General features: G+C 43.1%; 1 protein-coding gene across 1 annotated transcript; it reads left to right on the forward strand.

Moving 5' to 3' along the window:
* Nucleotides 1–15,897: 15,897 nt before the first annotated feature.
* Nucleotides 15,898–104,836, forward strand: LOC139371010 (zinc finger protein ZFPM1-like). The gene is made up of 9 exons (XM_071111024.1): nucleotides 15,898–16,318; nucleotides 59,772–59,909; nucleotides 64,923–65,045; nucleotides 81,443–81,576; nucleotides 93,024–93,126; nucleotides 93,390–93,614; nucleotides 95,002–95,232; nucleotides 97,657–97,899; nucleotides 98,906–104,836. Exons 1-9 carry the CDS (start codon nucleotides 16,279–16,281, stop codon nucleotides 101,293–101,295), a joined length of 3,627 nt encoding a protein of 1,208 aa, XP_070967125.1. The 5' UTR covers nucleotides 15,898–16,278; the 3' UTR covers nucleotides 101,296–104,836.
* The last annotated feature ends 39,343 nt before the right edge of the window (nucleotides 104,837–144,179 follow it).

A 144,179-nucleotide genomic window follows, 5' to 3' on the forward strand; every position in this document is an offset into this window, starting at 1 on the left:
CAGCATGGAATTGGACTATGGAGCAAATTCAAGATTTTGAGGTATGCATCATGATCAGTGTTAGTAGTAGCAGGGGTTAATTTGGCAGCATTGTTGGGATATCATCTTCTGAGGGAATTGATGTTGAAACGGATGTACAGTGCTGAGTTACCTCAAGATGAGGTAAAGTTGATTAAGGCCAACGCACGGGTATACCGGTTGGCTACGGAGGAAGATGGGGAGCGAAGTGAAAATGACATAGCTTGGGAACACCTTTTGGAGCCTGTGTTCTGAAAGAGGAAGACTGGGGGAAAGCATGAGTTTTTTTTAGGTCATTTATTTTTGTGGAACCCAGCAGAAAGGGTGTTAGGTGGGTGTTAGGTGTTAAAGGGTGTTATTTAATGGAAACCTCTCCAACATAATCCAGGTAGAATCAGGAATTCCCCAGGGCAGCCCTTACTTTTTTCAATCTTTACTAACGACATGCCACTGGCTTTAAGTAAAACCAGTGTGTCTTTGTATGCGTATGACTCAACACTGTACACATCAGCTACTACAGCGAGTGAAATGACTGCAACACTTAACAAAGAGCTGAAGTTAGATTCAGAATGGGTGGCAAGGAATAAGTTAGTCCTAAATATTTCAAAAACTAAAAGCAATGTATTTGGGACAAATCATTCACGAAACCCTAAACCTCAAATACATCTTGTAATGAATAATGTGGAAATTGAGCAGGTTCAGGTGAATAAACTGCTTGGAGTAACACTGGATTGTAAACTGTCATGGTCAAAATGCATCAATACAACAGTAGCAAAGATGGGGTGAAGTCTGTCCATAATAAAGTGCTGCTCTTCCTTCTTAACAGCGCTATCAACAAGGCAGGTCCTACAGGCCTTAGTTTTGTCCCACCTTGACTACTGTTCAGTCATGTGGTCAGGTGCCACAAAGAGAGACTTAGGGATGGCTGGCCCTTGGATGTACACAGAGAGCTAACATTAATAATATGCATGTCAATCTCTCCTGGCTCAAAGTGGAGGAGAGATTGACTTCATCACTGCTTGCATTGGAGAGAGGTATTGACATGTTGAATGCACTATGGGAGGCTCACAGTACTACATAGAGACATGACTACATGGAACTCTATTCCACATTAAGTAACTCATGCAAGCATTGAAATTAGATTTAAAAAATGCACCTCATGGAACAGCGGGGAATGTGAAGAGACACAAACACAGGCACAGACACATGCATACACACTATACACACACGTACACATGGATTTTGTGTTGTAGATACGTGGTAGTAGATTAGTGACCTGAGGGCACACACATAATGTGTTGTGAAATCTGTTGTGAATGTATTATAATGTTTTTAAAATTGTATAACTGCCTTAATGTTTCTGGAACCCAGGAAGAGCACATGCTGCCTTGGCAGCAGCTAATGGGGATCCATAAGCAATACATATACAAATCCCAGAACCTATTCCAGTCAGTGCTAGCAAAATAGCTCTGTTGCTTGGCGTATAGGTACTTTCTGTTTTAGTTTTGCTTGTAAACAGGAATTAGGAGAATAGAGTTATGGTTAGAGAGTTTAGGGCGAGGGGGAGCTTTGTATGCATTTCTGTGGGTGGAGTAAAGGTGATCTAGTTTTTTCACCTCTAGTTGCACAGATGACATGCTGGTAGAAATGAGGTAAGATGGATTTCAGTTTTCCTGCATTAAAATCACTGGCCACCAGGAGTGCTGCCTCTGGATGTGCATTTTCTTGTTTTCTTATGGCCCTAAACAGCTTGTTGAGTGCGATCTTAGTGCCAGCATCGGCTTGTGGTGGTAAATAAACAGCTACGAAAAACTAGATGAAAACTCTCTTGGTAAATAGTATGGTCTGCAAGTTATCATGATGTATTCTAACTCAGGCGAGTAGAACCTTGAAACTTCCTTAATATTAGAGATTATGCACCAGATGTTAACAAAGAAACACACACCTCCCCCCTTGACGTGACTACACAGCTAGCTGTGACCAAACATTATGGATATACTGACAAGTTACATGTCTCTCCACCCAAACAATTGGAGTTGATGACCACAAAGCGGCACGGCCGGCTGTCTAGCTCCCGCCTATCCTTTCTTTGTAATACTTCTAAAAATATTTGATGAAGTTTGTTGACATCAACCGCCTGTATTCCATGGAGAGCGATGCTATGCTACTAACTTGATGGCATGAATATGCATAGCCATCTTGAGACAACTCTGATATAAAGTATTTTTTCTCAATTTTGCCTGGATATCACGTCCTAATTATATCAGTACTCTCTTAACAACTTATATTCAATCAAATGTTGCAAATAAGCCATACTTTTTTAGTTGACCAAATTCAACACTCTCTCACTGAGTAGTTTACATGCACAGGAATAATTCTATATTAAACTGATTATGGCAGTAGGCAGATTATACAATAGTCATGTAAACACCTTACTCTGCTTATCTTAATCAGTGTAAGGTCAAAATCTAAGTAAGTATATGCCAATTAAAACAACTGGGTTTCCTAGCAATCTTTCGAATGATTAGGACATGTAAACAGCTTAATAGGCATTCCAGCTGTGTATTTGATCTGTGCATCTGCCAGCACTGGTAACGCAAGCCTCCCTCTTTTGTTCATATGAAGTGAGTTCGGAACAATGGAATGTATGCGTCTTATAGTTTTCACGTACAAACTTTATATGTCCGAACTCAAATCAAATATACTTCCCAAAAATAACATGGTTGCTGAAATAGAACATTTATTGACGATTTTCTGTATTTATCAACGTGCCATCAGGTAGCCTGATTTCAGATGTGTCCATGTAAACAGAATTATTAGCGAAACTGTTCTTCTTGCAAAGCATGTACGCATTTAAATAAATAAAATGTATTTCACCTTTATTTAAGCAGGTAGGCCAGTTGAGAACAAGTTCTCATTTATAACTGCAACCTGGCCAAGATAAAGCAAAGCAGTGCGATAAAAACAATGACACAGAGTTACACATGGGATAAACAAATGTACAGTCAATAACGCAATGGAAAAATCTGTATACAGTGTGTGCAAAAGAAGTAAGGAGGTAAGGCAATAAATCGGCCAATTGTGGCGAAGAAATTACAATTTAGCAATTTACACTGGAGTGATATATGTACAGATGAGGATGCCCAAGTACAAATACTGGTGTGCAAAAGAGCAGAAAAACAAAAACAAATATAGGGATGAGGTAGGTAGTTGGTTGGATGGGCTATTTACAGATGGGCTGTGTACAGCTGCAGCGATCAGTAACCTGCTCTGACAGCTGCGCTTAAAGTTAGTGAGGGACATATAAGTCTCCAACTTCAGTGATTTTTGCCATTTGTTCCAGTCATTGGCAGCAGAGAACTGTAAGGAAAGGCAGCTAAAGGAGGTGTTGGCTTTGGGGATGACCAGTGAAATATACCTGCTAGAGCACGTGCTACGAATGGGTTTTGCTATGGTGACCAGTGAGCTGAGATAAGGCGGAGCTATACCTAGCAAATATTTATAGATGACCTGGAGCCAGTGGGTTTGGCGACGAATATGTAGCGAGGACCAGCCAACGAGAGCATACAGGTCGCAGTGGTGGGTAGTATATGGGGCTTTGGTGACAAAACAGATGGCACTGTGATAGACAGCATCCAATTTGCTGAGTAGAGTGTTGGGGGCTATTTTGTGAATGACATCGCCGAAGTCAAGGATCGGTAGGATAGTCAGTTTTACGAGGGTAAGTTTGGCAGCATGAGTGAAGGTTGCTTTGTTGTGAAATAGGAAGCCGATTCGAGATTTAACTTTGGATTGGAGATGCTTAATGTGAGTCTGGAAGGAGAGTTTACAGTCTAGCCAGACACCTAGGTATTTGAAGTTGTCCACATATTCTAATTCAGAACCTTTCAGAGTAGTGATGCTAGTCGGGCGGGCGGGTGCGGGCAGCGATCGGTTGAAGAGCATGCATTTAGTTTTACTAGCATTTAAGAGCAGCTGGAGGCCATGGAAGTGTTGTATGGTGTTGAAGCTCGTTTGGAGGTTTGTTAACAGAATGGTGTCGTCTGCATAGAGGTGCATAAAAGAATCACCCGCAGCAAGAGTGACATCATTGATATATACAGAGAAAAGAGTCAGCCCAAGAATTTAACCCTGTGGCACCCCCATTAGAGACTGCCAGAGGTCCGAACAACAGGCCCTCCGATTTGACACACTTAACTCTATCTGAGAAGTAGTTAGTGAACCAGGCGAGGCAGTCATTAGAGAAACCAAGGCTGTTGAGTCTGCAGATAAGAACACGGTGATTGACAGAGTCAAAAGCCTTGGCCAGGTCGATGAAGACGGCTGGTCGAGGAAGACCGATAGCAGTTATGATATCATTTAGGATCTTGAGCATGACTGAGGTGCACCCGCGACCAGCTCGGAAACCAGATTGCATAGCGGATGGTCTGTGATCTGTTTGTTCACTTGGCTTCCGAAGACTTTAGAAAGGCAGGGCAGGATAGAAATAGGTCTGTAACAGTGCTGGTCAAGGGCAGTCAAGTCTGGAGTGAACCAATCTGTTCTTAGTTCAACATTTTTGAAAGGGGCATACTTATTTAAGTTGGCGAGGAAGGCATTTCAAATAAATAACCAGGCATCCTCTACTGACGGGATGAGGTCAATACCCTTCCAGGATATTAGGTCGATTAGAAAGGCCTGCTCGCAGAAGTGTTTTAGGGAGCATTTGACAGTAATGAGGGGTGGTCGTTTGACCGCGGACTGATAACGGATGCAGGCAATAAGGCAGTGATCGCTGAGATCCTGGTTGAAAACAGCAGAGGTGTATTTAGAGGGCAAGTTGGTCAGGATGATATCTATGAAGGTGCCATGTTTACAGATTTGGGGTTGTACCTGTTAGGTTCTTTGATCATTTGTGTGAGATCGAGGGCATCTAGCTTAGATTGTAGGACAGCCAGGGTGTTAAGCATATCACAATTTAGGTCACCTAGCAGTACGAACATTGACGATAGATGGGGGGCGATCAATTCACATATGATATCCAGGGCACAGCTGGGAGCTGAGGGGGTCTATAACAAGTGGCAACAGTGAGGGACTTATTTCTGGAGAAATGGATCTTTAAGAGTAGAAGCTCGAATTGTTTGGGCATAGACCTGGATAGTATGACCCCGTTACCCCATTAGCAGTCCAGTCTTGACGGAAAATGTTGTAATTGGGGATGGAAATTTCAGAATTTTTGGTGGTCTTCCTAAGCCAGGATTCAGACACGGCTAGGACATCAAGGTTGGCGGAGTATGCTAAAGCAGTGAATAAAGCAAATTTAGGGATGAGGCTTCTGATGTTAACAATCCTGAACCCAAGGCTTTAACTGTTGCAGAAGTCAACAAATGAGAGTGCCTGGGGACACACAGGGCCTGGGATAACTTCTACATCACCAGAGGACCAGAGGAGGAGTAGGATAAGGGTTCGGCTAAAGGCTATAAGAACTGGTTTGGGAACAGAGAATTAAAGGTGCAGATTCCTAGGCGTGGTAGGATAGTCTCAGGGCATAGTGCACTTTAAATTTCTGTGTTCGTCAAGGTTCCGTTTTAGGACCACTATTGTTTTCACTATATATTTTACCTCTTGGGGATGTCATTCGAAAACATAATGTTAACTTTCACTGCTATGCGGAAGACACAGAGCTGTACATTTCAATGAAACGTGGGGAAGCCCCAAAATTGCCCTTGTTGGAAGCCTGTGTTTCAGACATAAGGAAGTGGATGGCTGCAAATGTTCTACTTTTAAACTCAGACAAAACAGAGATGCTTGTCCTAGGTCCCAAGAAACAAAGAGATCTTCTGTTGAATCTGACAATTAATCTTGATGGTTGTACAGTCGTCTCAAATAAAACTGTGAAGGGCCTCGGCGTTACTCTAGACCCTGATCTCTCTTTTGACGAACATATCAAGATTGTTTCAAGGACAGCTTTTTTCCATCTGCGTAACATTGCAAAGATCAGACAATTTCTGTCCAAAATTGATGCAGAAAAATGTATCCATGCTTTTGTTACTTCTAGGTTAGACTACTGCAATGCTCTACTTTCCGGCTACCCGGATAAAGCACTAAATAAACTTCAGTTAGTGCTAAATACGACTGCTAGAATCCTGACTAGAACCAAAAAAATGGATCATATTACTCCAGTGCTATCCTCCCTATACTGGCTTCCTGTTAAGGCAAGGGCTGATTTCAAGGTTTTACCGCTAACCTACTAGGCATTAAATGGGTTTGCACCTATCTTTCTGATTTGGTCCTGCCAAATACCTTCACATACGCTACGGTCACAAGACGCAGGCCTCCTAATTGTCCCTAGAATTGCTGAGCAAACAGCTGGAGGCAGGGCTTTCTCCTATAGAGCTCCATTTTTATGGAATGGTCTGTCTACCAATGTGAGAGATGCAGACTCGGTCTCAACCTTTAAGTCTTTATTGAAGACTCATCTCTTCAGTGGGTCATATGATTGAGTGTAGTCTGGCCCAGGAGTGTGAAGGTGAACGGAAAGGCACTGGAGCAACGAACCGCCCTTGCTGTCTCTGCCCAGCCGGTTCCCCTCTCTCCGCTGGGATTCTCTGCCTCTAACCCTATTACAGGGGCTGAGTCACTGGCTTACTGGTGCTCTTCCATGCCGTCCCTAGGAGGGGTGCGTCACTTGAGTGGGTTGAGTCACTGACGTGCTCTTCCTGTCTGGGTTGGCACCCCCCTTGGGTTGTGCTGTGGCGGAGATGTTTGTGGGCTATACTCGGCCTTGTCTCAGGATAGTAAGTTGGTGGTTGAAGATATCCCTCTAGTGGTGTGGGGGCTGTGCTTTGGCAAAGTGGGTGGTGTTATATCCTGCCTGTTTGGCCCTGTCTGGAAGTATCATCGGATGAGGCCACAGTGTCTCCTGGCCCCTCCTGTCTCAGGCTTCAGTATTTATGCTGCAGTAGTTTATGTGTCGGAGGGCTAGGGTCAGTCTGTTGTATCTGGAGTATTTCTCCAGTGTCTTATGTGAATTTAAGTATGCTCTCTCTAATTCTCTCTTTCTTTATTTCTCTCTCTCGGGGGACCTGAGCCCTAGGACCATGCCTCAGCAACTACCTGGCATGATGACTCCTTGCTGTCCCCATTCCACCTGGCCGTGCTGCTGCTCCAGTTTCAACTGTTCTGCCTGCGGCTATGGAACCCTGACCTGTTCACCGGATGTGCTACCTGTCCCAGACCTGCTGTTTTCAACTCTCTAGAGACAGCAGGAGCGGTAGAGAGACTCTCAATGATCGGCTATGAAAAGCCAACTGACATTTACTCCTGAGGTGCTGACCTGTTGCACCCTCGACAACTACTGTGATTATTATTATTTGACCATGCTAGTCATTTATGAACATTTGAACATCTTGGCCATGTTCTGTTTATAATCTTCACCCGGCACAGCCAGAAGAGGACTGGCCACCCCTCATAGCATGGTTCCTCTCTAGGTTTCTTCCTAGGTTTTGGCCTTACTAAGGAGTTTTTCCTAGCCACCGTGCTTCCACACCTGTCTTGCTTGCTGTTTGGGGTTTTAGGCTTGGTTTCTGTACAGCACTTTGAGATATCAGCTGATGTAAGAAGGGCTGTATAAATACATTGATTTGATTTGTACAGACATGGGTATGGTAGGGTGCGAGTACAGTGGGGGTACACCTAGGCATTGAGTGACAATGAGAGAGTTTGCATCTCTGGAGGTGCTAGTTAAGCTAGGTGCGGTCTCCGCATGTGTGGGGGTGGGACAAGGGGGGCTATCTGAGGCAGGATTAGGGGCTCTGCAGTAAAATAAAACAATGAGAGCTGCCCTCAACAACAGTATACAAGCTATATTGACATTAGAGAGGCATAAAGCAATCACAGGTGTTGATTGGAAGAGCTAAGACAACAACGAATGAGACAACAACGGGTAAACAACTAAGACAACAACAACGAGTAAATGGCGATAAATGGGCAGAGGGGGTCCGTTAGCTACACACAGGGCCTGAGTTCGAGGCTGGGGTCGACAGATAAACAAAATGAACCGTGTTAATGAACAGTCCAGCAGGCATCAGCTGTGTGGCCGAGTGATCAACAATAGATGAAACAGGGAGCCGTTCGGTAATCAATTACTATGCTAGGCGAGAGGGAGATAGTGTTCAGGAAGCTAGTGGGCTGGGGCTAGCAGATGGATCTTCAGCACATCCACGATGCAGAGGCCGGTTGAGAGCACATCAGCCGAATTATGTCAGCAGATCAGCAGTGTCGACAAAGGGTACAAGCCAAATTGGCAAGAGAGGTATTGTAGTTGGTGTACTTTGTTTGCTAGCCGGGGGATGGGCCTAGCTCAAGGCTAGCTTGAGGCTAACTGGTGCATGCTTCTGGACAAGGGCATTAACCACAATAGCCACTCGGTAGCAGCTAGCTAGCTGTGAAGAATCGGTGTAATGGTCCAGATTTTGCGGCAGTGGGAAAAAAAGCAGTCCAACATGCCCAGGGCTGATATCGCGCTGTGCAGACTGGCAGGTATTATCCGGCCTATCTGGGCTAAAGCGACTGGTGTCCGTGCTCAAGGAAAAGATCGCTAGTAGTGGCTAACAATGACTAAATAGCTAGTAGCTAGTTTGCTGGCTAGCTTCTGATGGAGGTTCCAGTTTTAAGGTCTAAAAAATAGCAGATCCATACCACATTGGGTGAGGCAGGTTGCAGAAAGGTGTATTTAATTCGAAAATGGAAAAAAGAGATTGAAATTTAATGAAATGTATACAAAAAACAACAAAAAAGACTGAATATTTACATGGGACAAAAACAATTACGTCTTACTGCTGCGCCATCTTGGAAATCAAACTATTATATTAATATGACTATTCACAATAATCACATTAATGTGTGCATGTAACTGTACTCATTGACCTCCATACAAAAACTCCTTTCCTTCTTCCTCTCTGATGTGACTCACTGGTCTGGTATCTCTGGCCATGGGCCAGTCCAGCTTTTCTCAAATGAACATAAAAAGTGGATTATTTTTCTTCATTTTAGCTAACCCTAATGCAGTTCAAAACAACTGGGAACTCGGGAAAAATAGAGGTCAAATCATGACGTCAGTGATCTTTAGGTTGATCTGAAGGTCGGATCTTTAGGTCGGCCTGAATTCCCGAGTTGGAATTGCGAGTTGGATGACCGTTCAAATCGATTTTTCTCAGTCAGAGTTCCCACTTGATTTGAACGCATTGAAGTCAGAAGTTAGAGATTTCCGAGTTCCCAGTTGTATTGAACGCAGCAGGTTAGGAGAATTAACGTAACAGGATAGGAAAATTAGGTTAAGGTTAGGAAAAGGGTTAGGATTAGCTAAAACGCAAAAATATATATGACTTTTGACTTTAATTTGACAAAAATTTGATCCCTTCTAGCCATGACCACATATCAGGCTTATAAACGTGGAAGTTGTGGGCCTCCTGAGTGGCGCAGCGGTCTAAGGCACTGCATCGCATGACTAGAGGCATCACTACAGACCTGGGTTCAATCCCAGTCTGTGTTGCAACCAGTATACCAATGAGCTAGCACATAAAAAATTGTAAAAGCATTTCACAGTAAGGTCACAGTAAAGTAACATGATGTATTTAGCGCATGTGACAAATAACATAACATTTGATTTGTTTCTATAATTGGCCCAGTGTTGTCCGGGTTAGGGGAGGGTTTGGCCTGCTGGGATGTCCTTGTCCCATCGCGCTCTAGCGAATCTTTGTAGCGGGCCGGGCTATTGTGAAGAGACCTGGCATTTGGGGGCTATGCATGGTTGTCCGAGCTGTGTGCTAGCAGTTTAAATAGACACCTCGGTTCATTCAGCATGTCAACACTTACAAAAACAAGTCAATCTCTCCTCCACTTTGAGCCATGAGAGATTTACATACATATTATGCATATTATTCATGTTAGCTCTCCATGTACATTTAAGGGCCAGCCGTGCTTCCATGTTCTGAGCCAATTGTCATTTTTCAAGGTCCCTCTTTGTGGCACCTGACCACACAACTGAATCTAGGTGCGACTAAACTAGAGCCTGTAGGAACTGCCTTGTTGATAGTGTTGTTAAAAAGTCAGAGCAATGCTTTATTATGGACAGACTTCTCCCCATCTTAGCTACTGTTGTATCAACATGTTTTGACCACGACAGTTTACAATCCAGGGTTACTCCAAGCAATTTAGTCACCTCAACTTGCTCAATTTTCACATGATTCATTACAAGATTTAGATGAGGTTTAGGGTTTAGTGAATGATTTGTCCCAAATACAATGTGTTTCGTTTTTGAAACGTATTCCTTGCCACCCATTCTGAAACTAACTGCAGCTCTTTCATAAGTGTTGCAGTGATTTAACTTGCTGTAGTAGCTTATGTGTAGTGTTGAGTCATCCGGATACATAGACACACTGGCTTTACTCAATGCCAGTGGCATGTCATTAGTAAAGATTGAAAAAAGTAAGGGGCCTAGACAGCTGCCCTGGGGAATTCAGAATTCTACCTGGATTATGTTGGAGATGCTTCCATTAAATAACACACTATGTGTTCTGTTAGACAGGTAACTCTATATCCAGAATATAGCAGGGGGTGTAAAGCCATAACACATAAGTTTTTCCATCAGCAGACTATGATCGATAATGTCAAAAGCCGTGCTGAAGTCTAACAAAACAGCTCCCACAATCTTTTTATCATCAATTTCTCTCAGTTAATCATCAGTTATTTGTGTAAGTGCTGTGCTTGTTGAATGTCCTTCCCTATAAGCGTGCTGAAAGTCTGTTGTCAATTTGTTTACAGTAAAATAGCATTGTATCTGGTCAAACACAATTTTTTCCAAAAGTTTACGTAGAGTTGGTAACCGGCTGATTGGTCGGCTATTTGTCGTCGTCCAGGTTAGGGAGGGTTTGGACGGTAGGGATATCCTTGTCTCAGCACGGTGTTTCCTCCGACACATTGGTGCGGCTGGCTTCCGGGTTGGAAGCGCGCTGTGTTAAGAAGCAGTGCGGTTTGGTTGGGTTGTGTTTTGGAGGACACATGGCTTTCGACCTTCATCTCTCCCGAGCCCGTACGTTGTAGCGATGAGACAAGATAGTACTAACAATTGGATACCACGAAAAGGGGGTAAAATTAAATAAAATAAAAAAATAATGATAAAAAATGCCTATGTACCTTGTTCCATCTGACTGCCAATCCACTGTCTCATCAGCCCAGCCAGGCAATTTATACATTTGATTTCCACTATAAAAACATTTAGACATTATCTCACATTTCTTTTAGACTAACATTTAGTTTTCAACAGCGGAGATTTGAATAAACCTTGCTGTCTGTCTCTCCGACATTTCCAACATTGTTTCAATATTCAAATTCGATCTCCAGCTATAACATATTGAGAGTCGGGATGAGACAGACAGGCAAGCAGCTTTTCTCAGCAAGTCAAAATCATGAATCCACATAATGGTTATGGATATACAAAGAAATATCAATAGAAAACAGGTCAAATGAAACAAAGTGCAGCTAGTTTCAGTATTTCCATGTTCAGTTTGAAGTAATTGTGTTAACTGTGTTGTTGGCTATAAGATGGGAAAGTATTCTTATAACCTGTGTTTGCATGAAATACCCTGCTCATTGAAATTTGTGTATTGATTATATATAGCATACAGTACATGATGAATGCTGATCACTGCAATCAACAGCTGCAGTGTTGCTGATTGGATTACCACATACCATAGAATAGGCTATGTGAAAGGTTACGAAGACAGAAGCCAGACACATGGAATTATTTGATTTGGCTGGATCATGGATGGTTGGCATGACAGAAAAGTAGGCAGATATTTTCTTATCTAAAATGTGGGTGAATCTTTGCTTCAGTATAGGCTACATTTCTCGAGCTCGTTATTGTGTTGTTTCACGCACGGGACTCGAGCCTGGATGGACTCACGCTTGGTAAAAACTTTAAAGCATATTGCACACTATATTCCAAAATTCAGTTTTTCTGATCAGATTGACAATTATTTTCTAATATATTTGTGTGGCAATACCATGCTATCTTTAGAGCACAGCATATTCCGCTATGTTTCCAGAGCGAAAGAGAAATTAGGCTACTAGGCTACTATCGGTAACAACCAAAATAAGATGGTCATACCATGTAACCCAATTGGTTTCGACGCTACAGACAAAAGTTTGCACATCAGGGTTTCCAATTTCACATAAGTCCACCATCAAATGGAGAAGACCATTGTGTTCGTGAGAGTCCCCCCTTTCCATAGAGTAGTCATATCGTTTTTAGGCCACACCGTGTTTTCGTGAGAACTGTTTTCTTTCGAGATGCCTCCTGGTGCAGATGTGGAAGGCCGATGTAGGCGAATGCGGTGGATTAAGACTCAGCCCATGCAAAAAAAGATATCTCTAGTTTAAACTGCCGGATATTGACAGGGATTTTTTGATTATGTTACTTACGCATGGGTGCGTCAATAGACTCTTTAAAGTGTTTAATCCTTATAAGTACTAAACACATACTATCATTAGCAAAGCTGATGCCACACCCACCTGTGTATTTCTATCATACTCACACACACACACACACACACACACACACACACACACACAAACAAACACACACAAACACACAAAATAGGAGTAACGTTATTACACAGTAATTAACATATGATATGACAAGATAACATTGTTTCAATAACAGCATTACTACACAAGTAGAAGAGCAATGTAATGTGAAGTCTTACCGACCGGTCTTTCCAGTATCATAAGGAATCAACAGATTCTCATGACTGTGGTAAATCCAAAAGGTAATGTTTGATCTTGTGTGTTCTGTATCTGTGAAAAACAATGACAAGATCTTTAAAGATTAGCATGATTAGTGAGTATCAGATTATCTGATGTAACACTTGTCTCAATTTCTGTACATCATCAAGACAAACTCACATGTTGATACAACATAACAGCTATCCTGCTGTTAGACACCAGCCTTTTTCTACTTGACAAGATTTTCACATTGTCACTAGATGGCAGCAGTGAATACGGCTTAAAAACCTGTCTTGTAAGCTATTGTTTTGGTTGTTGATTTGTACCCTCAATTTATGCCTTCTGGAGAAGTATTTTGTTACATATTCCTGAATGGTTTGTCAAATGTAAAACTATAGAAAAACAGATAAACAGATAAAATCCATACAAACTGCCCTTTTCAGTATTGAGAGTACATATTGCACACTTGAGACTTTATGTTGCTAACAATCTATCACTTGGTTTTTACTTTGGTAGCATAAAAAGCGATGGGACTATTAAAGCCACACTCCTTAACATGTGCAAACCCTCAAAGAGTATGCAACAAAAATGTAAACAATAGAGAATATGCATCCCATGACATTTTCACATACAAATAGTACTTGATATATATGATACGTCTGCAGTTCTCAATGAATGATTTTTCAGGATCGTGCCACATACATTATTTGTAGCTAATAATTCATTATTTGAAATTCTACAGTGGCTTTATTCAGATATTTCCATGTAAAGCACTTTAAAAAAAAAATCCTCTAAGAATTACATGAAAACTACAGCATGCTTGGCACCCATCAGTTACCTAAAAACAAATAAATAAATTTGTCTTGAATTGCTTAAGTTTGTAGTAAAAATGCGGTGTTCCACATCACCTATGACATTGCATTTACATTGCACTAAAGAGGGTCACAAAAATGCAAATCAAATACAATTTTATTGGTCACATACACATGGTTAGCAGATGTTAATGAGAGTCTAGCAAAATGCTTGTGCTTCTAGTTCTGACAGTGCAGTGATATCTAACAAGTAATCTAACAATTTCACAACAACTACCTAATACACACAAATCTTGAGGGGTGAAAAATAATGTACACATAAATATATGGATGAGTGATGACTGAGCGGCATAGGCAAGATGCAATAGATGGTATAAAATACAGTATATACATATGAGATGAGTAATGTAAGATATGTAAACATTATTAGTATGATAAGTGCCATTATTTAAAGTGACGAGTGATCCATTCATTAAAGTAGCCAATGATTCGATTCTGTACGTAGGCAGCAGCCTCTCTGTGTTAGTGATCGCTGTTTAACAGTCTGATGACCTTGATTGATGTTTTCAGTCTCTCTGTACCAGCTTTGATGCACCTGTACTGACTTCGCCTTCTGGATGTTAACAGGGTGAGCAGGCAGTGGCTCGGGTGGTTGTTGTCCTTGATGATATTTTTGGCCTTCCTGTGAAATCGGGTGCTGTAGGAGTCCTGGAGGGCAGGTAGTTTTCCGCCAGTTATGCGTTGTGCAGACCGCACCACCCTCTGGTGAGCCTTGCGGTTGAGGGTGGTGCAGTTGCCGTACCAGGCGGTGATACAGCCTGACAGGATGCTCTCAATTGTGCATCTGTAAAAGTTGCATCTGTGAGGGTTTCAGGTGAAAAGCCAAAATTCTTCTGCCTCCTGAGGTTGAAGAGGTGTGTACATTTGTGATGTGTACGCAGAGGAAATTAAAACGTTCCACCTTCTCCACTACTGTCCCGTCGATGTGGATAGGGGGGTGCTCCCTCTGCTGTTTCTTGAAGTTTACGATCATCTCCTTGTTTTTTTTTACATTGAGTGAGAGGTTGTTTTCCTGACACCACACACCGAGTACCCTGTCTTGTCGTTGTTGGTAATCAAGCCAACTACTGTTGTGTCACCTGCAAACTTGATGATTGAGTTGGAGACGTGCATGGCCACGCAGTCATGGGTGAACAGGGAGTACAGGAAGGGGCTGAGCATGCACCCTTGTGGGGCCCCAGTGTTGAGCATCAGCGAAGTGGAGATGTTGTTTCCTATCTTCACCACCTGGAGGCGGCCCGATCAGAAAGTCCAGGACCCAAATGCACAGGGCGGGGTTGAGACCCAGGGCCTCAAGCTTAATGATGAGCTTGAAGGGTACTATGGTGTTGAATGCTGAGCTGTAGTCAATGAACAGCATTCTTACATAGGTATTCCTCTTGTCCAGATGGGATAGGGCAGTGTGCAGTGTGATGGCGATTGCATCGTCTGTGTACATGTTGGGGTGGTATGCAAACTGAAGTGGGTCTAAGGTGGCAGGTAGTGGAGGTGGAGGTGATACGATCCTTGACTAGTCTCTCAAAGAACTTTATGATGACAGAAGTGAGCTTTACGGGGTGATAGTCATTTAGTTCAGGTATCTTTGCCTTCTTGGGTACAGGAACAATGGTGGCCATCTTGAAGCACATGGGGACAGCAGACTGGGATCGGTAGAGATTGAATATGCTCGTAAACACACCAACCAGCGGGTCTGCGCATGTTCTGAGTACGAAACTAGGGACGCCGTCTGGGCCAGCAGCCTTGCGAGGGTCAACATGTTTAAATGTCTTACTCTGGTAGGCCACGGAGAAGGAGAGGGGGGACCCGCAGTCCTTGGCACTGTATTATCCTAAAATACTTTCCTTATGCAAGGTTTCCCATGTCTTAATTTCTCATCAACTTCAATATTATCATAACTGTCTTTTATCTTGTAGGCAAATTACAAGGGATGGACTATTAGCCTTATAGTTTGTACATTATAAAGATAGGCTACAGATTTGCCGTGAATCATAGGCTACTATTGCCAGATTATGCAATTATAAATGCCAGAATAATTTCAGTTTTCGATAAACCTTCCAGATAAACCTAGATAAGTTAAGATAAACAGTCAAAATAAACGTAATAAATGGATAAAATCTAAGTAGGTATACAATCAAGGATTTTGGGGCCAACTGTTGACGCCCATCATCGAGACGCTATATCTACGTCAGACGCAGGTGGCGTTAGAGGGGCGTGTCATGTCTCCAAATCAGCTGTACTGTTTAGTGTCATGCTCGCGCTCCATTGATACTGGCTGCCTGTACTAGAACGTGGAGCGGACTAGGGAAAAACGAAAACAATCAAGCGGCAACATTTAATACAATAATGATAGCGACACAACTGCAGGCACTGGCATCCCTTCGGTGACAGTCAAGACATCACAAGGAAGAGGAGGAAGAGCTAGGAGAAGACCGCACATCTGGGAAGACATTTAAAAGTAACTAAAGCTTACTTGACCACAGGTAGTTATCGCGCGTCAAATAATATCAAAGTGCAGGTCATGCGGATATCTCCGGGTGGAGATCGAGCTGTGTTTCATTGCTAGTAGAGGTCTTCTTGGGAAGAAGATCACTTATTTTCAGCTGAACAAGAACAGGATAAAGCCATGTCCCGAAGAAAGCAGAGCAAACCCCGGCAGATCAAACGTAAGAACAAATAAGTTCACATTTATCTTTAAAGCGGCAATCAGCTGTTGAAACAATAACAAAGCGAGTTCCCCGCTACTGTTTCGCTAAACAACAGGGATGGGGCTGGATAAATGTAACCACTCTCAAGGAGCTATGGATGCAAGGAGGGGTCACCATGTTGTAACCATGTTTTGAGGCTATACAGCATTTGTTTACAAGTACTTTGTTTACAAACATTGGAATATCTCAAAACCATCTTATATTTTGGGTTCTGATCAAATCAAATTTGATTTGTCACATACACATGGTTAGCAGCTGTTAATGCCAGTGTGGCGAAATGCTTGTGTTTCTAGTTCCGACAATGATGTAATAACCAACGAGTAATCTAACATAACAATTTCACAACAACTACCTTATACACACAAGTGTAAAGGGATGAAGAATATGTACATAACGATATATGAATGAATGATGGTACAGAACGGCATAGGCAAGATGCAGTAGATGGTATCTAGTACAGTACATACATATGAGATGAGTAATGTAGGGTATGTAAACATATAAAAGTGGCATTGTTTAAAGTGGCTAGTGATACATGTATTACATAAAGATGGCAAGATGCAGTAGATGGTATAGAGTACAGTATATACATATGAGATGAGTAATGTAGGGTATGTACAGTGATGGTATGTACAGTGATGGGGTACAAGAGTTGAACTAATCTCATGAGGCATGTATAAGTTATATTCTTCAAGAATCAATGGGTAAATATTGATTTTTAAGTCAACAAAATGTATGTAGCTACTGCAGATTTCCCCTTTAAGTGTCATTGTGCAGTTGTGAGTGTGATATATATATATATATATACACTTTGACAGGTGTTGACAGGTTTGTGAAATTCAGCAGTGACCAAAATAATATTTCTAGCATTTACCTGCAAACCTAATTTAAAAATGTTATTATGTAACAATATATTTTTTAAGGATTTTGTGAAAATGTGCATAGTTTTTTCATTTTGTGTAGGGTAGCCAACAGTTTTACTGATAGCCTAGGCTACTGACACAAACCAATTTTAAAATATAGTCAGCTAGCATAACATTGAGCTCGTAGGCTAGCCTACTATTATAAATTCTAAATAGGCCATACTATAGCATATATATTCAAAATTATTTCAAAATAATGTCATGTTTTATTTTAAATGTGATGTAAAGCACATCTCACTCAGTGGCAAGCAACATCTGCAGGCTCTCCAGCTCAACTCTCCACAGTGAGAGTGTGCAATAAATTATTAAACAATGTGAAACATCATAGAGTGAAAGCTATTATTCATTTAGATCTAGGCTAGGTTACATTTGAAAAATGGTTAATGCAGTCTATCGCAGGAGGTTTAAACGTTGTGTTACCTAATTAGTTAGGGCCATTTAGCCTAACTTGCAGTCTCTCTTTACTTTATTTACAGTTGCTGTAGGTTTAATAAAAAGTTGAATTTGCTCTTTTAAAAACGTTTTGTCCATTGGCAACTAAACTGAAACAGTGGTTTCCTGTTTAATTCTGTTGTGGAAACGTCACTGTTCTCTGAAAAAGGCGATGTGAACACAGATATACAGCGATCCGATCTCAGACGAGATAAAGATTAAAATTTGATCTTTTTTTATTTGTTTTCTGTCTGAGGCTGCACTGAGGCTGACGTTGCATTTTCCCCAGGCTTTACTGTTCTTTTTCCAGAGATGGGACACCAGATAGCGCGCCTAGCTGATCTTGCCTGCTGATAGTGGGTTACAATAGGATATTTTTTCATCTATCCTTTTAACTCCATAATGCATAGGCTTCCATTTAAAATTGTTTTTATTTTGGTCTGGTGCTTGGTCTCCTTGCTTGACAAGTTCTTCCTGTTTACAAATTGTGTGAAGGTTTGCATGATTATGCAGTTAATGAAAATATTAATAATATTTACTCTCTCTCTCACACACACACCCTCACTTACTGACTACTGCTGAGAAGTTGTTTTGCTCTGTTGCCATGCGCTGTTTCAGTTCTTCATCCAGAAGAGATGCCTTGGTCTGATAAACACAGTAGCAATATCTTGGAGGTTGAGTTTGGAAGGGCTGCTCAAAAATAAAGCAGAAAGCAACTCTTGAAAAGGAAAGAGAAATCACATAAGGTAACATTAGTATATGTTAGGCATTGTGTTTAAAGTGCTCATAAAAAGCTTCTAGTAAATTGGGCGTTCATGCCAATGGCCCAAATCTACTCCAAATAGGATCTGCAACATGCCATCATCAAAGCAGCCACTGGAAAAGGCTCTTTGACCATAAGTCAAATCCTCTTCATGTTATGTTGTTGATGTTCTGTAGGCTAGCTAGTTGTAATTTAAATAATTAAAAAAAAACTATATTTGTTATTTCCTTTTCATAGTGGTCTATCAATAGTGTTCTATCAACTGATCACACATCAGTCTCACGTGGAATGTGGATATAGTCCAGACCCTGGAAAGGATGTATGCGTCTCAGGGTTGTCATAGCCTTTGTCTTTATCAGTTCTTACACCATCATGCTTCCCCGGCCTCTTGACGGTGCACAGAGAAACAAGTCCCATGATTCTCTTGTGCCTTGGCAGACATTTTAATGGAGGAGGAGTGTTGATAAAGACTTGGGGTTGGATTACTTCCACAATATTGTTCCATAAGCATCACAAGCTTGCTTCTTCGTACCAGCCTTTATTTTATGTTATGGTTATAGCACATTTGCTGGAATGATGGTAACAGCATTTGGAATGATGGTCCAACAACAAATGTTGTGTCCAGCATTACAGAAGCTGAAAGCCTAAATTCAGGTTAGATATTTGTCTGCTTCTTTTGTGCGTCATTTTCCCAACGGTGAAGATCTCTCAAACTGATTATCCATCCCTCCTTGATGGAAAGATATGCATGCAACCCATTGCATCCGGATCCCAGGGCTTTTATTTTGGCGGTTGAGATGGGAGACAGGATAAGCAGGGCGGCGATCGCTCTCCGATATTATGAGCATGAGACAGATGAAGGCGATTGGGATGGAGCTTGCATTATAATTACATTCGGCTGCTGCATTCTCATCTTTGTTGTGTTTGTGTTGTTGTTTGGGACTAGCTGGGGGTATCTCTAGATACTTTAAAAAGTGGGAGAAGAGGATAAGACCAGAAACAGGGATGGTAGGTCTGATAAGGCAACAACAAAAAGAGCCTGGAATAAAGACATGGTAGATGGATGTATTGTAGGTTTAAAAGCAGGCAGCTTCCCCTCTGAGATGTGCAGGGCTGATAAGGCCGCCTGCTGATCACTGGTAGATAAGCTCAGGCAGATCCACAGATACAGCTGCAACTCTCTCTGCAGCTCTGCCCTCATGACATCACGGGTAAAGCTCAGAGGTCACCATGAATAATGCATGGCCTCCTATAGAAACCATGATGCCATGTCTATAGGTTCAGCCACCTCTGAATTACCCATTGACCTTATCTCTTCAGACCATGGAAGTTTATTTATGCATCAACTTTTTAATTTAGATTTTATATTTGTAACATTTGTATGGATGATTGTAACCCTTTTCTATATTATCTGACATACTTTTAACTTTCTGGTTCACATGACAGTTTCATAGTTATACAATTGAAACGTTGATCCAATCTTCCCAAGCCAGTACCAAAGAAAACCACTGTGTCAGACAAACACACACACTCATAAACCCATATGCCCATATATACACACAGCGCCTTGGTGGCTTTCTCTTGTGTGTTTTTCCTTATTTGTTCTGCTTTTAGCTCGATGTGAACTTTTGATAAGCCCTGGGGGCCGATCTCCGGTGCAGATAGAGATTGCCAAGTATGATTAGAGTTGTTATCAGCACAGAGCAGGCAGGAGCTAAGACTCCACTGCAATAGCAAAGCGACACGTAGGAGCAGCAAGGCCTGGACCCTGGCAATCAGTTCCACCGTTAATGTGATTAATGTTGTTGTATAATTAGATGATAGGTGTGAATGCATTTCTCTCCCTCCCTCTTTCAACCTCATCTTTTTCCCCGCCCCATTTTTTTTCCTAACAAGCATTGTAGTTGATTAATTTAATTAAAACTAATACCACATATTACTCAGTGTAGATTCCATGTAAGATACCATTGAGATACAGGGAATTTGTGTTCATCGATGATTATCTTGAATGTGTTTTTTTGGGGGGCGAAAAATCAAGAGCATAACTTCATACTGCTAAAGGGGGGGGGGGGGGGGAATTAGAGAAAAGTACAGCATCGGCATAATGCTTAAAGTTTTCTACATATTAGATGACAGATTAAGTTGGAATTGAGATGGTTTTAAATAGTCTGTTCAGTTTGAGAACATTATTTTTAGGGATTTGCTCATTTTGTTGGAGTGTTGTGTGTATCAGTTTATTTTGCACTTACGTTATGGTCTATAGAGCTGATGACTGTGAACAGTGTTATTGGAATGGGTGAGTGGTCTGTTAGTGGAGGGAAGTTGGCAGGGTTACAGAGGAAATGTTGCCTGTTTGGTGTGTGGATGAGTTATTACACCTTCCTGCTATTTACTCTGGGGACCGTGTAGCGTGAATTGTGATGCTCTGCTCTTTGGCCCCGCTGGAGCCATTGCAAACGGTTTCACCTCTGACCTCTGAGGCAAGAACCGCCTATAAAGAGAGAATACTTACTTAAAGGCCCAGTGCAGTCAAAAACTAGACTTTTTTGTGTTTTTATACAATATATATAAAATATAATATATATATTACATACAGTACCAGTCAAAAGTTTGGACACACCTACTCATTCAAGGGTTTTTCTTTATTTTTACTATTTTCTACATTGTAAAATAATAGTAAAGACATCAAAACTATGAAATAACACATGGAATCATGTAGTAACCAAAAAAGTGTTAAATGAATCTAAATATATTTTAGATTCTTTAAGGTACCTACCATTTGCCTTGATGATAGCTTTGCACACTCTTGGCATTCTTTCAACCAGCTTCATGAGGTAGTCATCTGGAATGCATTTTAATTAACAGCTTTCTTGAAAAGTTAATTTGTGGAATTTCTTTCCTCCTTAATGCGATTGAGCCAATCAATTGTGTTGTGACAAAGTAGGGGTGGTATACAGAAGATAGCCTCATCTGGTAAAAGACCAAGTCCATATTATGGCTAGAACAGCTCAAAAAAGCAAAGAGAAACGACAGTCCTTCATTACTTTAAGACATGAAGATCAGTCAATCAGGAAAACTCATCCCAAACCATCTCAATTGGGTTGAGCTCGTCCAGGTCATCTGATGCAGCACTCCATCACTCTCCTTCTTGGTCAAATAGCCCTTACACAGCCTGGAGGTGTGTTGTGTCATTGTCCTGTTGAAAAACAAAAGATAGTCCCGCTAAGCGCAAACCAAATGGGATGGCGTATCGCTGAAGAATGCTGTGGTTGTGATTAGGGATGCACGATATATCGGTGAACATATGGGAATCGGATGATTATTAGCTAAAAATGCCAACATCGGTATCGGCCCGATGTCTAGTTTAATGCCGATGTGCAAAACTGATGTCAAAGCTGACGTGCATACCTATATAATGTAGATGACGTAATGACGCCACATAAAATGTTGCGCTACACGTGCAACATAGCATTACTAACCTAGCCCACAATATCTTCTGTGTGGATCGAGCAGTCAACAAGTCGAGCAGTCATTTGAAAGAGTAAGAACATTTCAGTGAGACAATTCAAAGGCAAAATCCATTAAAGCCAAGATAATAGAATTAATTTCCCTTGACAATCAACTGTTTTCTGTCGTGGGTGATGTTGGCTTTCGCCGACTGGTCAAGCACCGGTACAGACTATCAAGTGCGCTGTTTTTCAGATGTTGCCCTACCGGAGTTACTGCTATTAGCTTCACGACATGCATACTATAGAACGCCGTTTGGGTCTTTGCGTTTCAAAAAATATACAGTAGCACTGTCAAAGCTGTACAAAATGTCTGCAAACACCGGCCATGAACGATGTGTTTACAATACCGCATTGGTAATAAAGCATCATTTGTTCGACCGCAACTTCTGGGGTAGCTAGCTTTAGCTTCGTACCTAGCTAGCACCAATACAACCAGCCTGAAAACAGTAGAAACTGCAGTAATTTTCATTAATCTTAGCAATGATTTAGGAATCCTTGTGAGTAAGTATTAGCTAGGTTGTCACTTGTTGTTCACCAATTGAAATTAAACGTCAGTTCATGAAAATAAATAGCTATCCAGCTACTTAACCCTGTTTCCCAAAGCTAACGTTATAAACAGCCAGCTAGCTTCATCTGGCTAGTGAGGCTCGACCGGACCATGTTATGTGTTGTGAAGCTAGCAACAATAAGGAATAGGCACAATAGTGGAATTTCAGTTTGCCTTCAAAATAAAAGTATGTAATGGACAGTGATGCAAATGAAAACAAATAGTATAATTATGCCATACTTTTATTTTGAAGGCTAACCGCAAAGCCCACTATTATGGCCAATCCTTATTATGGCTAGCTTCACATAGATGGGTCCGACCACCATTAATCAAATAAGAACTGTCTTAATTTATAAGGTTATTTTAGACGATGACACCTAGCTATATAGTTGGCTAGCTAACTAGAGCTACTGAAACAGATGTCGTTTTGCTATGTTTTTGGGGAAGAACATTGTTTGCATCCATGAGCTCGCTAACTAGCTTTTTTTATGACCAGCGAGACAACTTTACCAGCATCATAGTATACATATCGATGGATCGTTGTGACACATGAAATAGGAGTGATTGTGTAATAACTACGTAAAAAAATGTGTGAATGCGTTAAATTATTATGTGACGTGCAGTCATATTCTGATCCTGATTGGTCAACAAGCTTATTTGACACGTCAAATAGTATTACTTGACGCATATATTTTTTGACACGCAAAGACCCAAGCGGTGTTCCATATAAATCCTGGTTGAGAATGAAACGACTGAAGAAATTAACAATGAAACAGCATAGCAAGTAAGTGAAATAAATAGTTTTTGATTATGTTTTACTGGTAATGGGGACATAAGTAAATGCCAACCTAATTTTTGGGGGGTCAGTGTGTGTGTGTGTGAACTTTATTTAACTAGGCAAGTCAGTTGAGAACAAATTCTTATTTACAATGACGGCCTACCCCGGCCAAACCCAGACGACGCTGAGCCAATTGTGCGCCAATCACTGCCAGATGTGAGACAGCCTGGATTTGAACCAGGGACTGTAGTGACACCTCTTGCACTGAGATGCGGTGCCTTAGACCGCTGCGTCCATGTGTGTTAACTATTTAACTGTACTAGAATGCTTCAAAGGCCACTAATATTTTAAACATTGGTTATCGGTATCGGTGTCTTTTTTTTGGCAAGGAAAATATCAAGTATCGGCCAAAAATTTCATATCTGTGCATCACTCGAGATGTCTGTTACATGAACTCTGTGAAGCATTTATGTGGGCTGCAATTTCTGAGGCTGGTAACTCTAATGAACTTATCTTCTGCAGCAGAGGTAACTCTTTGTCTTCCTTTCCTGTGGCGGTCCTCATGAGAGCCAGTTTCATCATAGCGCTTGATGGTTTTTGCAACTGTACTTGAAGAAACTTTGAAAGTTCTTGAAATGTTCCTGATTGACTGACCTTAGTCATGATGGACTGTTGTTTCGCTTTGCTTATTTGAGCTGTTCTTTCCATAATATGGACTTGGTCTTTTACCATTTATTTTTTGTTTATGACCACTACCTTGTCAGAACACAATCGATTGGCTAAAATGCATTAAGGAAGAAAGAAACTCCACAAATTAACTTTTTTTTATCTCATGAAGCTGGTTGAGATGATGATGATTCCATATGTGTTAGTTTTGATGTCTTCAGTATTATCCTACAGTGTTGTAAAAATAAAGGTGTGTCCAAACTTTTGACTGGTACTCTGTGATATAATATATATATATATATATATATATATATATATTACACACACATAGTGGGGCAAAAAAGTATTTAGTCAGCCACCAATTGTGCAAGTTCTCCAACTTAAAAAGATGAGAGGCCTGTAATTTTCATCATAGGTACACTTCAACTATGACAGACAAAATGAGGGGAAAAAATCCAGCAAATCCCATTGTATAATTTTTTATTAATTTATTTGCAAATTATGGTGGAAAATAAGTATTTGGTCAATAACAAAAGTTTATCTCAATACTTTGTTATATACCCTTTGTTGGCAATGACAGAGGTGAAGACTTACAGAAAACGTTTGATAAGGTTTTCACACACTGTTGCTTGTATTTTGGCCCATTCCTTCATGCAGATCTCCTCTACAGCAGTGGTGTTTTGGGGCTGTTGCTGGGCAACACGGACTTTCAACTCCCTCCGAAGATTTTCTATGGGGTTGAGATCTGGAGACTGGCTAGGCCACTCCAGGACCTTGAAATGCTTCTTACGAAGCCACTCCTTTGTTGCCCAGGCAGTATGTTTGGGATCATTGTCATGCTGAAAGACCCAGCCACGTTTCATCTTCAATGCCCTTGCTGATGGAAGGAGGGTTTCACTCAAAATCTCACGATACATGGCCCCATTCATTCTTCCTTTACACGGATCAGTCGTCCTGGTCCCTTTGCAGAAAAACAGCCCCAAAGCATGAGGTTTCCACCCCCATGCTTCACAGTAGGTATGTTGTTCTTTGGATACAACTCAGCATTCTTTGTCCTCCAAACACGACGAGTTGAGTTTTTACCAAAAAGTTATATTTTGGTTTCATCTGACCATATGACATTCTCCCAAACTTCTTCTGGATCATCCAAATGCTCTCTAGCAATCTTCAGACAGGCCTGGATATGTACTGGCTTAAGCAGGGGGACACGTCTGGCACTGCAGGATTTGAGTCCCTGGCGGCGTAGTGTGTTACTGATGGTAGGCTTTGTTACTTTGGTCCCAGCTCTCTGCAGGTCATTCACTAGGTCCCCCCGCGTGCTTCTGGGATTTTTGCTCACCGTTCTTGTGATCATTTTGACCCCACGGGGTGAGATCTTGCGTGGAGCCCCAGATCGAGGGAGATTATCAGTGGCCTTGTATGTCTTCCATTTCCTAATGATTGCTCCCACAGTTGATTTCTTCAAACCAAGCTGCTTACCTATTGCAGATTCAGTCTTCCCAGCCTGGTGCAGGTCTACAATTTTGTTTCTGGTGTCCTTTGACAGCTCTTTGGTCTTGGCCATAGTGGAGTTTGGATTGTGACTGTTTGAGGTTGTGGACAGGTGTCTTTTATACTGATAACAAGTTCAAACAGGTGCCATTAATACAGGTAACGAGTGGAGGACAGAGGAGCCTCTTAAAGAAGAAGTTACAGGTCTGTGAGAGCCAGAAATCTTGCTTGTTTGTAGGTGACCAAATACTTATTTTCCACCATAATTTGCAAATAAATTCATTAAAATTCAAACAATGTGATTTTCTGGATTTCTTTTCTCATTTTGTCTGTCATAGTTGAAGTGTACCTATGATGAAGCCTCTCTCATCTTTTTAAATGGGAGAACTTGAACAATTGGTGGCTGACTAAATACTTTTTTGCCCCACTGTGTGTATATATATATATATATATATGAGTTAAAGTTTTGAACAATTACATTTCTTACAAATTTGAGAGCGACAACCTTAGAGAGGAATGCTATTTATGTTACACTGCAGCTCTTCCAAGTCAAAGTCAAAGTAAGCTTTCGGTTTTATTAAATTAGTGCCACCGGTGCTCACCGGTGTAAATCCTAAACTTGTTGCTGTACACTGTACTGTGTGATTATACACATGGATTGTCGGTTTACTTACTCCCTTTAATTCTAGTAGCTATCTTGACTATGGCATTGGCTAATATGGTGTCAATGATGTAGGCTGTGTAGTGGTTAATGTTAGCAGTTATGGTATGAAGGTTTGGCTTGGAGAGGTTATCAGGGGTGTATTAATTCCGCCAATTCTGTTGCAATTTTTTTTTTTTTTACGGAATGAAACGGGGATGGACCTACCTGAATTTGTCCTATAGAAACTGTAGTTTTTGTTCCATTTTGCAACTGTTTGGACTAATAACTACACCCGAGATCACCTTGATGCAGCAAGAGCGTGCAAGCCAGCAGCATATCACCCTGCATCCCACTGCTGGCTTACTTCTGTAGCTAAGCAGGGTTGGTCCTGGTCAGTCTCTAGATGGGAGAACAGATGCTGCTGGAAGTGGTGTTGGAGAGCCAGTAAGAGGCACCCTTTCCTCGGGTCTAAAAAAAATATATCCCAATGCTTCAGGGCAGTGATTGGAGACGTTGCCCTCTAGGGTGCCGTCTTTCAGATGGGACGTTAATCGGGTGTCCTGACTCTCTGTGGTCACTAAAGAGCCCATGGCACTTATCGTAAGAGTAGGGGTGTTAACCCCGTTGTCCTGGCTAAATTCCCAATCTGGACTTCATACCATCATGGCCACCTAATCATCCCCAACTTACAATTGGCTCATTCACCCCCCCTCCTGTCTCCTGTAACTATTCCCCAGGTCGTTGCTGTAAATGAGAATGTGTTCTCAGTCAATTTACCTGGTAAAATAAGGGAAAAATATAACATCAAATGCATTATTGAATGTGTCGCTATCCATGTTTCCATCCAACCATTTCATGCGGATGAATTACTTCTTGCATGAAAAAAGTCAAGACCGGGTTGATGGAAACATGAAATGCTAGCAGACAATTTGTTGGTTCGACATTGTGGGATCTTTTTATGTCGGTAAAATTAATTCTGTGAGAAATGGTTAGGTGATTGATTGAAGTACTATGTACATGAAGTTAAGGGGTGAAAAGCAGAAAGTCCAGGTAGCTGTTTAATTAACTGTTAAGAAGTCTTATGGCTTTGGGGTAGAAGCTGGTCTCAGACTTGGTGGTCCGGTACTGCTTGTCATGTGGTAGCAGAGACAATAGACTGACTTGGGTGGTTGGAGAATTTTTAGGGCCTTCCTCTGACATGGCCTGGTATAGAGGTCCTGAATGGCAGTGAGCTTGGCCCCAGTGATGTACTGAGCCGTATGCAAGATGTTCTCAATGGTGCAACTGTATAACTTTTTGAGGATCTGAGGGCCCATGCCAAATCGTTGTTGAGCCCTCTTCACGACTGTGTTGGTGTGTTTGGACCATGATAGGTCCTTAGTGATTGGACACTGAGGAACTTGAACCTCCCGACAGTCTCCACTAAAGCCCCCTCAATATGAACGGGGGCGTGCGCCACCAACAGCTCCTTTGTCTTGCTTACTTTGAGGGAGAGGTTGTCCTGGCAACGCACTGCCAGGTCTCTGACCTCCTCGCTGTAGGCTGTCTCGTCGTCGTCGGTGATCAGGCCTTCCACCATTGTGTTGTGAGCTAACTTAATGATGTTGTTGGAGTCGTGTGCAGCAACGCAGTCGTGGAGGAACAGGCAGTACAGGAGGGGGCTAAGCACAGACCCCTGAGGGGCCCCTGTGTTGAGGGTCAGCATGGCAGATGTGTTGTTGTCTACCCTCACAACCTGGGGGCGTCCCATCAAAGTCCAGTATACAATTGCAGAGGGAGGTGTTTAATCCCAGGGTTCTTAACTTAGTGATGAGCTTGGAGGGCAGTATGGTGTTGAACGCTGAGCTGTAGTCAACAGCATTCTCACGCAGGTGTTCCTTTTGTCCAGGTGGGAAAGGGCAATGTGGTGCGCAATAGAGATTGCGTGATCTGTTGGAGTTGGTCCAGGGTGTCGGAATGATGGTGTTGATGTGAGCCTTTGTGAGCCTTTCAAAGCATTTCATGGCTACAGATGTGAGTGATAAAATAGTCATTTATAGAGAGGTTACCTTGTCGTTCTTGGGCACAGGGTGTTCTGCTTGAAACTTGGGTATTACAGACAGGGTCAGGAAGAGGTTAAAAATGTCAGTGAAGACACTTGCTAACTGGTAAGCCCATGCTCCGAGTACGCATCCTGGTATTTCGTCTGGCCCTGCGTTCTTGTGAATGTTGCCCTGTTTAAAGTTCTTACTCGCATCAGCTACCGAGAGCGTGATCACACCGTCGTCCGGTACAGCTGGTGCTCTCATGCATACTTCGGTGTTGCGAGCATAGAAGGTGTTATGTAGCTTGTCTGGTAGGCTCGCGCCACTGGACAGCTCGGCTGGGTTTTCCTTTGTATTCCGTGATAGTTTGCAAGTTCTGCAACATTTGACGAGCGTCAGTGCCCCTGTAGTAGCATTCAATTTTGGTCCTGTCTTGACACTTTGCCTGTTTGATGGTTCGTCGGAGGGTGTAGCGGTATTTCTTAAAACGTCACACACACATACATTTACATTCCTTCACACTCTTCACATAAGCTGCTGCTACTCTGTTTATCTATGCATAGTCACTTTACCTCTACCTGCATGTTATTAATACCGACTTCAACACTGAGTGCAAACATGCAACATCACATAGACAATCACCCAGAAATTACCCAAGGAATATGGCTGCCTAAATATGGTTCCCAATCAGAGACAACGATAAACAGCTGCCTCTAATTGAGAACCAATCTAGGCAACCATAGACATACAAAACACCTAGACTAGTAAACAACCACATAAACATACAAAAACCCTAGTCAGGACAAAAACACAACAAACCACCCCTTGTCACACCCTGACCTAACCAAAATAATAAAGAAAACAAAGATAACTAAGTTCAGGGCGTGACATTAATATTACAGATTGTGCACCAATTGTTGTCGACCAAGTGACACAACACCTCTCCTCAGCTTATCGGACACAGCTGTTCTGTTCTGACAATTTATAGAAAATATATTGTATTTTCCATGTCATTGTTCAGCCACAACTCAGTGAAACATAGTATATTGTAGTTCTTCTGATCACGTTGATAGGATAGTCTTGAATGAAGCTCATCCAGTTTATTTTCCAGTGCTTGCATGTTTCTCAATACAACGGAGGGTAATGGCAACTTATGCACTCGCCGTCGCAGTCTCGTTACATATCTCTCATGCCGACTTCTATAGCTCCGCCTCCTCCGAGTGACAGGGATTTGGGCCTGGTCTGGGATGAGAATTATGTCCTTAGCCTTCAATTTGTTGAAGTAGAAGTCCTCATCCAACTCAAGGTCAGTAATCGCTGTTTTGATGTCCAGAAGCTCTTTTCGGTCATATGAAATGATGGCCAAAACATTATGTACAGCATTGGTTTTGGATCAGAGCACAACAAAAAAAAAAACACAATATAGCACAATTGGTCAGGAGGCCGTAAAATGGCGGCCATCCTCTCCGGCGCCACTATTTCCAATGATATCCATAATCGTCTCATGTAGGTAGCCTACCCGCACTGTATCTGTGAGCTCTTGGCTAGATTGCCAATGCCTAGGCCAGAGTGGGCACATTTGTTGTATACCGCAACAGTTTTTGTGACAAAACCATCAGTAGGGTTGAAAATGCAATGGAAACCTGGCAAAATATATTTCTTATGTGCACTACGTCATCACGCACAGCCTTTCATCTGCAAAATGTCAGTTTGATGTAAACACTTCTCTGGTGGGAAAATGTGCATAATGTTTTATTCAGATTTTAGAATATTCACATGAAAATCTGTTGCAAATTAAATGGAAACCTAGCTACTGTCTGTCACCTTGATTACACCAATTAGCAACCTCATGATGGGTATAGAGCAAATATGTGTATCATGTAGTAGCCTAAACCTATTTATGTTACATTGAGCTGAGTGAATTGAATATGAATGACAGTCATCCAATATGCTGTAATGGAAATAAAGCCATGCCATAAACCTAAACGGCACCGACCGCCACTGATTACCACACTATGAGGTTGGAATAATACTATGAAATTGTGAAAATGATGATAATGCGGTTTGAAAATACGAGCTGAAATGTTATCCTTTTTCATTGGGATGGAGTTTTGGCCTGCCTGGTGACATCACTAAGCGGTAAATTAGTTAATAGACCAATAAGAAAGAGTTTCAAACTTCTCTGCTAAAATATAGTGTCTTAATAGGGTGTTAGGCCACCATGAGCAAGAACAGCTTCAATGTATCTTGGCATAGATTCTTCAAGGGTCTGGAACTCTATTGGAGGGATGCAACACCATTCTTCTAAGAGAAATTCCATAATTTGGTGTTTTGTTGAAGGTGGTGGGAAATGCTGTCTCAGACACCGCTCCCATAATTGTTCAATTGGGTTGAGATCTGGTGACGGAGACTGCTATGGCATATGGTTTATCGTTTTCACGCTCATCAAAGCATTCAGTGACCAGTGACTGTGGACGGGGCATTGCCAGGAGGTGTAGCCTAAATAAAGGCCTGCGCAGCATTTTTATACATGACCCTAATCATAATAATAATGTTAATTGCTTAATTAACTCAGGAACCACACGGAACCACACCTGTGTGGAAGCACCTGCTTTCAATATACTTTGTATCCCTCATTTACCCAAGTGTTTCCATTATTTTGGCAGTTACCTGTACTTACAGTAGCCTAATCTTTGTCAAACTATTTACTTTTGCAGTAACTGCTGCTGTGTTTTGTCTTCGGTGTGGTTTAATGCCTTCCTGTAGTACAGGTGGACTTTTACCTCCACAACATTAAAGCAAAGAGCCCTTTCCTCAAGTACATAACAGCTGTGTCCCTCCTTCCATTCTAAACACTGCTGGTGCTGCTGTCTGTTGTAAGGACTTTTTAATAATGTGTACCTAAACTGTAATTACACTGTACCTGCCCATGTAACAACCAAATTAATACATAGGCGTTAGGGACACATGGTTTGATGCGATGACACTTTTTATTCAGGATATGATTGATGGAGTAAGGTTGTGTGGGTGTTGTATGTTAGATCTTTACATGGATATATTGTCTTGATGCAGAGGTCTGGATAGAGATGGTGTTTCTATGTGTGTCCTGGGTAGCCGTTGGCCACATGGCCATACTCAGGCTGAGTCGGCAGGCAGGCAGGCCGCTGGCTGGGGGGTAGTGTGTGACGCTGTTATGACAAGTTCCCCCTAGCGAAGACGATAAGAGAGGCCATTTACTCCTACTGTGTTCAGCACTCTGTTCGGTTCCGGGGTATAAAAATGCTTGGGCAAACAATCCAGCCTGACCTGCTTTTTATAGCTGGCAGGCAGGTGGAGGGATCGGAGTACAACGGGAACACTACGGTCCTGCCCCCAACCGCTACTGTGATACGGGATGTACACAGAAGTGTGTCTTCTTGACCTGTAGAATATGATATATGTACAGTATGTTGCATGGACTTATGACTCTGCACCCCCAATCAGATCACCCATAACGATCTATATTACACACACACACACACACACACACACACACACACACACACACACAATGAGGAGGAAAATAGACGATAAGAACTGCAGGGCGTCAGGGACAAAGGCCCAGAAAGAGGAGATGCTAGACTGCCCCAGGGACCCACCTTAACAGAGGTGGTCTAGACCAGCGGCTCCTCTCACTGTCTGCTCTCATACACTACACTCTGGCCAGATAGGATGTGTCCCATATGGCACCCTTTCCCTGTATAGTGCTCTAGTGGTCAAAAGTAGTGCATTATGTAGGGAAATGGATGCTGTTTGGAATGCAGATACACTACACTCCCTGGCCAGTAACTCTCCCTGTCCAGTTGAACTGAGGCGGGAACCAGAGATCAGTAACTCCTCTCTCTCTCTCATGTGTACAGTATGACCCATTCAGGCCAACCCTGTTATTTGTGAGTGGTCTTAGCCTGGTTTGCTTTGCTCTCGTGTAAAACATGTGTGTTCTTGCTCTGTAACCTGTCAGTCAAAGACAGTTCTCTTGGCGGAGGGGATTTAGATAGTTGCGGGGCCACAGGTAGTATATCACACGTCATTAAGGAGTACTTTTCAGTGTACAGTATGAAATGGGGATGGTTAAGTGAGCTAAGATATGCTCTGGAGTACTCAGTAAAACCATAGGGGAATAGGGATCCAATCAGACCCATATATGGGTTAGGTGGTGTCTTTGTCCACCCCACTTACTACTAGCCCTCCAAGTCCAGTGACTCTTCACCCCTTCACATTTAGAAGTCTGTCTGTTGTGAGGAGAGATGATGTAGTCCAGACATCATGTTACTAACCACTCCCTTTGTTTTCTTCCAATGCCATGCCAAACTATATCTTATATTTCCCTTTCTTAGTATCTTATTGATACGTGCACGTAATGAAATACCTTATTGTGCTCAGACGAGATGACGGAATAACATGGCAGATTGAGTCAGACAGTATGACCACAGCTGAAACTCATTTCCTTTATATAGTGTGTAAATGAAGAAGTTGCCTTCTTGACCATCAATGAACAACAAGAGAGTAAAAATGGGGAAGAGGAAGAGCAATCGGGTGGTTTAACGACTTCCGTTGGCAATCAGATGTCGAACATCATTTTCATCCTTTTAGTACGTGAACCCACCTACAGTGTCTGTTCGTAGCCAGTGCAACCTGTGTAGACTATATTGATAAGCTAGGGGATTAGGAATGTGCACTTTATCTCACGGTTATGTTTCTACTTGTTTGTCCTGGTATATACAAGGACATTTTGTGATGTCAGTGGGTACTTTCTAAAATAATTTAAAACAATTGGAAAAGGTGCCTAGTGGTTCTTTGTTTTATTGAAACCCAAATAAACAAACACAATTAATTATTAATAGATTATTGTTGTGGAATTACCATGTAAAATACTAAGTAAATACCTGGTTGTTACTGTAAATTTATGATAATTATTATAATTCCTGTAGTTAGTGTGACCTTGGGCTCCCGAGTGGTGCAGCGGTCTAAGGCATTGCATCTCAGTCACTACAGACCCTGGTTTGATTCCAGGCTTGCCTAGGTAAATAAAAATGATCTATCTGTTTTCCAAAACCCTTTATTCTCCTCATTGCTCTCTTTTTCTTCTACCAGTCCTACTTCAATCTACCAGTCCTACTTTTTTATTTACTCTATCTTTATCCTTCATTCTCTTGCAGAAGTCTCTCTCTCTCTCTCTAGTCAGACCTCTAGCCTCACTGAACCAGGTCTTGGCGGTATGATAATGTGGAAAGTTGAACTGGCCCCATTACAGCTTGGCTGATGGCAGTGCCGATAAGGCTGTTGATAATGGGTGCAGATAGGGCTGACACAGCGGTCCAATAGCCAGCCCTCTCTCCCCCATTATCATTCCTGCCCACCGATGGGCTCCCAGAGCGCTATCTGCTCTCCATTTCCACTCCTGCGACAGATAAGAATGGAAATACTGACTTCATAGCTGACTGATTAAAGTGTCTGCCTTTCTTGATAATACACAGATAAATTATGATTTTTTTCTCTCTTTCTCTTCCTCCCTATCACTCTCTCTCTCTCTTTCTCCCTCTATCTAGAAAGGATGGGGTGCGTCAGGGTGAAAAACCTCTCTTTTTAATTTCTCTTTCTTTGTAGGCCTTTTTGAGAGGGAGCAGGGTCGTAGGGAGAGGGGAGGTATAGGGATAGAGTGTATGATGGTAGAATAATTGGGAAAGTTTGAGGGTAGTGTAGTGTGGAGGTCTATTATACATCTAGGTTGCATATGGACAGTGCCTTGCGAAAGTATTCGGCCCCCTTGAACTTTGCGACCTTTTGCCACATTTCAGGCTTCAAACATAAAGATATAAAACTGTATTTTTTTGTGAAGAATCAACAACAAGTGGGACACAATCATGAAGTGGAACGACATTTATTGGATATTTCAAACTTTTTTAACAAATCAAAAACTGAAAAATTGGGCGTGCAAAATTATTCAGCCCCCTTAAGTTAATACTTTGTAGCGCCACCTTTTGCTGCGATTACAGCTGTAAGTCGCTTGGGGTATGTCTCTATCAGTTTTGCACATCGAGAGACTGACATTTTTTCCCATTCCTCCTTGCAAAACAGCTCGAGCTCAGTGAGGTTGGTTGGAGTGCATTTGTGAACAGCAGTTTTCAGTTCTTTCCACAGATTCTCGATTGGATTCAGGTCTGGACTTTGACTTGGCCATTCTAACACCTGGATATGTTTATTTTTGAACCATTCCATTGTAGATTTTGCTTTATGTTTTGGATCATTGTCTTGTTGGAAGACAAATCTCCGTCCCAGTCTCAGGTCTTTTGCAGACTCCATCAGGTTTTCTTCCAGAATGGTCCTGTATTTGGCTCCATCCATCTTCCCATCAATTTTAACCATCTTCCCTGTCCCTGCTGAAGAAAAGCAGGCCCAAACCATGATGCTGCCACCACCATGTTTGACAGTGGGGATGGTGTGTTCAGCTGTGTTGCTTTTACGCCAAACATAACGTTTTGCATTGTTGCCAAAAAGTTCAATTTTGGTTTCATCTGACCAGAGCACCTTCTTCCACATGTTTGGTGTGTCTCCCAGGTGGCTTGTGGCAAACTTTAAACGACACTTTTTATGGATATCTTTAAGAAATGGCTTTCTTCTTGCCACTCTTCCATAAAGGCCAGATTTGTGCAATATACAACTGATTGTTGTCCTATGGACAGAGTCTCCCACCTCAGCTGTAGATCTCTGCAGTTCATCCAGAGTGATCATGGGCCTCTTGGCTGCATCTCTGATCAGTCTTCTCCTTGTATGAGCTGAAAGATTAGAGGAACGGCCAGGTCTTGGTAGATTTGCAGTGGTCTGATACTCCTTCCATTTCAATATTATCGCTTGCACAGTGCTCCTTGGGATGTTTAAAGCTTGGGAAATCTTTTTGTATCCAAATCCGGCTTTAAACTTCTTCACAACAGTATCTCGGACCTGCCTGGTGTGTTCCTTGTTCTTCATGATGCTCTCTGTGCTTTTAACGGACCTCTGAGACTATCACAGTGCAGGTGCATTTATACGGAGACTTGATTACACACAGGTGGATTGTATTTATCATCATTAGTCATTTAGGTTAACATTGGATCATTCAGAGATCCTCACTGAACTTCTGGAGAGAGTTTGCTGCACTGAAAGTAAAGGGGCTGAATAATTTTGCACGCCCAATTTTTCAGTTTTTGATTTGTTAAAAAAGTTTGAAATATCCAATAAATGTCGTTCCACTTCATGATTGTGTCCCACTTGTTGTTGATTCTTCACAAAAAAATACAGTTTTATATCTTTATGTTTGAAGCCTGAAATGTGGCAAAAGTTCGCAAAGTTCAAGGGGGCCGAATACTTTCGCAAGGCACTGTATACATAATAGGGTCATGCTGTTTTGGTTGTCCGTGCCATCTATTAGCAGCGATGTCAGAGGAAACAGTACAGAGCGTGGGCAGCAGCCATATCTACAGCCCAATGAACTCCCATCGGAGTTACAGGCTTTTCCAGGTTGAGTTTTTATCACTGATTGCACCAGTGAGATACCAGGATGATCAGTGATGGATAGACTCCAGCATCCAAATCCTGTAACCCATTTGCTTTTTATCCACATTCCCTATCTTTCCTCTTATTCTTCTCTCTCCCCTTACTCTCTTTCCATCGTTACTCCTGTTGTCTCTCCTCCACTCACCCCTCTCTTCTCTCCTCTGCTCTCTTTCCCTCTCATTAATAGTGTTCCATTAGGAGTGGAATTCCTTCATGCCTCCTCTTCCCATATTGTAATATGATGTCACTCTTCCTGTCTACTGTCTCTTTGTTGTATGTCATAGCTTTGAGTCAGATGAGCTGTTCACGTAGCCTGTAGCACACATAGACACGAGCTAGACAAGAGCTGATTGCACATGGCAACAACTCACTGGCCTATCCCAGTAGTAAAATGTCCCACCCCTCTCTCTGTCACAGTGGAATCTGTCCCCACAAGCTTGGGCCCTGTTAGAGCCTCGGAACAGGATGTGGGTGGTTGTCCCCTTTAGAGGTGCAGAGGAACACCTCCCCAAAAGGCCCCCTCCTGACAGAGACAGACCTGTAGCCATTGTGAGAACAGCGGCCTGTAACAATGTGCTGTTTGTTCGGGGCACAGTAACTGACCTTGATAGACTACAGATGGGTTTTTTTCTGTGAGTGAGATAGATGATAAGTCTTGTCTGAAATATTTTTTTACTCTTCTTTGAAACATGACTTTAGGATAGGGTGAGTCTGTGTCTGCTTCCAAGTGTGTGCTACTCTCCCTCTGGTTCAAATGAACTGTCTTTGACTTTTTCCCCATACTCCCCTGTGACCATTTCACCACAGCTATCCCTGCTGCTGAATTATACACATTAACAGGCCTGTTAAAATGTGTACATAAGGTTAATTTGATACCAAAACCTGACTTCATTTTTAAGGGTAATAGTCCTTCTTTTAGGCCATAAAGAATAGAGAGTGGAAGCGGGGGGGGGAGGGGGGATGTGATAAAAAGCCTAGATAAGGGAATGACTGTGTTGTGTAGGAGTTGATATCAATGTTATCTATCTCTCTTTTTCACTCTCCTAGCCCTTCTGTTGTTTTTTTACCCCTTATCTCGCTCCACCAAAATGCCAGGAACAAAAAGGGAGAAAGAAAGAAATTACCGCATGGATTATTCATGGGGAGGCTGATAAAATGTTGACGCAAAAATTAAGAATATATGTTTTTCTTCCTCTCAGTTATTATTATTTTTTTTTAAACGTTTTAAAATAAAGGGTTAGTTTTGTGTGGTTGTTTTTGTGTTAGGAGATTGGACCTTGTTTAACCCTTTTCCCCCGCCACGTCTTTCTGCTCAGACCAAAGCCCCCGTCCTCATGATCCACACAGACACATAGAGCGCTGCTTGGCTTAGATAAGGCAGGCCTCAATCTGACACTAATAGAGAGGCAGGAACACAGTGGACAGGCCTGTGTTGTCGTAGATGACAGCAGGTCTGGTTATTGTTAGGTTTCTGCTGAGGAGCTCTCCCCTCACAACGAAGAGGGGCAGGCCGTCCCTTTGACCCTGCTTTACATCCTAATCATTAATTGCACCTGTTCTAATACAATAGCTTTAATTCTCAGTACTGATTCTCTGGTATTTAACTAGTCTACTCTGGTTTCCCTTCTGGTCTCAAAATGGCCACCATGTAATACTGATGCAAATCTGAAAAATCTGGTAAGATGCATCCAGAAGGGGAACAAATAAATATACTGCACAAAAATATAAACACAACATTTAAAGTGTTGGCTCCATGTTTCATGAGCTGCATAAAAGATCCCAGAAATGTTCGATAGGCACGAAAAGCTTATTTTTCTCAAATGTTGTGCACAAATGTGTTTGCATCCCTGTTAGTGAGCGTTTCTCCTTTGCCAAGATAATCCATCCACCTGACAGGTGTGGCACATCAAGAAGCTGATTAAACAGCAGCATCATTACACAGGTGCACCTTGTGCTGGGGACAATAAATGGCCTCTCTGAAATGTGCCATTTTGTCACACAACACCATTCTAAGGGAGCATGCAATTGACATGCTGACCGCAGGAATGTCCACCAGAGCTGTTGCCAAAGAATTGAATGTTAATTTCTCTACCATAAGCCACCTCCAACGTCGTTTTAGAGAATTTGGTATTATGTCCAACCGGCCTCACAACCGCAGACCACGTGTAATGACGGCAGCCCGTGACCTCCACATCCAGCTTCTTCACCTGCGGGCTCGTCTGAGACCAGCCTCCCGGACAGCTGATGAAACTGTGGGTTTGCACAACCGAAGAATTTCTGTCCAAACTGTCAGAAACGGTCCCAAGGAAACTTGCTTGTCGTCCTCACCAGGTTCTTGACCTGACTGCAGTTTGGCGTCGTAACTGATTTCAGTAGGCAAATGCTCACCTTCTATGGGCACTGGCACGCTGGAGAAGTTTGCTCTTCACGGATTCCCAGTTTCAACTGTACGGGGTGGATGGCAGACAGCATGTATGGTGTTGTGTGGGCAAGCGATTTGCTGAAGTCAATGTTGTGAACAGAATCCCCCATGGTGACAGCAAGATTATGGTATGGGCAGGCATAAGCTACGGACAACGAACACAATTGCATTTTATCGATGGCAATTTGAATGCGCAGAGATACCATGACGAGATCCTGAGGCTCATTGTCTTACCATTAATCTGTCGTCATCACCTCATGTTTCAGCATGATAATGCACGGCCCCATGTCACAAGGATCTCGCCACAACTCCTGGAAGCTGACAATGTCCCAGTTCTTCCATGGCCTGCATACTTACCAGACATGACACCAATTGAGCATGTTTGGGATGCTCTGGATCAGCATGTATTACTGTATGTTCCAGTCCCTGCCAATATCCAGCAACTTCGCACAGCCAAAGAGGAGTGGGACACCATTCCAGAGGCCACAATCAGCAGCCTGATCAACTCTATGCGAAGCAGATGTGTCGCGCTGCCTGAGGCAAATGGTGGTCACACCAGACACTGACTGGTTTTCCCACGCCTATACTTTATTTTTTTTAAAGGTATCTGTGACCGACCAATGCATATCTGTCATGTGAAACCATACATTAGGGCCAAATGAATTTATTTAAATTGACTGATTTCCTTACATGAACTCTAACTCAGTAGTATTGCATGTTGCGTTTTAGATTTTTGTTCAGTGTAGAAAAATGTCAAATGAATTTCAACAGATAACGAAATGGAAGAGCTGTCTCTATCTTGGTTTATCTAAATCTGTTCTCTCTGGTTTGTTATAGATTGCTACTGTAGCGAGAAACTAGTCTTTGTGTGGTGTCCTTGTGCATCACACTTGACCCTGTTTTAAACCAAAGGTCACCTGACGCGCCATCCCCTGCAGGGTAAGGTTTCCGCTGCTCTTTGTGCCTCTGGTCCGTGTGTGGCTGTGTGTGTGCGCATCTGTGCATCAGTGTGAGTCCTGGGGTAGAGGGGCTCTGTTTCAGGCCTAGTCGGGGAGAGGTGGGGTGGAGGTGCCCTCTGTCCCTGGCTCCTGATGCATGCTAAAGATTAGCTGCAATGGACCAGGAGAACAAGGTAACAGTGGATGGATGATTGTCGCCATCCCAGCAATGAGATCTAGCTAATGTCCTCTAGTCAACCATCCGCTCTCTACTTTCCCCTCATCCTTTCTCGTCTTTTATCTCTTGTACCTATTCGTTCATGGAATGAGATATTTCAGGGTAAGATACACTTCCTTATTCCTTGCCTTTTTCTTTCTTTCTTTCTTTCTTTCTTTCTTTCTTTCTTTCTCCATCATCAATACAAAGAACGTCACACAGACACGGACGGACAGACACACACTTTCCCTTTCTCCAACTCATTTAGTGTCTTTTCCCTTTCCTCTTTGCTCTTGCCCCTCCTCCCCTCACCAGTGAGTCTTGTCAAATTATTAGTATTAGCAGCAGCAGTGTCCCCTGAAGTAAAACAATCAGCTGTAATCTATCAGTGTGTTATCAGGCCTATCTGAGAGCTGAGAAAGCCGGGGCCGTGTCCGTGGCGCCGAGCTCCGGAGCTGATAAAGTTTCAGAGTTCAGCAATGATGAATGTTAAGAAACTACGCCCTCGTTAGAGAGGATGTGGACTTGGCAGAGGGAGTAAAGGGCCTGGGCTGAAAAACAAAAAGCCTCGGCACCAGCCACGGGTCGTGGGTCAAGCCCTTGTTTTTACAGACACACTCTCTGTCCTGACCCTCTACCTCATTTACTAACTGTTTTTTTTTTAACAGGGTTCACTTTCCCCTCCCTCCCTCCTTAAATCTCTCCTTTGACCTTTGGGCCTGTTGCCTAGTTTTCTTATTCTGTTGCATCTGTATCAAAGTTCTCATCTCATGTGTCTCAGACTTGTTTTTACCCTCTATCCCCTGATCCCTTTGTCCTCTCTGTCCACCTGAGCTCATCAGAAGCTTCTATCTATCACCTGAGCCATCGCGTCATGCATCAAAGTCCCCCGATTACGATGCAATTGATAAGGAGGCTGGAGACTCAAAAGTGCACAGTACAAATTTCCGATAAAGCATGAGTTCCTTTATAGATATTAGCTTCTGGGTATTAAAATGGGTTCCATTCTTTAACTTTGAATTCCAAGAGCTGTGATGTTTGATAAGGATATGTGTGGAACCAGCACAATTGGTGTCCCCTCAGTCTTCTGACATATTGTTCTCTGATGGTTCGAAGACATCTTTTTACCTTCATCTGCCTATAACAAGTGGCACAAAAAGAGAAGTGGTTGGAGTTGTTAAGAGCATAAAAGAGGGAACCATTATGATTTTGACAAAGTTCATGAGTGTAGCAGTTAATGGCAGTTAATGCAATGCAAGGCGCAGGCAGCTTTGTTCGCAAAGTGTTGAGCGTTTAATAGAATCTGATAGACACGAGTCCTCGGGCCCAGAGGACGAAGGGGGGACTATGTGCTCATCAAGGAACTCTGCGCTCATCAAGGGAGCCGGGTGCGCTCTAAAGGAATCATTTGTCAATAATTGGCCGTGTCAGTCTCGTTAGACGTTTGATAATGCTGCGGTTCTTTGGGGCCGGCCTGTGAATATCTCAAATGAAACCGCCAGGCAGCGTGTGGCAGCAGATCTGGGCTCTCGATAGCACCATTAAGTGCTTTAGAAGTATTTTTGCTGAATTCACACAAAGCAAAAATAGATAAATAAATAATGAAAAAGAAAGTGGAACATCAACTGTCAGGGAAGTGATACAGACTATAAGAAATCATTTGTGAGGGTCTCCTCAGCCATCACTGTGGTTAATTCGCTTACTCAAGCAATCGTGCGGACATGCCCTGTGTGTGTGTGTGTGTATGCATGTGTGTGTCCAACAGCCCCTTGGCCTTGTAAGTGCTACTCTAAGTGCTTATCCCAGCACTGTGTTATCCGAAAAATGGTTTTCAAAATGGTGTGTGTAGACTGTTCAGTAGGTGTGTGTCTGATCCCCTCTGTGAGCACATCACTCAGCACTATGGGATTCATTATCTCTTCCACTGAAAGGCCTGGAATGGTTCTAGAGATATTGTGGAATGGTTTATCTCAGAAATATCTCAGAATGGCTGACGTTTATCTGATTGGCTAAATCCTTCATGGCACCACATTCCACTGACCCTCCTTCCCAATTTCCCAATAGCTGCAAAATGGAGACTACACGAAATGTGCATATTCTCAAACACTACTGTATATCAAAGTACACTGTGGTGTGGACCAAGGTTACAGCACCAAGCTTACTGCTCTTGAGTTGTGCCTTACCTACATTCTGAGTAATAAGGGCGCAATATAAAACCCCAGTAGAGATGCATGGAGATCTCCCCTTAGTTTAGGGAAAGATTCTCTCCTTGTATCAGCGCAGCGATCTAACCGATTAACACTGTCATGGCCCAGGCTTGTTTGTCCTCATGCTGTACAAAGCCACTGTGACCTTTCAGTCAACTGGTCAGACTTTGCATTTATTCCTGCTATTTCCTTTTTATGCAAATGCAGACTGATCTGTTCCAGGGAGTGGGATTTTGGGCCTCACTGGTATTAATAAAGGGAGATTTTGGGGCCCAGGTGAAGATTATGGGAGTTTGGTCTGGTTAGTGATATTAGAGGATGGGACTGGTTAATAGTTCAAATGTACTGGGCTGGCTGTGGAGGGGTCATTATATTACATCTTTGGGTTACTTTTAACCTTCAGTCCCGTTTAGATTAAATCCCTCTCGACTATATGGCACATGCAGGAAGGTCCATGTATAAGAAGACTCTCCATGACTATACTCTTGGGGCTGTATCCTGGTTGAAACAGTGTAATAGCAGTATGAATGGTTACATTTATAAGCAAGCTTCACCATCTGAATTTCCAGCAGCTTCTCTGAGTAAGGTATTTTTCCGCACTCTAAAACCACACGGTTTAAGTGAGTGTAATACTGGAATCCAGCATTTATTATTCATCTAAAGATAACACTTCCAGTGCTGAACCTCAAGAGTGGTGGGCAATGGGCTAGGCTGAGAGGGGGAAGTGGGAGGTAACGTTAATATTCCCTTTCCTCTGAGAGTGCCTCTCAAAAAGGAGACATCTATCGCTCTCATCCTCCTGCTTTTATTTCCCTTTCAGCTCATCTTAAATTTCCATTATTCACCACAAAAAGCCTACCCGAGCCTATTCATATGGCTCTGTGACACTGACGGCCCTCCTACACACACACACACACACACACACACACTTCAACCAACACTGTTATTAATCATCCCTATCAGTTTCTCACATCTCCCTGCTATTGGCTGTTTAATCACTAAAATAATATAGGGGGTAGAGTGCCTGTTGCCATGGCGACCAAAATTGAAAAGGTCAGGGTGAGTTTATCTTATCAGTGATAGAGAATGGTTACTAATTACAGATAGGTACTACCAGCTTTCAGTCCACTGGGCCCTGCCTTAAAACACTATCAGCAATCCACACCGGCCTGATATTAAAATTATCTACAGTCATCCACACAGACACACCTCGCCCTGGCACTGCACACCACGGCAGACCAGACGAGACAGGACCAGACTTTATCAGAGCTAACTAATACTCCAAACTAATGAAACAACCCTGTTTTAATGAGAGCTGTGGTATGTATTCAGCTCAGCTAGTGACTGATGAATTGTGGCTTTTATCTAGGTTATTCCCTCAGCTAAGGGTGATGTATATCCTACTAAAATGTCTAAGTATATTTATGACTAATTGCAACTATAGAGGAACCATAGTGCTCATAGTTAATGATGAGACCTAGCTTTCGTGAAAGGTCACCAATCATATGGCTTTATTAGGAAGTGATTTATATAGACAACATAACACTGTAATAATATTTTTGTTAAAGTTATAAACTAATACCTAACCTGTCGTATTATTTTAAAATATGTGGGGCAATTCCACGGTAACTGAATTACGTTTTGACTCAGTTTTTTCATTTCAAAATGTATGCCAAACAAAAACATTGATTTCAACGTTTAACACACAATACAACTCTATGCACAGGAACTACTTTTAACCATTTCCGCTGAAAATTTAACCAAACATTTTTCTGTTGAAGAACTGTGCAGATGCAAACTGTGGTAACATAGTTTGTGACCATTTTTTCCAAAAACTGTAAAATAACTGTTCCGAATTAAGGTTGGATTATGTCTGCAGAAAGAATGGAGTCAGCTATGGCACCTTGAGGTTATAAACATCTATTGGTTATTGAACTACAGTAAATTAAGTGGATGTAAACCCGCAAACAAAATTACGGTAACGGAATTACATCATGGGTCCCTGATATGTACTACATAGAAATGCATAATTATGGATGTGAATGTCATTCTCCTCATGTTTCACAGGCTTTGGACATCACAGTAGAGCACAGTGCATGAACATCCGGTGTCGTTCGGTGCTCAGTGGGTGAGGATTCTGGTTAAAGTAAATGGAAAGAGAGGGGGCTCATGGGTAGGTGTCAGTAAGAGATTGACATTAACTGGAGAGCGGGAGAGAAAGGCAGAGAGGGATAGAGCGAGGGAGGGGTTGTCCAGATTGACTTTTTTAATAGTCTGTGGTTTGACCACCAGACGACAGAAAGGGAAAGAGGAGCTGAACATAGTAGTATGCCAGTGGAAGGGAGGACAGTACAGGTGACCCAACTGTGGTTTGTGATTATTATGAGTTGTCATTGTAGCCCATTCATTTGCAGTCATTTATTTTATTGGTAATGTCGTTACCAATTATGAGTTTGAATCACTTAATAATTCATAAACAAAATTGATATCAGTGAAATCACTATAGCTAATTGGTAGGTCTACCATTACTTGTTACTTAGAGGGAGAGATTACAAAATACGTGATTTTTTTTGTAACCGTATTACAAAGCAATATTTCTTAAACTTACAGAAGGTAATCAATTTCACCAAAATGAAATGTACTTTAACATTTATTGTGTTCTGATGTATTTCTGATACCTTTAAAGACTTTTTCTAGTAGATGTTTTCTAAGACCCTTTTCCATCTGTTTATCCAGAAATCAAAGCCATGCCTAATTTTTAAGATGGAATATGGTTGAAAAATGGTATCTAGGCCTTAATTTCCCCAAAATATAGGCTCTTAGTTTTCCTTTGACACCCAATTTGATATGCTCCAAGATGTTGGTGCTCTTTTCTTTTTGTTTTCAATGGAAATACCCAGCATTTAGCTTTATTGCATTTTGTACCAGTAATAACTATGTTTGTAATCAAGACGTTTTTGTTTAAATAAACGTGTGTGGGAACTACAAGGTTTGAGCCTATTATACAGCTACTTTTTACAACTAGTTATCCATTGTGGTTATTTTAGTAAATCATATACCATATATTCAAATGGTATGTGTTTCTGTGTTTATGTATGTATGTGCATTCAGTTGTGTGTGTGTGGGTGTGTACTGTGTATGTTCACTTGTTTCTTTACACTCTTACAGTTATCATCTTTGACATTTGGCTGTATTCCCCCGTATCGTCCCATCATCTGAGAAGAACACATTTTTCCCATCAGAAATCCCGTTGTGACTTTTTGCGTTCGAGGGGTGCTGATACTTCCTTTTGCAACCAGGGAAGATGCATAGATGTGAGTGCATCTTTTCTGGGCTGCGTTCCCTCTCCCCCTTCTGGATGTTATCAGAGCAGTGAGGGCTACAGTGATGCCCTGCCTCTTGAAAATACCCCCTTTCTTTGCTGCTGCCAGCCATGCAGTGGGTTATATTTAACAAGCTAACCCCATGCTATCTCCTCTACATCCCCTCTACATGCTCCACAGAGTTATCACACTCACACTCCCAGGATCTTTATTTGTATTTTTTTAAGCCATGTGACAGGAGGGACAGATAACATTTCAACTGCCATCCGCTCCTCTGCCCCCCCCTTTTTTTTACTCTCCGTGTCCCTTTTTTTCTGCTCTCTGCCCCCTTTTTTTTACTCTCCGTGTCCCTTTTTTTCTGCTCTCTGCCCACTTTTTTTTACTCTCCGTGTCCCTTTTTTTCTGCTCTCTGCCCACTTTTTTTTTGGCCTTTCAATTTATTTTTCTTGATCTCTAAATCTGAAATTTGTTGTTAGACCGATATAAACTGACATGGTCCTATGGTCATATGATCATGCAATGCCTCGGTAAGTTACAGTTGGATGTAGTGATGTGGAAGACTAGTGTTATTGTATATCCTGGCTCTATGCAGCTCCTCCTTTTCCAGGGTTTCTCTGCAGGGGGTAGTAGCAGTAACCACTGCGTTGAGTGTTTTTATGTTCTTTTAGGATGTATAATTAAGTCATAACAATTACCGGAGAGCCATAAAAGAGTATTGTGGTTTAACAGGTTATGTGCAGATATTACACATCTTAGAAATACACAGTTGTGACTTCCACGTGGCAGCCGGTATACTGAGTGGGTTTAAGAGCAGGTGCGTACTCACTAAGCAGTACTAAGAGAACAGTAGGCTATGATACTGCCGTTCTTAGTAAGCAAATACATTGTGTAGTTAACACCATTTTAAAGGTACTCAAACACTCTAGATACAAGCCAGAACAATTTGGATATCAAAGCATAGAGAGATCACAGTGATCCAATACCTTGCATAAAGCAGCGTTAAGTGGATAAAAGCAGCTAGGCCATGAGTCTCCTATCAGGGCTATATCAATCTAGTCTAAACCCTAACCCCCAACACGTTCACTGGGGGTCACTTTCGCTCCAGCTTCCCAGCAGCCTCTGCACTTTGAGCACTGTTTTGTTGATCCAAATCTGGGCAATTTTTTATTCTTCTCTGACTCTGGGATGTGTTTAGTCTCTCGCGCTAGCAGAAACACCTGTGTAAGTGTTTGTCTGTTGGAGCAGTGGCGGTGGTTGTAGGCCCCTCTGGTTGGAGAGTTAAGCTAAGGCCTCAGGGTCAACACTCAGATAAGACGGCCAACCGAAGGCCGCGGCACTTCAGACAAAATGAGAGGAGGAGATAGAACAAGGCTCAGGAGGAGGAGGTGCTTAGATCTCCTGCTGGTTTCTGTCAGCGCTTTGAGAGCGTTAGTGGAGGAGAAATGGTAGTGGGTTGAGGCTTCTCTCTTCTTCTCCTCTCCTCTGCATACCATCATAATCATTCCCCCTCCCATCTTCATTCAGGGTTAAGATCAAGGAGGAGAGCGGTGGAGGGATTGCAATCATCCTCCTCTTATGAGATCTCTCACATATTCCCTCCCACATAAGTAATTACCAAGATTCTAACTTGACTCACTCAGATGTCTTTCTTTGTTTGCACGTCCAGTTCCATTCTTATTTATTTTACCTTTATTTAACTAGGCAAGTTAAGAACTAGGCAGTTAAGAACAAATTCTTATTTTCAATGACAGTGGGTTACTAACCGGTTACCGGTTACTAGTCCGACGCTCTAACCACTAGGCTACCCTGCCGCCCCATGTCTTGTAGTGGTGTTGCTCTGAAAATGGATGGCACAGAGAAAAACTGGCACCAAACTAAAAGTTAGGATATGAACTACTCAGACCTGTGTAGATTTACTTAAGTGTGCGTGTAATTGGCGTAAAAGGCCATGTTAGGATCCAAGCCAAGTTATGAGTTTGGCCCTAAGATCTTACACACACTTGACACAAAATCACCTAAATTCTATGAGAATGTGTGTGGAAATTCTCATCGGTGCTCAAGGACACTTCCTATATAGCATGTGAGAGTCTGATAAAGAATATGCAACAATATCACTGTTATTTATCCTTCCAGACTAGAGTGTGGAGAGATTGTTCTACTGTGGTTTCTGTTTTGGAAAATAACAGTCAAACTTAAGATCTACTGACCTTGTGTGTGTGTGTGAGGGGGGGTATAGTGACCCCTTTACGACCCCCTAGTGATGCCTATAATAATGCCCATTTTGATTCTAATAGGTGCATCTCTTTTCAATTGGCTCAGCAAGCTATTTACTTGGTTTCAGTGTACAGACCCAAAGCTGGACGCTATAGTCCCCAGAATCACTACCTATTCATGGCTCCTATACTAAGGAGAAGGATTTCAAACCTCTTGTACCTTATTTGTGTATGTTGGAAGTCCAGAGCATTAGATTTATGTGAAATGGGTATGTATTAGGATCAAAAGATGGAGGAAGATGTTATTGCAAAAGGTCCCTCTATCCAGTTTCCATACGCACACACACACACACTAGTCAAAAATTTGAATTGGAGGGGTGTGTGTCTGAGTGCGTCAGTATACCCACTCAGTGGCCTTGCTGGTTGTTCAGGATAGATAGGGAGCAGTGCAATAAGTAGTTGATTCAACCCCCCCCCCCCCCCCCCCTACCCCCCGCCCCTCTCCCCATGGATCTTGGGAACGGTGGGAAAGTTAAAATCTGCTGCTATTTTCAATCTTTTATCAGGGCGCTTATCGCCTGGCTCTTGTCTGCATGCCTGGCTTCAATAGTCCAGGGTCTCGGCTCAAGCCGCCTGGCAACTCAACTCCCCCTGGTTCTCCCCTCGTGCTCTGCTCTGGCTGTACTCTCTGCCCAAGAGCAAATATGACCATGGAGATGGGATCGAGTAGGACAATGTCGTTTTTTCTTATTTAGGGAAAATTGTTGTCAATGTTTTTCATGGTGGTTGTTTTTGTGTCTGTGTGTGTGTCTTGTTTTTGGAGGTTGTGTCTGTGTGTGAGTGAGAAATGTATTCATAATAACCCTCCTACGTACAGGCAGCGTGATGCAAAACCTTCTCTTAAAATGAAATGACATTTTAAACACAAGAAAACGGGTGCACATACAGTACACAATTTTCCCTTTAGACAACACAACACACACATTCTTACGTACAGTACATCCTATAATGAGTGGATCGTAGGTCCTGCCCTCCTATATAACCTCTATGGGATAGTATCATGGTCTTGATAATAATGACCATCTTTCACCGGGAGAGTGTTTGATGAGGTGCCAAGTAGGAACCGTTGTGATGTGTGTCTAGGGAGGGATGGGACATCATTCCACATACTGTATCCTAGAGAGGGAACATATACCACACTGGTCATATAAGAACCTCATTACGATTATGAAGTGTCATATATATATATATATATATATATATATATATATATATATATATATATACACATTTTAAACCTGTTGAACATTACTGTTAATGTTACTATTTTGCTAACTGTTAATGCTTTAACAGTTGCTGTAATTACAAGTAGATGAACAAGGACAGTGACGTTTATAGTCAAATAACTAAAATGATTGAGAGGTCACCAGGTCATAGCTAGGTCACACAGCTAGATGTTGCTGTGCTCTTGAATGTTCCATACCAGAAGCCTGTTGATTTTTAAGCCGTGTGAAATGTATTGACAAATGCAAATTCGCTGATAATAATCTGTATTCTGCACCCAAACAAAGGTGATGAAATCTTGTAAAATGTCCTTGCAATTACAGATATTGTTTTAGACCTCACCATTCACCATGTACCTTGGTGCACACAATGCTGTTTTGATGCCATTGATGTGGGGAATATACTGTATCTCAAGGTATAAGGTGTGGTTGGTATAACGAGTGTCTTAAACAACCTGCTTTCCCACCCTGCTGCCCATGAAGTGTCACAGAATCTGGACTCATCTGAAAATTCTGTGTTAGTAGGTACTGTAGTTAGTGGAGCTAGATGAAAAAGTAAGAATGCCATTGTGAATGTAATGCTGTTAGTGTGTATGAGGCTCAAAGACGCTTGGACTCTATCAGGGCTAAAAACACCATGTTCCAACATGGAAAACAAGAGGAAGATATATTTTAGCCCAGCAGAAATGTCCTCTTGAGAGGTGGTGCTATCTGATAGATTGGTGTGAAGAGGTTTGTTGATCTCCCCTTGCAGGGGTAGTTTTTCTCTCATGGGGGCATGAAGTATACCCCTGTACTGGACAATCCATCACTGGCGATGCTGGGCAGTGGGTAACCTTGGTGCTATCTACCATCACACGTGCCCTCTCAGGGCCCACAGAGTGATATCCAGGCAGAAGGAAGCTGGTTTCCCTCCATGTTACTAACTCCTTCCTGTTTTCCTTCCCTAGTCCCGTTCTCTTTCTGTGGGTTCATTCACCCCGTTGTCTCCCCTGGACCATTATCAGGGAGAAGAGCTCCTGCTCATTAAGGAGTTAATTTTCTCCTTCCTATCTCTGATTTGTATAGTGAACCTAAAGCACTGTGAATTCTTTAAATGTATTTCGTGTTATCAAAAGGAGAAAAAGGGGAAATGGGGGATATTTAATCGTTTAAGTAGTCTTCCTGGGGAACTATGCTTTTTTCCCTCTCTCTTCCCAGCAATGTAAAGAAATCCTGCTGAAGCCGCCCAGCTCAGTAATTCAGTTTTTAAAGCAATGAAGAAAAAAAAAAATAGAACGACTTGATGAAATTCCACTATCAGCTCCGAACCAATATGCAAAATATCTCGCTGGAAATCAAATAGCTATTATGTTTTCATTTCCACGTCGGCGTATTTGCTTAATGAAGAGGAGACAGATCAGACCAGCAGAGAGAGTCTGCAGGAGCCGATAACCGAGAACGGCTCCCAGCTATCCGCACAGAGTGACGCTCCCAGTCACAGCGTTTTTTTCTGAGCGCGAGGGAGGGGTGGTGGGGGGGTAGAGAGGAAGAAAGCGGGAGAGCAAGAATATAAAAGAGAGATGGCAGGGTGGAAAGGGGAGAAATGGGGGGGGGGTGATTATATACTGTAGGATGGAGTGAGGGATGTAGTAAAGGGAAAAGAGAGATTTAATTTGGGGAGATGTAAAGGAAGGGGGGGGGGGGGGGGTGGTGTTTGTCAAAGCTTCTGTACCTCAGTGCTCTGTCCGGGGATTTAACTGTTTGATGTTTGACGTCCTGCTGTCACGTGGTCCACGTTTGGGATCAGGCGGGCCCTGTTTGAAGTGCTCCAATGCCCTGTGCACATGAATATCATTGCCACACATTATCATCATATTGTAATCACACTCATTATCATAAGTATTATAATCAGTCATTCGTATGATTTCACTGATGGCGTTGACAGACATTTTATGCAGATATATTTTTCTATTCAGTTACAGGCTATAGCTCTCACATCTTTTCTGACTGTGTTTAGTCTGGCTGCGGTTTGACAGACAGTTCTGCTCACAGGAATGCTACTTATATATAAAGTGATGGAATGACATGAGATGCAGCCACTAAAATATGGAAGACTTATTTTCTCTTCCACAACCCCAACATTCTACATACAACCTGTGTTTTATGGGAAGAAAAGTATGTAGTGTACCAACCATACTAATTTCCTTTTCATCCCCATATACAGGCATTATAGAGTGTGTGACTGCCCTCTCTATAGCCTCTATGTGGGTCTGGGTCTTCACTGAGGGCTGGTGAGGCAGCTAGGGAGTGGTATGGTAATTCTAAACACAGGTAGAGTGGTGTGCCAGGCCCCAGCCTGTTTCAGAGCCTCCATCTCCCTGACTCTACACCTGTCTGTCTGCAGTCGGTCCAGAGTGTGTCCCTGCCACTCGTCTGCTGTCAGGGCAGTGAGAGCGCAGAGCAGTGTAGCCCAGAGGCCCTCGGGCTTATCTGCGATGTCAGGGATTGTGGTCACCTGTGGCGCCCATCACCCTACTGCACTCTGGTCCTTCATCTGTCTGAAGAGTACTCAACCATCATCGCAGGAGATTTGAAGATCTTCAGAGCGATCAATGTCACCAGGATTTCATATCAAATCAAATGTTTTTAGTCACATGCGCCGAATACAACAGCCTTACAGTGAAATACTTACTTACAAGCTCTTAACCAACAATGCAGTTTAAAAAATAAATAAGAAATAAAAAGTAACAAGTAATTAAAGAGCTGCAGTAAAATAACAATAGCGAGACTATACAGGGGATATAGAGTCAATGTGCCAGACACTGGTTAGTCGGTAATTGAGGTAATATGTACACGTATACTTCCTTTCAAAAGTTTGGGGTCACTTAGGCATTTCCTTGTTTTTGAAAGAAAATCAAAAGAAATTGTCCATTAAAATAACATCAAATTTATCAGAAATACAGTGCAGACATTGTTAATGTTGTAAATGACTATTGTAGCTAGAAACGGCTGTTAAAAAAAAGAAGGAATATCTACATAGGTGTACGGAGGCCCATTATCGCAAAACACCAGTCTCAACGTCAACAGTGAAGAGGCGACTTCGTGATGCTGGCCTTCTAGGCAGAAGGGCAAAGAAAAAGCCATATCTCAGACTGGCCAATAAAATGAAAATTTTAAGATTGGCAAAAGATTACAGTCACTGGACAGAGGAACTCTGCACCCCGGAGTCACCTGTTCACTGTTGACGTTGAGACTGGTGTTTTGCGGGTACTATTTAATGAAGCTGCCAGTTGAGGACTTGTGAGGCATCTGTCAAACTAGACACTCTAATGTACTTGTCCTCTTGCTCAGTTGTGCACCGGGGCCTCCCACTCCTCTTTCTATTCTGGTTAGGGCCAGTTTGCGCTGTTCTGTGAAGGGAGTAGTACAGAGCGTTGTGCCAGATCTTCAGTTTCTTGATATTTCTCGCATGGAATAGCCTTAATTTCTCAGAACAAGAATAGACTGATGAGTTTCAGAAGGAAGTTCTTTGTTTCTGGACATTTTGAGCCTGTAGTCGAACCCACAAATGCTGATGCTTCAGATACTCAACTAGTCAAAAGAAGGCCAGTTTTATTGCTTCTTTAATCAGGACAACAGTTTCAGCTGTGCTAACATCATTGCAAAAGGGTTTTCTAATTATCAATTAGCCTTTTAAAATGATAAACTTGGATTAGCTAACACAAAGTGCCATTGGAACACAGGAGTGATGGTTGCTGATGATGGGCCTCTATACGCCTATGTAGATATTCCATTAAAAGTCAGATGTTTCCAGCTACAATAGTCAATTACAACATTAACAATGTCTACACTGTTTTTCTGATCAATTTGATGTTATTTTAGTAGCCAAAAAATGTGCTTTTTCTTTCAAAAACAAGGACATTTCTAAGTGACCCTAATTTTTTTGCATAGATGATAACAACAGAGAAGAGCAGCAGTGTAAAAGAAGGGTGGAGCGGGACAATGCAAATAGTCTGGGTAGCCATTACATGTTCAGGAGTCTTATGGCTTGGGGGTAGAAGCTGTTTAGAAGCCTCTTGGACCTAGACTTGGTGCTCCGGTACTGCTTGCCGTGCAGTAGCAGAGAGAACAATCTATGACTAGGATGGCTGGAGTCTTTGATACATTTTTAGGGCCTTCCTCTGACACCGCCTGGTATAAAAGAATGGCACGAAGCTTGGCCCCAGTGATGTACTGGGCCGTACGCACTACCCTCTGTAGTGCCTTGCGGTCAGAGGCCGAGCAGTTGCCATACCAGGAAGTGATGCAACCACTCTCGATTGTGCAGCTGTAGAACCTTTTGAGGATCTGAGGACCCATGCCAAATCTTTCCAGTCTCCTGAGGGGGAATAGGTTTTGTCATGCCCTCTTCATGACTGTCTTGGTGTGCTTGAACCATGTTAGTTTGTTGGTGATGTGGACAGCAAGGAACTTGAAACTCTCAACTTGCTCCACTACAGCCCTGTCGATGAGAATGGGGGCGTGCTCGGTCCTCTTTTTCCTGTAGTCCACAATCATCTCCTTTGTATTGATCACGTTGAGGGAGAGGTTGTTGTCCTGGTACCACACGGCCAGGTCTCTGACCTCCTCCCTCTAGGCTGTCTCGTCATTGTTAGTAATCAGGCCTACCACTGTTGTGTCATCGGAAAACTTAATGATTGTGTTGTAGACGTGCCTGACCGTGCAGTCATGAGTGAACAGGGAGTACAGGAGGGGACTGAGCATGCATCCCTGAGGGGCCCCTGTGTTGAGGATCAGCGTGGCGGATGTGTTGTTACCTACCCTTACCACCTGGGGGCGGCCCGTCAGGAAGTCCAGGTTCCAGTTGCAGAGGGAGGTGTTTAGTCCCAGGGTCCTTAGCTTAGTGATGAGCTTTGAGGGAATTATGGTGTTGAACGCTGAGCTGTAGTCAATGAATAACATTCTCACATAGGTGTTCCTTTTGTCCAGGTGGGAAAGGGCAGTGTGGACTGCAATAGAGATTGCATCATCTGTGGATCTGTCAGGGCGGTATGCAAATTGGGGTTGATCTTGGGTTTCTGGGATAATGGTGTTGATGTGAGCCTTGACCAGCCTTTGAAGGTACTTCATGGTTACAGACATGAGTGCTATGGGTCGGTAGTCATTTAGGCAGGTTACTTTAGTGTTCTTGGGCACAGGCACTGTGGTGGTCTGTTTAAAACATGTTGGTATTACAGACTCGGACAGGGAGAGGTTGAAAATGTCAGTGAAGACACTTGCCAGTTGGTCAGCGCATGCCCGCAGTACACATCCTGCGGCCTTGTGAATTTTGACCTGTTTAAAGGTCTTACTCACATGGGCTGCGGAAAGCATGATCACACAGTCTTCCGGAACAGCTGGTGCTCTCATGCATGTTTCAGTGTTATTTGCCTCGAAGCGAGCATAGAAGTAGTTTAGCTCGTCTGGTAGGCTTGTGTCAGTGGGCAGCTTGTGGCTGTGCTTCCCTTTAGTTTGTAATGGTTTGCAAGCCTTGCCACATCCGACTAGCATCAGAGCCAGTGTAGTGCGATTTGATCTTAGTCCTATATTGATGCTTTGCCTGTTTGATGGTTTGTCGGAGAGCATAGCACGATTTCTTATAAGCTTCCAGGTTAGAGTCCTGCTCCCTGAAAGCTGCAGCTCTAGCATTTAGCTCAGTGAGGATGTTGTCTGTAGACCATGGCTTCTGTTTTGGGAATGTACGTTCGGTCGCTGTGGGGACGATGTCATCGGTGCACTTATTGATGAACCAATGACTGTGGTGTACTCCTCAATGCCATTGGAAGAATCCTGGAACATATTCCAGTCTGTGCTAGCAAAACAGTCCTGTAGCTTAGCATCTGCTTCATCACTTTTTTTATTGATCGACTCACTTAAAGCAGGAGGCACCTGCTTCCTGCTTTAATTTGTGCTTGTAAGCAAGAATCAGGAGGATAGAATTATGGTCAGATTTGCCAAATGGAGGGCGAGGGAGAGTTTTGTATGCGTCTCTGTGTTTGGAGTAAATGTGGTCCACAGTTTGTTTTTTTCGTGTTTAATAAGCTGATAGAAATTTGGTTAGACAGATTTAAATTTCCCTGTAATAAAGTCCCCGGCCACTAGGAGCGCTGCCTCTGGCTGAGCGTTTTCCTGTTTGCTTATGGCGGAATACAGCTCATTGAGTGCAAACATTTGTCTGTGGTGGTATGTAGACTGCTATGAAAAATACAGATAAACTCTCTAGGTATGTAGTGTGGTCTACAGCTTATCATGAGATACTCTACCTCAGGCAAGCAAAACCTTGAGACTTCCTTAGATATTGTGCACCAGCTGATATTTACAAAAATACATAGTTCGCCACCCCTTGTCTTACCAGATGCCGCTGTTCTATCCCACCGATACAGCGTATAACCAGCAGCTGTCGTTGTTCAGCCACGACTCCGTGAAGCATAAGATATTACAGTTTTTAATGTCCCGTTTGTAGTTTAGTCTTCCGCGTAGGTCATCAATTTTATTTTCCAAAGATTGTAGGTTTGCAAGCAGAACGGAAGGCAGTGGGGGTTTAATCGATCACCTACGAATTCTCAGAAGGCAGCCCGCCCTCCGGACCATTTTTCTCCGCCTTCTCTTCACGCAAATGACGGGGATTTTGACCTGTTCCCGGGAAAGCAGTATGTCATTCACGTCGGACTCGTCAGACTCGTTAAAAGAAAAATACACTGCTCAAAAAAATAAAGGGAACACGTAAACAACACAATGTAACTCCAAGTCAATCACACTTCTGTGAAATCAAACTGTCCACCTAGGAAGCAACACTGATTGACAATAAATTTCACATGCTGTTGTGCAAATGGAATAGACAACAGGTGGAAATTATAGGCAATTAGCAAGAGCCCCCAATAAAGGAGTGATTCTGCAGGTGGTGACCACAGACCACTTCTCAGTTCCTATGCTTCCTGGCTGATGTTTTGGTCACTTTTGAATGCTGGCGGTGCTTTCACTCTAGTGGTAGCATGAGACGGAGTCTACAACCCACACAAGTGGCTCAGGTAGTGCAGCTCATCCAGGATGGCACATCAATGCGAGCTGTAGAAAGAAGGTTTGCTGTGTCTGTCAGCGTAGTGTCCAGAGCATGGAGGCGCTACCAGGAGACAGGCCAGTACAACAGGAGACGTGGAGGAGGCCGTAGGAGGGCAACAACCCAGCAGCAGGACCGCTACCTCCGCCTTTGTGCAAGGAGGAGCAGGAGGAGCACTGCCAGAGCCCTGCAAAATGACCTCCAGCAGGCCACAAATGTGCATGTGTCTGCTCAAACGTTCAGAAACAGACTCCATGAGGGTGGTATGAGGGCCCGACGTCCACAGGTGGGGGTTGTGCTTACAGCCCAACATCGTGCAGGACGTTTGGCATTTGCCAGAGAACGCCAAGATTGGCAAATTCGCCATTGGCGCCCTGTGCTCTTCACAGATGAAAGCAGGTTCACACTGACCACGTGACAGACGTGACAGAGTCTGGAGACGCCGTGGAGAACGTTCTGCTGCCTGCAACATCCTCCAGCATGACCGGTTTGGCGGTGGGTCAGTCATGGTGTGGGGTGGCATTTCTTTGGGGGGCCATGCCATCTTTGGGGGGCCACTCCATGTGCTCGCCAGAGGTAGCCTGACTGCCATTAGGTACCGAGATGAGATCCTCAGACCCCTTGTGAGACCATATACTGGTGCGGTTGGCCCTGGGTTCCTCCTAATGCAAGACAATGCTAGACCTCGTGTGGCTGGAGTGTGTCAGCAGTTCCTACAAGAGGAGAGCATTGATGCTATGGACTGGGCCACCCGTTCCCCAGACCTGAATCCAATTGAGCACATCTGGGACATCATGTCTCGCTCCATCCACAGACTGTCCAGGAGTTGGCGGATGCTTTAGTCCAGGTCTGGGAAGAGATCCCTCAGGAGACCATCCGCCACCTCATCAGGAGCATGCCCAGGCGTTGTAGGGAGGTCATACAGGCACGTGGAGGCCACACACACTACTGAGCCTCATTTTGACTTGTTTTAAGGACATTACATAAAAGTTGGATCAGCCTGTAGTGTGGTTTTCCACTTTAATTTTGAGTGTGACTCCAAATCCAGACCTCCATGGGTTGATAAATTTGATTTCCATTGATAATTTTTGTGTGATTTTGTTGTCAGCACATTCAACTATGTAAAGAAAAAAGTATTTAATAAGAATATTTCATTCATTCAGATCTAGGATGTGTTCCTTTTATTTTTTTGAGCAGTGTAGTTTTCTGAGTAACCGCTGAGTAACCGAGTAACCGCTGTTCTGATGTCCAGAAGTTATTTTCGGTCATAAGAGATGGTAGCAGCAATATTATGTACAAAATAAGTAAAAAAAATAAGTTACAAATAATGCAAAGAAACAAACAAAAAAAATCTATTAAAATTCAAATTCTATACATTTTGCTAGATTTGTTTAATTTACGGCGTAATCAATGAAGTCATTCATCATTACTTTCCTCGGATCAAAGGAAATATATGTTTTATTTCACCTAGATATCAAATTTAGAGATCATTCCTATCGTATGGACTACATTTTTTGCAAAGTATAACAAAAGCTTAATTCTGATAATTGAAGTGGGCTTTAAACCCTCTTGGGGGTTCAAGCTTGAAAGACCTGATAGAACTGAAGTTAAAATAATATTTATTCCACCCTTCGTCATTCCTTTAAGTCTGAACAATAAGAGGCTCCTCTTCAGCATGTGACTCTATGTCAGGTAACCCAGTTCCCTCTTCAAGAGTACATGGGGCCTCTCTCACTCTCTCTAAATATCCTCCTTTAAGATTTTCTTCTTTCTCACAAGTGTCTGATTGTCTGATACAAGTAGCGCTTCTCTTCTTGTTCTGCTGTTTTGTAAGATGAGTATTAGTGTAAGAGCTGGCGAGGCGCGGCGACTTTAATCAGTCTTGTTGAGCATGCAGGTTTGATGTGTTGTCTCTGTGTTTAATCACCGCTGCTGAGCACACAGGTTTGATGTGTTGTCTCTGTGTTTAATCACCGCTGCTGAGCACACAGGTTTGATGTGTTGTCTCTGTGTTTAATCACCGCTGCTGAGCACACAGGTTTGATGTGGACGGCGAGTTAATAAAGCAGTATCTCCTCTGCCTTCATCAGCTTTACACTTTGTTCTGTGCTGTATTAGAGTGGCAGATGGAGTTGGAGGCTGCTCTGAGTTCCCCCCAACCCGCTCTCTTTCTTTTTCACTGTCTTTATGATGAAAATTCTGTGTCACAGATGCATGCAGGTTAGTGTGTGTGTGTGTGTCTGTGTGAGTGCACGCACATGAATGACTTGAGACTTATTTCAGAATTTGGCTAATGGTATCAGTTCAGGTTATATACTACATGTTTCAGTACTTGATTGACAGTCCAGACATTTGCTCCTCAAATTATACTCGGCGACATCTCCATTGTGTGGCATATTTCTGTGTTGTTTTCAGTTACTTAATATACCTAATATGATTGGTTAACAAATTCATTTATTTTTTTATTAAGTCTAATTCTGAATTGTTTAACAGTCAATTTATTCAGTGAGTTTTAAACAATTTGTGGTTATAACTTTTGAAAAGTTCAGATGATGTAGGATGGTACAATGCTTATCAAGTAACCCGTACTATCCTTTCTTCCAACTATCCTGAAGAGGGAAAAATATTATATATTTTTTGTGGATAAATGAGGCAAAAGTTTCAACTTATTCCCCACAATTTGATGTCTGAAAGCAGTGGTGCGGCGATTGATTCATTAAACCAGAACAGTAATGAGGAAAGAAATGATAATTCAAACTTACATTTTTAACAAGAAATATAATTGGAATTTTATACAGAGAAGTCCCTTTGTACAGTTATGATTAAAGGAAAATTAATTGTATGAAAATGTCCTCACAGATATACTGTAAATTTGATCTACCAAAGCTCAAGCCACATAATTCTAAAATATTGTGTTCGGGATCGATCTTTTTTCTTTCATCTTTTTTTATTTAGTATTAAGGTCCAAATCTAACTGTTAATTTTATCTGAAACAGTGAACCATGCAGGCGTGGAAGTCAAAATTAGCCTAAAGATGTTTCATTTACAAAGACCGAAACACTTTGTCAGGCAGCGATTGTTTCCAAGCATTATCTCTGCCTCGTTTTAATTGCTTGGAAGTGAAATTAACAGAATTAGAAAAATTGGCCTTTCTCTTTTTCTACAAGACTCTTTATTCACGGGTATTGTTGTGTGCTTTGTATAGATTATAGGCCTTTTTGTTCTAGGAGTGTAAATATATACGCCCCCAGTCACGGCTTTAGCTTGGAACAATCCCACTTCGCTCATCACAACCTCATGGGAATTCATTTACAAACTATGGGGTAAAATCCCATTTTAATATCCAGTATTAATTTGACAAAAATGTACTTGTTTAAAATTGTGTTGTGCCCCAAGACTTAATTGCAATGCCTTTGTTTGCATTTGTTGTTTATTTTCTCCCATGGTAATCAGTAGAATAACCATTTACACCGATTTGACAGTTCCTAATCGTCTTTATGGAATAGCGCCGGTAGATTAATTAATAATCTATGTGCTCTCCTGGGAATAGGCTGTAACGTTATGTCTACAGAGAGTTGTGGCATCCAATCCGATTTTAAATACTGGTGGGCTTTCATAATTAGAGTGGTCTCATGTAGAACCTTTTCTGTGTGTGACAGTAGAGTGAAAGCATCTGAGGAGAGAGCTGTTCCCGACCTGCACCAATAGAATGAGACCGTGATGATGGGGATTGGGTCTGATGAAAACAAGGAAAGGTTTTGTGTTCTCATCCTTGGTTTTACTTAGTCTGGATTATAATTATTAGGAGAATGCATATCAATTCATTTTTATTATTTTAAAGCATTATTAGCATTATTATTATTAAAGCATGATATTGTTATGCTTTAATTTAGGCTATCCTCACCGGTCTAAAATAGCTCAGCAACAAAATCGGCAGGTAGTCAGCAGGGATTATAGAAATACAATATCAGGTGTGAGTTAATTATCTTATGACATTAGTAAAACCGCTTTAGTGTACCAAATATACAATGTATTAAAAATGTTGCATTCAGGGAATAGCACTTATTTTTTTCACACATTACGGAATCTGTTGTGCAGAATTTGATATCCTTAATTTTTTTGGGTTACTCCTAATTCCATGAGATCAATTTTACAAGGGACATGAAATGAAAAATGTAATCACTTCAGAGCTTTCTGTACTGAAGAGTGACAGCACAATATTCTAGTTTCACTGTATTTAAATGGCTAAATATATGGTCATGAATTGGGGTATGGATTCCTTCACCTGATGTTATTGTGCTGTGGGTTAGAGGTTAATGCCTTCATATAAATGAGTAAAGATTTTCAATACAATTAAATGTTCCCTCTTTTTTTCCTTTAAGGTTCTATTGGCGACCTGGAGGGTGGTGAGGACAACACACCTGACGATGTCAGCCTATCGGGCGATGAGGGCGGAGCCTCAGACTCAGCAGAATGTGACAGCTCCAGTCCACCACCATATACCCCCCTGTACAATGAAGGTGAGCTCTCCCACCTCTGTTCACCCCCCTGTACAATGAAGGTGAGCTCTCTCAGCCTGGGGCAGCACTGAGAAACATACAGCTATCCTCTTATAACCATGCAACACAACTCAGTGAGTACCTGGTGGCATCTGAGCAGATCCACTGCTTCTCACAATGTCTTAGCTCATGGCTGGTACTGTAGCTTGCTGAGATGCTGTGAGTGACCTGACTCTCTGCCACTATTGCCAAACAGCTCATATGCCACTCAAATACTACTGCCAGTGGTAGTTCCCTGGTTTTTCTCACTGAACCATTGCTTTTAATTCTTCCCCAGGTTATGAACAATTCTTGGCAAGTGCCCTGTTTCATTCTGTGGAACTATCTGTGGTGAGCTCATCATTTCAGTTGATTCATACAACAGTTGTCTTCTGTGATGGCACCAGGGTCTTGGAGATATATTGATAGCGTCGTCTCAGTCCTCAGTCTTTTGTCTCGGTCTCAGTCATATGTTTTCTAGTAATTATTTATCTATTCGGCAGTCTTCACTACAGTAGGTATGACTGCGGCTGTTATGTTGACTCTATTATTCAATATTTGCATTGATGATTTGATTGATTCCCCCTACTCATTATGATTTCTTTATTAGTTGTAAGTTAAAATATACGTTATGTGGTTCCTGGATAATAAGTTCTATACTCTCTCAAATCAACTGCCAGTGCTATGTAACCACCAATTCCCATAAACTCATCATATCCCAATATCCCACTACTTGTTAATTGTTAACCAAAACTATACAGAATAGGGGCAGACCATCAATGAATGTTGAAAAGATAATTTCACATGTACATACAGTACCAGCCAAAAGTTTGGACACCTACTCATTCAAGGGTTTTTCTTTCTTTTACTATTTTCTGCATTGTAGAATAATAGTGAAGACAAGCTATGAACTAACACATATGGAATCATGTAGTAACCAAAAAAGTGTTAAAACAAATCAAAATATATTTTCGATTCTTCAAAGTATCCACCCTTTGCTATGATGACAGCTTTGCACACTCTTGGCATTCTCTCAAGCAGCTTCACCTGGAATGCTTTTCCAACAGTCTTGAAGGAGTTCCCTGGATTGTATTTATCATCATTAGTCATTTAGGTCAACATTGGATCATTCAGAGATCCTCACTGAACTTCTGGAGAGAGTTTGCTGCACTGAAAGTAAAGGGGCTGAATAATTTTGCACACCCAATTTTTCAGTATTTGATATGTTAAAAAAGTTTGAAATATCCAATAAATGTCGTTCCACTTCATGATTGTGTCCCACTTGTTGTTGGTTCTTCACAAAAAAATACAGTTTTATATCTTTATGTTTGAAGCCTGAAATGTGGCAAAAGGTCGCAAAGTTCAAGGGGGCCGAATACTTTCGCAAGGCACTGTATGCCTAGCACTTGTTGGCTGCTTTTCCTTCACTTTGCGGTCCAACTCATCCAAAACCATCTCAATTGGGTTGAGGTTGGGTGATTGTGGAGGCCAGGTCATCTGATGCAGCACTCCATCACTCTCTTTCTTGGTCAAATAGCCCTTACACAGCCTGGTGGTGTGTTGTGTCATTGTCCTGTTGAAACACAAATGATAGTCACACTAAGCGCAAACCAGATGGGATGGCATATCGCGCAGAATGCTGTGGTAGCCATGCTGGTTAAGTGTGCCTTGAATTCTAAATAAATCACAGACGGTGTCACCAGCAAAGCACCATCAAACCACCTCCGCCATGCTTCATGGTGGGACCACACATGCAGAAATTATTTGTTCACCTACGCTGCATCTCACAAAGACGGTTAGAACCAAAAATCTCAAATTTGGACACATCAGACCAAAGGACAGATTTCCACCGGTCTAATGTCCATTGCTCGTGTTTCTTGGCCCACGCAAGTCTCTTCTTCTTATTGGTGTCCTTAAGTAGTGGTTTCTTTGCAGCAATGCGACCATGAAGGCCTGATTCACGCAGTCTCCTCTGAACAGTTGATGTTGAGATGTGTCTGTTGCTTGAACTCTGTGAAGCATTTATTTGGGCTGCAATTTCTGAGGCTAGTAACTTTAATAAACTTTAATAAACTTATCCCCTACAGCAGAGGTATCACTGGGTCTTCCTTTCCTTTGGTGGTCCTAATGAGAGCCAGTTCATCATGGTTTTTGCAACTGCACTTGAAGAAACTTGAAATGTTCCGAATTGACTGAGCTTCATGTCTTAAGGTAATGATGGACTATTGTTTCTCTTTGCTCATTTGAGCTGTTCTTGCCATAATATGGACTTTGTCTTTTACCGAATAGGGTTATCTTCGAATCCTATTATTTTGAGTTATTACAGAGTTCTGTATTTATTTAAAAAAAAGACAAATTCCTGCTCTTGTGAAATTTTGGGATGGAATGTTAAGTGATAAGCGTCTGCTGGTTGGCTTGGTTTGATAAACCCATGGAAATTCTGTCAGGTGTTAATTGAGACTAGATTAAAGATTACCCAGGGTTGTGTGTTGGTTTCAGCTTGTGTGCTGCAGGTGAGGATGAGAGAATTAAGTGTGTGAGTGTGTGTGTGCGCGCTCGCTCGCGATGGAGAAGAATAGAACGTCGATTACATTTCAGCGACAAATAAAGCTTGTATTTTTGTGTTTTCTCTTGTGTCTTTGTCCCCCCCTCCCCAAACTGAATGGAGAAAAGCGACACGTCACCTTGTTGATTTAGCTCTCTCTCTGGTTCCTCGGTTGCCCGGTCCTGCCATTATCAGCTCTCTGTAAATCAGCCGTGTTTGACGGACCTGCTCTTTCAACCTGGGATCAATACCAGGTCTTTATCGGGCCAGCGCTGGCTAATAAAGGCAAGGTCCCTTATCCACCATCTGGGAGAGAGAGAGACACAGGCGATAAGCTCCTGATAACTTAGAGAGAAAAACACATTCTACCAGTAACAGGACCCGCTCTGTGTTCATCTTCTAGACACAAAACAAATATATTCATTTGCAATGAACAAAGAATGCACCTTTGCACACACAGATACGCTACTCATCTGCTCAATCCATCTGTCTGTCTGACTGCTTCCTTTCAATGTTCCTTCATTCTCAGTGTTTGATGAGATCTATGGTCTACATGTGAATACAGGAACTCTTACTGAAACAAGGACCCTTGTCTGAGACCTTATTAGGATAATACAACTTATGCTAGTCAAAACTAGTGAGGGAGATAGACCAACACTGCTGGTCCAAATAACTCTTTCTCTTCACAGGGCCTTTGTGCTCAAGTAGCATCCCTGTTTTTGTTTCTGTGGGAACCAGTGGAGTTCACCAGTGAGTTAAGAGCAGAGGTCAACAATGCAGTAGGGGGAGGACACACAGTGAGTTGGGGATGAGAAAGATGAGTCTGGGTTTAGAAGTTCAGGTTGTTGGGTGACTTTGCCCTGCAGGTGTGACAGGGGAAGTTCTGCTTATCAGATTGATAGAGGCTTTCTCGGTTGGGGGGGTGGGGGGTGGGAGGCATAGAAGGAGGGGAGGAGGTAGAGAGGGGGGAGGAGGGGGCGGCAGAAAAGTCTCTGTCATCGACTCCTGATACCTGCCTCCTCGGCTCAGATGATATGGGAGATAATATTGATAATATTAAACGCAATAACTGTGGTTCCAGCTCCACTCCCCCAGCTGAGCGCTGCATGATAAAATCAATATGCCATTCAATGTGATTTATAGCTGAAAATAATGGGACTGTTTAGGCAGGGAGGGAGGGTTAGTAGTGTCGGGGCTGATGTGCTGGGACAGGCTGAGTGTGTGTGTGTGTGTGTGTGTGTGTGTGTGTGTATGGGGTGGGATGGAGAGTTGGACGGGGTGGGTGGATTTTTAGGGAGGAGGGGGCAGGCAATGGTTGATTTTTTTATTTTTTTTGACGATACAGATCTAATCTTCAACTGTTACACTAATAACAGCACCTCTCTGAGGGCGTCACGTTGGCGGACGTTTATGGCTGGGTATCGATCGAGCGCTATCGCTGTTTATCTGAGCGAGAATGCAATGGTAAACATGCCCTTTGTGCACAAGGCCGAGGTGTTATCGGGGTGGGTTGATGGGAAGGGATTTGGGGAAGGGGAGAAGGTGAGTGGGGCAGGGGCGGGAGAGTCCCTCTGATTAAGCTAATGGCTGATAATCAGCCCATTCTGATATGTAGGAACACAGTGGAAGTAAAGTGTATGATACCAAAGTCAAAGAGGAGGTTCAGAGTTCTCCCTACACAGTGAACACTGATCAGAGAGAGAGATTCAGTAATCACCTTCATCAAAGACAGACAGGGATATTGATGACAGTGATTAGAGTGTATACTCCGTCTGTGTCTTTGTTGGAGGTGGTTTGCCTTTATGCGACAGAGGCAGAGAAGGAGAGATCACTAGACATCGTCTCTAATGAGGTTTTCTGTCTGTGGTGTCGCTTGGAGAATCAAAGGGTCCATCTCCGTGCTGAGGTGTTGTGTTACACAGCTATAGAGGCTTTATTCTGAGGGCTTTGATCAACAGACAGGAACCGCCAATGATGAGGAAAGTATGTGTGGAGTAGACTCATTGTACACACACATACACACTCAAGTGTGACGAATTGCGAGCACCACACACACACACACACACACACACACACAGTGTCCTGTCCTCTGGATGGATGGCGCTGATAGACATGGCAGCTCTGCTTCTAGCTCCTAAACCACTTTGCAATTTTTATTTATTTATTACGTTATTAGCCCAGAACGTTTTTTTGTGTTATTACATACACCCGGAAAGAACTTTTGGATATTAGAGCAGTGGTTACTATGACACACACTCACACAGGTTGAATAAGACAAAAGTGGATAAATAGCCACTGGATGGCCATCGATCCTCTTCTAAATAGTGTTTATTTTCATGTCTCTGTGTAACGTCATATTACTATAATATGATACGTATATAATGTATAATGCACCAACCCTGTTGTTTGAATAGATGTCTCATTGTTCTGATGCCCTCTTCTTTCAACAGAGCCAAGGACACATGAATCCCTTTGTGCACCTGATGATGATGATGAGGAGGAGGAGAAAGGTCCAACACACACTAAGGAGGAGATGGAAGAGGAGGAAGACTGTCTACATTGGAGGGGTCCAGGTGAGTCAGTTTGTCTGTCTGTCCGTCTAGTCAGAGACTGTGAATCCATGTCTTGTTTATTGTGCGGTGCGTGTGTAATGTGTTTGTTTTTGTGTCATAGCAGTCTTGACTGAGGGCTGTGTATTTGTTTTGTAAAGTAAGTGTGAGTGTGTTTTAAGTTGCTGCGTTATTGTGTAGATGGTGTGATGTGCCCAGGCTGTTTGGGAGAGGCAGCCTTTAATGTGACCAATGGGAATTTATTCAACTTGTAACAAAAACCCATCTGAGAACACAAACATGTCACAGAGGATTTAACAAGCAATTGCCATCATATTTTTTTCCCTCCCTCTTGTCATAGCTGTTTTATTTTTCTTCTGTTCAGTTAAATAATGTAAGGAGATTACTATAGGATCTATCTTTCATATTTATTTTCAAACTGTGTGTGTGAGTGTGTGTGTGCCCATCAGTGAGTATGTCAGTGTTTTTTAATTATTTTAGTTGAGGATGTTTTCATTATCGTCATGTCCCAGCCTGTCCCTTTAACAGTAATTGGAGCGATATTAATTGCTGTGTGGTTGCTGGTTGATGGCAGCACAGTGATGTTAGTGTGATAGGCTTTTTTCCTCACAAACTAACTGCCGGGAGAGCAAGAGAGAGGGGGAACGAGCGAGAGATAGCCCTTCTATCAGTACTGGAGCAGGCGCTGTCTTTATCAGGAGCACGATTGGCAAAAGGGAAACTTTGACCGGTCTGAATTTTTCCCTTATCGTCAAGGCCCCCCCCCCCCCACAATCCCCCATCACCACTAACAACCCCCCAAACCCAGACATGCACTTCCCTCTTGTTATTTCTTCCTCTGAATGTCAGGAATGGAGACATGGTGAACGTGGTCTTGTTCATACATTCGTTTAGTCCCCATCAGCGATTTCTCACAAGTCTCTGGGAGAGGAACATTTTCTCATATGGAAAAGCCTTTCATCTCTTTCTTCTTTGTGTTAGCGTTCTGCTCATTTCTCACTGTCACTTAGTTTACCCCTGTTTTCGGATCAGGCTGAAGATACAGAACTTTCTAGCTGCATATCTGTTTTTGTCTCTACCTCCTGTCTGTCTGGCTGTCCGTCTGGGTACAGGGATTTGGGGGTGGTTTACACTAGAGAGCAGGGTCTGGTCAGGTCCTCACCACCCCCTCCTTCTTACTCTCTCTTTCCCTCTCCCTCTCTCCGTCTCTCTCTGTCGCTCTCACAAGCTGTCCAACTTAACTATTTTCCTGCTCACAAATGCAGACTGTCATGCTCCTGTCTGCCAGAGATTGGTGCTTGCCCTCAATTTCTGTGCTTTCTAGATGTTCATGTCATGGCAGCCACGCTTTATGTGAGAAATTTGATATATTCTGTCTCCATGACTGATGTCTTCAGGCCCTCGCAGTCTTCTCGCTCTCTCTCTATGCCATAATGAGTCAATGATGAACACAATCATGAATATTTGTCGTTAATTTACAGTGTAGAAATATTTTTCATGTAATTTCCAATTCTGTGCAAAAATCCAATTTTTACAATATAATGGTAATGATTATTACGTTAGCAATTCTTTATAGAAAGGATTTTAATATATTTTTTAATCTATTTCGTTCCTGTAAATTATATTGCATTGTGTCTGTGTCATTACCACTGCTCAGACATTACATTTCACACGAACAGAAGGAAGACTCGTATTGTAATTGCTCAAAATAAGGATTTTAATTCTTCCCATGCCTATATTTGTCGACCACATTCGTTTCCTGTTATTAGAAAATAAAATGTGACACTTCCCATCAGAAAGGCATTATACTATCTTCCTGTAAAGTGTCATTAGTGTGTTATTTTCCCTGGTAGGACCATATGATAAGTGGTTATCATATGGTTGTAGCCTACACTTTCATCCAAGTGAGTGATATGACTATAGACGATCGTTATCAAGCAGTATAAAAAATTAAATAATTATATTTACTTTCAATAACTATCAATACATTGCCTTTGTGACATTAATTGATAGTGAAAACCATGAACATTAAAATAGGCCTTGACTATAAGCAATATCTAAAGAAGTTGGATGCTGTAGGAAAAGGCTTACACTAGCTCAAATATTTATTTAACAAATGATATTCTTGCTATATTTTTCAGGCCACCTGGAAGATGAGGTGTGTGTCTGTGGTTGTATTTCTCTGTAATGGAGTTGGTGTGTGTAATATAGAGTTTGATGAGGGTGTGGTGTTTTAGAATGGAAGGCGGTGGCTGGCAGGGATAGTATGATACGGTAAAGGGGCTTTTTAATCTAGGATGTGTCCTGCTGCATGATATGCAAAATAAATGATGAAGAGAAAAAAATGTGTCTCTTGAATGACCTTGCTGGCTGGAGGGTTTGATATTTTCCTCTCTGCTTAAAATTCTTGATATGCAAATAGCCATCACAGTAATCCCTCGTGGCTCACAGACTGTCACTCCTGGCTCTCTCTCCTCCACATACTGAACAGAACAGACTGAGTGTCACTGAGCTGTGCAATCGGACCTGGAGAAACCCAGCAGACCTGCCTTGCTAGCATTTTCCTCTATCCTTGTCCTCCAAATTACCCGCAATAATTAATTATTATTGCAACGTAATAATAATAATAATTATTATTTTCCCAGCGTAGTGGATTTGTATAATATTTAATTATGAAGGACCATGGAGTGACATAGTAATATGCATATTATCAATGGCATATAAATTATGATAATTTATTTTGGGCAGCGGTGGTGGTGGGTGAGAGGCAGGGAGGGAGTGGTCCTGATATGAAGGTGTGTATAGAGGGTTAGGTTGTCTCTCTGTCAGCAGAGAGTGACTGAATCTGCATATCCCTCTATAGGAGAGCTCCGTAGAGGGAATTGGAGGGTGAGCAGGGGGATGAGGGATGAGCAGAACTAAAGTGGAAAAGGCAGAGGTAGAACTGACATGCCTCCTTACAGGTATACCAAGATTAAAGTATTAAATACAAGTAGTTTTAATCATGAAGATAAAAAATTATGATTATTATGATGTCTGTTTCTAAATCTGCGTATGATATATGGTTTTATGTGAATTTATAAAGAAAATCCATGTACCTAACAGCAAGGTTTTGAACATGCCTTATATTTAGCAGTTTTGGAGACCGTAATCTCCTGTGTAATCTCCTATCACTATGCATAATATTAAAGGCAGTAATGTTATCTGGAAAATGTTCCTTGTGTGCTTTGCTTTTTTATTATTTTGCAAGTTGCTTTATTTCTCTGTAAAGATTTCCATCAAATGAGAAGTTATACAAGTTTAGTTGTGTGTGGTATCAGGTTGAGATATAGCGGTTTCACTTTTGAGGTTTTATTTCAGCCTATTCCTTGTTCCTATTCCTTGTGAAAGGCAGAAGGCAGTGGAGGTATCAAGTGCAGTAATAACACATTTGCATCATTTTGTGTAGCTATTTTCTCTTAGTATTAGAAATCAACAAAAATACCAATCCCAAAATCTGTTATTTTTTTAGGACAATACTTTGCTACAGAAAGTATCCGTTTGTACCTAGATGATGATTCTAAGGACAAGAACACTTGTTTGCTGTGACCACCAATCAAAGTGATTCTTTCATGGATGAAGTGTACTGATTGTGGTGATACAGTTTTCATTTCTATGCATTTCTGCAAAGGTTGTGGGTGTATATCTACAGCATGTCTTGGCGAAAGAAGATACATTTTCCTATAATGGCAATACTAGGGTAAAGCAGCTCATTTGTGATCCTGTTGGCAGTGAGTGTGGTTGTGTGAAGATATCCTGTTATCTGGGGGGGTTTACGGTTGGTCTATTGACATTTATGTAAACCGTTGTCTCAGTCACATCATAAACATTTGACTGTGGTCTGACATCACTTTTGAGGGGTAGGGATTGAGGAGTAGGAGTGCGGAGATCGGGTGAGGGAGTGTGTTTCGCCCTCTGGTGTGAGGCCGAGAATGTGTGTCTAAGGGAAATATTGGTCTCTTGATATGTTCTTATAATGAGCACACAGCAGACTGGTGTATAGAAAGCCAACCACTCATTACTAGACCTTTTTCTCATGGCTTCTCTGTAACCTGTCTATTACAGCAGATTATATTTATCATTCAGAAGCTATTTCTTACTCATTCCCGGAGGTTTGTTTGCCTTTTAGATACTCTATGCCCATTGGACATGTTGATTCAGGGCATTTCCATAGAAAAGGACCCATGAGCACCTACATGCGGTAGCGGTGCATGGGTAAAATCACTGAGCAAGCCAAGCCAGTCAAAAATGCCACCTATGTCGTGATAATTGCGTTGTTTGCTCTCTAACCCATTCGTTCATACACCACTGTGATACACAATAAGGCCGTGACAACAGAAAGACAACAGTTACACAGTGGCAGAATAAATTCAACTACAAATACGTTTGTTTCATTTAAAAAAAAGGAAAGCAACATCTGTCCGGTGAAGTCCACAAAGCAAATGTTGCATACAAACAGTTATATCTCCTGCAGCATGGTCAAGCAAGTTAATGTTTTCAACAGTTTACTAAACAAAACCTGATTGAGAACCACAGAGTTCCTGCACATCAGCACAAAGACAACAGGAGCACTGCCTCTGCTGTTCCATCACCATTTCAACTTAAACATTTAAACATCAAATCAACAAGGCTGTATATGCTTAGTTTAATACTGAAAACAAATGTAAATATACCAAAAACGATTTAGTCCAATCAATGTTGCTAAATATCATGTGGCTGTCCATGGTACTGATTTTTGTGTGTGCGTGCGTGCTTAAACAAAAATGTTGACTCACCCTACTTGTAGACTAGTTGAATGCCAATGGCATCCTCTTTTTCATGTTGGCAAACCGGTCTATGGCTCTGTCATACAGTACACTTTTAGTTTTTTGTTGTCATAAGCTACTTCCTTGTATGAGCAACAATTAACCAGCTAAGCTTGCTAGTTATCTAGTTAATGTGAGCCTACTAAGCTACATCTAGGCTGCATATTGAACTTGTCTCAGGCCAGTGGCACAACATATTAATTTATGGTTAGATCAGAATCGCTGTCATAATCATAACCACAAGTCCAAATCCCCATCTCCATCCATGGCTTAGGAAAGGAACGATTTAGAAGCTAGCTACTGCAGGACATCAACACAAGCAGACCAGAAACAGATACGTGATTTGATTGGTCTGAAGCCAAATCCAAACTGGCCTCCCATAGGGGGTGTTTTGCTGCACTAAGACATCCCACAGTTGAACTCAGCTCAATGCTGATTGGCAAAAAAAGAAATGATCAAGGGAGGCCAAATTCTTGCTGGCATCAGTCAATCAATCAAATGCTACGTCGGCAACATGTTATACTCTTTTGGTCCAGAGAGAATCAGGTACATGGGCTACACATGCTGAGACAGAGGGGCATTGTTTCCCTGTCCAGAGAGAATCAGGTACATGGGCTACACATGCTGAGACAGAGGGGGCGCTGTTTCCCTGTCCAGAGAGAATCAGGTACATGGGCTACACATGCTGAGGCAGAGGGGCACTGTTTCCCTGTCCAGAGAGAATCAGGTACATGGGCTATACATGCTGAGGCAGAGGGGCACTGTTTCCCTGTCCAGAGAGAATCAGGTACATGGGCTACACATGCTGAGGCAGAGGGGCACTGTTTCCCTGTCCAGAGAGAATCAGGTACATGGGCTACACATGCTGAGACAGAGGGGCACTGTTTCCCTGTCCAGAGAGAATCAGGTACATGGGCTACACATGCTGAGACAGAGGGGCATTGTTTCCCTGTCCAGAGAGAATCAGGTACATGGGCTACACATGCTGAGACAGAGGGGCACTGTTTCCCTGTCCAGAGAGAATCAGGTACATGGGCTACACATGCTGAGACAGAGGGGCATTGTTTCCCTGTCCAGAGAGAATCAGGTACATGGGCTACACATGCTGAGACAGAGGGGCACTGTTTCCCTGTCCAGAGAGAATCAGGTACATGGGCTACACATGCTGAGACAGAGGGGCATTGTTTCCCTGTCCAGAGAGAATCAGGTACATGGGCTACACATGCTGAGACAGAGGGGCACTGTTTCCCTGTCCAGAGAGAATCAGGTACATGGGCTACACATGCTGAGACAGAGGGGCACTGTTTCCCTGTCCAGAGAGAATCAGGTACATGGGCTACACATGCTGAGACAGAGGGGCATTGTTTCCCTCGCTCGGGTGATTTCTCCGGTGAGATTCAGCCACTTGCAAATTTACAGAAAATTATGAAAACACAGAGAGATGAAATATAAATTATTTTATTTACTTATTTATTGGTCAAATATTTGTTGAAGCCTGGCTTCCCTTGGCATCCATGAATACACGCCACTGCCTACATGTGAAGTTCACAGGAGAATATCAAATTGTCAAATGAACGCTAAGAGCCTATGTTATTAAGTTATTAAAACTTGTAATTCGTTACCAAATTGGTAATGGAATAACCAAGATATCGGTCATGGAATTAGTGCAACTGAATTTACATACTGTAATGTTCAGCTCATAACTGTTTTCTTTCTGTCGTCGGTGGGCAAACCAAGAGTTATAAATCTGTCTGAGTGGACAACTTCTCTTTCTTTCTCTCTCTCTCTCTCTCGCTCTCTCTCTCCAGTTAATGTGACCTCTTCCAGCTCTTACTGACACCTACCCATGAGCCTCCTCTCTTTCCATTTACTGTAACCAGCATCCTCACACATTGAGCACCGGATGTCCATGGACGGTGAAAAGTATTTGAAATTAGGTCAGTCCACCTTGGCCTGGCTGGACTGGACCAAATCTGAAACTGTTGTAGATGTATGTTTCACACGTTTGCATAGCACAGTAGAGTAAAGTACTGCGTATAGTACAGTAAATAAAAGTAGTGTACTGAACTCTACTCTACCCTACTCTGCTGTGCTACATTGTACTGTGCTCTACTATGCTGCGTTGGGATGTCCAAACTACTTGTGAAACATGAGGAGAATGACATTCACATCCATAATTATGCATTTCTATGTAGTACATATCAGGGACCCATGTTGTAATTCCGTTACCATAATTATGTTTAAATCAACTTGACTTGCTCTAGTTCAATAACCAAAATATATATTTTGCAAATTCAAGGTGCCATGCCATAGCTGACACCCCGTTCTTTCTGCAAACATGTTTGAATCTTTTTTGGAAAAAGTAGTTGCATAAAAATCTAAGGTTGAAGACAATATGTACTCCTGGGAATAGAGACAGAAATAAAGAATGCTGACATTCACATGCAAAACTTCATTTTGAGTTCAAAGCCCAGTGGTTGAATGTGTTTACTTCCATGTGAATGTGATCTGTTCCTGTGAATAAATATGGTGGCCATTACATGTCTGTTTCACTGTGGTAAAATAATAAGCTCACTGTTTAATGATGGACCTGCTTTGGTGTATTTTATCTAGAATGAAGGAGCAACTGTAGTTAAGCCTTAACAACCCCCTCTATCTCCGTTCCTCTTGAACCCCACCCCTGTCCACCCCTGTCCTCTCACTCTCGCTCTCTCTCAACTGGCCCTGTCTCTGTGTCACTCTGTTCCCCTCGTGATGATTGATAGGCGAGGGGTATAATCTAAAGGAACATTTCTCAGTGCTGTCCAGGCCCTATCAGCCCAGCTGCTCCCATCGCCGATGTGTTAGCGCCTGTTGCCGGGACAGAGCCATGGTGATTACAACCCTATCAGATGCCTGGCTTCTCAGCAGTGCTAGCCCACATCCTGTCCTTCCTACCCTGCGTTTCAGTTTGTTCTTTCCCCCTCCTGTCCTCTATCTCTCCACTGCCAGACTCACACCAACTTCCCACTCCAGCTCACTGCTCCACTATACTGAATGGTTTAGATCTGATGTGTGTGATGAGATTTCATGCAGGGGAAAGAGCATTGTCACATGTGGTGAACTTGGAGAGGGTGATGCATTTTCTGAAATGCATCGTTGGCTTGGTGTGCCCAAATGGAAGTATCTCTGGAATGATTGAATGTCAATACAGTAGTTACCACCTCCAGCCTGATTCAATGAATTAACACCAGGAAATGGGAATTTCTGGCACTTTTTCTGACACACTCCTCTAACAAAATCTGCTGTTAAAACTGTAGGAAAAAAGTAGCCATTTTAGGAAGTGGAACAAGAGCACACTCAATTGTCTCTCCTCCGTTAGCCCATTAAGACTTCCCATTAATACTTCCCAAATAGGTGGGTAACTCTGCTCACCGGTCGCAGTGACAAAAAGAACGCTCCCTGTTCTTTTAATGCATTTTTCTGTAAAAGGTGGGTAAACTGTTGGGAGATGGAGGAAAAAGGTGGGTAAACTGTTGGGAGATGGAGGAAAAAGGTGGGTAAACTGTTGGGAGATGGGGAAAAAGGTGGGTAAACTGTTGGGAGATGGGGGAAAAGGTGGGTAAACTGTTGGGAGATGGGGAAAAAGGTGGGTAAACTGTTGGGAGATGGGGGAAAAAGGTTGGTAAACTGTTGGGAGATTGGGGAAAAAGGTGGGTAAACTGTTGGGAGATGGGGAAAAAGGTGGGTAAACTGTTGGGAGATGGGGAAAAAGGTGGGTAAACTGTTGGGAGATGGGGGAAAAGGTGGGTAAACTGTTGGGAGATGGGGAAAAAGGTGGGTAAACTGTTGGGAGATGGGGAAAAAGGTGGGTAAACTGTTGGGAGATGGGGAAAAAGGTGGGTAAACTGTTGGGAGATGGGGAAAAAGGTGGGTAAACTGTTGGGAGATGGGGAAAAAGGTGGGTAAACTGTTGGGAGATGGGGAAAAAGGTGGGTAAACTGTTGGGAGATGGGGGAAAAGGTGGGTAAACTGTTGGGAGATGGGGAAAAAGGTGGGTAAACTGTTGGGAGATGGGGGAAAAAGGTTGGTAAACTGTTGGGAGATTGGGGAAAAAGGTGGGTAAACTGTGTTTACTTGCATTTACCCTCCACTACGCCACTGCCTGTGATTTCTATATAGATTTATTACAGGAAGCAGCATTATGTTTAAAACGGTTTGCTCTTTTAAAGTACAGACACAGACCAGAGTGTAAGAAAAGGACTCATATTTTATGGCACGTTGTTTCACATCCTTGTGTGCTATTATTATAGCGCCTTAGGCCTTCTAACTTCTAGCTAGTGGATTTGTACATGGCCCTGACCGTTTACAGTAGCTTCATTCTACACTCACTTTCCAAGTCTACATCCTGATACAGCTATGATTGAAATGTCCTTCATGAAGCCAGAAGGAGTTGTTAAAGAAGACATGAATTAATGATTGAATTAATTATCGAAGTCACATACCGTACAATTAATTTTGTGGCTTTGCCCGAGTCTTTTTTTTTTCCCTCCATCTATGCGGAGAGAATGTCAAGAAACATTTTCTAATTAATTTATGTGTGATTATCAGGGAGAGTTTCTGGAAGGTCTCTACTTTCAATTTCTAAAAGGGTAGCAGTGGAGGAAGGGGAGGCTGGAAGAGATGGAGGCAAAGAATGAATAGAGATTGAGCTCACACGCACATATGCACACGCACGCACACACACACACTGTCTCTGTGTGTGTGTGTGTGTGTGGGTGGGTGGGGGGAGATCAGGGGTAGTATTGGTGTCTTGATCAGATCTAACCATTCTCCCCTGTCTGTGACCCTCCAGTCCTACTGCTGCTGCCCTTGACCCTAATGAGGCTGCTCTCTGTTTTACAGTGCCCCCTGTTGGTACAGCCTCCCGGAGACACAGGAAGTACATTGCACATAGCCACTATTAATGATGACATTCAGTGCTTGTCCTTTTTGTACGTTTCTTTTTTACATAACCTTGGACTCCCAGCTGGCTGTGTTTTTAGAGTGATAATGTATACTTGAAGCATAAACTCAGACAAGGGTGTTACTAGTCATGTATCTCAATCACAGGCTCTTATTGCAAGTAAACACATTCAACCACTGGGCTTTGAACTCAAAATGAAGTTTTGCATGTGAATGTCAGCATTTTTCATTTCTGTCTGTATTCCCAGGAGTACATATTGTCAACACTGTCTTGCCACCCTGGCTTACAGTAATGTTCCCCATTTTGTTTTAAGTTATTTTATCTTATTTCACATATTTGTAATTTGCATGTTTGGCATCTGCTCTTTCCTAGGGTATGTATTTTGCTGATAAAAGTTCAGCAGTGCAGTTAAAAGAAATTAGTTGGGTAAACAGTCGTAAATGTCAATGATAAAGTTCTGTTGAAGCTCATCTGATTAGCGTGGCGATGCAGGTGTCTTATCTTTGCTGTGCAATAGAGGGTAAAATGGAAATGATTGCGTCCTGAGCATGAGGTGCATATCCCAGAAATGTGTATATTTTCAACTGAACCGCTACTGGACCCGAAGGGACTCTGGGTCTGCTTGGATGATCATGGAAATGTTTCTTGTTAGAGAGTGTAGGTGGAACTCCATTTGGCAAAATCAGACCATAACTCTATCCTCCTGCTTGCTGCTTACAAGCAATAACTCAAACAGGAAGTACCAGTGACACGCTCAATACAGAAATTATCCATTGAAGTGGATGCTAAACTACAGGACTAGCACAGATTGGAATATGTTCCGGGACACATCTGATTGAGGAGTTTACCACATCAGTCACCGGCCTAATTAAGTGCATCAATGACGTCGTCCCCACAGTGACCGTACGTTTATAACCCAACCAGTCATGGATTACGGGCAACATCTGTGCTGAGCTAAAGGCTAGTGCTGCCGCTTTCAAGGAGTGGGACACTAATCTGGACACTTATAAGAAATCCTGCTTCGACCTTCGAGCCATGAAACAGGCAAAGCGTCTAAGACCGCATCCTAAGACCGAATCCTAATACACCGGCTCTGATGTTCAGCGGTTGGTGCAGGGATTGCAAACTACCACGGATTTCAAAGGGAAACCCAGCAGAGAGCTGTCCAGCAACACGAGCTTAACAGATGAGATAAATGCCTTCTATGCTCACTTCCAGATAAGAAACATAGAACCATGCATGAGAGCACCAGTTGTTCCGGACACCTGTGTGATCTCGCACTCCGTAGCCGATATGAGTAAGAGTTAACATTCACAAGGCCACGGGGCCAGGACATGCGGCGTACTCAGAGCATGTGCTGACCAGCTGGCAAGTGTCTTCACTGACATTTTCATCCTATCCCTAACCCTTCATGGCTGCGCACAGCTCCAACACCATCTTTAAGTTTGCTGACGGCCAGACGGTGATAGGATTGATCCCCGACGACGATGAGCCAGCCTGTAAGGAGGAGGTCAGTGACCTGGCAATGTGGTGTCAGGAATACGGCCTCTCCCTCAACATCGGCAAGACCAAGAAACTGTTTGTGGACTACAGGAAACGTCCACATCTATGAGGGCTGTAGTGGAACGGGTTGAGAACTTCAACTTCCTCTTTGTTCACATCACTAAGGAATTAACATGGTTCAGACACACCCACACAGTTGTGAAGACGGCACAACAGCGCCTCCTCCCCCTCAGGAGGCTGAAATTATTTGGCATTCCTTTATTCCTCAGTCTATTATCTATCGTGTTGCCTTGTCACTTTATACCTACCTATACAGTAGCTACCTCCAATTACCTTGTACCCCTGTTCAGCGACTCTGTACTAGTACTCCATGTATATAGATGGCCATGTTATTTTTACTCCTTATTGTTATTTATTATTCACTGTGTATTTATTCCTCGTGTCACCATCTATTTTTATTTTACCTTTTTATTTTAATCTTTAACTCTGCATTGTTGGAAAAGGACCCGTAAGTAAGCATTTCACTGTTAGTCAACACCTGTTGTTTGCAAAGCATGTGACAAATAACATTTGATTTTGATTTACCGATTGGGGCCCATCTTCTTTCCTCAGTTGGGAGTTCCAGGGCAGAGCAGAGAGGGAGTCCCCATGCTGAGTGAGTGGGGAAGAAAGCTCAGGGATTTGTCATTCAGCAGAGGTTAAACCCCACCTATTAGCGCGGGGTCGTAGTACGGCCCTGATAAAGATTTCCTGTTGTACTGTGTCAAAAAAATCAATGGCTCCGCAGCGATGTGCTCATTTGATATCAACAATTGTTTTTTAAAATCAATTAGCCTTGATAGAGGAGACTATGGTGTTGGGGAGTAGGGGAGCACCTGTTACTTAGGGTTGTGTAATCAATCATTTTGTTTTGCATACGTGACAACCAACAGAACGCTAGGTTAGGTTGGCTGATGTAATGTTGGTCATTGTCGTTGAGTAATGCTGGTGATGTTGTCATTCATTGCTCAATAACTCAAAGTTCTTGTCCATTAGACCATGGATTGCTGTCCAAGAGTCCCATGAATTGTTGAGAATAACTAGATAAATGTACGCTGTGTATTTGACCTGTACCAGGAAGTGCTACTGTATGTCTGTCTCAAAACATTGTTTGGGTAATCTAGTCTGAACTCCGGTCCCCCTACAGTACTACTACTCATTGGTAGTACTTTAACATGATATAATTTATAACCCATTTGGTGGTGTTGGGTTACTCATAGGGCCATGTAACGGCAGGACATCAATGTTCACTGAGCTCATGACAATTTGACAGACTTGTCAAACTACTTTCAGGTGTCTGTTAACAAGTATGTTTTTTTTCTCAGCTTAGATGTGATGTTTCCTTTGTTCCTCTTGAAGGGTTCAGAGAGGAAGGGAATTTGCGTGAGTCTGTCTGTGGATACGTGCCACAACAGGTCACAAACATACAAGGTCTCTATAAAATAAAAGTGGTTATGTGATTGTTGGCTACATCCAGGTCAATGATGCATGTGAAATATTGTACATGTATATCACACATGTATTTTTGTTACTAATTTATGACCTCATTGTTGCATTATTCACCCTTCTGTCCTTCCTCTCTGTCCTACCCTCCCTCTATCCCCATCTTTCTACTCATCGGGTAATTGCATTAGTCATTTCATTAATGATAGAGTGATTGTTTGTTTTATTGTCTGCTGTTGTAAACGGACAGGGCGCCACAGTGGCTGGTGAAGCAGCCGTATTGATGAGGCTTTGTGTGGACACTGCCAGAGTGGAGCTATATTGATAAGGCTGGCCCCTCGGTCTATGTGGACTCTGTCGTGCAAGATCCCTATTGATAAGGCCTGTGTTTTTGTGGCCACTGGTCACGCAGCAGCGTAGATGATGTCTGTGTTCCAGGCCGGGGATATTGTTGAGGGCTGTGAGGGTATAGATATGGTGTAGAGGCGAGGAGAGGGGCCAGGGTATCAGGCGGAGTGGGCAAGTGGCAGGGCATTGAACAGGGCTGTGGGGGTGTAGAGCCTCTACAGAGGGGCCAGTATCAGGCCAAGAGGCGAGCGGCAGGTCATTGAGCAGTATTGATAAGAACCCCAGGTCATTATGGGGTTTTGTGGTGGGTGGTAGTGGTAATTAGCAGTGATTAGGACTGGAGGAGGCCCTGCGTAGAGTAGCGCCATGCTAACCTGCAGAGATTACAGATGTGCAGTGATTAAAAGGGGCCTCGTGATCACTCCCTCCGCCTCAGTGGGAGGATGAAACTGATCTCTTATTTAAAGCCGCCGGTTGGATGGTGTGCCCGGGCGGCTGGCCGTGGGCACCTCAGAGCTGGACCCTACCATCCAGGAGGTGACGCCGCCTTCCTGTGCTATAGATGATAGAGAGGGAGAAGACTGGGCAGCAGGATCAAATATTTGTAGCTTCTAAATCAAATCAAATGTTATTTGTCACATGCGCCGAATACAGCAGGGGTAGTAGACCTTACAGTGAAAGCCCTTCACCAGCTATGCACTTTTAAGAAAAATAAGTGTTAGGTATTTACTCAAACTGAAGTTGAAAAAAAATACATAAACATATATATTTTTTGAAAAGTAACAAATAATTAAGAGCAACAATAAAATAACAGTAACGAGGTTATATACAGGGTGTACTGGTACAGCGTAAATGTGCGGGGGCACAGGTTAGTCGGGGTAATTAATATGTACATGTAGGAAGAGGTAAAGTGTTTATGTATAGATAATAAACAGAGAGTAGCAAGCAGTGTAAAAGATGTGTGTATGTGTGTGTGTGTGAGGGGGAGGTCAATACACATAGTCCGGGTAGCCATTTGATTAGCTGTTCAGGAGTCTAATGGCTTGGGGGTAGAAGCTGTTAAGAAGCCTTTTTGACCTAGACTTGGCCCTCCGGTACCTCTTGCCGTGTGGTAGTAGAGAGAACAGTGTGGTAGTAGAGAGAACAGTCTATGACTAGGGTGGCTGGAGTCTTTGGCAAATTTTAGGGCCTTCTCCTGACACCACCTGGTATAGAGATCCTGGATAGCAGGAAGCTTGGCCCCTTGCGGCCTGGAGGCTGAGCAGTTGCCATACCAGGCGGTGATATAACAGTTGTAGAACTTTTTGAATATCTGGCGACCCATGCCAAATCTTTTCAGTCTCCTGAGGGGGAATAGGCGTTCTAAACACTGACTCTCAGTGTGCTCTCTTTGTATTTCCTCACAAAGGTAAAATCTCAGCAGACAATTTCACAATTAGGTTAATAGTGGTGGTCACGTTGATAAGGCATCATGTGACCGAGACCAGCCAGGGACAGGGCAGCAGACTGGACAATGATGGAGTGTTGAGATTAGGGGGTTACAGTGTGATCTGACCAGGGGGTGATGGGAGATAGGCCAAGCCTGGACACTGGACTTCAGCCTCACTGATGTGGACAGAAGACTAACACGGACTAATATCTAATAGAGACATGGGCCTATTGCCTGTATAGTCTTCAACATTTTATGGGAATCAAATACATTTTAGCTTCAGAGATTTTCAATGGAGTTTGTTTAATTATGAGTTTGTTAGCCCAGTGCAGTTTCATACAGTAGCTTACAATGTGTTCAAATATAGTGGTATGAGCTCCATTTATGACAACCGGAGTCAAACAGTGGTCACATTAACACAATAACACACTCAAAAACACTTTCACAAGCTTGATTCGTTCCCATCTCCTTCTCACTACTGCGTCTGAATTGTTTTCTTCCTTTCCTTCACTCCTCTCTCTCCCTGCCACCCCCCTTTCTCCATCCCTCTCTCTCCCTGCCACCCCCCTTTCTCCATCCCTCTCTCTCCCTGCCACCCCCCTTTCTCCATCCCTCTCTCTCCCTGCCACCCCCCTTTCTCCATCCCTCTCTCTCCCTGCCATCCCCCCTTTCTCCATCCCTCTCTCTCCCACTCTAGGCTTGTGGGAAAGCCATTTTATCAGCGTCTGTCTGTTGTTCTCTGGTGGGGATAGATACAGAGAAGATAGATGAGTGTTTTGACATGGAGAGTGTTAGACAAACACTCTTATCGCCTCGGCACTTTAGCCCGAGCCCCGAAAGTGAAGCTGAACCATGTGGGGTGGGGTGGGGGGGGGGACTGCACTGTAGAGCACCATTGCTATGGCTGATGACTTACTGTATGTACTGGACTCAGTGAATTTCTACATGTCTTTCTCAATCATCCCTTTGTGAGAGACGTGTGTTTTTGTTGAAGCCTTTGAGATCCTACTTGGTTGATCCTCTGTGTTGTTGTAAGGGGTGTCAGTTTGTTAGTGAAGCGTTGTCCTCCTCAATGGCCTTAGTCTCCTCCTGTTCTAGTAGTCTAGTACCCCCCCCCGCCCCCCCCTCCTCCAGAAAAGTGGATAGTAGCAGTCTTACCAGATTTTTTAAAGCTGATCTTAACTTCTTTTGTACATAATGTCTCCTATAAACTATCAAAATAAATCATAAAGATAGTCACACATTCCAAATATCAACTCCCAGTAATTTATTGGGTGATTTACCCAATAGTTTGCACATTTCTGTATTATTTATTTTTATAGTTTATATTCGTCGTTAGTCAGCACCTCCACACAAAAATATTTTTTCTGTGTGTGCGCCAGCTCACATAATGTCTCCGCCATAATTTCCTATGACTGAAAAAACAGCTTCTGGACATCTTAACAGTGATCATTAACCTCGATTTGGAGGGAAATTTCTATTTCAACGAGTTGGCAGCTCTTTACATTCTGCATTTATTCCTCTTGTCACTAATGACATTTTTGTTAGATGTTTTATCTTTTTTAACTCTGCATTGTTGAAGGATCTGTAAGTAAGCATTTCACTGTTAGTCTACACCGGTTGTTTACAAAAAGCCTTGACTCCCATGTCTGTTCCTCAGTTATCTCCAGGGCTCTGGCCTTTACATGACGTAGATCATTGTAGTTGTGTTTTGAGACCGTATTTTTACCTGGATTTGGTTTAATTTTGTTTGGCTGTGTATCTTGTATGCTTGTGGGACCTTAGTGACTTAATATCTCTATCTCCTATCTCTCTCTTCCCGTTCTCTTCTCTCCCTTTCTATCTGTAGATGATCTGGAGCTGAGTGATGATGCTGCTTACCCCAAGGTCCTGGCCTGCAGGGACCTCACCACCGACACACTATGGGGGCCATACGCTGGGATCGTCCAAACAGAAGATGCGGGAGATGACCAGGAGTCAGAGGTGAAGGTTCAAAGTGCATGGAGGGAGATGTTAGAGGTCAAGTAGAGGGTTGGGTTCTGTCAATGGGACAGGATAATTAAAAAATGACTTATCACCCATTAATCTGTCAGTGGTGGGAAATGGAAATATCTTTGTGTGCGTGTGCGCACGCTCCTATTACCCCATGGCCAATCGCTATGTGCATTTCCTTGGGAAATGTTAGAGACAGGATGTTCCTCTCGCTGGAGTTGTCTCTTATTCATCATGTGCTGAAAGTCCGTCTAATCATGTGATTCTGAGCTGGAAGAGTTTTCCTGGCACTGACCAGATACAGATACCAGAACATTGCACACTCTCATACACAAAAACACATACACACACACACTTTCTCTGGACTGGATCAAATACTTTTTAAAGATTTGTAATCCATGCTCTATTTAAGCAATAAGGCTTGAGGGGGTGTGGTATATGGCCTTCGGAAAGTATTCAGAGCCCTTGACTTTTTCCACATTTTGTTATGTTACAGCCTTATTCTAAAATTGGTTAAATTGGGTTTTTCCCTCATCAATCTACACGCAATACCACATCCATGATGACAAAGAAAACATAGGCTTTTAGAAATGTTTGCTAATTTATATAAAAACATTTTTTTTTAAATAACACATTTACATAAGTATTCAGACCCTTTACTCAATACTTTGTTGAAGCACTTTTGGAAGCGATTCTTGTGTATGACCCTACAAGCTTGGCACATCTATATTTGGGGAGTTTCTCCCATTCTTCTTTGCAGATTCTCTCAAGCTCTGTCAGGTTGGATGGGGAGCGTCGCTGCACAGCTATTTTCAGGTCTCTAGAGATGTTCGATCAGTTCAACTCCATGCTCAATACTGAATACTCGGAGCTCTATGGACAATTCCTTTGACCTCATGGCTTGGTTTTTGCTCTGACAGGCACTGTCAACTGTGGGACCTTATGTAGACAGGTGTATGTCTTTCCAAATAATGTCCAATCAATTGAATTTACCACAGGTGGACTCCAATCAAGTTGTAGAAACATCTCAAGGATGATCAATGGAAACAGGATGCACCTGAGCTCAATTTCGCATCTCATAGCAAAGGGTCTGAATACTTATGTAAATAAGGCTTTTCTGTTTATTTTTAATACATTTTCAAACATTTCTCAAAACCTGTTTTCATTTTGTCATTATGGGATATTGTGTGTAGATTGCTGAGGGGGAAAAAAAATCTGTAATACATTTTAGAATAAGGCTGTAGCGTTACAAAATGTGGAAAAAGTCAAAGGGTCTGAATACTTTCCGAAGGCAATATACCATGGCTAAGGGCTGTTCTTAGCACGACGCAACGCGGAGTGCCTGGATACAGCCATTAGCCGTGGTATATTGGCCATATACCACAAACCCCCGAGGTGCCTTATTGCTATTATAAACTGGTTGCCAACGGAATTAGAACAGTAAAAAGTACTTTTTTGTCATACCCGTGGTATACGGTCTGATATACTTTACCACAGCTTTCAACCAATCAGCATTCAGCCAATCAGCATTCAGGGCTCAAACTTCCCAGTTTATAATCCAAAATGTGTAGCGGGCTTTTGCGATGTTGTTCTTAAATGACGGTATATGCCGTATGTATTCCCCAAAGGGTTAATAAATATATGAAGACATTATACTTGAATGACCATGAATGTTTCTCTGAAAGACTGCTCATCTACTTTTTGTCTCATGCTGATGCATCCATGAGCTTGACTGACTCACTGGTCCTGCAGCCTTTCCTCTCCCAGCTGCAGCCCAGCAAACCCAGACCAGCCCACCCCTCTCCTCTACCCTCTGCTCCCCAGACGTCCGCCTGTATTTTATCTCTGCGTGGCGCCATCCTCCTGGACAACAAATCCCAATGATTGATTTCTGGTTGATAGGCTCTCATTTCTAAGATTTAGTTTATTATCAGAATTTCCACACACCCATCACCCATCTTTTGTTTCCTCCCTTCCACTGCTCATCTCCTTTTCTCACTCTTCCCTTTCTGTCATGTTCAAGAAGACTACGTCTCAATGCAGTTTTTAGTAGATTTTCGGCGTTGACCATCTCTTTTGAATTCCCTCTCCCTTCTCTCTAACCTCACCCTCTCCATCTCTGTCTCTCTCTCCCTCTCTCTCTCTCCCTCTGCTATCTGCGGGCTGAAAGAGTGAAGACTGACCCTCAGTCAGGAGGAGATAGTGGGTTTAATCTCACATTCCTCCTGTGTCTCCCACTGTCACTCCGCATCCTCCTCCCACAGTTCCCCGCCCGCCAGGCCGCCAGCCCAGGGGTCAGCAGGGGTCAGGGTTACCCTCAATAGAGCAGATCCACCGCTACGCAGCCCTTCATCTCTATCTCTGCTTAGCTAAGATTGCTTTCTGCTGCGTTCTCTCCCACTATAAAGAGACCAATTATTATTAATAAACTACTGGTGCTTACAATGGATGTGCAATTCATTTGGCTTTGCATGATTGTTGCCATCGTGTACTGTGTAAAGATTCAACATTGACAGTCTAAACAATTCCAAATACCCAATTTACACAGCTAACTTTTGTTTATTTTGCTGTGATTGAGTTACACTTATTACCAACCTTTTCTGCTTGATTGGCCTCAGTAGGGAATATTATGTGTAGGGGATTGGACAAAGGGTTACCTGATTCAGCTACAAGATTATGTTTTTGTAACAGAAAAGAGACATTCAGTGTTGGTTTCATGGCAGTATGCCATGTGCTGTCCTGTTAGTGTGACCTCCTCCCTGTCCCTTTCCACCTCAGACCTGTCCCAGTGGTGGTGTCATGCAGCCTGCAGTGGCGTCTGGAGCCCTGGGGTTCTGCCCCTCATCACATCACATGGTGACTTGGCACCACCCGCTTCGCCTGGCAGACCTGCAGATCCATGCCAAACCTGCCTGCTGTGCTCTGCCTTCTCTGAGCAAATGTGCTTCTTATTTGATCTTGCCAGATAAGCTATCAGTTTAATACGGGCCTACCCTGTAACACAACAAGACAAGCGTTCACTTTGAACACCCACACACACTGCACACTCTCACACAACAAGCATAGATCCTAGCTAATATAAGACCTGTTCTTTTTTGATCTGATATACAGGTAACTGCCAAAATAAAGGAAACACCAACATAAAGTGTCTTAATAGGGTGTTAGGCCCCCACAGGTCAGAACAGATTCAATGCACCTTGGCATAGAACCTACACGTGTCTGGAACTCTATTGGAGGGATTGACACCATTTTTCTACAAGAAATGTGTGTGTTCGCTCGCGCATATGTTTGTTGCTTTGTGTGGGTGGGGATCATGAGCGGCAGTCAGTTCTAAGGAAACGGGGTGGATAGTGAGTTGATATCCATGACAGGTCTCTCTTAAAGAGATCTCACTCATTAGATTATCAATGTCACTGGGCTGTGTGTGTGTCAAATGGAAATCCTGTAATTTGCATCTCTTGAGAAAGAGGCATTAAAATCTATTTAAATATATTCTGTCTGATATGGATGTTGGACTTTGGTACACAGTGTAATAATGTTTACTGATGAGCTGACCAGGTTTCCTTAGATTGCTGGGAGTTTGTCGTTCAGTGAACATGTCCTCGTCTCACGGCAACTGAGGTGTGTATTTTCTGATTGGATCAGACTCATCTGATATAGTTCCCCTCGTTTTGATTACATCACAAATTGATAAAATCTCGGTCAAAAGAGTCTTAAGATTAGTAGGTTACACCTGATATGTAGTGATAATTTGGTGGTATCAACCAAGTTAGAATAACTTCATAATGGCAATGCTTCAACAAGGAAAAGAGCACCATACCTTATAGTTTCACCGTAGTTTGAGTGATACTCCTCCAAACCATCTTCTGCCGAGCACACACCACTGCAGAAGCAACTCAACTTACGCATCACTTTTGTTCCCTCTCTTCACCCTCCTGTCTTTCGCGGAAACGAAGCCTAGAGGCATGATCCTAGAAGGAGCGGAGTGTGGAGTTCAAAGCGTTATCACGTGCGGAACGTCTTTTCATCATGTTTTAGAAACAAGCGTTAGCACTAATCCCCCAATAATCTCTCCAGGAGAACTCAAATGATAAGGTCCGCCACCCACGGCTTGCAAACACACTTTTGGGGAGTCTCTCCCCCCTCACTGCTCTGTCGTTCCCTACGAAGGACGAGTGAAGGTGAGAACCTTTTCACTCTCTCTCATTCTCTATCTAGCAGTGTTTGTTTACCTCCTGGTAAATCTCTCCAGTTGATCTGAAATTATCAACAGAGACGGTCTTTGGCAGCCTTCTGCACCCTGCCCTCACAAATTAGATCTTAATTAAAACAGTCGCTCCAGAAGACCCCAAATCTGTAATTTAGCACTTGTCACCCTCTTGATCGCTCCTGAATGTCTATAATAATAAAGTGCACTAAACTAGCTTAATCTTGATGGCAGATATGTTGAGAGCACGTCCATGTATACGTTCATTGGCAACAAGGACCTGAGGTTGTGCTACAGAGCTTAGAGCTCACAGGAGGACCAGAGGCCTAAATTCTTCCTCAGACACTTCCACTATGGCATCTCTCCCTCTTTCTGCCCCTGCCAGACACTGAGAAGATGTTGACTAGCGAAAGGGAATGGACCAAATAGGTGGACTATGGTAGGGGCAAGTAGAGAGGCAAAAGGGAGAAAAAAAGAAATTATAGGAAAGTGCAATGGCAAAAGCCAGCAAAAGGATGAATGCAGTGCCAGAGAGGAAGGGAGATGGAATGGAAAGAGGTGGGATTGGAGAGATGGAGTTGATGGGGAGGGGGTGCTTATTCTCATCACTCAGTCCCTGTGACTGGGCTGGTATCTGCAGCTCGCTGTCATCTGCGCCTGCTTCTGCGGGGCGGAGAGTAAAGGAGAGAGGGAAAACCTATCTCCGAGGCTCATCTCCGGCAGTTCTGGAGCCCGCTTTCCAAGAGTGCCTCATTTTCAAATCTCTTATCTTGCCTGTTTTAAGTATCGCAGTTTTATATTTTTACATGTCATTTGCATGCAGCTCATCAAACCTGGATTATTTTTTCTTGGAGGCACACTACATTACCAAAAGTATGTGGACACCTGCTCGTTGAACATCTCATTTCAAAATCATGGGCATAAATATGGAGTTGGTCCCCCTTTGCTGCTATAACAGCCTCTACTCTTCTGGGAAGGCTTTCCACTAGATGTTGGAACATTGCTGCGGGGACTTGCTTCTATTCAGCCACAAGCATTAGTGAGGTCAGGCGCTGATGACCTAGCTCACAGTCGGCATTCCAATTAATCCCAAAGGTGTTCGATGGGGTTGAGGTCAGGGCTCTGTGCAGGCCAGTCAAGTTCTTCCACACTGATCTCGACAAACCATTTCTGGCTGAACCTCGGTTTGTGCACGGGGGCATTGTCATGCTGAAACAAGAAGAGGGCCTTCCCGAAATTGTGGCAGACAGTTGGAGGCACATAATCGTTTAGAATGTCATTTGTACAGTGCATTCTGAAAATATTCAGACCCCTTTACTTTTTCCACATTTTTTTCCCACATCAATCTACACACAATACCCCATAATGACAAAGCAAACAAGTTTTTAGAAATGTTTGCACATTTATAAAACATGTACTGAACTATAACATTTACATAAGTATTCAGACCATTTACTCAGTACTTTGTTGAAGCACCTTTGGCATAGATTACAGCCTCGAATCTTCTTGTATATGACACTACAAACTTGGCACAGCTGTATTTGGGGAGTTTCTCACATTCCTCTCTGCAGATCCTCTCAAGCTCTTTTTCAGGTCTCTCCAGATATGTTTGATCGAGTTCAAGTCTGGGCTCTGGCTGGGCCACTCAAGGACATTCAGAGACTTGACCCGAAGCCACTCCTGCGTTGTCTTGGCTATGTGCTTAGAGTTATTGACTTGTTGGAAGGTGAACCTTTGACCCAATCTGAGGTCTTGAGTGCTCTGGAGCAGGTTTTCATCAAGGATCTCTCTGTACTTTGCTCAGTTCATATTTCCCTCGATCCTGACCAGTCTCCCAGTCCCTGCCGCTGAAAAATATCCCCACAGCATGATGCTGCCACCACCATGCTTCACCGTAGGGATGGTGCCAGGTTTCCTCCAGACGTGACACTTGGCATTTAGGCCAAAGAGTTCAATCTTGGTTTCATCACATCAGAGAATCATGTTTCTCATGGTCTGAGTGTCTTTAGGTGACTTTTGGCAAACTCCAAGTGGGCTGTCATGTGCTTTTTACTGAGGGGTGGCTTGCATCTGGCCTGATTGGTGGAGTGCTGTGGAGATGGTTGTCCTTTTGGAAAGTTCTACCATTTCCACAGAGGAACTCTGGAGCTCTGTCAGAGTGACCATCGGGTTCTTGGTCACCTCCCTGACAAAGGCCCATTTCCCCGATTGCTCAGTTTGGCCGGGCCGAGTCTTGGTGGTTCCAAACTTCTTCCATTTAAGAATGATGGAGGCCACTGTGTTCTTGGGGACCTTTAATGCTGCAGACATTTTTTGTTACCCTTCACCAGATCTGTGCCTCGACACAATCCTGTCTTGGAGCTATACGGACAATTCCTTCGACCTCATGGCTTGGTTTTTGCTCTGACATGCATTGTCAACTGTGGGACCTTGTATAGACAGGTGTGTGCCTTTCCAAATCATGTCCAATCAATTGAATTTACCACAGGTGGACTTCAGTCAAGTTGTAGAAACATCTTAAGGATGATCAATGGAAACAGGATGCACCTTAGCTCAATTTCGAATCTCATCGCAAAGGGTCTGAATACTTATCTAAATTAGTTATTTCTGTTTTTATTTTCAATAAATGTGCAAAAAAAATGGAAAAACCTGCTTCGCTTTGTTGTTATGGGGTATTGTGTAGATTGAGGATTTTTATTTATTCAATCAATTTTAGAATAAGGCTGTAACGTAACAAAATGTGGAGAAAGGCAAGGGGTCTTAATACTTCCCGAATGCGCTGTAGCATTATAATGTCCCTTCACTGGAACTAAGGGGCCCAAACCATGAAAAACAGTCCCACACCATTATTCCTCCTCTACCAAACTTTGCAGTTGGCACTATGCATTCGGCAGGTAGCGTTCTCCTAACATCCACCAAACCCAGATTTGTCCGTTGGTGAAGAGTGATTCACCACTCCAGAGAGCATGTTTCCACTGTTCCAGAGTCCAATGGCGGCGAGCTTTACACCACTCCAGCCGACGCTTGGCATTGCGCATGGTGATCTTAGGCTTGTGTGCTGCTGCTTGGCCATGGAAACAGTTATTGTGTTGACGTTGCTTCCAGAGGAAGTTTGGAACTCGGTAGTGAGTCTTGCAACTGAAGACAGGCGATTTTTACGAGCTTCAGTACTCGGCAGTCCCGTTCTGTGAGCGTGTGTGGCCTACAACTTCACATCTGATCCTAGACGTTTCCACTTCACAATAACAGCACTCACAGTTGACCGGGGAAGCTCTAGCAGGGCAGAAATTTGATGAACTGACTTGTTGGAAAGGTGGCGTCCTATGACGGTGCCACGTTGAAAGTTACTGAGCTCTTCAGTAAGGCCATTCTACTGCCATGTTTGTCTATGGAGATTGCATGGCTGTGTGCTCGATTGTATACACTTGTCAGCAACGAGGCTGAAGTAGCAAAATCCACTATTTTGAAGGAGTGTCTACATACTTTTGTATATATAGTGTATATGCAGATGTGTGGCTGTGCATGAGCAGACCAGTATAAGGGAATGGGTTTCAGTGTGTTTGTACAGTAAGCACATTTATTAGTGTATTCATGTGCGTATTTATTTGTGTGTGTGTGTGTGTGTGTGTGTGTGTGTGTGTGTGTGTGTGTGTGTGTGTGTGTGTGTGTGTGTGTGTGTGTGTGTGTGTGTGTGTGTGTGTGTGTGTGTGTGTGTGTGTGTGTGTGTGTGTGTGTGTGTGTGTGTGTGTGTGTGTGTTGAGAGAGAGAATGTGTGTGTGAGAGGCGGATGTTGAGTAGGTTTCTGATGTTTATCTTCCTTCCTTTTCTTCTCTGTATTTTTGGAGGATTCACACAGTGACCTCTTTGTTTGGGACAGTGAGTACCCCCTTCATTCCCCTTTTGGGAAAGAAACCATTTCCTGAAGGGGAGAGATAGAGATAGAAGGGCAGACAGAGGGGTAGGAATGAGAGAGGGAGGTTGAGGAATGGGAAAGAGAGAGGGATGAGAGAGGGCATGATTAGCCATACAGTACTGTAGAGCGGGAGGGATGGGAAGATTAAGCGAAGGGGAAGAGGTAAATGGTAGGAGGGGGTGAAAGAGAGAGTGAGAGGGAAAACGAGTATGAATAAAGACCAGGCCAGCCCCAATAGTCAGGAGGTCTATGGTGGAATTCAGTGGAAGTCAGCTGCACTGGCCAGGAAAGGAGAGACTATTCTACCTTCCTGTTCTTTTCTTCTCTGTCTGTCCAGCTGTGTCCGCTTCATAGAGTACATTCAAACACACTTGGATGATATCATTATCCAGGATGCACACATTGAAAAATAAGTTCATTATTGACCAATCATTTCATTGTGTTTCTCATGGTTCCACAGAGAACAGGATTCTATAATTGCTTTAATCACCAGGGAATATTCAGCAAATTATGGTAGCAATGATGTGTATGCAAATTCAAATATATGTGGAGAGTTGACAGTGGTATGAAGGCTTAATCTTCTAATCTACTGGAGGATGGGGGAGGCGTTGTCTTATTTCCTCTGCTTTAATTGAACCGTATATTAAGCTGAATTGAGTCGAGTCGAGGTTAGACTTGGGGTTAGTTCAGGGAAAGGTTTCTCCCTTCATTTCCAACCCCCAGACAAGAGCATCTGGGGAGAATTCTATATTCATTTTTATACTCCGCAACGACAGGGCTACAGAATGAACGAATACAGAAATGAAATCAGCCGAGCATCATTTGCATTCAAGTTTTATCGGTGTGAGAAGAGGGCGTTTTTGGGAGTGATAAGGAGAGGGCGTCGTGGGCTGCGGTGAGGTGCGTGCGCACTGAGGCTGTGTCTGTGCGCGTTTGGGAGTTGAAGGTGGCTATGGTGAGGCTGTATGGTGTGGGGAGGGGGCTAGTGGTGGTTAATATCAGAATACCAAATAATTAGATTTGCTATCGTCACGGCGGCAGCAGTGCGGGGATCAGGCAGATTAAAGCCCGGCTGAGCTGATTAATATTCATGAGAGACGAGGGTCCAGAAGAGGGGGCTTAGACTGCACCTCAAAGACTCCCTCACTGAGGGACTTGAAGCGCTCTCAAAGTGCCTGGATCCTAGGGAGACCACCAGGGTGAACACAGGCAGCGCTAAGCAACATTCACTTCCCCTCTTAGTCTTTTAGTCCTCCTCTGGCTCCCCCTTCCTTGTTCTCTCCCTCCTCATTAGAAAGTGTTTCAGTTAGGGATGTTGGACACTGCATTGTGGGATAGTTTACATCACTAGTGGTGGAGTGTGCTTGTTAGCTGGTGTGTGTGTGTGTGTTCACAGGCAGGGACTTGCCATTTGATTATATGTTTAATTTGATACTGTGATTGTTGATTATGTCCTCCAGGCTAGGGAGATGTGATACTAGAGGCTTCTCTGCTCCTCTTAACTTAACAATCTTTGGCGGCCACAGCCTCTGTTGGCTTTGTTAATTACACATCCTATCAAACTGCAATCTTGCCCCATGTCTTTTAGTTCATATTATCTCACTGTGTGTTGGTTCCAGCCATCATTCAAGCCCTAGTGCATTCAGGGCCCAAAGCCAGATCAGAGCCAGCTAAACCACCATATCCACCTCATCTTCTCTCTGCTAGTCTCAGAGAGTCTCTCAGAGAGCATTTTGCATTTGTTCAAACTGTCCAAAACTCCCAACTGATTCTGTTGTAAGGTTTTATTTTTCTGTCCTATATACAGTAGTCTTGTGTGAAATGTTCCTGTGAAATTTTCTCAAGTCGGACCACACTGGCCTTCAGTGAATACCAAAGCATCGTGATAGATTTATGATAAATTAGTCTGAAACAAATTAGCAGCACTTATAGCACAGACGGCTCCAGCATTAGGTTCCAAACTAAAACAAAAGAAGCCGTATCTCCACATCAGCGCAAGTTCTCCATGAAATACAATACGCAGCGTCTTCAGGCTGGAACAGACCGATTCAGAAATAAATCCTTCCACTGTCCTCCCTCGCCTCCCAACTCACCCCATATACCCCCAGTCCCTGTACACACGTCGGTTTAAACTCATACCTCATATTCTCTCAAAGTTTCAGTCCATGTGGTGCCATGTTGGAATATGTGTACTAAGGTATCCCCTGTAGCAAGCAGACTGAGTGAACTGTGGTTCCCCTGAAGCGGTGTGTCTGTCAAGGCTGTTGCTGCTGAATGACTGCTGCCACCTAGTGGAGACAGTGTTCTAGAATCTATATGTCCTCAGGCCTCCATACAGGTGTAGCACTGCTATAGGCCTTGTGCAACTATACTATACGGTAGTTGTGGAGCTCCACCTAATGTGACTGTGTTTATGGTTTTACTATACACTCTCATGAATGTATCATTGAACCTCACAAAGAAGACAACATTTTACTGGGACTGCTATAAGATATTTGGTTACGAACGCACTCTGCTTAACTGTGCCGTAACACACAGAGGTACGTAGATGAGTGTGTGTCTCATGCAGGCACACGATAAGCCTGTGGGAGTGATTGTCAGGTGGAATGCTCTGTGAGCCTCCACTGAACAAAGACAAGATTGTGCTGAGGACGGCACAGGTGTGTGTTTCTCTCTGGTGTGCCCTGCCCTGGCTTCAGCAGCACTCACACATGTGCAGACACTGACACACATTCTTCAACACACACAGCTAGATTATGACTCCCCTCCACTCACACACCTTTTGTCCCATCGTGTATTGAGAGAAGCTCCTGAGAGGGCGTCCGCGTGAATAGGAGCACTACGACGTCATCGGATCTCCTTTCTTACCTTTCCTTCTCCTCTCTCCTGGGGTCTCTCTGTTCCTTCCCTCTCTCCATGCCCTGTCTATAGCTCTTTTCAGTGAGTCTTTGTTCAGCCTGTGCCCCCTTCCTCTTCCTCTATGCTTCTGATTGCCCATGTTACAGGCCTGCCCCTTACTGCTGGAAAAGATTAGTCCCTTTATTGTAGTGTATATTCGATGGGCTTTAATTATTGAACAGTTTATTCAGAGGACATTGTCAGGATTAATTCATTGTTAAACCTCACTTTTCAGTAGGTCTTTGTCTGTATAATGTTCTGTATCAAAATCGGTTTGTCAGAAAAGACCTGGAAAAGTGTGTGATACGTGATGATGGCTTATGATAATTATTTGCCGCACCTCATTCTGTATTAAAAACGTGACCCTGTGTTTCCAGAGCAAGTCTGATGGTCTCTGTTTGTTTATTTGTGTGTCTACAGATCTCCAGGTTGAGCCTGGTGTGTGAGGACACAGACTGCTGGCTCCGTAGAGTCCTGTTAACCTCTGATGCAACAGATACCAACTGTACCATCTACAGCCAAGGTTCTACAAACTGCCCAAACAATCAACACAGCACTCATGCAGATAATGCACCATTTTCATTGTTACATTTTTAGTTCTGGTGCTCTTATCCAGGTTTACAATCAGAGGTCTCTTATTAGAGTGAGACCAGAACGGAGATATTTTGACCTACTATAGATTACTATACATTCCATAGATAACATACTGTACAACACCATCTATTCACTACATGCCCCTGGTGTGACGTGTGTTGTTGTGTGTGTGACTCTATCTCTTCTCCCTAGGTGAGGAGCTGTATTGTAAGGTAACCCAGGACATCTCCACAGGGGACGGTCTGCTGGCTACGCTGTCTACACCCTCTATGGAGCAGCGGTCCCCCTCTAAGACCCAGGCTGTAGCGGTGAAGGAGGAGCCTACAGGTGTCTACCCAGCATCCCTCCACTCTGAGATACAGCTCCTCCCCCAGCAGGCTGGGATGGCAGCCATCTTGGCCACGGCAGTTGTCAATAGTGAGTTTCAGATTGCTCAGGATAATAATGTGTTATTTTTATAAGTGTGTCTTGTGTGCTTTCGTACATGTGTCTGTGTAAGCACCAAAGCCCCCAGTGTCCAGTCTGGAGCATGAAGTCACAAGCTCTGCTTGTCGGCTACTGCGTAGAAACCTAGAGGGGGCCGAAAGGCCTGTTCTGCCCTAAAAAGCCTATGTCAATTACAATCGACAGAACGGCCAGACATTATTTGAAAGTTCGCTACAAATTAAGATATTTAATTAAATAGTGACCCATTCTGACTACTACATTTGTCGTCACACAGGACCACGTTCTGACACAGACCAATCACGGGCCGGCATGCTACAAGGAGGCTCGCGCCCTCACACCATTGACATTAAGGTTGACTCTCTCAGGCAGGTTGAAAACAAGTACATTGTAACCTTTAATTAACTAGGCAAGTCAGTTATGAACAAATTTGTATTTACGTTGACCATGATCCTTTGCTAGTTACGGCCACTTTCACTATGATCTTTAGCTATTTTCTGGTGCTATTCAGCCCCATTCAGCAATATGGCGCTAAAAATGAAAATACTTCACGCTCCATCAGGAGTTTCAGGAATGTCAGCGCTAACACCATCTACTGGTTTTAATGTCTATGCTGAGCACATGCATAGCACAAAGCATTGGCAGTTACTGTACTGTGTATATACTGTCAATGTGAACAACATTGAGGGACTCAATGTTGGAACCTAGATAAATGCAAGTGCAAAGGTTCACCGTGCCACATTTTCTCATTCACCCAGTACACCACAAGGTGGCAATGTAACTCGTCTGTACCGCCTGGTCTCAGAGGTAGACTGCTTTGTAATTGCCTTCACGCTTTTTCATAAAGTCCCCTATTGGCAATGTAGTCAGCAGCGGGAGCAGGCATGGACATGCTGTGATGAGTGCATGATTAATCACCACAAATCAAGCTAAAGGGTAAAACATGATCAGCCGTATCCCGGTTCCTGCTGTAGAAGCTCTGTGCTGAGGACTGTGGGTAATTACGGACGTTATCAAAAATAGCCTGTTTAACATGAGCCCTGACACCAGATCAGTACGATTACCCCGCGCGGGCGGGCGCTCGCTCCCACAACCTCTGTGCTCTTGTTGCCTTGGAGACCCCGGAGCAATATCAAGTGTTTTTTCTCGCTCCGCAATTGAATCGATCATGTGACGTAGCTGAATGCGTGTGTGGTGATGTGTGTACACATCAATGAACATGATGTTTACATGAAAGTGTCTGTGTAAGCAGATCACATGGAATCTGTTTTTTTTATGAATGAACATGCACTGCTCTCGTGCATTGTTTATGTACTACTCATTTGATAAGTGATAACAGTTGTTTGTTTGCTTGGTCCAGAGGACATCTTTCCGTGTAAGGACTGTGGGATCTGGTACCGCAGTGAGAGGAACCTCCAGGCCCACCTCATGTACTACTGTGCCAGCCGGCAGAAGCAGCAGTCCTCCTGCTCCCCTCCACAGGACAAGCCCAAGGACTCCTACCCCAATGAGCGTGTCTGCCCCTTCCCACAATGTAACAAGAGCTGCCCCAGCGCCAGCTCCCTGGAGATCCACATGCGGACACACAGTGGTGAGAACTGTCATCTCTCTAACAAAACATTACTTTAGCTCTCTCTCTCAAAGCAGATTCCCTAAGTGTGTATATTTGCGTAAGTATTGCACTTTTAATAGCCAGTTATAACAGTAGGACCTTTTCTCTCTTTTTGTATTATTAGGTTAAGCAAGTCTACTGGTGGTCATTGTGTGTTAAAATACCTACACTGAATGTTCAAAACATGCTCTTTCCATGGCATAGACTGATCAGGTGAATCCAGGTGAAAGCTATGATCCCATCAGACTGCTAAACAGCAATCACTAACTCAGAGAGGCTGCTGCCTACATTGAGACCCAATCACAGGCCACTTAAATAAATGGACCACTAGTCACTTTATACAATGCCACTCTAAATAATGCCACTTTTAAGAATGTTTACATATCTTACATTACTCATATCACATGTATGTACTGTATTTTATACCATCTATTGCACCTTGCCTATGCCGCTCGGCCATTGCTCATCCATACGCTTTATCTTGGCCAGGTCGCAGTTGCAAATGAGAACTTGTTCTCAACTAGCCTACCTGGTTAAATAAAGGTGAAATAAAATAAATAAAAATGTACATCTACATATTCTCATTCACCCCTTTAGATTTGTGTTTATATGGTAGTTGTTGGGGAATTGTAATATTACTGCACTGTCAGAACTAGAAGCACAAGCATTTCGCTACACTCGCATTAACATGTGTACGTGACAAATAAAATGTTACGTGCTTTATTGATGTCACTTGTTAAATCCATTTGAGTCAGTGTAGATGAAGGGGGAGAGACAAGTTAAAGAAGTATTTTTAAGCCTTGAGACAATTGAGACATGGATTGTGTATGTGTGCCATTCAGAGGGTGAATGGGCAAGATAAAATATTTAAGTGCCTTTGAAATGGGTATCAAATCAAATCAAATGTATTTATATAGCCCTTCGTACATCAGCTGATATCTCAAAGTGTAGTACAGAAACCCAGCCTAAAACCCCAAACAGCAAGCAATGCAGGTGTAGAAGCACGGTGGCTAGGAAAAACTCCCTAGAAAGGCCAAAACCTAGGAAGAAACCTAGAGAGGAACCAGGCTATGTGGGGTGGCCAGTCCTCTTCTGGCTGTGCCGGGTGGAGATTATAACAGAACATGGCCAAGATGTTCAAATGTTCATAAATGACTAACATGGTCAAATAATAATAACCACAGGCAGAACAGTTGAAACTGGAGCAGCAGCACGGCCCGGTGGACTGGGTACAGCAAGGAGTCATCATGTCAGGTAGTCCTGAGGCATGGTCCTAGGGCTCAGGTCCTCCGAGAGAGAGAAAGAGAGAATTAGAGAGAGCATACTTAAATTCACACAGGACACCGGATAGGACAGGAGAAGTACTCCAGATATAACAAACTGACCCTAGCCCCCCGACACATAAACTACTGCAGCATAAATACTGGAGGCTGAGACAGGAGGGGTCAGGAGACACTGTGGCCCCATCCGATGACACCCCCGGATAGGACCAAACAGGAAGGATATAACCCCACCCACTCTGTCAAAGAACAGCCCCCACACCACTAGAGGGATATCTTCAACCACCAACTTATCATCCTGAGACAAGGCCGAGCATAGCCCACAAAGATCTCCGCCACGGCACAACCCAAGGGGGGGCGCCACCCAGACAGGAAGATCACATCAGTGACTCAACCCACTCAAGTGACGCACCCCTCGTAGGGACGGTATGAAAGAGCCCTAGTAAGCCAGTGACTCAGCCCCTGTAATAGGGTTAGAGGCAGAGAATCCCAGTGGAAAGAGGGGAACCGGCCAGGCAGAGACAGCAAGGGCGGTTTGTTGCTCCAGAGCCTTTCCGTTCACCTTCACACTCCTGGGCCAGACTCAATCATATGACCGACCCACTGAAGAGATGAGTCTTCAGTAAAGACTTAAAGGTTGAGACCGAGTTTGCGTCTCTCACATGGTAGGCAGACCATTCCATAAAAATGTTGCTCTATGGGAGAAAGCCCTGCCTCCAGCTGTTTACTTAGAAATTCTAGGGACAATTAGGAGGCCTGCGTCTTGTGACCGTAGTATGGTAGTAGGTGTCAGCCACACAGGTTTGACTGTGTCAAGAACTGCAACGCTGCTGGGTTTTTCACGCCTAACAGTTTCCCGTGTATATCAAGAATGGTCCACCACCCAAAGGACATACAGCTGACTAGACACAACTGTGGGAAGTATTCAAGTCAACACGGGCCAGCATCCCTGTGGAACGCTTTCGACAACTTGTAGAGCATGCCCTGACAAATTGAGGCTGTTCTGAGGGCAAAGGGGTTGCAACTCCATATTAGGAAGGTGTTCCTAATGTTTTGTACACTGTATATGTTAGCGTTAGACACTTTTGTTGAGCTGTGTGTGTTGTATCCTGTGTGTCTGTAGGTGAGCGTCCCTTTGTGTGTCTGATCTGCCTGTCGGCCTTCACCACTAAAGCCAACTGTGAGCGTCACCTGAAGGTGCACACGGACACGCAAAACGGAGTGTGTCACGGCTGTGGCTTCATCTCCACCACGAGGGACATCCTCTATAGCCACCTGGTTACCAGTCACATGGTTTGTCAGCCCGGCTCGCACAGTGAAGTGTACTCCCCAGGTCCTGGCCTGCCCAAACTGCCTCTGTCCACAGGTAAATACATGAACAGACTAAATGTTTTTGTTTACAATTGCAGTGAGAGGATAACAGCACTGCCTCTACTTCAGAACAGCAACTATGCAGAGATACCATGTTTTCTATGGGTATATTAATATAGGTTAACCCAGAACTAAAATATTGTGAAATTTGGTCAGATGCTTGATTAAGTTCTGGGGGAGACGTGTTAAAGATTGCGATAATGTGATTTGTAAAGTCTCCACCCTCGCAAACAGAAACTCTCAGCCAAAGCCCCCTCCTCCTTTCGCATTTATCATCCATGTTGACACACGACAGCAGTGTAAGACTCACCATGGATATGTGAGGCTGTTTTCAACACTATTTTGAATTAGCAGTGTCCATTTCATCACTTCGTTTTAAGCCACTGCAACAGTTGTGCTTAAAAATGATAACAGGGAAAAGAGACGTTTTTGCATACTTGCCAACTGGCTACGGCAAAAATGTGATATATCAAGCATGGCCAGGTTCTCGTAGTCTGCAATTGGAGGAATAACCTCGCAGCGTATCCCCGCCCCAAGTTTAAGCACCTGCCTCGCCCTGGTACACCCAAATACGAAAAAATCAAGCCCCGGAACTACTGCTGCTGCTATCCGATGCTTCCCATTGTCTCACATAGTGTAAGGGCGGCAGGTAGCCTTGCGGTTAGAGCGTTGGTCCAGTAACCGAAAGCTCGCTGATTCGAAGAGCCGACAAGTTGAAAAATCTGTCAATGTGCCCTTGAGCAAGACACAACCCTACTTTGCTCCAGGGGTGCTGTTTTACTATGGCTGAAACTGTAAAACAACACATTTCACTGCACCTATTCAGGGTATGTGACAATATAACGTGTGTTTTTTGGAGGGTCTGTCCATGAGAGATTATGGGTATATTGATGATGATTCGGTCCTATAGGCTATGAAGCATAATCACCAGTGATCTAATGTTATGTTTAATAGTAAGAAACCAATTTCTATTTCTGTTTGTCTCTGTCTCTCTGTGGCAGGTCTAAGTCCAGGAGACTCTGGTGTTGTGTTGAAATGTCAGATATGTGGCCACGTCACAGACTCACCCGGCCAGCTCCAGCAGCATGTTCGCACACACCTGGAGGTGAGGGTCCCGGCAGAGAGGAGCCCCTCACCCCGCCAGAGCACCCCCTCCTCAGCTGACCACCCTGAGCCCCCTGCCTGCGTACCCCACCCTGACTCCTCCAGCCCTGGGGCCAATGGGAGCTCAGCCACCCCGCGAGGCTGCAGCCCACCTGACCACCTCCCCACAGACATGAGGATCAAAGAGGAACTGCGCTCGGACTCTGAGAATGAGGGGCAGGAGGAGGAGGACCGGGAGGGGAAGAGCCATGGACACACTGGGGTAGGGTGCTCTCAGACCTCCACCTCCCCCAGGAGTCCCTTTGCTGTGGCCGTGAAGGCAGAGCCAACCAGCCCCACCCCTGGCTCCAGCCCTGCCCACCCGGGAGGAGCTGGCTCAGTGCTGCCTGGAGGAGCTGTATTCCTGCCACAGTACATGTTCAGCCCAGAGGCAGCCATCCTGCCCCAGGCCTCAGAGATCCTGGCCAAGATGTCTGAGATGGTCCACAGCCGGCTGAAGCAGGGCCAGGTGTCCCCTGGGGCAGCACCAGCCTTCTATCCCGCAGGCACTACCACCACTGTCCACAAGGGGGCCACCTGCTTAGAGTGTGACATCACCTTCAACAACATAAACAACTTTTACGTTCACAAGAAGCTCTACTGCTCCAGCAGGCATCAGCAGGGAGACGCGGCTGGCCCAGTGAAGGAGGGGGCCTCGGGGGTCACCGTCCCCTCTGTCGGACACGGTTCATCCCCTCAGGCTGCCACAGCCTCCCACAGTGACTCAGACCCTGTTCCAGGCAGCACCGGCACAGAGGGCAAGCAGGTGGAGATGAAAAGTGAGAACCCTGGGGTGAAGGAGGCTGTGTCCTCCGCTTCCTCTGAGGGGGAAGGTGGTGGAGGAGGACGAGACCTGGCCAGTGAGGGCAGCCAGAGCCCCAGCGGCTCAGCAGAGGACCAGGAAGAAGACCCCACCAGGACCTTCTGTCAGGCCTGCAACATTCACTTCAGTCGCCATGAGAACTACACGGTCCACAAGCGCTTCTATTGTGCCTCACGCCACGATCCGTCCAACCAGCGGTCAAGCGCTGGCAAAGCCACCTTCCTGCCTCAGCCCATCCGCACGCGCAAAAGGAAGAAGATGTATGAGATCCACATGGCTCGGACTGAGGCCCTAGCCAACGCTGCTGCTATTGCCTTTCCCTCTGCTCCAGGGATGGGCCCGGCTGTGAAGCAGGAGGCTGCTGCCTCATTGGGGAAGGTCCTGGAGGCCCCTGTTCCAGCCATGGCCTTGGGCCTGTGTCCAGCCACTTCCAGTAGCACCAGCCCTGATGGAGACGGCCCAATCGACCTGAGTAAGAGGCCCCGTCTGAGGGACACCCCACGGGGCAGCAGCAGCATCTCTGCTCTGCCCCTCACTGACTACCACAAGTGCACCGCCTGCAGCATCAGCTTCAACAGCATTGAAAACTACCTGGCCCACAAGACCTACTACTGCCCAGCCACCACCCTGCAGGCCCACACCCTGAAGACGCTCCACAGGCTGAAGAGACCAGCCTCCACTTCCCCAGAGGCCAATGGGCTCCCCACAGAGAAGGCTCCTCAGGGGGCCTCGCCCAGCCCTCACCCCTCAGCTTTGCCTGGCTCTGAGTCTACATCCCTTCACAGCGGCCCTGCAGCCAAAGGCCCAGGCTCTCCTCCTGTGGTCTGCCCCTACTGCCCTCCCAATAGGGCGGTGACCTGTGACCTGGTGGAGCACTTCAGATCCATGCATGGCCTGGTCTTGAACCTGGAGGGCCAGCCAGCTGTCATCAGCCCCAGCCTGAGCCCCAGGGATGAGACTCCAGTTACCCCGCCCAAACTGGGCCTCCAGACCCGCAGGGACAGCATCAACATTCGGGTCAGAATGGACACTGTATCCCCCTCCTCTCCCCTGGTGAACATTAGCCCCCTGGGTCCCCATGCTGGGGGTGGCAGCTCCCCCAAAGCAGCCCCTCCTGCTGTGTCTCCCACCAGGTCCCTCCCCCTGACTGTGTCCCCTGTGCCTGAGGTCCTGAGGGAGGATGGGGTTATGAACCACCAGGCTGCTGTTGCTCTGCTTCCAGACAGGGCAGCCCTCACCCTGGGTCTCCCACTCCCTGTTGCTGTCCCGGCACCTACCACACCCAAGACCCTCCTGGTCTCCCCTTTGCAGAACGGTAACATCCGCTTCTGCCGGCTGTGCAATATCAAGTTCAGCAGCCTGTCCACGTTCATAGCCCACAAAAAGTACTACTGTTCCTCCCACAGCGCTGAGCACGTCAAGTGAACATGCCTGTCTCTGCACAGTGTCCCCTCACATCCTAGCCCCAGCTTTTCACCTGTGTCAGTGCCACCATGGCATAGCACCACGTCTGGTCAGTCTGAAGTAAATGTGACTGTTACTCGCCAGGCACTGGTTAGCTGCTCGGACGCTGACGCTCCCGGTATTGTTACTATGGTAACTTATTTCTTCTTATGGGTCAAAGTTCGTATTACACTAAGAGCGGAGATACGCTACCTGCACACACATTTGTGCCCACCTTCCCTTCCCCACCACCTCAATACCTGTCCCCTAGCCCTCTCCCCCCCTCTCTCACCTCCAAGGTTCACAGAATGTTGATAATGGGACTTCTAGATCCAACATTTAATCTCCTGAGCAAGCTTAATTTAACTGTTTATATTACAGTTATCTTGATTTGATTGTGATTGTTTGAAGCATTTCTTGCTCATGACGAAACTTGCTTTTCCTGAGCCATTGATGCTCATGACCTGTCAGTGAGTGGGGACAACTGTTGTCCCCCAGGGCCCTCTTGTGGAGCTGACCATCTCCACCTTTTTATTTCTACCTACCTGTGCATAGTGTATGATGCTTTAAAATAATTATATGGTTTTGTTTGAACACTGGCTCTTTTGTTAACTAGAAAGCATTTTAGCTGAATTACAGGAATGGGTGTCACATGTTTATCAATTACAGATGAAATATTTGCAAATGGATAGATTTTCCTTTTTCCAAAACCACAATTGTAATTTCTCTTAATGCAAGGGAAAGCATGGGAAATATTTATCTCTGATTTCATGTCAACAGAAAACTACCTAGCGTCTGAAAATATTTGTATTTTTTATTTGTATTGTTTTCATACTTTTCGAAGGAACTGTTTCAATCTTGGTGTGTAAAGGTGTTTTTGTAAGTGTAGATATATAATATCTTTCACAGTAATCACTGGGATGACACTGAATCTTATTTTCATTATTGTCAGCATTTTTCTTTAATGCTGGTGTTTTAAATTTGGGTAGAACGAAGATGACTGGACCTGAGTATCAGGATGAAGACACTTCACTTCCTGTTCCTATAATGCCCTTCACAACACCGCCCATCTCCCCATTAAACCTGACCTTTAACCCTCAAAACTCCTACTGTATCAAAATATTACACCCGCCAATCTGCAGCTGCTGATACACAACCATCTTGCTATATGATGCTTGAATTAGACATGGGATCCATTTAAATCTATGTTGATTAATTGACACCTGTTAGTGTGTGCTTGTTCTATTGTGTTTTTCCGGTAATGAAGTAAAAGAAGAAGAAAACATGTGAGAAGGTGTAAGAGACAGGCAAGGACAGCAGATGTATTTCACAGATTGTAGAGAGACACACGGTAGATACTGTAGCTCCTAAAACTGTCATGTCTAAAACACAAACACACATACAGTTGAAGTCGTAAGTTTACATACACTTAGGTTGGAGTCATTAAAATTTGTTTTTCAACCACTCAACAAATTTCTTGTTAACAAACTATAGTTTTGGCATGACACAAGTAATTTTTCCAACAATTGTTTACAGGCAGATTATTTCACGTATATTTCACTGTATCACAATTCCAGTGGGTCAGAAGTTTACATACACTAAGTTGACTGTGCCTTTAAACAGCTTGGAAAATTCCAGAAAATGATGTCATGGCTTTAGAAGTTTCTGATAGGCTAATTGACATAATTTGAGTCAAATGAAGGTGTACCTGTGGATGTATTTCAAAGCCTAACTTCAAACTCAGTGCCTCTTTGCTTGACATACTGGGAAAATCAAAATAAATCAGTCAAGACCTCAGACCTCCACAAGTCTGGTTCATCCTTGGGAGCAATTTCCAAACGGCCGATGAACGGTACCACGTTCATCTGTACAAACAATAGTACGCAAGTATAAACACCATGGGACCACGCAGCCATCATACTGCTCAGGAAGAAGATGCGTTCTGTCTCCTAGAGATGAACGTACTTTGCTGCGAGAAGTGCAAATCAATCCCAGAACAACAGCAAAGGACCTTCAGGTACAAAAGTATCTATATCCACAGTAAAACGAGTCCTATATCGACATAACCTGAAAGGCGTCTCAGCAAGGAAGAAGCCACTGCTCCAAAACCGCCAGACTACGGTTTGCAACTGCACATGGGGACAAAGATCCTACATTTTGGAGCAGTAGCTGAAGAACACCATCCCAACCGTGAAGCACAGGTGTGGCATCATCATCTTGTGGGGGTGCTTTGCTGCAGGAAGGACTTGTGCACAATATAGATGGCATCATGAGGCAGGAAAACTATGTAGATATATATTGAAGCAACATCTCAAGACATCAGTCAGGAAGTTAAAGCTTGGTCGCAAATGGGTCTTCCAAATGGACAATGACTCCAAGCATACTTCCAAAGTTGTGGCAAAAAAGACAACAAAGTCAAGGTATTGGAGGGGCCATCACAAAGCCCTGACCTCAATCCTATCGAACATTTGTGGGCAGAACTGAAAAAGTATGTGCGAGCAAGGAGGCCTAGAAACCTGACTCAGTTACAGCAGCTCTGTCAGGAGGAATGGGCCACAATTCACCCAACTTACGTTTCCCCAAAACGTTTTACCCAACTTAAACAATTTAAAGGCAATGATACCAAATACTAATTGAGTGTATGTAAACTTCTGACCCACTGTGAATGTGATGAAAGAAATAAAAGCTGAAATAAATATTTCTCTTTACTATTATTCTGACATTTCACATTCTTAAAATAAAGTGGTGATCCTAACTGACCTAAGACAGGGAGTTTAAATGTATTTGGCTAAGGTGTATGTAAACTTCCGACTTCAACTGTACATCCCTGGTTTACGGAGTGTTGTTGAATAGACCTGCGAAATGCAATCTTTCCTCAGTCAGAACTGGCTATACTGGCACAGCCTTACCGTAGTGTTGTGTTAGCTGGTCCTGTGCTCCACTATCCTTACCTCTCATGATGATCTACATGGATTGGTTTGTTACTTGTGCTGTTCTCTTCTCTGTGTTACACAGGCAGATGTTTCTCTGCACTAAAAACTGGAAAACAAAATGGCAGTGAAAAGTTGAGGATTTTTGCTCTGTTGTGGTTTTGAACAGTGCTGTATCAGTCATATCTTACTCAATAATGTTTACAATTGCATTGCGTTCTCATTTCTAAAAGAGATTAGCAATTTCAACAAATGACAAATCGAGGAGCTCAGTGCTGAGAACCATTTCGAATTTCCACTTTATATTGCACTGTGTTGTACAAATGTGCTGAATGTTTTAGTTTTAGAGGCTTTTTTGTCAAGTATTTATGTTTTTACAGCACTTTTCCTCGTCCAAACTCATCCCTTGAAAGAGTTGCTGATCAATTTCAACCTTTTCACATTAATTGAAAACATTTTGTGAATGATTCCTAATGGAAAAGTAATAATGAATGTCAGATCTTTTCTTTTTTTAAATTTCAATCTCAAATTCCACCACACACTTGTCCAAACTATGCATGGGAAATAAACGTCCTGAGAGACATTAAAGAGTGTCAAACGTCTGTCTTCTTTCACATTTGATTGAACTGGTCCACCCACACACTAAACCTGCCGTTTTACCTCTTCTCCTAATTGTATCTCTCTTGGCTTTTATGATGCTTGCTTCAATAGATTTCAGGCCACACATAATTTCTCTTTTCATATAACTTATTTCGGTGAATGTGTGAGCCTCCATACGTAAGAGAACTGAAAGAGTCATCTCCACAGTGCCGACATGCTTTAAAAAAAGATTTCCTGTTAAAGAAAAGCATTAACCCCCAAGTCTCAAGCCTATGCTGATTTAGTACTAACAGTACAGTCAGTCCTACACTTCTTATTTTATAACCAATATGATGGATGTTGTGGACATACTGAAGACTTTCATTTTAGTTACCTCATCATATCCCATTATACAGCAAGTTTGAATTGTGTTGACCACTGCTTAGCATAGCTAATTAGGGAAAAAATTATATTAACATCCTGAGCGGCATACTTTTTCAGAGACCCAGCTTGTCGATTGGTCAGGACTCGGGAGTACTACAGTCAGTATTTATAGCCAATCAACAAGCTCTAAAGCATCAAGATGGACTATTTTTTTCTAAACATAGTCAAATCAGATGTATAGATTATGCAATTCAATTGTTAGCAGCATGAATTAACCATTGTTATTAGATGAGTGGTACTCTTTGTGTAAATTCAATGCTGCCTTAATGACTTTTTAAAGCCAAATTCTACATTCAGTGCCTGCATTATCATGGAAAACTCTTGTTTGACAGTTCCCAATGGCATGGAGTGAAGAAAAGTACTTTTATCACAGCACATCATAATGTTGACTGATTCTAAGCAATTGTATTGCTATCAAGCAGAGCATCAAGTGGTTCTATTTCTCTGAAATGGTCTATAACTAGGGTCCCCAACTAGATTCAGCTTGTGGCTGATTTTGTTCTTGAGCGGATGGTCGGGGGCTGGAACATATACAGTAGTACCAGTCAAAAGTTTGGACACAACTGCTTTTTACAGGGTTTTTCTTTATTTTTTAAAACTATTTTCTACATTGTAGAATAAGATTTTAGATGCTTCAAAGTAGCCACCCTTTGCCTTGATGACAGCTTTGCTCACTCTTGGCGTTCTCTCAACCAGCTTCACCTGGAATGCTTTTCCAACAGTCTTGAAGCCGTTCCCACATATGCTGAGCACTTGTTGGCTGCTTCTCCTACACTTTGCAGTCCATCTCATCCCAAACCATCTCAATTGGGTTGAGGTCGGGTGATTTTGGAGGCCAGGTCATCTAATGCAGCACTCCATTACTCTCCTTCTTGGTCAAATAGCCCTTACACAGCCTGGGGGTGTGTTGGGTCATTGTTCTGTTGAAAAACATGATAGTCCAACCAGATGCAAACCAGATGGGAATGCATATCGATGCAGAATGCTGTGGTAGCCATGCTGGTTGTGTGCCTTGAATTCAAAATAAATCACTGTCAGTGTCACCAGCAAAGCACCCACACACCATCACGCCTCCTCCTCCATGCGTCACGGTGGGAACCACACATGCAGAGATGATCCGTTCACCTACTCTGCGTCTCACAAAGACATTGTTGGAACCAAAAATCTCAAATTTGGACTCATCAGACTAAAGGACAGATTTCCACCGGTCTAATGTCCATTGTTTGTATTTCTTGGTTCAAGTCTCTTCTTATTATTGGTGTCCTTTAGTAGTGGTTTCTTTGCAGCAAATTGCTGAAGGCCTGATTCATACAGTTTCTTCTGAAAAGTTGATGTTGAGATGTGTCTGTTACTTAAACTTTTTGAATCATTTATTTGGGCTGTAATCTGAGGCTGGTAACTCTAATGAACTTATCCTCTGCAGCAGAGGTAACTCTAATGAACTTATCCTCTGCAGCAGAGGTAACTCTGGGTCTTCCTTTCCTGTGGCGGTCCTCATGAGAGAGAGTTTCATCATAGCGCTTGATGGTTTTTGCGACTGCGCTTGAAGAAACTTTCAAAGTACTTGACATTTTCTGTATTGACTGACCTTCATGTCTTAAAGTAATGATTCTATCATTTCTCTTTGCTTATTTGAGCTGCTTTTGCCAAATAGGGATATCTTCTGTATACCACCCCTACCTTGTCATAACACAATTGATTGGCTCAAAAGCATTAAGAAGGGAAGAATTCCACAAATTCATTTTTAACAAGGCTCACCTGTTAATTTGTTTACTACATGATTCCAAATGTGTTATTTCATAGTTTTGATGTCTTCACTATTATTCTACATTGTTCTAAATATTGTGTGTGTGTGTGTGTGTGTGTGTGTATACAGTGCCTTTGAAAAGTAATTCAGACCCCTTCTCTTATAGAACATGTTGTTACCTTACAGCCTTATTCTACAATTGATGAAAAAAACTATAATTTAATCCATCTACACACAATATCGGCCCCGGTCTAAAATCAAGCTCTTAGACAAAGCAATAATAACAAAGCAAAAACAGGTTTATAATAAACAAAATATGTATATCAGATTTACATAAGTATTCAGACCCTTTATTATACTTTGTTGAAGCACCTTTGGCAGTGATTACAGCCTCGAGTCTTCTTGGGTATGACGCAACAAGTTTGGCACAAATGTATTTGGGGAGTTTCTCCCATTCTGCACTGCAGATCCTCTCGAGCTCTGTCAGGTTGGATGGGGAGCGTCGCTGCACAGCTATTTTCAGGTCTCTCATGACATGTTCGATTGTGTTCAAGTCCAGCTCTGGCTGGACCTCTCAAGGACATTCAGAGACTTGTCCTGAAGCCACTCCTGTGTTGTGTTGGCTGTGTGCTTAGGGTCGTTGCCCTGTTGGAAGGTGAAGGTTCTCATCAAGGATCTCTCTGTACTTTGCTCTTTCATCTTTCCCTCTTTCCCTCTATCCTGACCAGTCTCCCAGTCCCTGCCGCTGAAAAACATCCCCACAGCATGATGCTTCACCACCCTGCTTCACCGTAGGGATGGTGCCAGGTTTCCTTCAGACGTGGTGCTTGGCATTCAGGCCAAAGAGTTCAATCTTGATTTCATCAAACCAGAGAATCTTGTTTCTTATGGTCTGAGAGTCCTTTAGGTGCCTTTTGGCAAACTCCAAGCGGACCGTCATGTGCCTTTTACTGAGGAATGGCTTCTGTCTGGCCCCTGAACCTTAAAGGCCTGATTGGTGGAGCACTGCAGAGATGGTTGTCCTTCTGGAAGGTTTCCCCATCTCCACATAGGAACTCTGGAGCTCTGTCTGAATGACCATTGGGTTCTTGGTCACCTCCCTGACCAAGGCCCTTCTCCCCCAATTGCTGAGTTTGGCCGGGCGGCCAGCTCTAGGAAGAGTCTTGGTGGTTCCAAACTTCTTCCATTTAAGAATGATTGAGGCCACTATGTTCTTGGGGACCTTTAATGCTGCAGACATTTTTTGTTACCCTTCCTCAGATCTGTGCCGTGACGCAATCCTTTCTCAGGGGGTCTACAGACAATTCCCTCAACCTCTTGACTTGGTTCTTGCTCTGACATGCACTGTCAAATGTGGTACCTTTATATAGACAGGTGTGTGCATTTCTAAATCATGTCCAATCAATTGAATTTACCGCTGGTGGACTCCTATCAAGTTGTAGAAACAACTCAAGGATGATCAATGGAAACAGGATGCACTTGAGCTCAATTTCGAGTCTCATAGCAAAGGGTCTGAATACTTACATAAATAAGGTATTTATGTTTTTTATAAATTAGCAAGCATTTCTGAAAACCTGTTTTTGCTTTGTCATTATAGGTAATTGTGTGTACATTGATGAGGAAATGTTTAAATTGAATCAATTTTAGAATAAAGCTGTAATGTAACAGAATGTGGGAAAAGTGTAGGACTCTGAATACTTTCCGAATGCACTGTGTGTTATACATAAAACAACTTTTTTCGGGGGTGGCCAAATAAAATCAGCCCTGGTCTATAATCAAGCTCTTAGACTGAATGGTTACGTATGTGCTCAATCCTTTGACAGTTCTTAACACACTGTCATGACTATTGCCATGATAATTGTTCTATTTTTGTTTGCATGGTGATGATAGATGACATTGTTCATTATCAGGAACAAATGTTTTGTGTGTCTATGCATGTGTTTGTGTGGAATACCAGTCCGTTACTGTGTGCCTGTTGTTGTTTGTAGAAGGTGATTGTGTGTGTGTCTGTGTTTTGGAACTCAATGGAGAACAGTTGCCCTCTTCTCCTCCCCGTTGGCTTTTATCATCCTGGGTGAGTGGTTTGGTGATGGGGTTACTGACCTCTATTTCTCAGAACACCCCACAGTACACACCTCAATGCCCCTCAGCCAGTGTTTCAACCAGTGTTTACATGTCACCTCCCCACGGCCCTGTTCTACATCCTCACCTCGCTGTCTGACTAGCTCCACATCAAGATAGGACACATAAAATAAAAACTGCTTGTTTGGGTCTCGTATGTGACTCATGAGTTCTATACTGCCCCCTTCTGGGGATAGATGACAGTTATTAGACACCCATTGTGGAGGTTTCTGTCGATGGATAGTTCTCGTCTCTAGCCAGCTTTCTCTCTGTCTATACGCAGTAGCAATTGAGCCCGGGGACAAAGTTATGTAGGCGTCAAAGTGGAGTCCAGGTGAAATGATTTGGTCAATATCTGCTTTTGCATGTTTGATAGACCCACAAGCTCAATCATGCTAAATCTATTTGACATTTCATGACAGAATGTTGTGTTAATGTGGAGAAATGGTGTCATGACTCATGAGGAATGTACCTACTAGCTACCTCTGCTTTTGGCTCTTGCTGTAACTGAGGCTTTTCACCATTCAGCCTGAAGCTATAGTTCATCATTAAACACATAGAGTTGGGCTGTATCTGGACTCTATCATTTCCTAAGGATGTTACCACTGTGCTTTCAGTCCCAGGGAAGGATGGAGGGCGAATGAAAGCCCAGTGGAAAGACTGAGCTCTAGAGGAAAATTATGAACCTGTGTCTGATGGGAGGATTTTCACATTGCCTCTATAAAGTCCTTTCTCTCATTGCTATGTTTGGCTCCTGTTCTCTCCCATGTGACAAACAGTGGACACAATGTTCTGTTTATATATCTCTAAAGTCAGGATGTAAAGAAAAGCCTTTCTGAGGTCAAGGTTGTAATGGCCATCGAACAACTCGTTATATAACTGAGCGTCTTGCAATCCAATCTGAGTGAAAGTAAAAACACAGCAACCCTCTGGTGCCACCTTTGAGCATTCCCAGTAATGACCAGACTAGATTACAGCGTGTTCCTCGCTGCTGGAGGGGGCAGAGCAGGCCCACTGGTAACAGACGTCAATTCAATGTCTGTTCCACGTTGGTTCAATGTAATTTCATCAAAATTACATGGAAACAACGTTGTTTCAACCAGTCTGTGCCCAGTGGGGAGAGACTGCGAGACAGAGACATGAGAGCAGTGGGACGTTACATTAAAAGCCATGGAGAGATCATTTGGTTCACATATGGAGTCGTAAGGTTCACTGAGAAGGAAACTCTAATCATTTAAAATCATGACTGCTGCTGTTAGGGTGAAGAGGTGGGGATGCAGATGAGAGGAGGAGGCTGAAGAGGTTGAAACTTGCATTATTCAATATGCCTTCTCACTATGGGCCCGATCTTGATTTTGGAATGTATGCTATTGTTACACAAGCCTTTCCTATCCACTTGTCAGTATTTGGTATTTAGACCTACCCTTTTCAATCGCGTAATTCGCTCTGCAGGTGTGGCTACCTTGCACGCACTGAATAAATGTCAGTCAACAGTTGAAAACCATTCTACCTGCCAGCCAATATAGTTTTCAGTACATTTATCTTAAGCCTTCCTTTTAAATACGTCTACTTATAATTTTGTTGACAGACTCAACAGAACACATCAAGAGAATGGGTTCAGATTATATGAATCAATTAGAGAATGCTTCAGTATCTATTCATCTTTGTCTCTGTTTCAGCACCAACTGGTAGATTTACTATGATCTTGTAAAGTGTGTATGAAATATAAAGAACGGTTTGGACAGCCTTTATGCAGAAAATATATTAATATTCATAATATAGTCATATTCAAGTTCAATCGATAAAATATTGGAAGGTGGAAAAAAGTTTACAATGGGGGTTGAACGATAATGCTATAAATCTACCCTAATTCTCACTAATCATGGAACTGTATGACAACCTTCTAGTGGTCGTGAACCATGCGTCTGGCTCCAGGTTTAAGCTGCTACGCGTGGTCCGAGTTCCATAATGATTCAAATTGGGTATTTGTCCCAAACCTTTGCACAAAATGTGCCTAATATGATCCAATAATGCTAGATACCCTCAGGAACAACTTACATGAACGTGACAGAGGAAAGAAAGGTAAACGGAATGGAATGATGCAAAAATAAATGTATGTGGGTATTACTGACGGTGGCTCCTGATCATTGGCGATCTATGCCATTTAAGATGAAGGAGGTTGATTATTATTATTCTATTACATCATATTGGATGACTGTCATTCATATTTCATTCACCCAGGTCAGTGTAACATCAATAGGTTTAGGCTACTACATGATAAAAAAAAATGTCCCCCATACCCATCATGAGGTTGCTACAACCTAGCCTGTGATTGAAAGTTTACAATGTAAAAGAGGTAATATGTCTAGAGAAATTTGAGTAATCAAGGTGACAGACATTGACACATTTTAATACCGCCTGCTGCACATACTGCACAATCTTATCTACATCTAGCTGATCTAGGAATGAATCATTAGTCCAACAGTTGCAAAAAATTGTTTCTATTGGACAAATTCAGGTATGTTTATCCCCGTTTCGTTATTTTTTTTCTTCTGTTTAAGAAACTTTGTCAATAGAATCAGCAGAATGAATACACCCCTAATCACAAATAAACACAGTTCACTTTCATAGCAGCCACAAACGAACAGCATGATCGCTTTGACCACTATATAATTCCTTCTGGTATCTACACACACTCCTCTCACTTTTTCCCTTCGCTTCTGGACTTCAGTGCACAACACATTAGCTGTCTGTGACCAGGTGAAAAAACGGTTGGTCCGATCCTTGCTACTCCTCCTCAGAAGAGGAGGAGGAAAGCCATTACAATCTACCAGAACTAACGCATTAGTAAACTTAGCAGTACAGTGTACAGTTAGAAAGCAGTTTAGCAGACACACATGCCGGCCCGGGTGGTAATAAATTAATAAAACCAAAAGCTTACCTTGACTTCCAGTGTTGAATAACCAGCTAGGTAACATAGTAAGTACCCCTCTACTTGAGCTGTGTGTTTGAGTAGCCTAAACTAGCTAGCTGCATTCCCTAGCTAAGTAAGTGAAAGTGGAAAAAATATTAAATATAGCTACCTCTCTCTCTCTCCTCTTTCATTTTTGAAGAAATGTATTTGTTACAAACTGTTCAACTGATCTTTCTCTCTATTTGAGTCAACTACTCACCACATTTTATGCACTGCAGTGCTAGCTAGCTGTAGCTTAGGTGGACAAAATGTCAGTTCATGCTGCAAGAGTTCTGATAGGTTGGAGGATGTCCTGCGGAAGTTGTCATAATTACTATGAGCCTCTTAGGTTTTGGATTGAAGTCAATGACCCAGAGGAGGAGGGAAACTAGCTGTCCTCCAGCTGCACAATGTTTCTCCCCTACAGAGTGCTATTAAGGCTACTGTAGACCTTCATTGCAAAACAGTGTGTTTTAATACATTTTTGGGTGACAATATATTTAGTATAGTTTTATCTAAAAAGTATAACTTTTTTAATGTTTCGCAATTATCATTATTTTATTTTTTTCACTGAGGAGGATGGTCCTCCCCTTCCTCCTGTGAGGAGCCTCCACTACTCCTGATAGTTGTTCATGTTTAATACGATACAAATTGTAAAATAAAACAGAAAAAAGCCTGGGCATATAATCAACATTTCGTTCATGCAAATTGTGATGGCACACAATTGGCATTCTGAATAATGGCACAGCTATTTATATCCCATTTCACTGTGGATAAGGGGCCACAATATCTGTAATGTTGATTTGATTTCAGTTTGCTTCCATATGGTTGGTTTGACGTTCCTCTCCAGGGGTCAAAAGGAAAAATAATTTAAAACATTTGCTATCTGTATTTACAATCCCCTTCTCCAAATGGATTACTCATTTACCTAGCTCAATAGATCTTATCAATTTATAAAATTACAGTGCAATGAGAATGCTGCTGTCTATCAGGAAAAAATGAAGTAGATGCTTTTTCCACTTGGAACGGGAAGGTTTGCTTGACGTTATTCATGGTTTCCTTGCTGGTGAAGGTGGTGGAAGTGTGAGAAAATGAAGTCAAGGTCATAATACGGCGTATCTGTAGAAACACTTCCGCCACACCTTCATTTTTATCCCGAGTTCCATCTCAAACGAATAGTGGGTGAATAGCATGCTATTCTCATGCCTAAGTTCAAGGTCAGAGGCATAGAAAGAAAAGAGCAGTAAAAGGGAATTGCAATTCTTTTACACAAGCTTGCGTCAGAATCGGACCGATGTTATTTATAATGATGATGCTTTGCACTCCTGTAAGTGCTCCTCCTGTGTGGCTTAGTGAAGCTGATGGGTAGAGCCCTTTTTAGAACTGAAGTGAAGAGTAACTATACTTAGCAAAAAAAGAAACATCCTATCACTGTCAACTGCGTTTATTTTCAGAAAACTTAACATGTGTAAATATTTGTATGAACATAACAACATTCAACAACTGAGACATAAACTGAACACGTTCCACAGACATGTAACTAACATAAATTGAATAATGTGTCCCTGAACAATGGGAGGGGGGGTCAAAATCTAAAGTAACAGTCAGTATCTGGTGTGGCCACCAGCTGCATCAAGTACTGCAGTGCATCTCCTCCTCATGGACTGCACCGGAATTGCCAGTTCTTGCTGTGAGACGCTACCCCACTCTTCCACCAAGGCACCTGCAAGTTCCCTGACATTTCTGGGGGGAATAACCCTAGCCCTCAACCTCTGATCCAACAGGTCCCAGGCGTACTCAATGGGATTGAGATCTGGACTCTTCGCTGTCCATGGCAGAACACTGACATCCCTATCTTGCAGGAAATCACACACAGAATGAGCAGTATGGCTGGTGACATTATCCTGCTGGAGGGTCATGTCAGAGTGAGCCTGCAGGAAGGGTACCACATGAGGGAGGAGGATGTCTTCCCTGTAACGCACAGCGTTGAGATTGCCTGCAATGACAACAAGCTTAGTCCGATGATGCTGTGACACAACGCCCCAGACCATGACGGACCCTCCACCTCCAAATCGATCCCACTCCAGAACACATGCCTCGGTGTAACGCTCATTCCTTCGACGATAAACGTGAATCTGACCATCACCCGAGGTGAGACAAAACCGCGACTCGTCAGTGAAGAACAATTTTTGCCAGTCCTGTCTGGTCCAGTGACAGTGGGTTGTGCCCATAGGCAACGATGTTGCCGGTGATATCGGGTGAGGACCTGCCTTACAACAGACCTACAAGCCCTCAGTCCAATCTCTCTCAGCCTATTACGGACAGTCTGAGCACTGATGGAGGGATTGTGCATTCCTAGTGTAACTCTGGTAGTTGTTGTTGCCATCCTGTACCTGTCCCCCTGGTGTGATGTTCAGATGTACTGATACTGTGCAGGTGTTGTTACACGTGGTCTGCCACTGCGAGGACGATCAGCTGTCCATCCTGTCTCCCTGTAGCGCTGTCTTAGGCGTCTCACAGTATGGACATCGCAATGTATTGCCCTGGCCACATTTGCAGTCCTCATGCCTCCTTGCAGCATTCACACAGATGAGCAGGGGCCCTGGGCATCTTTATTTTGGTGTTTTTCAGAGTCAGTAGAAAAGCCTCTTTCGTGTCCTAACTGTGACCGTAATTGCCTACCGTCTGTAAGCTGTTAGTCTTAACGACTGTTCCACAGGTCCATGTTCATTAATTGTTTATGGTTCATTGAACAAGCATGGGAAACAGTGTTAAAACCCTTTACAATGAAGTTTTTATTAAGTTTTTATTAATTATCTTTGAAAGACAGGGTCCTGAAAAAGTGATGTTTCTTTTTTTGCTGAGTTTAGGTTCATTCAGTAGTTTCAGCCCTGAAACAATAAGAGTGGGATAACATAATGAAATGCACAGAGAACACATTTACATATATCTGTAACCTTCACAGAACTCATCGCCCCCTTGTGTGAGTAACCCTCTGTGACGCATTTATGGTTTGAATAATTTTCTCTGTCTCGACAGTGCTAGACATTTTCATTAGTCTCCAAGGACAAGAATAAGATAGATTTCTATATATTGTAAAAACATTTTGCTTTGTGCAGGTGGAGTTAGTCCATTTGCATGTGTGTACAGCTGTGATTCATAGTCTTCCTTGTTTGTGTCATTCTGTCATTTTGGCCCTGAACAGAAAGTCACTAGAGCTAGTGAGTGAGAGAGAGATGAGGAGAGAGAGAGAAATCAGCACGAGAGAGAGAGTGATGAGGAGCGAGAGGGTTTTCTGCCAAATAAATGTGGTCTTCTACCTGTGTTCACTGACCTTTGACTACCCCTCCAGGCAGCTGTGATTCATAGTCTTCCTTGTTTGTGTAGCCCTGTGCATCGTCATACTGTACTTTTGGCCCTGAACAGAAAGTCATTAGAGCTAGCGAATGAGAGAGAGATGAGGAGTGAGAGAAATCAGCAAGATCACAGGGCAGAGGAATAAAGAGTGTCTCCTGAAAAAATAATGTGTTCTTCTACCTGTGTTCACTGATCTTTGACCCCCCCCCCTCCAGGCAGACAGAGAGGAGGGGCATGTCTGGACATGCTATGGACCTCTTGGCCCATGTGACATGTGACACACTCCTAATGAATGATAGCATGGTATCCGAGAGGTTCTCCACACATGTAATGAAAGAGTGCTGGTGGAATGCTGAGGGAACATGCATGCATAATGAAACATAATTGCAGACTGATATAGCTCTAGCCCAGGACAACAGGGGAGGGGATGACCGAGTAATTACATTGTGTCTTGTGCACTTTTATGAAGGTAAAATGTGTTGGTAGTGGAGTGTGTGTGTGTATTATGAAAGTTCTTTAGGGAGTATGTAGCTCCTTAGAATAAAATACACCCAACTAGGGAATAGGAGTCTGTCTTTTCATCTGTGTGTGCCTGTGTTTGTGGGAGGGAGTGAGCATGCATATTTGAGTGGCACATTGAAAACAAGGCGTATTCTTATCGCGGGTTTGTGTTAGCAATTGGCATTCACAGCAGAGTACATTTGTGAAGTAAGCAGAGTAATAGCAGTGAATCCTGTGGATTGCTGAGTCTGGAGCAGAGAAGGGAGGTGAGCTCAGGGGATCAGTGCAACAGTGTACCTACCCTACCCACCCAGAGATCAGACAACAATCACAGGGCAGGGGAATAAAGTAAACGGCTCATTTGGCAAGGCCTCGTTAAGCAAGACCTCATTATGCTCCATGAATGCGCCTCTCAAATGATGGGGTAATTAAAAATGGTCGTCGCCAGAGAATGGCTAACTGATTGTGGACTTCAGGAAACAGCAGAGGGTCCACCACCCCCATCGACGGGACCACAGTGGAGAAGGTGGAAAGCTTCAAGTTACTTGGTGTACACATCACTGACAAACTGAAATGAACAGCCCACACAGACAGTGTGGAGAAGAAGGCTCAACAGAGCCTCTTCAACCTCAACAGAGCCTCTTCAACCTCAGGAGGCCAAAGAAATTTGGCTTGTCACCTATAACCCTCACAAACTTTTATAGAATCACAATTGAAAGCTTCCTGACGGGCTGTATCATCGCCTGGGACGGCAACTATACCGCCCGCAATCAAGTTGCCCGGAACCGCAAGGCTCTCCAGAGGGTGGTGCATCCTTTCGGGCTGTATCATCGCCTGGTACGGCAACTGTACCGCCCACAGCCGCAAGGCTCTCCAGAGGGTGGTGCATCCTGTCGGGCTGTATCATTGCCTGGTACGGCAACTGTATCGCCCACTGCCGCTAGGCTCTCCAGAGGGTGGTGCATCCTGTCGGGCTGTATCATCGCCTGGTACGGCAACTGTACCGCCCACAACCGCAAGGCTCTCCAGAGGGTGGTGCATCCTGTCGGGCAGTATCATCGCCTGGTACGGCAACTGTACCGCCCACAGCCGCAATGCTCTCCAGAGGGTGGTGCATCCTGTCGGGCTGTATCATCGCCTGGTACGGCAACTGTACTGGATTCAGGTCTGGACTTTGACTTGGCCATTCTAACACCTGGATATGTTTATTTTTGAACCATTCCATTGTAGATTTTGCTTTATGTTTTGGATCATTGTCTTGTTGGAAGACAAATCTCCGTCCCAGTCTCAGGTCTTTTGCAGACTCCATCAGGTTTTCTTCCAGAATGGTCCTGTATTTGGCTCCATCCATCTTCCCATCAATTTTAACCATCTTCCCTGTGCCTGCTGAAGAAAAGCAGGCCAAAACCATGATGCTGCCACCACCATGTTTGACAGTGGGGATAGGGTGTTCAGGGTGATGAGCTGTGTTGCTTTTACGCCAAACATAACGTTTTGCATTGTTACCAAAAAGTTCAATTTTGGTTTCATCTGACCTTCTTCCACATGTTTGGTGTGTCTCCCAGGTGGCTTGTGGCAAACTTTAAACAACACTTTTTATGGATATCTTTAAGAAATGGCTTTCTTCTTGCCACTCTTCCATAAAGGCCAGATTTGTGCAATATACAACTGATTGTTGTCCTATGGACAGAGTCTCCCACCTCAGCTGTAGATCTCTGCAGTTCATCCAGAGTGATCATGGGCCTCTTGGCTGCATCTCTGATCAGTCTTCTCCTTGTATGAGCTGAAAGTTTAGAGGGACGGCCAGGTCTTGGTAGATTTGCAGTGGTCTGATACTCCTTCCATTTCAATATCATCGCTTGCACAGTGCTCCTTGGGATGTTTAAAGCTTGGAAAATATTTTTGTATCCAAATCCGGCTTTAAACTTCTTCACAACAGTATCTCGGACCTGCCTGGTATGTTCCTTGTTCTTCATGATGCTCTCTGCGCTTTTGACGGACCTCTGAGACTATCACAGTGCAGGTGCATTTATACGGAGACTTGATTACACACAGGTGGATTGTATTTATCATCATTAGTCATTTAGGTCAACATTGGATCATTCAGAGATCCTCACTGAACTTCTGGAGAGAGTTTGCTGCACTGAAAGCTGAATAATTTTGCACGCCCAATTTTTCAGTTTTTGATTTGTTAAAAAGTTTGAAATATTCAATAAATGTCGTTCCACTTCATGATTGTGTCCCACTTGTTGTTGATTCTTCACAAAAAAATACAGTTTTATATCTTTATGTTTGAAGCCTGAAATGTGGCAAAAGGTTGCAAAATTCAAGGGGGCCAAATACTTTCGCAAGGCACTGTATCTGTCATTACTCATCTCATATGTACAGTTGAAGTCGGAAGTTTACACACACCTTGGCAAAATACGTTTAAAGTCAGTTTTTCCACTATTCCTGACATTTAATCCCAGTAAAAATTCTCTGTCTTAAATCAGTTAGGACTAACACTTTTTTTTTATGAATGTGAAATGTCAGAATAATCGTAGAGTGATTTACTTCAGCACTTTTTTCACATCACATTCCCAGTGGGTCAGAAGTTTACATCCACTTAGGTTGGAGTCATTAAAACTATTTTTTCAACCACTCCACACATTTCTTGTTAACAAACTATAGTTTTGGCAAGTCGGTTAGGACATCTACTTTGTGCATGACCCAAGTAATGTTCCCAACAATTGTTTACAGGCAGATTATAATTCACTGTATCACAATTCCAGTGGGTCAGAAGTTTTCATACACTAAGTTGACTGTGCCTTTAAACAGCTTGGAAAATTATGTCATGGCTTTAAAAGCTTCTGATAGGCTAATTGACATCAAATGAGTCAATTGGAGGTGTACCTGTGGATGTATTTCAAGGCCAACCTTCAAACTCAGTGCCTCTTTGCTTGACATACTGGGAGAATCAAAAGAAATCAGCCAAGACCTCAGAAAAAGAATTGTAGACCTCGACAAGTCTGGTTCATCGTTGGGAGCAATTTCCAAACTCCTGAAGGTACCAAGTTCATATGTACAAACAATAGTACGCAAGTATAAACACCATGGGACCATGAGGACGTCATATCGCTCAGGGAGGAGACTCTGTCTCCTAGAGATGAACATACTTTGGTGGGAAAAGTGCAAATCAATCCCAGAACAACAACAAAGGACCTTGTGAAAATGCTGGAGGAAACAGGTACAAAAGTATCTATATCCACAGTAAAATGAGTCCTATATCGACATAACCTGAAAGGCCACTCAGCAAGGAAGAAGCCACTGCTCCAAAACCACCATAAAAAAAGCCAGACTACGGTTTGCAACTGCACATGGGGACAAAGATCTTACTTTTTGGAGAAATGTCCTCTGGTCTGATGAAACAAAAATAGAACTGTTTGGCCATAATGACCATCGTTATGTTTGCAGGAAAAAGGGGAATGCTTGCAAGCCGAAGAACACCATCCCAACCGTGAAACACGGAGGTTGGCAGCATCATGTTGTGGGGGCTTTTCTGCAGGAGGGACTGGTGCACTTCACAAACTAGATGGTGTCATAAGGAAGGAATATTATATGGATAGATTGAAGCAACATCCGTCAGGAAGTTAAAGCTTGGTCACAAATGGGTCTTCCAAATGGACAATGACCCCAAGAATACTTTCAAAGTTGTGGCAAAAAGGACAACAAAGTCAAGGTATTGGAGTGGCCATCACAAAGCTCTGACCTCAATCCGATAGAAAATGTGTGGGTAGAACTGAAAAGCGTGTGCGAGCAAGGAGGCCTACAAACCTGACTCAGTTACACCAGCTCTGTCAGGAGGAATGGGCCAAAATCCACCCAACTTATTGTGGGAGGCTACCCGAAACTACCTGTAGCCTACTCTAATTGGAGATGGAGAGATGTTCCCCCATGTTTCGTGTGCTGTTTGTTCTATACAAGACCAAGGTAATGTTGATTAGAAAGTCATTACTTAAGCATCACTCGGTAGCATGCATACAGCATGGTAAGTAATGCCTAAATTGGCTCGCTAGTACTATATAGTATCACACTCAGATACACATAACAGCAGCGCCATCTATTGGCTTGGTGACATCTCGTAACACCCCATATCCTTGATATTTTTTTCTAATTTCTGTATTGATTATAGATTTCTTATGTATGTGTAATAAATGTCTCTCCTGTGTTTGTTCAGAAAATGATATATAAATGGAATGAAACAGTTAAGAAAATGAAGTGGGTGGCCTTCATGTTGAATCTGTGAGTCAATGAGAGGAGTCATTTCGAGACAAGATGTGCAGTATAAAGCACATCCCAGAAGAGTGGATACATACTGTATGAGGACCAAGCTAGCTCGTTGTTCTGAATCACTGTCATATTGGCAGCTGAATGCACTCTTGCATTCAATTTACCCCAGCAGTTAAAGAAATACTGCCAATTTCTTGGAAATTGACAAGTGGTGCTGAGGCTGGACAGTTTGTAAGAGAAGAGGTAATCTAAAAGTCAAATTACCAGTTTCTGTCTAACTCAGCACTGACTAACACTGCTGTAAAAAAAAATAGTAGTTTGGTGGTTTGCTTGAACATATGGTGGTATAGTTGCCATAAAGCCCACTGTTCTGATACAGAGACATGTTTTGCACGCTACAGTTGGCGCATGGGGAGTGGGGACACGGGTGTGGCCGTGGTGGTATTTTTTAAGTGGTGGAAGGAAAATGGGACAGTTTAACCGTTCAACAAGCAGCTTTTAAGCAGCCAAGTTGAATTTATTTGTATTTATTTATTTAACCTTTATTTAACCAGGTAGGCCAGTTGAGAACAAGTTCTCATTTACAACTGCGACCTGGCCAAGAAAGCATAGCAGTGCCACAAAAACAACAACACAGAGTTACACATGAACAAACGTACAGTCAATAACACAAAAGAAAATAAAAATAGAAAGATCTATGTACAGTGTGTGAAAATGTAGAAGATTACGGAGGTAGGTAATAAATAGGCCATAGAGGTGAAAATAATAGAAATTTAGCATTAATACTGGAGTGATAGATGTGCGGATGATGTGCAAGTAGAGATACTGGGGTGCAAAAGAGCAAGAGGGTAAGTAATAATATGGTGATGTGGTAGTCGGGTGTGCTATTTACAGCTGACAGCTGATGCTTAAAGTTAGAGAGGGAGATATAAGACTCCAGCTTCAGAGATTTTTGCAATTCGTTCCAGTCAATGGCAGCAGAGAACTGGAAGGAAAGGCTGCCAAAGGAAGTGTTGGCTTTGGGGATGACCAGTGCAATATACCTGCTGGAGCGCGTGCTACGGGTGGGCGTTGCTATGGTGACCAGTGAGCTGAGATAAGGCAGGACTTTACCTAGCAAAGACTTGTAGATGACCTGGAGCCAGTGGGTTTGGCGATGAGTATGAAGCAAGGGCCAACCAACGAGAGCATACAGGTCGCAGTGGTAGGTAGTATATGAGGCTTTGGTGACAAAACGGATGGCACTGTGATAGACTGCATCCAATTTATTGAGTAGAGTGTTGGAGGCTGTATTGTAAATGACATTGACGAAGTCGAGGATTGGTAGGATAGTCAGTTTTATGAGGGTATGTTTGGCATAATGGGTGAAGGATGCTTTGTTGCAAAATAGGAAGCCGATTCGAGAATTAATTTTGGATTGGAGATGCTTAATGTGAGTCTGGAAGGAGAGTTTACAGTCTAACCAGACACCTAGGCATTTGTAGTTGTCCACATATTCTAGGTCAGAACCGTCCAGAGTAGTGATGCTGGATGGTCAGGCAGGTGCGGGCAGCGATCGGTTGAAGAGCATGCATTTAATTTTACTTGCATTTAAGAGCAGTTGGAGGCCATGGAAGGAGAGTTGTATGGCATTGAAGCTCGTCTGGAGGTTACAGTGTCCAAAGAAGGGGCAGCAGTATACAGAATGGTGTCGTCTGCGTAGAGGTGGATCAGAGAATCATCAGCAGCAAGAGAGACATCATTGATGTATACAGAGAAGAGAGTCGGCCTGAGAATTGAACACTGTGGCACCCCCATAGAGACTGCTAGAGGTCCAGACAACAGGCACTCCGATTTGACACACTGAACTCTATCAGAGAAGTAGTTGGTGAACCAGGCGAGGCAGTCATTTGAGAAACCAAAGCTGTTTAGTCTGCCAATGAGAATGTGGTGATTGACAGGGTCGAAAGCCTTGGCCAGGTCGATGAATACGACTGCACGGTATTGTCTCTTATCAATGGCAGTTATGATATCGTTTAGGACCTTGAGTGTGACTGAGGTGCACCCATGACCAGCTCGGAAGCCAGATTGCATAGCGGAGAAGGTATGGTGGGATTCGAAATGGTCAGTGATCTGTTTGTTAACTTGGCTTTCGAAGACCTTAGAAAGGCAGGGTAGGATAGATATAGGTCTGTAGCAGTTTGGGTCTAGAGTGGCTCGCCCTTTGAAGAGGAGGATGGTCGCGGCAGCTTTCCAATCTTTGGGGGTCTCAAATGATATGAAAGATAGGTTGAAGAGGCTAGTAATAGGGGTTGCAACAATTTTTGCAGATAATTTTAGATAGATGGTGATATGGGCAGAAAACTTTAATTCTTGTTAATCTAAATGCAGTCTAATTTACAGTAGTTATTACAGTGAAATAATACCATCCTATTGTTTGAGGAGTGCACAGTTAATAACTTGAAAATGTATTAATAAACCAATTAGGCACATTTTGGCGGTATTGATACAACATTTTTAACAGAAATGCAATGGTTTATTGAACCAGTCTAAAACTTTGCACATACACTGTTGCCATCTAGTGGCCAAAATCAAAATTGCGCCTCAGCTGGAATAATATAGTGGGGCCTTTCTCTTGCATTTCAAAGATGATGGGGGAAAAAAACGCATGTTTTTTCTTTGTATTATCTTTTACCAGATCTAATGTGTTATATTCTCCTACATTAATTTCATATTTCCACAAACTTCAACGTGTTACCTGCCAAATGGTATCAAGAATATGCATACCCTTGCTTCAGGTCCTGAGCTACAGGCAGTTAGATTTGGTTATGTCATTTTAGATGAAAATTGAAAAAAAAAGGTCTGATCCTTAAGAGGTGTTAAACAGCTTTGATGGAGGTCATTCATGCATGTGGGTTGAGGCTGCAGTGTTCCTGAGGATTTTCACTCATATCTCTCTGTGGAAGTGGGTTGACTGCTGGTAACAAGACTGGCTCAGGTATAATTCAATTATTTAATAAATTTTGAAATCCCAGACAGTTCCAATAGCACACACTTTTCTGGCTCATAGGTTTTCATCATTCATTAGTTTCATATTTTAATTGTGCGTTAGGGTTTTTACGCATGTCTTTTGTCACCCATTCTATGAGCCATTCTATAAACTCAAGTTTCAAATGTGTTTACATGATTCAAATCAGTTAAAAAGTACAGTGGCTTGCGAAAATATTCACCCCCCTTGGCATTTTTCCTATTTTGTTGCCTTACAACCTGGAATTAAAATCAATTTTTTTTTGGGGGGGGGGGGGGGGGGGGATTGTGTAATTTGATTTACACAACATGCCTATCACTTTGAAGATGCAAAATATTTTTATTGTGAAACAAACAATAAATAAATAATTTATTTTTTAAACTGAAAACATGAGCGTGCATAACCATTCAGCCCTCCAAAGTCATTACTTTGTAGAGCCTCCTTTTGCATCAATTACAGCTGCAAGTCTTTTGGGGTATGTCTCTATCAGCTTGGCACATCTAGTCACTGGGATTTTTGCCCATTCTTCAAGGCAAAACTGCTCCAGCTCCTTCAAGTTGGATGAGTTCTGCTGGTGTACAGCAATCTTTAAGTCATACCACAGATTCTCAATTGGATTGAGGTCTGGGCTTTGACAAGGCCATTCCAAGACATGTAAATGTTTCCCCTTAAACGACTCAAGTGTTGCTTTAGCAGTATGCTTAGGGTCATTGCCCTGCTGGTAGGTGAACATCCATCCCAGTCTCAAATCTCTGGAAGACTGAAACAGGTTTCCCTCAAGAATTTCCCTGTATTTAGCGTCATCCATCATTCCTTCAATTCTGACCAGTTTCCCAGTCCCTGCCGATGGGGAAAAACATCCCCACAGCATGATGCTGCCACCACCATGCTTCACTGTGGGGATGGTATTCTCGGGGGGATGAGAGGTGTTGGGTTTTTGCCAGACATAGCATTTTCCTTGATGGCCAAAAAGCTCAATTTTAGTCTCATCTGACCAGAGTACCTTCTTCCATATGTTTGGGGAGTCTCCCACATGCATTTTGGCGAACACCAAACATGTTTGCTTATTCTTTTCTTTAAGCTATGGCTTTTTTCTGGCCACTCTTCCTTAACCCAACCCTGATCTGTACTTCTCCACAACCATTTCCCTGACCTGTTTGGAGAGCTCCTTGGTCTTCGTGGTGCCTCTTGCTTGGTGTTGCCCCTTGCTTAATGGCGTTGCAGACTCTGGGGCCTTTCAGAACAGGTGTATATTTACTGAGATCATGTGACAGATCAGGTGACACTTAGATTGCACACAGGTGGACTTTATTTAACTAATTATGTGACTTCTGAAGGTAATTGGTTGCACCAGATCTTATTTAGGGGCTTCATAGCAAAGGGGTGAATACATATGTACACACCACATTTCTGTTTTTATTATTTTTTAGAATGTTTTTAAACAAGTTACTTTATTCATTTCACTTCACCAATTTGGACTATTTTGTGTATGTCCATTACATGAAATCCAAATAAAAATACATTTCAATTACAGGCTGTTATGCAACAAAGTAGAAAAAATGCCCAGGGGCATGAATACTTTTGCAAGGCACTGTAATCTATACTGTCCAAATAATGATGATCCACACTTCCTAATAATCTATCCAACTCACAAGTGAAATGTGTGTATTGGAGTGATGCTAAAAAAAACGTGTGGCTGTTCAATTGGAAGGTTGAGCATCAGCAATTGTATGGCAGCAGAAATTGCTGAGGATCACCCGTTTTTTATCTCTCCTGCAGTGATCATGCTCTTAGGATGTGTCCGCAGCAGTCCATTGTGGTCAGTGGAGCGATCCATTCACAGGGAGTGTCCCTTTGAGTTGGATATCAGTTATTGACTGAGGTCTGCCAAGTCCTCGCAATACAGTCACACAACTTTCAATTGACTTTTTCAAAGGTGAAAAACTTGCATTACTCATACTTTATTCTTTGTTCCTTATTTCGTCATGATGAGACTAAAGCCTTTTCATTCAGTGCAAAAGGGGCAAGGACATCTTTCCAAGAATCAAGCACACTTTTTCTGAAACCAGATAATGTGAAAAGCACTTTGGAACATTGTTGAGATTCTTATTGAATATATTTCTCATTACAAGGCCATATCAGACAGTGACGGAGATTATCTCGCTCTCCTTTCCATTCCATTTCACAAACTTTTAGTGAGGTTGTATTAATTAGGTCACAATCATGGGTAATATCTCACCCGCATTTTACACAGAAAATTAGGAAAGACATTGCGGCAGCAGCCTGTCTTCAAAATGTCTAATTAAGGTTGTAGAGGGGGAAAAAGAAGAATGAACAGAGCCACATAGCAGATAAAAACCTTTTTCATTAACTGGTATGTAAGGGCTATCGAGGGAATGCAGGAGCGAAATACAGACGTTCACCCTTCTCCTCTACCTCAACTCCTCTAGCCATTCCTTTCTCAAATTCAAACCAACTGCCGTTCCCCAGTGATTTGTAAGTAAAATGCCTGATCCCTGTGAAATATAAGGGATTATGATGTTGCTCATAATTACAGGATGACACCCATGTGCTGCTTTTTCTCTCAATTATCCAGTCACTGAACAGCTTTAATCCACAGGAATATGGTAGTAATGCAGGTATATCTCTCCATCCCTCTCCATCACTTGTTTTATGCAATGCAATACTTATCAAATGTTTGAGGTGGAGAACTATCTCACCTGTTTTTAGGTCAGAAAACAGCTGCCTGTCACAATGTTCCCCTTTGTTTAAAACTAATATGAAAGGTCCAATCTGTCAACTCAAGACTCCTCTGTGGATAACTGCTGTTTTTTTTGTAGCATGGAATTCGTTTTTTCCTCAGCTTCGAGCATTCAATCCTGTTATGCCTCATAGCCTCTTTAGGCAGCGCCATTGGCAGGGAACCTTGTGTGTGCGTGCATTCACGTGTGAAAGCATTTGTGTTTTTGTGTAAGAGTGTGAGTGAGTGTTCTATTCCACTTGTGAGCCTCTGTCTGTGCTCTTACATATTGTTGCCCAGAGAGAATTCAGTCCCTGGGCTCTTGTCTTGTTCTGTCTACAGAAGGGTGAGTGTGTCAGAGGAGGCCAACTTCTCGGTGGTTCACCCCCACCAGCCTCAAAGTTTTCCTGTCTTACAATAGTTTCTCTGCCTAAAGTAAGAAAAGCTCACACAGACCAGAGATACTTTGAATGTCCCCTGGGATAGAGGGCATTTGTCTTGTCTGTTTTGTGGCTTGTTTATTGGACAAATTCATACAGCTCTCAGTTAACATCATTAGGCAAGACATTCATAGATTTTTACAAGGACTACTTTTCAGTTAATGGCATTCGATATGGAAAAATGTCATTTGAGGTCGAGGCTTCTAAACAAATCAAACGTTTCTTTAATTTAATATTGAATTCATTTTACACTTGTGAACTGTCATGGGGACACATTTTAATTTGGATTGGTTTTTTTTCCCTCTAGTTTTTTTTTTTTTTTTTTTTTAAGGGTCCAATGCAGCCGTTTTATCTCAATATCAAATCATTTTTGAGTAAGAATGAAGTACCTTATTGTGATTGTTTTCAATTAAAATAGTCAAAAGTAAACAAGAATAGCTTTTTAGCAAAGGGCAATTTCTCAAGCAAGAATTTTGCTAGGACTGACTGGGAATGGTATGAGTTGGGAAGGGAAAACTGAAAATGTACTCTTATTGGCAGAGAGGTTTTAAACTCTCTTTCTTATTGGTCTAATTTACCGCATGCTGATGTCACCACGGAAAGCCAAAACTCCATCCCACAAAAACAGGCAGAAACTTGAAGCAGTCTTTTAAAACAACTCTTACACTAAAAGGGCATTATGATAATTTTCACAGTATTATTCCATCTTCATCATGTGGAAATATGTACATAACACTGGAAATCACATTTTTGACTGCACTGAGACTTTAATAAAAGGCTAATGAGACCAGCACATTATAACGTCTAATTGTGATATGACTGTCAGTTTAATTGCACAGCCAGCCAGGCTTGCTGATGAAGCATGTGCATCAGTACTCAGTCTTCATCTACAGCAGGGGTGGGCAAACTAAGGCCCTTCAATCTGGCCTGCAGGAGGTTTGACATTTTTTGGGCAAATTATTATTTTGACCCCAAAAAACTCAGACCACTCTTGAACATCTTCAACTAGATAAAATGTATTTAGAAATTATAGTGGACATACAGTCACAACCCAAATTATAGGCACCCTTGATAAAAATGAGCAAAAAAGACCATCAAATAAATAATACAAATACTGACCTATATCGTCTGCAAAAAAATTAGGAAAACAATATTATTTTATACTAATACAATTACTCAGAGAAAAAATATTTAGTTTAACAATAATTTAAAAAATCTAAAGAAAGATACGCGTCAAAATTATTGCCACTACTAACGATTCTTATAAATAAAATAAAGCTAAATTTAATTTGCATTGACATTCTACTTAGAGTTAGAGTTTTTCTCCATCGCATACCAGCATTCTTTGGAACTGTGGTTAAACTATAGCAGAACAACAATGGCCAAACGCTTAAATAAATGTTCAGAATGTCTGATCGTTTTCTTACCACCTCCATGTCAATTAATTCTTAAAAGTCTAACCTGTTGGAGGGTGGAGGAAGCTGACATATGGAATTGTTTTATGAAGGTCACATAATGGATCATTTAGTTATTTGATTTGGAATTTTAGGACCCCTTTAGGTTTAAATATATATATATATATATATATATATACAAAAATTATTTGACAAAATATTGTATTTTTTATTTTTTTTTACACATATTTAACCCCTTATTTTTGTTGGCACAAAACTGCCGCCGTACTTCTATTAATTTGTATGGGTTACCTTTAGACGAGTCCCATGACACTTCTGGGGGTCATATGTTATAGATGCATGCCAGCAAAGCCAATACACAACACAACACTAAACAATACATGAATTGCACTATACTGGTGATACATGGTGCCCACAAACTGTTAGGGCCTACATAAAGCTGTCCCAACAGAAGAGTCCCAACAGCAGTCCAAACACCTTACCACTGCTAGACCTCAGCGGAGCCTTGTCTGGCAGCGAAACAGTTCATTCAGCCTTCTTTTCTGCCTTTAAAAAAACATTGCTTATATGGCTACCCTAATTTAACAAATGTGGAACCTAGTAACAATTGATATGTACAAACTAAGACATAAGGGGTCGACGAGCAGATAAGAGGCCATCTGTAATTTTGATTAAGAGTGAGCTAGGACGGACGTAGACAATATAACTATTTGTTCAGCACTTTTGAAATGTACAGCGACAGAATTCAGAACATGGGCCGTTCTGACAGTATTCTCCCAGTACACCAAGTCAGAACCGTATGATAAATAATAGGGGCATATAAGCAGATAATGAAAGCTCTTACAATATTTGATGATGACATTTCTCTAAAACAGGCTATAGGCTAAATGTGCACCACTAAATCAGAACAGTAGGCTAAGTTATGAGGGGGAAAGGGAGCAAATTATTAGGGTGAGGCACCTGGGCTACTAACAACCTACTACACAACACACTTAGTATTACTTTCTTAGCTACAGTATACATACAGTTGAAGTCGGAAGTTTATATAAACCTTAGCCACTTTATAGTCGGAAGTTTACATACACAGTTAGGATCACCACTTTATTTGAATGTGAAATATCAGAATAATAGTAGAGAGAATTATGTATTTCAGCTTCTATTTCTTTCATCACATTCCCAGTGGGTCAGAAGTTTACATACACTCAATTAGAATTTGGTAGCATTGCCTTTAAATGGTTTAACTTGGTTCAAACGTTTCGGGGAGCCTTCCACAAGCTTCCCAAAGTAAGTTGGGTGAATTTTTGCCCATTCCCCCTGACAGAGCTGGTGTAACTGAGTCAGGTTTGTAGGCCTCCTTGGCTCGCACACACTTTTTCAGTTCTGCCCACACATTTTCTATGGGATTGAGGTCAGGGCTATGTGATGGCCACTCCAATACCTTGACTTTGTTGCCATTTTGCCACAACTTTGGAAGTATGCTTGGGGTCATTGTCCATTTGGAAGACCCATTTGCAACCAAGCTTTAACTTCCTGAATGATGTCTTGAGATGTTGCTTCAATATATCCACAGAATTTTCCCCCATCTATTTTGTGAAGTGCACCAGTCCCTCCTGCAGCAAAGCACCCCCACAACAGGATGCTGCCACCCCCATGCTTCACTGTTGGGATGGTGTCCTTTGGCTTGCAAGCCTCCCCCTTCTTCCTCCAAGCATAACGATGGTCATTATTGTCAAACAGTTCTATTTTTGTTTCATCAGACCAGAGGACATTTCTGCTGGGCAACACAGACTTTCAACTCCCTCCAAAGATTTTCTATGGGGTTGAGATCTGGAGACTGGCTAGGCCACTCCAGGACCTTGAAATGCTTCTTACGAAGCCACTCCTTCGTTGCCCGGGCGGTGTGTTTGGGATCATTGTCATGCTGAAAGACCCAGCCACTTTTCATCTTCAATGCCCTTTCTGATGGAAGGAGGTTTTCACTCAAAATCTCACAATACATGGCCCCATTCATTCTTTCCTTTACACGGATCAGTCGTCCTGGTCCCTTTGCAGAAAAACAGCCCCAAAGCATGATGTCTCCACCCATGCTTCACAGTAGGTATGGTGTTCTTTGGATGCAACTCAGCATTCTTTGTCCTCCAAACACGACGAGTTGAGTTTTTACCAAAAAGTTATATTTTGGTTTCATCTGACCATATGACATTCTTCCAATTTTCTTCTGGATCATCCAAATGCTCTCTAGCAAACTTCAGATGGGCCTGGACATGTACTGGCTTAAGCAGGGGGACACGTCTGGCACTGCAGGATTTGAGTCCCTGGCGGCGTAGTGTGTTACTGATGGTAGGCTTTATTACTTTGGTCCCAGCTCTCTGCAGGTCATTCACTAGGTCCCCCCGTGTGGTTCTGGGAATTTTTCTCACCGTTCTTGTGATCATTTTGACCCCACGGGGTGAGATCTTGCGTGGAGCCCCAGATCGAGGGAGATTATCAGTGGTCTTGTATGTCTTCCATTTCCTAATAATTGCTCCCACAGTTGATTTCTTCAAACCAAGCTGCTTACAGGTGTCTTTTATACTGAAGTTCAAACAGGTGCCTTTAATACAGGTAACGAGTGGAGGACAGAGGAGCCTCTTAAAGAAGAAGTTACAGGTCTGTGAGAGCCAGAAATCTTGCTTGTTTGTAGGTGACCAAATACTTATTTTCCACCATAATTTGCAAATAAATTCATTAAAAATCCTACAATGTGATTTCCTGGATTTTTTTTTCTCATTTTGTCATAGTTGAAGTGTACCTATGATTAATATTACAGGCCTCTCTCATCTTTTCAAGTGGGAGAACTTGCACAATTGGTGGCTGACTAAATACTTTTTTGCCCCACTGTGTATGTACAGTACATACAGTAGCTACCTCAATTACCTTGTACCCCTGCACATCGACTTGGTGCTGGTACTCCTTGTATATAGCCATGTTATTTTCTACTCCCTATATATAGCCATGTTATTTTTACTTGTTATTTTTATTCATTATTCACTGTGTATTTATTCCTTGTGTCACTATTTCTATTTATAAATGTTTTTCTTATATTTAACTCTGCATTGTTGGAAATGGACCCCTAAGTAAGCATTTCACTGTTAGTCCACACCTGTTGTCTATAAAGCATGTGACAAATAACATTTGATTTGATTTAGACAGCATATGAACACGTCATTAAAAACATTTTTTTCTATGAAATTCGCTGTAAAACTGGAACGTTTTCTCTTATGTAAAAAAAAATGTATGGAATAGCTGGAAATTGGCATTACAAATGCTAAATTATCTCACCCTCACTGCAAAATGTGTGGAATAACTATAACATGTTTGTCTCGCCACATGAAAATGTGTAGAATTGCAGGAAATGTGCCAATAATTTTGGTCTTGACTGTATACAGTATATATTCAAATAAATGCCCTTTTTCCGGCCAGCAAATTGCTTTCCACATACAAATCGGTCCGGAAAAAAACAACTTATGTGGTCCTCGAGCCAACATTATTGCCCACCCCTATTCAAAAGTAATGTTTTATCATTCTCACAGGCCTCTCTCTCAGAGACACAAACTCCGTAACTTTCCATATCTTGCAGTAGGCTTCCTTCACCCACTGAAGCCTAGCAGGCAAGCCAGGGACCATAAACTGGCACGTCAGACCTAGGGCCCTGACCACTGGTTGGTTGCTATGGTGGTTGCCAGGGCAGTTACTGGGCTGGTTGTTAGGGGGCCGAACATCTGCCCATCCTCCTGACTCTGCAGGTCACACATTTTCACAGACTTCTCCAAGCAGTGACAGAGCGATCAGCAAGCTCACCTCTGTCCTGCACAGCAATATCTGGACATATCTCTGGACTAGTGAGACAGTGTGTGTGTTAAAAAAACACTCCCATTCCATTACCTTTCTATGTCCATTTCATTCCTGTGTGTGTCGATAAAGTGTCCTTGTGTGTAACTCTGAGGTTGCCTTATTCTACTCTAACTGGGGGAGGTGCTAGGGGGTCACAGATCAGCCCAAATGAAGAATCACTCTCTTTCAAGGGGTGTCATCTGAGGTGCTTAGGGGAGACTTTTTAACAATCCGTTCTATTTCTAGCCATCAAGTGTCTCGTATTCCTACTACTGTATACAGCATGAATACTGTATGTCAAATGATCTGGGGATATTGGATAAACAGTGGTTTACAAGTGAGTTGAGTACTGTATATATAGCAGGCTGAGGGTGGCAGACTTATTAATCCAGAGATCCTCTGTTGTGTGTAAGTTCAGGATGTGATGTATTTCGACCACATGGTAATGTCTCTAGCTGAAACAATCTTGGCAGGGACATGATTGATGATAAGTGTCATTGAATGACTAAATATAAGAATGAAATGGGATGAAAATGATAGGTGTTTTGGAAACAATGTTGCATATTTTCTGATTCACTGGAATTCATGATTAGCCACATTAACCCTGGCTGCTACACGTTTATTGAGAATGATATTGAAGAGTCGCATGTAAATGAACAAGCCAGGAGGTGAGGAAGTGTTGCAGTTTCATTAATGTATCTGAGTCTGTATGTATTGTTCAGCTCCTATAGTAGGTATTACTTTTTTTCCCCACAGACAAAAGGATTGAGTAGGAGGAAGGATTTCTCTGTTTCAGTTGGGTTTGGCAGTTTAATGAGGCACATATTTTTGTTTTTCTATACTCTTTGGTGCTGATTCAGACTTAGGAAAGTTACACCTTTCCTACACCTGCTTTTCCTATGCACTTCTCAGTAGTTGGTATTCAGACTTACCTTATGGAGGTGCATAACAAGGTTTGCGAGTGTGGCTCCCTTGCATGCAGTGAATAAATTGAATTAAATCCCAGAAAACACTCAATTTGTTGTTTTGTTTATTTATCTAAAGCAATCCCTTTAAATTCTGTGTACCTTAAATTTGATTAGTTCAAGACTAGAATGTAGTCTATGGAGAATGCATTCAGAATATTTTATTTTATTTTTATTTCACCTTTATTTAACCAGGTAGGCTAGTTGAGAACAAGTTCTCATTTGCAACTGCGGCCTGGCCAAGATAAGGCATAGCAGTGTGAACAGACAACAACACAGAGTTACACATGGAGTAAACAATTAACAAGTCAATAACACAGTAGAAAAAAGGGGAGTCTATATATACATTGTGTGCAAAAGGCATGAGAAGGTAGGCAAATAATTACAATTATGCAGATTAACACTGGAGTGATAAATGATCAGATGGTTATGTACAGGTAGAGATATTGGTGTGCAAAAGAGCAGAAAAATAAATAAATAAAAACAGTATGGGGATGAGGTAGGTGAAAATGGGTGGGCTATTTACCAATAGACTATGTACAGCTGCAGCGATCGGTTAGCTGCTCAGATAGCAGATGTTTGAAGTTGGTGAGGGAGATAAAAGTCTCCAACTTCAGCGATTTTTGCAATTCGTTCCAATCACAGGCAGCAGAGAACTGGAATGAAAGGCGGCCAAATGAGGTGTTGGCTTTAGGGATGATCAGTGAGATACACCTGCTGGAGCGCGTGCTACGGATGGGTGTTGCCATCGTAACCAGTGAACTGAGATAAGGCGGAGCTTTACCTAGCATGGACTTGTAGATGACCTGGAGCCAGTGGGTCTGGCGACGAATATGTAGCGAGGGCCAGCCGACTAGAGCATACAAGTCGCAGTGGTGGGTGGTATAAGGTGCTTTAGTGACAAAACGGATGGCACTGTGATAAACTGCATCCAGTTTGCTGAGTAGAGTGTTGGAAGCAATTTTGTAGATGACATCGCCGAAGTCGAGGATCGGTAGGATAGTCAGTTTTACTAGGGTAAGTTTGGCGGCGTGAGTGAAGGAGGCTTTGTTGCGGAATAGAAAGCCGACTCTTGATTTGATTTTTGATTGGAGATGTTTGATATGGGTCTGGAAGGAGAGTTTAGAGTCTAGCCAGACACCTAGGTACTTATAGATGTCCACATATTCAAGGTCGGAACCATCCAGGGTGGTGATGCTGGTCAGGCGTGCGGGTGCAGGCAGCGAACGGTTGAAAAGCATGCATTTGGTTTTACTAGCGTTTAAGAGCAGTTGGAGGCCACGGAAGGAGTGCTGTATGGCATTGAAGCTCGTTTGGAGGTTAGATAGCACAGTGTCCAAGGACGGGCCGGAAGTATATAGAATGGTGTCGTCTGCGTAGAGGTGGATCAGGGAATCGCCCGCAGCATGAGAAACATCATTGATATATACAGAGAAAAGAGTCGGCCCGAGAATTGAACCCTGTGGCACCCCCATAGAGACTGCCAGAGGACCGGACAGCATGCCCTCCGATTTGACACACTGAACTCTGTCTGCAAAGTAATTGGTGAACCAGGCAAGGCAGTCATCCGAAAAACCGAGGCTACTGAGTCTGCCGATAAGAATACGGTGATTGACAGAGTCGAAAGCCTTGGCAAGGTCTATGAAGACGGCTGCACAGTACTGTCTTTTATCGATGGCGGTTATGATATCGTTTAGTACCTTGAGCGTGGCTGAGGTACACCCGTGACCGGCTCGGAAACCAGATTGCACAGCGGAGAAGGTACGGTGGGATTCAAGATGGTCAGTGACCTGTTTGTTGACTTGGCTTTCGAAGACCTTAGATAGGCAGGGCAGGATGGATATAGGTCTGTAACAGTTTGGGTCCAGGGTGTCGCCCCCTTTGAAGAGGGGGATGACTGCGGCAGCTTTCCAATCCTTGGGGATCTCAGACGATATGAAAGAGAGGTTGAACAGGCTGGTAATAGGGGTTGCGACAATGGCGGCGGATAGTTTCAGGAATAGAGGGTCCAGATTGTCAAGCCCAGCTGATTTGTACGGGTCCAGGTTTTGCAGCTCTTTCAGAACATCTGCTATCTGGATTTGGGTAAAGGAGAACCTGGAGAGGCTTGGGCGAGTAGCTGCGGGGGGGGGGGGAGCTGTTGGCCGAGGTTGGAGTAGCCAGGCGGAAGGCATGGCCAGCCGTTGAGAAATGCTTGTTGAAGTTTTCGATAATCATGGATTTATCGGTGGTGACCGTGTTACCTAGCCTCAGTGCAGTGGGCAGCTGGGAGGAGGTGCTCTTGTTCTCCATGGACTTCACAGTGTCCCAGAACTTTTTGGAGTTGGAGCTACAGGATGCAAACTTCTGCCTGAAGAAGTTGGCTTTAGCTTTCCTGACTGACTGTGTGTATTGGTTCCTGACTTCCCTGAACAGTTGCATATCGCGGGGACTATTCGATGTTAGTGCAGTCCGCCACAGGATGTTTTTGTGCTGGTCGAGGGCAGACAGGTCTGGAGTGAACCAGGGGCTATATCTGTTCTTAGTTCTGCATTTTTTGAACGGAGCATGCTTATCTAAAATGGTGAGGAAGTTACTTTTAAAGAAAGACCAGGCATCCTCAACTGACGGGATGAGGTCAATGTCCTTCCAGGATACCCGGGCCAGGTCGATTAGAAAGGCCTGCTCACAGAAGTGTTTTAGGGAGCGTTTGACAGTGATGAGGGGTGGTCGTTTGACTGCGGCTCCGTAGCGGATACAGGCAATGAGGCAGTGATCGCTGAGATCCTGGTTGAAGACAGCGGAGGTGTATTTGGAGGGCCAGTTGGTCAGGATGACGTCAATGAGGGTGCCCTTGTTTACAGAGTTAGGGTTGTACCTGGTGGGTTCCTTGATGATTTGAGTGAGATTGAGGGCATCTAGCTTAGATTGTAGGACTGCCGGGGTGTTAAGCATATCCCAGTTTAGGTCACCTAACAGAACAAACTCTGAAGCTAGATGGGGGGCGATCAATTCACAAATGGTGTCCAGGGCACAGCTGGGAGCTGAGGGGGGTCGGTAGCAGGCGGCAACAGTGAGAGACTTATTTCTGGAGAGAGTAATTTTCAAAATTAGTAGTTCGAACTGTTTGGGTATGGACCTGGAAAGTATGACATTACTTTGCAGGCTATCTCTGCAGTAGACTGCAACTCCTCCCCCTTTGGCAGTTCTATCTTGACGGAAGATGTTATAGTTGGGTATGGAAATCTCAGAATTTTTGGTGGCCTTCCTGAGCCAGGATTCAGACACGGCAAGGACATCAGGGTTAGCAGAGTGTGCTAGAGCAGTGAGTAAGACAAACTTAGGGAGGAGGCTTCTGATGTTGACATGCATGAAACCAAGGCTTTTTCGATCACAGAAGTCAACAAATGAGGGTGCCTGGGGACATGCAGGGCCTGGGTTTACCTCCACATCACCCGCGGAACAGAGAAGGAGTAGTATGAGGGTGCGGCTGAAGGCTATCAAAACTGGTCGCCTAGGGCGTTGGGGACAGAGAATAAGAGGAGCAGGTTTCTGGGCATGGTAGAATATATTCAGGGCATAATGCGCAAACAGGGGTATGGTGGGGTGCGGGTACAGCGGAGGTAAGCCCAGGCACTGGGTGATGATGAGAGAGGTTGTATCTCTGGACATGCTGGTTGTAATGGGTGAGGTCACCGCATGTGTGGGGGGTGGGACAAAGGAGGTATCAGGGGTATAAAGAGTGGAACTAGGGGCTCCATTGTAAACTAAAACAATGATAACTAACCTGCACAACAGTATACAAGGCATATTGACATTTGAGAGAGACATACAGCGAGGCATACAGTAATCACAGGTGTTGAATTGGGAGAGCTAGCTAAAACAGTAGGTGAGACAACAACAGCTAATCAGCTAGCACAACAACAGCAGGTAGAATGGCGATTGATTAGGCAGAGAGGGTCGGATTAACTACACACAGAGCCTAAGTGCGGCTGGGGCCGACAGATAAAACATAAACAAGCAGAATGGATTACCGTGATTAATGGACAGTCCAGCATGCATCAGCTATGTAGCCAATATGGAAAGATAGCCATGAAAACATATGGATATTTGTGATGGACTGGCTCGATTTGGTCTTATGTAGCAAACATTTAAAATTGTGTTTTTTTTTTACATTGGATCAAAATAGAGACTCAGAGCTAGGAAATGGTATATCGTACACTACAGTTGAGGAACAATGGGAATGTAACGTGGTCACTGGGAGTTGGGAAGCAGCTGCAGGATGACGCCGGCCAGAGGGATGGCCCCGAGGACGAGCAGCGGGCTGAAAAGATGGAAATCACGGATGATGTTGGGGTCCAGAATGTCCTCCCCCGGAACCCAAAACTGCTCCTCTGGGCCCTACCCATCCCAGTCCACCAGGTACTGGAGCCAACCCCCACGACATCGGGAGTCCAGTAGGGATCTAACGGCATAGGTGGGACCTCCCTCAACATCCAAGGGGGGTGGAGGGGTGTCGTAGGGGACAGCATCAGCTAGGGGACCAGGAACCACTGTCCTGAGAAGGGAGACATGAAACGATGGTGAGATACAGTAGTCACTGGGAAGCTGTAACCTATACGTTACCGTTGTTGATCCCCCAGAGAACCTTGAACGGCCCCACAAACCGGGGCTGAGCTTTTTGCTCTATGTTATCTATGTTAACTTCTGGTGACAGACTGCACACTGGAGCCTCGGAGCCTAGGCCGGCTGATAACCCAGGACACACTGGAAGGGAGTAAGCATGGTGGAGGAGTGAAATAATGAATTCTGGGTGAATTCCGCCCAGGGAAGGAATCGGGCCCACTCCCCCTGCCAGTCCTGGCAGTGACTCCTCAGGAACCTCCCCAGCTCCAGGTTCATCCTCTCCACCTGCCCGTTGGACTGAGGCCCTAACTGGCTAGCTTGCTAGCTACTTCCAGACACAAATGAGAGAACAACTCACTCTAACAATTTTACTCACCCTAGCAGAGCTGGTTAGGCTGTTTCTATGTTATCCAGATCATCTGTGACTGCAACTGTGCTGCTGGCAACAATTTAATAAAGTTTTTTTTGCCAACGTTTACTGACATCTGCCATATTCAATGGGTGTTGAGCGTTTTTAAATTTGTCAGTTATTCTGCACTCTGCCACACTCAGACGAGAGTGCAAATTTACCAGCTAAGTCTCTCGACAGTTGTTGCAGTGACATCATAAACTATTTTCTTTTGTTTAGAAATGTAGCTAGCTAGCTAAACAATGAACCATAATCCCTACTCATAATGTTACTACCCTGCATGAATCTGCAGGTAGCTAACCAACCAGGTTCAATGTTAGCTAGCTAACATTAGTCTATAACTAGCAATACAAAGGTCTCGGAGATACAAATAATATTACTACACAGATCGTACATGTCATGTTAGCTAGCTAGCCAGCCAGCTAACATTAGCTAGCTAGCTAACAGTACACTTAACTTGAATTGAAAACAACTTTCTAACAAAATTAGAAATGTGTAATATCTGAAATATAGCTAGCTAAACTCTCTTACCCGTCTACATGGATGGACGCTTCTCCCTCTCTGTCACGGATGCCATGGTTGCAGTTTTACTACTGGAGGAAGTTTAGAGGGTGAGTGTAACGGACTTAAGAACATACCGTAACCTCACTCAACAGCTAGCTTGAAATTTTGCCGATGGACCTATCCAATTGGTAAGTTTGTATTGCTCAAACGGTTCGCATGTTGTCATGGGGTCGGCCTTGTGTGTTGGCGATGTAGAGGACCCTGGTTCAAGCCCACTCAGAGGCAGATTCAGAGAGACAGCGCTATATGCTGTGGCGTAGTTGTGCCGACAGAGAACAGATAGAGAACAGAAACATTGTTCTATAATGCCTGAGTGTTCTGACAACCCTGGGATTTTCCAATAGGCATCGACAGAGCTGGAAGTAAAGTAACCTCTGATACATTGTCGTCTTTGTCTCGTCTTTTCAGTCCATAATCTATAATATAGGAACATCCCCCTCAAGCTACAGTGTTAACTAATGGGTTTTGGGTCGATGTATGATGTGGACGGTGTGGAGAACAACCGTGTCTCAAGTATGTTTGCTGTTTTAGAAAAGAGGGCTCTGGGGTCATGTTGCTTTGTTATGAGCTTGTTTAAGGACAGAGAGACACACCACTTGATTTGGTTTACTAAAAAATGGTGATGCAAAAGTGTTGAAAAGAAGGACAACGCATAGTTATTTTAGACTGACTTGCCATGCCTTATGATTTGTCAACTGTTTCACATCCTCCTTCTCATCACAGTGCTGCAGGATGTGTGTGTGTGTGTGTGTGTGTGTGTGTGTGGGGGTGTGTGTGTGTGTGTGTGTGTTTTGACCAATCAGATCCATGGATATCGGAGGTAGTGCAAAAAATGCAAAGTGCGCTCTCCGCTATCCATGGTGCAACCACAGAGCAGCCTCAACTTTGCCTGGCTGTCATAAATGCCATACATTGCCCATGTTTTACTTTTAAAAAACAATGGGGATGAAGCAAAAATAATAGTTTTAGGCTAGGCCTACTGGAATTTCTTTACAGTTTTGTTGTTTTCAGTAAAATATAAATGGGGCAACTTTGGAGCACGCTCAACTATTCTGAGACAAAAGGACAATCCTTACTGTACCTGCTACAACTACATTCCGGAGTTATACCTGGTTAGGTCTATCATCAGAACGAAAAAAATCAGCCCGCCACTCTGGCACCAGTGGTGCCACCTCTGGAGAGACATGCTCAAGAGGTCAGGTGACACTATAATTAAGAATTCAATCTTTCTTTGTCGTAACTGCTCTACAAAGCACAGCCCTATTTGTACATTGCAGTTCAACAGGGCTGGTCAGGATTAAAAGGGCTTTATAATTACATTTGATTGAAAATTTGATCGAGGTAGACAGACATACAGACAGACAGACTCCTGTCAAGGTCATCCATCCCCCAGACTGCCTGTAATACCTGAAGGGTATCTTTACCTCACTCTATCTCTCCCTCTTCCTCTGTGCTACTAGGCCTTTCACAAAGTCTCTTTCACGCTTCATTTGAACCTGCTCAGAGCATGACGACTCCATAAAAAAGAAGCAAGAATGTTAACCGCCGCACTTGCGTGAAGTGAGCAGTTATCATATTTATCCTTCCTTCAATGCTTTAAGTGTCACGCCATATGCAATGAAAAGGGAAGAGCGAAAGCGGTGTCTGGCCCAGATAATTCACAGAGTTTTTTAGGGAGTAATTTAATTACAGGCCAATTAAACATTAATCTGTGAGTCAGCGCGTGCTTTGACCCTCCGCAACGCAGACGACCTCCCCCTGCAATCTGGCTGCTGCCTGGCATGTGCCTGGTTGGCGGTGTGCCAACCTTATCATTACACTGAGTGGTGTTGTTTTGAGAAAGTGTTACAGCACCAAGTTACCCTTTGAGTTCAATCACGTATCATTGTCCCACGTCAAAGAAAAATGCTCACCAGGAAGCAGCTCTCAGGTAGACTGAAGGACTCACACACACACAGACACACACACACACACTAAGCCTACTGAATATGATGATAGAAAATGACAGGTGATCATTGTTCCATGATTAGCAATGAGTTACTTTGGTCATCTCTGTGGCCTAAAGGCACACTTTCAGTCAGTCTCATGTTTTAAAGCAGCATTTTCGGAGCCAGAAAAGCATTACCCACTCAACCAAAATAGAAATGGGTGACATACAGATCCCCACCCCCTTTGTGTAGCCATTAATTCAACAAATTCAACACCACTTCAGATTCGGAACAATTCACCTTAGTTTGTCCAAACAGCACAAAAGCCCCTGTGATTTCAAGTTACATCCTAATAACACTTAAGAAGAATGATCCCATTGCTCCCACTACTCGCCTCTCAAAATAAACCTGAAAAGCTACATTCAATTTAAAGCAACCGAATCCAAGAACTTGAAAGTAGAATTGGTCAAGCTATTAATCTTAAGCACACTCAGAGAGTCATGGTTCAGACTGGTGAAAAGGCTGTGGTTTTAGCCTATGATTACCTTAGTCATGCTTCTGTGTATCTTTGACTCTTGTTTGATGACAGGCCTCCGGCTATAGGAGCTATGCAATTGTGTGTGGGGCCGGGATTTGCCTTGATGTGCCGTACCTTTCTGGGGTGGGCCGCCCTATTGTGTTTCCAGAGGACAGATTGATAGATGGCTCTGTGTCTCCATAAAGGTAAAGTCACAGGGTCTCCCTCTACCCCAGGCCGTAGGGCGGTTATCTATCTCCTCACAGCGGGTGTGAAGCTGTCTTTGTGCAGATACGGCACCTGTGTATAATTCATGGAGGCGCCATGGTATGCCTGCCCATTACCATTGTTGCACGCAACAGTGGCCTACTTTATATGCCCAGAGCTCTGGAGGACCACACTCCATTCAATGTCACTGTCAAAACCCAGTGTTTACTTCCATTGTAAACTCAGAAAAAAAGAAACGTCCTCTCACTGTCAACTGCGTTTATTTTCAGCAAACTTAACATGTGTAAATATTTGTATGACCATAACAACATTCAACAGCTGATACATAAACTGAACAAGTTCCACAGACATGTGACGAACATAAATTTAATAATGTGTCCCTGAACAAAGGGGGATCAAAATCAAAAGTAACAGTCAGTATCTGGTGTTTCCACCAGCTGCATTAAGTACTGCAGTGCATCTCCTCCTCATGGACTGCACCAGATTTGGAGGTTCTTGCTGTGAGATGTTACCCCACTCTTCCACCAAGGCACCTGCAAGTTCCCTGACATTTCTGGGGGAAATGGCCCTAGCCCTCACCCTCCGATCCAACAGGTCCCAGACGTGCTCAATGGGATTGAGTTCCGGGCTCTTCGCTGGCCATGGCAGAACACTGGCATTCCTGTCTTGCAGGAAATCACACACAGAAAGAGAAGTATGGCTGGTGGCATTGTCATGCTGGAGGGTCATGTCAGGTTGAGCCTGCAGGAAGGGTACCACATGAGGGAGCAGGATGTCTTCCCTGTAATGCACAGCGTTGAGATTGCCTGCAATGACAACAAGCTCAGTCCGATGATGCTGTGGCTCACTGTCTCAGACCATGCCGACCCTCCACCTCCAAATCGATCCCGCTCCAGAGCACAGGCCTCGGTGTAACGCTCATGCCTTCGACGATAAGCGCGAATCTGACCTTCGCCCCTGGTGAGACAAAACGCGACTCGTCAGTGAAGAGCACTTTTTGCCAGTCCTGTCTGGTCCAGCAACGGTAGGTTTGTGCCCATAGGCGACGATGTTGCCGGTGATGCCTGGTGAGGACCTGCCTTACAACAGACCTACAAGCCTTCAGTCCAGCCTATTGCGCACAGTCTGAGAACTGATGGAGGGATTGTACCTTCCTGGTGTAACTCGGGCAGTTGTTGTTGCCATCCTGTACCTGTCCCGCAGGTGTGATGTTCGGCTGTACCGATCCTGTGTCTCCCTATAGCGCTGTCTTAGGCGTCTCACAGTATGGACATTGAAATGTATTGCCCTGGCCACATCTGCAGTCCTCATGCCTCCTTGCAGCATGCCTAAGGTACGTTCACACAGATGAGCAGGCATCTTTCTTTTGGTGTTTTTCAGAGTCAGTAAAAAGGCCTCTTTAGTATCCTAAGTTTTCATAACTGTGACCTTAATTGCCTACCATCTGTAAGCTGTTAGTGTCTTAACGACCGTTCCACAGGTGCATGTTCATTAATTGTTTATGGTTTATTGAACAAGCATGGGAAACAGTGTTTAAACCCTTTACAATGAAGATCTGTGAAGACATTTTTTTGTTGTTGCTGAGTTTATTTACATTCTGGTGCGCAGTCCATTTATTCATGTAATTCCAGTTATTCAGTTCAGATCCAATGTCATATGGCAATCCAGATATGGTATGTTGATTTCAAATGTGATATAAGATGTGGATGTATGCAAGATGATGAACTGTTTCCATTGTTATTATCATCAAGGCTGACAGTGTTGTATAGCAAACGTGTTTGATTTTTTGCCCTTGTTTGTGTTGAGTACATGTTGAGCTGTGCCACAAATAACACCTTGCATGTTCTCAAGAAACACAAGTCTGCTACATGTCAATGTTACATATTAGTTGTGGAATGGGCTCTTCACTGTTTGTTATATTTGATCACTGCTGTAGTCTGCTAATTAGACTGTAGACAGCTGGACTTTTGGTTAAGAAGAGAGGGAGGAGAAGGATGTTGGAGGAAGTAAAGGAAACCTGAAAAATGACATTTCAAAAACCCAGATATTAAACATTCTGTGTGGCTTATGAACCGAACCTTTCCCTCATCATCTCAAACCTAACCAGAATGTGATTAAGTCATTTGTCCAGCATTGAGTTGCACACGGACCATTTTAGATTATTTATTGTCCACTGGCCATTAAGACCAGCCAGGTCGCTGGCTGACGTGGAGGTGACCGTGGTTTCCATGACACAAGCGGCAACGTCAGTCAGCCTGTCTGTAAATACATCTCCTCTGCTTAGACAGCTGCTGTCTCTGTCTCTATCCATTGCTTCAGTGCTGTGATTTGTGGTGGGCAGCAGCCAGCAGCGGCGAAACTGCTGAAAACAATCTAATGAATTAATCATGAAAAAGAAACAGTAGTCTAGCTCCTTTAGTCCCACTGTTCTGAGAGAGGAATTAGAATTATTACATCCCAGAGCACCGTTTGGATTAGGAGTACTGTTCGTTATTGATCAAAGGGTTTCAGAATATCCCTCTGCAAATAGAATGTAAACGGATGTTCATTTAACAGTGTGCTGAATTTTGCACATTAGTAATTACGTGTATACACTTTCCTCTTTAGAAATGCAGAGGGGCCTGGTTTTAGAGAAACAGACACCTTTTCTCGCCTGGTTTCAGCCTCTCTGAAATATTGATGCGAGAGGAAAAGAGGAGAGTGATGTTTCCTTTTCTGAACACTCACATCAGCATAGGAACGCATCATCATCCCTTAAAAAATACAAATGTGGTCTCAAGGCAATTCATATTATTATGTAAGTAAATCTGTGACAATACATTTAGTATGATACATTACGGTTATGAATGGAATAGAGGTTGTACAATATCATATGAATTATAGGACGTACAGTGCCTTCAGAAAGTATTCACACCACTTGATTTTTACACATTTTGTTGTGTTGAAGCTTGAATCTGAAATATATTACATTTCAATTTAGTTTTAACTGGCCTACACACAATACAACATAGTGTCAAAGTGGAATTATGTTTGCAGATTTTTTTTACAAATTCATATAAAAAATGAAAAGCTGAAATGTCTTGAGTCAATGAGGATTCAACCCCATTGGCGAGTCACATAATAAGTTGCATGGACTCACTCTTGTGTTCAATACAAGTGTTTAACATATATTTTGAATGACTACCTCATCTCTGTAACCCACACATACAATTATCTGTAAGGTCCCTCAGTCGAGCAGTGAATTTCAAACACAGATTCAACCACAAAGACCATG

This window comes from Oncorhynchus clarkii, chromosome 2 (assembly GCF_045791955.1).
Source record: "Oncorhynchus clarkii lewisi isolate Uvic-CL-2024 chromosome 2, UVic_Ocla_1.0, whole genome shotgun sequence".
Taxonomy (NCBI): Eukaryota; Metazoa; Chordata; class Actinopteri; order Salmoniformes; family Salmonidae; genus Oncorhynchus; species Oncorhynchus clarkii.

Excerpts from the sequence above, each read along its gene's own strand:
- LOC139371010 (XM_071111024.1), top strand. The coding sequence starts at position 16,279 with ATGTCCCGAAGAAAGCAGAGCAAACCCCGGCAGATCAAAC. Across the intron at positions 93,615-95,001 it reads GGCCACGGCAGTTGTCAATA|AGGACATCTTTCCGTGTAAG; the intron begins GTGAGTTTCAGA and ends TGCTTGGTCCAG. Across the intron at positions 95,233-97,656 it reads CCACATGCGGACACACAGTG|GTGAGCGTCCCTTTGTGTGT; the intron begins GTGAGAACTGTC and ends GTGTGTCTGTAG.